The following is a 144,179-nucleotide window of genomic DNA, read 5'->3' as shown; positions in this document are numbered from 1 at the left end:
ACGAATCGCTCCACCGGCAGCCAGATTAGAGGGATTAAAGCGATTTGAACGACTTCGGCATGAATGTCAGGAAAAGTAGATCAAACTATGCAGTGGGTAAGAATTACATCAAATCCAAAGTTGTGAAGTGAAGAAGCCAAGTTTGACTTTTGTTTGCGAGTTGAGTTTACTTGGGAATAGAATAAACCGTGTCTGAGTCTAATTTGACTTAATTGACAGATTCTTTCTACAAATACACACTCTCGCCTACCTTGAGGATTCAGTCGCAGAAGAAAAGCAGTTCAGTTGCAGGTCACTTGTTCCCGTGATGCACAAGGTTTTAAACCTGTAGTCACACCGCTTTGGCGGAGTGAGAAAATCCAATTTCAGAGATCTGTAATTCCATAAACCTTATTACGCCAACACAATGGTTGCTGCTCCCCGAGGCACGAAGGAGGGGTGCGGGTGGGGAGAGACTGTGCGTGCCGGAGTTGTGACCAGGCGCAACATGGGGCGCGGACAGGGTGACGGACACAGAAATGGAAATCGAGGCAGTCGGAGAGTGGAAAATAAGAGAAAGGGGGAAGAACTACAAGAGCGAAGTCTTCAGCCACACTGAAATAAGGTGAGGGGTACAATGAGTCGTGGGATCAGTTCCGTTTAAGATCGGGTCTGTCGTAAATTAGGGCTGCAAACTACGATTATTTATTTGAACATTTAATATGGCGATTACTTTCTAAAATTGAAACCCAATGCAGAAAACTGCACAAATGTTGTAGGATGAGAATTGTTCGGTCTTTAACGTCATCATTATTTTCTAAAATATAAGCAGACATTGGAAAAGTTGATCATTTGTATTCAATCACATCAGTTTGTTCCATGGAATACTAAAGAAATCCGACAATTGCACTTCGCACAATCAGAATCATTGGGGCTGATCATAATCGTCAATCTGAGAGTTTATAAAAAAAAGGATAACTGATTAGATTCCAAGATAGGGCAATATATCTATTTAAATAACATTTTATTTAGTGCTTGTAAACTGATGTGCTGTTTATCGACTGTCAACCAAAGCGTTAATGTAAACTTCATCAAATAACGCATTTTTTCCAACAACTAAACTATACAACTAAATTGTAATAATTATTTGACAGAACCAAGCAAATACTGCAAATGAGAAATTGATGTGACAGCAAACATTCCTATAACTTACAAAAATGTCACACTAGTGCAAATTAAACACGTGATGTTGCCCATAAATCATACATGACCAATCAAAGACATCATTGATAACTAATCATACAGTGTATTAGCCAATTCCGATCAAACTATCTCGATTGAAATAAAGCCGACTGATAAATATGAAGTCTCGCTTGTACAAAATGGACATGAACGAATATGATGGCTCTCAGGAGTATATTAAAAGTTTTAAATTGTGAAACTATTGCACAATAAGTCTCCTTTTAGGATAGCACAACATATTGAAGGCGCTAAAATAAGTAATTGCAATATATAACACATTACTTAATTCTTTCTATGACGTCTTTATCCGTCAATGGTAGTCAATGAGTTGATGAATTGAAATATAAATCTAATGATGAATATATAACTTACTGCGAGGGGCAATGTTTCACGAGACTTTCTTCGCGATATTTTCTTGCATCCTCCAACAATCTAATCTGTCGGTTACTTTGGTGCTCAAAGCGAATTTCAGACAATTTTGTCTGCTTTTGAAACATCTTCCATGCAATTGTGCATGACTTTCAGGAGCGCTCTCGTCAACATTAAGCACATGAGCACGCACCTGAGGAGCTAGATGCAGAAACTGGAGGACGCGCATTCATTAGATACTAGATGAGACAAGGAGATTGAAATACTTGATGAAACCACTTCAAATCTATATATGATACTCAAACTTCGGTTGAAGCAGATAAAAATAATTACGGCAGTAATTACGATTATGGAAATGAGACTTGTCTTATCGGACAGGATCGCTGCAGATGGAGTGCTCCCAACCTCCCACTCACCGCCTTTAGCAACTCTCTTAAGTTTTTTGCAGCTGTGACAAAACTGCCGCAAAAGGTCACAGACAACCCGGGGATCTAAAATTTGATTGGAGCAGGGCTCCCGATATAACATAGAGTAATATAACAAGTGAAGTATCATCTTTGCGATTTAATGATGGCGAGTCTCATGAGAAGGATGTCTCGAAAGCTAGCGGGGTATCGCCGCAGCAGCCCGTGAGGCACCTGCACCACTGCAGCTCAGACACATAACGGCCAAATGATTGGAATCCTGATTGCTCTAACACGTGGCCCACCCACACTGGAATTAAAGTACACACACACAAACAGTGCAGTATTGGCTGTTGTTAGGATGGGCGAGTGCGAGGCATCGTCAAAAGAGCCCCTCTGACATATTATCATTAGAGCCGCAGCGCCCAGATTTACACACTGATCTCCTGATGCCACTTTCAGCCCATGGCCAGTTAACGGCAGATCACACAGATGCGAGTGAGTGCTACTCATTGCTTTTTTTTAATGTTTGCCAAAGAATGCATGAAATGACAGTTCCACCCCGGCAGTAAAATCTTGTGAAATGAAACACAGAAGGGTATGTATGTGGTATTGTCCTGACTATAAGGTACCCCGCATTATAAGGCGCAGTATGTATGTGGTATTGTTCTGACTATAAGGTGGCCCGCATTATAAGGCGCAGTCTCAAGGCACGAGTCGTATTTTAGAAATGTCCATACAAAGGGGTAGAAAGTGCACCGGGTTATAAGGCGCATAACGGCACATTAGGGGAAAAATTAGGAAAAAATTGTTGATTGAGAAAAATAAAAGAATTTTTACATGAAAAGTCAACGTTTCGGGGCTTTTAACAATGTTCCAATGTTGATTTATCACCCTAATCACTCCCAAAGTATTATTTTCCTTCATTGATGCATTTCCAAGCATTCCTTGCTTATTATGCGCTCTCACACCGGCCCCACAGGTGCAGATGAAAACGACCTGAAGTTCGCTTATGATGACAGGAGTGAGACAGGAGCAATTCACAACTCCCCGCACCGCCTGAGCAATAGAAAATACACACTGACCTTATCCGCGTCTTTTAGTTTCGTTTCAATTCCGGAGGTTAGGAGGAGCGATTTTGCACCGAGTCGGTCAAGTAAACAGCAACGTTTCATTTATTAGATTCAAGAGATTTTATTGTCACATGTATAGTACTATACCACACAGTGAAATTCTAATTCTGTTCACTTCCTGAGCACACTACATTCCAAATACAATTCCATGTTAGCTACAACGTTTTAAATGCTGAAGTGGCAAAAATGTGGGTGATACTATTGGTATGAATACTGTGTTCCCGCGGGGACTGATTTGGTGGAAGGAACACATGTTAGTGACAGCAGTATATCCACGCCGCTTTGCATTATTAATGTCAGTACAACACCTGTTTTTGGCCCCGTTATTTATACTGTTAGAGTAGTCTTAATCAGCCGCGACCCTTGTGAGGAAGAGCGGTCAGGATGATGGATGGATGCATGTTGCATTGAGCTGCAAGATGGCGCAACACAGTAAGAGCAAACGAGCAGTTTTACTTCCTGGTTGGAAAGAATTTGCCAATGATTGATTGATTGAATATGAACTAAATGTAGTATGTGTATGCACATACAGTATTACACCGTGGAAATAATTGAATATCATGTTACGGCCCCTTTAAGTGCTCCTTGTAGTTTAAAAAATATGTAACACTAGGACGAGTACTGAGTCGTTGAGTAGTGCACTGATACCAATTCAAAGTACTGACTCCACTCGTCCACAAAATACACTATTTATGTAAGTAACCCCCCCACTTCCCCCCAAAAAACCCAACCGATCCCAATATAGTGTTTTCCTGAAAATTGATGAAATTAATGGCATTCTTTATCCTATTAATTGATAATTTTTCATACGTGATGATAAAACTGTCCAGCTGCCATACAATACATGGATGACAATGCAAGGGTCCAATCAGTCTTTTATTTAGACATTTTCCTGAGAATGCTAGTTACGTTCCGATTAGCTTGACGCGTCCTAGACTCCTTTATCCCACATTATTGCCATCACATTACTTAGCTAGAAACGTCAAGAGACCGCCGTTAAAGAATCATATTCAACATATACATCACTGATCAAGCATGCTAGTCACTGTATGATATGGCACAAGTCTGAGGTAGCTGCTGAAGTGAGGATGAGGCTTATGGCTCATTCAAATACAGTCGGACAATTCAAACGATCAGAAAAAAGGAAATTGATACATTAAACATTAATAAAAGAATAATAATAGTTATTATGATTATTGTTAACAATGTCACATTATTGTTTAATAAAAAGCGTTGCTTCAGCTCACTTGGATTAACCCACAAAACAATCCCCGCAAAATTTGAAAATTGCTCCTCAAATAAAGCCAAAGATTCACCAAACTGCACAGCAAAAGACACACGCGCATACACAGAGCAACAAACACCAATCCATCTCTTTAGGTGGCGGTGACAGTAAAATAGGCAGAAGTCAGTGTATCTCTATTCATGTGTGATCCCCACAGAGACCATTGTGTGGTGTCACCTTGACAGCTGTCACTGATATCCACCACCTGTCATCCGGCGTCCAAAGATGCGGACACGTCCATCCACAATGCGTTTATCGATAGTACGCCATGAGGACGATGTCCTTTGCTTCATCAACAGCTTGAGTCAACAGCCGCGGCATTAGCATACAATACATATTCATGCGAGCGCCTTGGCTACATCGCCACCTCGTCTGCACATTTCCCAGCCACTTTACAAAACGGCACTGAGAAATCCCACGCGGTCACTTATGAATTGATAGCACGGCGGCCGCAAAACAACATCAACAGGTCTCAAGGTCACCACTTTTAGATTGTCAACGGTTTTAATTTGCTTCTAAAAGAGATGACCGAGGGTGAAGAATACTGGACAAACTAGCATGCGAGCATACAAGTGGTTGTGATTTTTGCGAGTAATGCAGTGAGTATGCAGAAAAGGTCACGCACATCTGTGGGCGTGCATGGGCGTTTGTGCGTGTGCGTGTTGCCGTGGGGACCAGTAGACAGGTGGACTTAGCGGGAGCATCCTGCTACTTGAGTCCACAGGCATCTGAGTGAGAAAAGAGGCCAGTTGATGTGGGGGTTAGAGCTTCCATGGAAGAGTGCGTCGCGATAAATAATGAATGCTCTAAGAACATGTATCTCCCTGAGCTTCCTTCCGTCCCTTCTTCTCTCCATCCTCACATTTGTTCATGCATCCACCCATATCGCTGCTAACGGCACGGACCATTGAGCTGGCTCCAGCATGAATATTTCACCCTCAGGGGTCACTTCTCGCAGCCCCCCTTCACGATCATAACCACCAAAGCTTAGTGGTAAGTGGTGACACAAGCTTTTGACCCATAAAGATATTGACAAACCATGAAGCGTGGGTAGAGTTGCAGCTATTACATATTTTGGTGGGTGAATATCATCGTGAAAATTCGACTCAATAATCGCATGTTAAGATAAAAATAAAATACATTTTTGCGTGGTTAAAAAAAAATTATGAATACAGAAGACAATTTTTTTTTTTACTTTCTATAAGCATTCTATAAGCATTAGTGAGATTTTAGACAAATTTGGTTCATGCATCAAAGTGTTGCTAAAACCACAACAGCGATTTTTGTCAGCTAATTTGAGCAAGTCTGGTTCGCTTGCAAAGAATATGATAAGCGGGTTTCTATGGGAAAGGCAGCGGCTGCCATGATAATGGCGATCCGTGAAAGGATGGATGGTAAGTGGCTTTAAAAAAATAAACTGTCAAAGAGGTACAATATTTTGCAGACTGTTAGGCGCACCTTCAATTAATGGCCTATTTTATAACTGTTTTCCTATATAAGACACACCACATAATAAGCCTCAGCAGTGCCTGGGGTTGTGTTATGCATCCACTAGATGGAGCTGTGCATAAGGGAATGTCAACAAAACAATCAGATGAGTCAGTCAAACGTTGTTTAATAGACATCAGAAATTAAGATTTAAGAATGGGAGAAAATATCCCTCGATTACATTAAGACTGTTTAAATTAATGCCAAGACAAATCGAGAGTTTAAAAGAATATTATTATGATTCAATTCAATACCAAACTCACATTTTCTAACCAAACCTCAACCAAAAATCTTAAAATATATTGTTTTGTTGATTTAAAAACAGTATCTAGATTTATTTGATAAACTCTCATTTCCTTCTACGAAAACTCACAATTTTTGCGCCTTGTCCCCATATAAGTTGCTTCAAAATTGGAGCATCTATAGCATATTAAAATTTCAAACAGGCTGTTGTAAAAATTTTAATTGTAAAAGATGCACCTATAACTGAAATGTAGAGATAAAAGTTTACATTTACATGGCAATTAAGTTTTATTTCTTCGTCCCCCAAAAATGCAAACTTGCACTTATACGGCACACCGGATTAAAAGACGCACTGTCAGTTTTTGAGAGAATCGAAAGCTTATACGTGCGCCTTATGATGCGGAAAATAATTGTGTAAACAATTTAAAAGTATCCTTCTGGAGAAACCAGTAGTTTGCAGCCTTGACGTTATCTCCACATTTAAACAAGCACTCACTCTGCAACTTCACAGATTGTATTGGTCTTCGTAAACTGATTGTGACACAATGAATGCACCGTATTTTAAAAACAGCGCCCACGGAAACAAAGAGTCCACACCTAAGCGTTGAGAAACCACTCGAGCGCTTCACCCAAGTGATGCTCATCGTCACAAGTGCTGATAAATTCAGCGTCCAAAAGAAGCAAACTATGGTTGTTCTAAACACTTTCTAAAGCACAAATGGAGCAGAAAGAGTGTCAAGTACCAACTTGTGCTCTTGAATTCAGAGTCACAAAAGGCTAGGATAAAGCCAGCCCAATGATCTACAGAGTCCGGTCTGGTTTTCGCCCAATCAGCACTGCTACGAGGACAAATCTCACCAGATGAGAGTATTCATGTGTAAACTAGGGCAAAGCACCGGCACTGTACCTTCTACCCGCGAGACAAGTCCAAAAAGGGAAAAAGCGACCACCTACGGGCTCATACATATGTTCCTCTTTGTTTTCTGTCACACATACGCACAAATAGAATAACACACACCTGCTCCGGCAAGTCCGTCGCATCTAGTCTTGTCCGGTCTGTTCAGATCCAGTCGCCTGGCGTGAGGATCGTTTCCCGCCCCCCCCGCGCAGCCCCGGTGCAGATAGCTCACTGTTATAGACGCACTGACAAGTGAAAGGAGAGAGGCGTGGTCTCACACCAGATAAATACAAGAGGGAGGGAAAGAGGGAGGAGAGACTTTCTCTCAATTTACAATTCAATTTTGACTGGGGTTTTTTTCCGCCAGTGTTTCTCTCCTCCTACTTTCAACACATAGCATGTTGTCACTGTTAATTCTCCTGTTTTTTTCATCCTTTACCTTACCCGCAATTTTTTTTTCTTTTTATTATCCCTTGCGATGCTTAGTTTGGTTACGGTTTGTCGTCGGTAGCCGTGGCCATCTGTTGGTGCCCAAGAGCTTCACTTATTCACACTCTAAGAAAGGCAGAAAAACACAGAGGAGTGAGAAGAAATGGGAGGGAATGAGGGATCAATCTTCAGCGGGCAGGGGTGGGGAGGGACGGCTCGCATAGCCTGGCACACACACAAGATCCGTCAAGCTGGCACCTCGGAGGCCGGCAAGCGCCACAATGTTCCAGGCAACACTTGGGCTTGGGATCATAGGCACACAAATAGAAAAATGGGGGGAAAAAAACAGTTGCATCCATTTAGCCACAAGCATGTAAACTGCTTCCATGACTGACTTCACACGCCAAATCCGCAAAAACAATTTCCTCTTGACAAAAACAGCTAACACTGAGGAACAATTTTGAAAAAAAAGAAAATGTTATTATGTTTATGCAGTCACAATCTAGACTGTGGTGAGAGGTGCGTGCAGCTCAGGTCACACTACTATCAATACAGTATTTGCAAAGAGAAAGCTTGCATTAGAATTAGCGCTGGCTTTTCTCTTAAGCTCTAAAAACTTGTTCAAAGCTTCTCTTGAAGCTGAAGATCATAAATGGATATTAGAGTGGGAGCACATACAAAATTATTATTATTATTATTATGCAAAAATGTATCCCAAAACTGCACACTTGGTCATGGGTTTGACATTCAACGTATAGATATACATTATATTTTGAATAGGAAAAAAATATTTTAGAAATACTGGTGTAAACTTGAAATAATAGTGTGCACTTAAAAGAGTATAACTTGTATACTTATATACTGTAGCTTGCTGTATATAACTGCATATAATGTATATACTACACTGTAACTTGTTATATTGTAATGACTCCATCATGGTTATTTCTCAGCTCCTTCAATGTATTCTTTTTATTTACTGTCAATTTACCGGTACTTTCGATAAATTGGGGGCAGATCATGTGATTTTCAGCTCATTGGTATAATCTGGGAAAATTTGATTTTGGAATGTTCTTAATCTTTTACTGGGCACAGCGGCTGCTTTAGTTTGAACAAGCACAATGGTCGAAAGCGTGGTCAAAAACAGCCATCGCTTAAATTCTACCCCTAAATTTCTCTAAAATCTTAAAAATTATTGCCTGTTTAAGACTTAAAAATATTTTCTTATGCCAAAAATTCGGATGCGTCATTCCTGCTGATATCATATCGCATCTGTACTGGACAGTAGTCTAGGCTGCAACATTGTGATCCCGGGTGTAATCCTACCAAGTCAAAGATAGCAGAAAAGAAATGACAACCCAAACCCACGCAGAAGAGACGAGGTTTGCATCCTGTAACTGTGAGTCACAGCGAGGTGGGATCTTTTCCCCTTGTTTGATGCCAGGTATTTCTCCCGACTGCACGTGTCAGGTCCTAAGCCTGGCCACGGAAGGAGAGGCAAAGCAGAGGGCAGAGACATCAATCTCTGTCCTGCATGTCCGTCCCATGATGGATGCAACTGTTTATCCCTTTCTGCGGGTTATTTAGATGCAGTCACCGCCAGAGAGATTGGTGATGGACAACTCCTCGCCTCTCCCTTCTCACCCGGCAGAACAACATCACTCTAATCTATTATCTGAATTTTCAGCTATTTCTCCATGGAATTTTGAAGCAGGAGTAGAGAAAGATTAATTGTCCACCCCCTCTCTGTGTTTTCAATTACAAGACCCAAAATGAATCATTCAGCCTTCGGCGTGGCCAAATTTGATGTCAATGGGTGAGATTAAAACCATGCTGTTGTGAGAACAAGGATTTTTCGGATGATCTAAATGTGTTTTAAGTCAACGCATATAAGATGATGTTTGAGGCTCTGGGACTGCTTACATAAAGGAACTCTCCCCAAAATGTTGGATAGTAGAAAATGCCTAAGAGACAGCCATGTTTTTCCTGAGCGCTGCCGACATACCGACACAGTAGCCCGTTGACAATACTTAGGCACATGGATTATTCATGCTCTAACTCTCTTGCTCACTCTTGCGTGCTCTTCAGCTGACTTCTAATTGGGTTTAGCACAGACCAATGGTTGTTTTCCGAGTCGAACAAAAGGACATGAAAAAATAAACCTCAGGTGGAGCGCAAAAGAGTGATAAAAAGACGAGAAAGAAAAACAAAACAAAACTGTGATTTTTACAGACACGATCCAGGCCTTCGGGAGCAGGGGCAGGTCGTCAAAGAGTGAGTTACTTTGAAGGGGACAAAAAAGAAGGACCCGTTTACGCGAGGACGCTTGCGGGGAAAAATGCCAATCGATTCTATCACAAGTGCGTGTCATTTAAACTTTGACAACGTTTTGGAGGGTAAAAGAAGCAAAAATTTGGAACCACCTTGCAATGTGGAAAAGTTGAAAACGCTCTGCGGTTGCAGTCGAGGTCAAGCCTGTTTTGGGCTTTGTTTACTTACCAGTCTGAAGTGACTCGTAGAAGTTAACTCTGACTACGTCTGTCAAACTTTTTCACAGTTAATGGGGACAGAACTACTCCGAAGTGAAAAACCGTGATGTAGCGCCACCTTTCTTCCAATAATAATAATAATTATTATTATTTGTTCCACTACTCCTACTGGTATTACTGTTGTGATGGGTGGTAGTATTAGTCATAGCAGTAATAGTAGTGGAAGCAGCAGTAATATTAGTAGTAGTAGTGGTGGTGGTGCGTAAATGCCAGCTGCCACTGTTGGGGAGCATGTTTTCATTTTTCTTGGGTCACGATCTGAGTGAGCTATCGAAAAGCATTTGATAACAAAAAAGAGGCAGGTGCATACATAACCATTAATGATAGTGCAGTGTTCTATCCTGCTGTGATTGTGTCCTTGCCTGGGAGTGCGTGGTTATAAATGAATTTGCTCCTTGTTCCTGTGCCAGACTGATAAAATATTCCCTTGTCAGCCGGCTGCATGAGGAGGGGGGGTGCAGAAGCGGCAGACCCCTCATTTGTCCTGGATTGTACTCATCACGGTCTTTCTTACTGTTCCAATTATTCTTTGGGTTTGTTGATTCATGGCCGCAAGTGTTCGTTCTACTGTGAAACACCTCTTCTGTGTGTATGTGAAACATGATAATGATAATGGCAATTTAAGATGGGTAATTTGGGAAATGACTTGTATGAAAGGCAATTGTACCCTATACAGATGTTGGCATTAAGTGGATGTGAATTCACAGGCAAGGTGATAAGATTGATCACACACATTGTAGGTAACCCAAATAACCCCCCCCCCAAAAAAAAATAATAAAAATCTAATGAAGAACATAGCAACCCTATACCACACAATACTCACTGATACTAAAAGATGCTTAATCACTTCTTTTCAGTCTACTCCTGCCACAATTTGCTGCACGCAGATGTTCTGGTCACACAAGTAAATGCATTATTTGCCAAAAACAGCGTTTGTTTTGCCCTGGTACCTTCGTGTGTATTTTGTGTGTGTGTGTATTGTGCATCTCATTGCCTCCCATTACTTTCACCTGAGCTCAGCTTTGTACTCAAAAGCTCCCCAAGGTAAACAAAGTAGGTATATTGTACACATAAAAAAACAACATATTCCATCATAAATAATGGAGAATATTAGAACCCAGTGTGTGACTGCACTTAAGAACTATTATGTAAGCGGGAGCAGTTGGACCAAACTGTGACTGACAAATATCTTCGGGGTTTATCATTTCTAAAACCGTTTTCACCCGTTTCCTAAAGTGTGCGCAGCCAAAAGTTTTATCATTCTTAAATAACCCACAGCCCCTGCAAGATATTTTAACAACTATAGTCGAGCAAATACATTTGGTGAGAAAGGACAAGAACAAAGCTACAGACCCGAGGGAAGTTTTTTTTTTTTTTTATATATATCCTATTTCTTTTTTCACTTTTCCATCAAACGTGACATATGAAATTTATGGAAAACACCTGCAAAATTGTCTTAAGTGAGAATAATTACACCTCAAACATTCTATCAAGTCACAAGCTGCCAGCTTGAGGTGAAATGGATATTTTGAGAACATTAAATGCATTTACATTAGAGAGAGTTGTTCTCGAGAACAGAAGTTCTCAAATGGGGCTACAGATACTCCTAGGGGTATGTGAAGGCACTTCAGGGGGTACATACGATTTTACTAGAGTTTCTAAAGGCATCAGATGATACAATTTCAAATGAAAAATGAAGCACCGTATTATTAATTTGTGTTTATCGTGACATAGGATGCCTTTATTTTGCTAAGTTTTATGTGGATGCGCATTGTCATTAGGGACTCTGAATATTTTAAACAATATCAGTTAAAAATTTTATTTTGCAGTAAGTATTTAAAAAACTAGAAAATACCTTTTTGTGATATATAGGCCGCGCCGGACTATAAGCCGCTGGTTGTAAACAGATATTTACCCAGAAAGATGTTACATAGAAGTTGTTTACATTGTTGCCGTCATTTAAAACTTTTTTCAAATGGCCTGGTTACAGCAACATCATTCCTTCAATTCAGATTGAAAATGCCTGGATTTTTGGAATTAACAGCACCACACAAACACTCTGATTGTTAGGATACTGCACCAACACAACGGTAACATGACTGATGAGTAAAATAGCAGTTCAAACTCAAATCAATACGTTGATAGTGTCTTCTGTCTCCCCTTGTTTATAAGTAGACAGCCTGGTGGCTAATAAAAAACTGCAGATAAGCAGCACTGGAATATGAACTGCAGGGTTCAAAAAACGAGAATACAATAGTGGCTTATCGTCTGAAATTCACGATACTGTTGAGAAGCTGAAATTTAAGGATTTCTATCATTTAAGTTAAACAATGGCTCTGAACCAGGGTCCCCAACCTTTTTATCACCACGGACCGGTCAACACTTGCAATTTTTACCTTGGACGGAATATAAAGAAAGCTCACCATTAACACCAAACCAATGGGAGTGATCAGCATGCTTGAGTCTCGAAAATACTTGGAAGCTGCAGCCTCAAAATGTAATAAAATGTTCACAAATGACATTTATTAAATCAATCATATTACTGAATTACAAATGTTCTTCATTTTAGTACAAAACATTAATTAGATGCAACTGAGTACTTTTTAATACAAAACCTTTGCATATGCTAAGGGAAATACCGAGCACAAACGAAAATGCTATACAAGGCAGCACTATATAACACACTGGAGATAAGAACTAACATTAGCTAGCATGCTATCCACAAGTTGTTGGAAACGATCGTTATTTTTTTTTTTTTTTTAAACGATCGACAAACAAACTAATTGTGGGCCTATTATCATAGAGGACAACATTCTTACAAAGAAAGTACAACTTACAGCCACCCGTGGGCCAGATTTCACAGAGAGACAGAACAACGTGTGTTTCACCAACAGTGACTGCTCTCAACTGAAGCCGCACCATCCTTCCTCACTACAAAATGTGATATCAACAGCAGCCAGAGGCGGCACCAAAAAACAAAGATCAAGCCAAACAAAGCACAAAAAAAATGAACGGTTAAATGATAAACTAAATCAGTTCCAAAATATCATTATTTCGGGACTGGTCCATGCGGCCCGGTCCCCGTTGATCCATGGACTGGTACTAGGCTGTAGACTTAGTGAAAAGATTTACCAGCAAACAAGAAAGCAAGACCTATCGAAATAAATCAAACATTCACTCACTCACTTCAGTTAAAGTATGCAGAGGTGCACACAAACCTTTGGATTTATATTCATCAAGTCCACAGCAGGTTGACATACATTGAAGAACGGGTTGCAGACTGTTGGATCCACAGATCAAAAAGCCCCCCCCCCGCGCTCCCAATCAAGTTGCCTTTTTCCCCCGAGAGGACTGAGATCTCAAGGAACGGGAAGGCGCTATGGGCCAAAAGCCAGCATATCTCCAATTAACTCAACCCCCTTTGACGACTTATTTGCATGCGTAATGTACAGCTCTCAGTGTCACGTCTGCCAAACATATTAATAAGAAGCGCTTGTGGGTTTGTCTAACAAGGCACCCCAGTGTTTTCAGCACAAATACATTTGTAATCAGTTTAAAGCGTCGTGAGCACGGCAACGCACGGAAGAAAAACCTCTGGGACGAACAATTTCACAGTACGACTACATGAATGCTTGTCTGCATTTGTTGGCTAATATGCAGGCATGTTTTCGTCTCCGTTGACGTCATAGCATCTGCCTCCATCTCTGTCAGGATCTTGTATGTCAACTAAGTCAATTGGTTAACCACAAAAATGGTCACTTAAAAAAAAAAAACACGTTTTACCAGTAATAAACTGTGTTCAGATCATCATGCACTCACCAGACACTTCATTAAATACATATCCCAAACATTATCATTTACAGTATAGATTTTGAAATGGTCCTCTGGCATAAGTTCACTTTTTTGTGTAGCTTAGCTAGTGTACAGCACCCTGTTGCGAATAGGAATGTGCCGACAACCGAGCTGGCGAAATGCAATCAATAGAAACAATGGCAGAAAACGGTACATTTCCTTTTCAAACTAAAAACAAATTAATTGAAACATGAAGAAATGTATTGCTCAATCCCGTTGCAGTGATTCATTTGGAAAAAGATTCTATGCCTTTATTTTGTTAAGTTTTACATGGATGCACATTGTCATTAACGACGCAATTTTCCAGCGGAAGAATGAAATACAACAGACAATAGTTACATGATTCAGCTTGTGAAGTTGCGGACTAAAAATACACCTTGGCACTACAGAGGTAGTTCCAAAGTTTATTCAATCAGACGAAGATGGCACAGCACTCTGTTTTATGTGTTTTTTTTTTCATCCAAAGGAATGAGGTAATTAATGGAAACGAATTAGCCTCTGGCTAGGAAGTATGGCTGTGTGCATGTTGTCTCGACAAATACATTCTTAGAGCTATTATAAGTTTGCTTTAATAAACCTGCAAAACCAAAAACATGTTTGAATGTATTTTTATTTTTTTAAACTCTATATAGTTTCCATTCTAAGGAACCCGGGTACACTTTTTCAATTATGAAGGTCATCCCAGGTGAAAGGGCCAAATTCAAAAACATTGTCCGCATGGAGAAGCTGGATTGGATCTTCATGAAATTTTCAAGACGATTTATCAAGACTAGCCTTACTGTTCATTTTACATAAAAACATTCCGTAGCGGTTCCAAGTGCACTTGAACGCAAAATTGCAATCTTTCAAGTCAGTTGCGAGACTGAAGGCCCTGAATTGGAAATGCAAAGACTTTAAACAAATATGTAAATTAGCAAGCAGTCATGCTTGGCGCTCTCAATAATTAATGGCTTGTTTGTACCAGAAGTGGACCTTTCTTCTTTTTCGCGTCACTACGTGCATCTGCAAGCCAACATTGGGTGGCATGCAACAAGGAGCTGACGGGCTTGAAGCCAAAACAATGACATCGCCATTGAACAAACATCACGGCTGCAGGGAGCTCCTGTGTTTATTTCTGTAATCCTGCATGCCAAATTCCTTAGAAGACAAAAGCAAAACATGAAGCTGTTTAATGAGACGTTGAGGACTCTGAGCATATGCAGATGTTTTTTTTTTGTTTTTTTTTTACCAGCCTCAGCAGAGTGACACTTAAAGCTCACTAAAAAACATGGCAGCTTTTTATAAAGTGCCTCTCCTTATTTCTAGCCACCGGCCGTGTCTGAACGGCTGCCCCGAAGCCGCCCTGTAAGCAGACTAACGACAAGTGGGAGGATGAAATAACTCCTTCCCGGGAGAGGGAGCAAGATGATGAATTGTGTAAAATCTCAGTCGGCGATGCATTTTAAAGACGTCACGGCGCAGGGCAGGAAAAAAAAAAAAAAAAAGCTGATGCTGACAGAGCACAGGACGGCTTATTAAAGTCTGTCTCTCTGTCCGGCAATGTGACAAGTGGCCCCTTAATGAGCTGTCTGAAGTCAAACAAGAGAAATACCAACACAATAAATTACCAGGCTCATCGCTTCCTGTTTTGCCCGCGCTCAGATACGGCCGGCTAATCTCTCTATCGGCTGAGGCGCCATCCAGAATGAGATTCTGTCAAAATGGCACGGTACCATCTTCGGGTTCATTTGCATAACTTGCACTCAATGTCTCCAGTCAGACTGGTGGCATGTTTTTTTTGTTTTTTTTCCTGCAGTTAATTACATTCTGGAATTAGTTTTCCCAAACGGAAGAAAAAAAAATGCTAGATGGTTGCTCTTTTATTCTCATTTGGAAGTGACAAGATAAAATTGTGTATGAGGGTAATTGCATAGCAGCGTTGGAATTACAACTGGAAGTGAAAGAACTTATTCTTGTAATACTCTGGTCCAATTTTGGCCTGTTTAGCATGCAGGCGCTGAACTGTTCCCTCTGACACGGCAAACCTCATTAAGATAGAGCAAACTCATTCACTCAAGAATGAAAGTTAATTCCCCATACTTTTTTTTTTTTTTTTTTACCCTCTCAGAGATATAGAGACAAACCTAAATTGGGTCTTTGGGGACCAGCATGCATGAAGGTAAAGCCCCCTCCTCCAACTTTCATCATCACGCTTTTACTGTGAATTAAACTGAAGGGCACACCCTTAAAGCTCCTTTTGAACTGACGCTGTCAGAATGAGCAGGGTTCCTACGCTAATTTTGGCACTAGTTGTAACGGCGCTAACACATTTTCCCGTTGGTCATACCGCACAGGATTTGGTCGCACACTTTTTCGCGGAGCTATAGCATGACCGTAAATGCTGTTGTTCGGTCGTCTCAATTTGCATAGCGTAGTTTCAGACGTCGTAAAGACTTGAGAGTGGCTCAAGATATGATTTTAGCAAAATATTTTACTGTAAAAACAACGGTCTACAACTAGCAGCAGCTGGCAAAACAGCTGTTATGTCATATAGATTTTAAAGAGGACATTGACAAAAAGTTTTGCTTTGACTACAGGGGATAGGTTAACAAAAAATAAGTTCAGATGTGTGATGAAAATAAAATGACTGCATACATGCTCTGAATATTAATCTTGTTCAATGTTTTAACCCCTAGCTAGCCGCTACGCTATCACTGCTGCTGCAAAGGCCTACTTCAAAATAAAAGCCTAGTAAGGTTATCACAGTGACGTCCATGCATTTGGTGTATTATTGTATTATTTGGTGTGTTTAGTTTCAAGATGGCCTTTGCAACATGCTGTTGGCATATGACGTGATGGCATTGCGACACAGATCAAAGACAATCCGTTGCGCGGTTAATTAAAACATGGATGAAATTTTTACTTGCGACCGCCTTAGATTTGTCCGCATCTGCGGGTGAATCGGTCGCTGATGAGCGCAAGCCTGAACCGTCAGAGGGATGGACATCAAAAGAGATCACAATCGCGTATCTATTCTTGCTCACAAATCACATACAGTATGACCTTTGGATAAATACTAGGAGGATGCCGGACGAGACAAAAGGGAGTCAGGGCCCGCGACGGGCAGACGTCCATGAACCCGGCACGCAGCATGGGATGTGACATTTAGCAAGCACGGCAAAATGTCATGTCAATTAATCAGGAACGCCGACACCGGCTGTATCAATACTCGGCTGCCTCACGCGTCGTCTTTCAGCCTTCACGCACACCTCATCTGTGTCTGTGAAAGAGCACTCTCAAGATGAAGTGATGTGGTTTGGACCTACCCTTAATAATATTTCTTGCTTCTTCAGCTTGGACCCACACAGAGAAATGGAATGGATCCATCACTTACACAATCACAGAGTACAGCCCCGGGAGATGGCGTACATTTTCCACTGCAGGGAGTTGCAAATTGCTTTTGAATAACCGCAGTCTAATTGACGGGAAAAGAATGCGCTGTCATAAACTGTCATCAACATATTTTTCACTTTGTACGTGCTCTGTGCCATTTTTCGGATGCTTTTTTTTCTCTCTCTCTCCCTGGCGCGATGACTATGTTTTAAACTGTTTCTGTGAGCTACGCGGCTCTCCCTTGGGGGACTGAAACACTGAACAATTGGCTCATTAGAAGTAAAAACACATCAAAACTGTACACAATGCGGCTGGAAGCCCTTCGGAGGAACGACAAAGTCAGGGAGAGAGGAGCACAGATGGATGGATACGAGACACCGGAGGCTAGTCGGCGTGGGAGGAGGAGACATAGGCAAGCGGAAGAGCGGCAACCTCAGCTCCAACATTGAGTATTTCTCAAGTATATTGCTTGTGAGTTCACTTAATGGTTCGCTTTTTGACACGCATGGGTATAAAGCTGTATTTACACCCCAATCCAAAGATATTGGAACAGCGAGGCCAATTCCTTTACTTTTCCTGTAAACTAAAAACATTTGGAATTTGCCACCTGGAAGAACCCGTGCTGTAGATGGAGACGTTGTCTATATAAGAAATAACTATAAGAATGATTGGAAATTGGGCCTGAATGTTAAATCGGCCGATGGTGACCTTTCAAACATCGGTCGATATTTGCTAATTAGTTTAACGAGTTATCTTTTTGTTCTCTAACCCTGTATTCTGGTAACACAGGTGTCACTAATATATATCTAGAGCATAACTGTGTATCCTTAAATACATACCACAAAATTTGTTGATAAGATCATTCTATGGAAAAGGCAGATCTTCATTTTTACAACCAATGCTTTAGTGAGCAATGCCGAGAAGTTGTGTGTGGAATTGACCTGGATGTCACTACTTTCCAAAAAATGTATTCAAAAAAAGAAATCCAGCATAAACATAGTGCAAAATAAATTAAACATCAGGCCAAAACCTCCTGAGTCACATTTTCATATTTTTTCATAAATCTGTCCACACGCTAGGGTTACTTTTCCAAAATAAAGTGCTGAAAATGGCTTGCACTTTTTCTTGAAGCAATGCTAATGGCTGAACACAAACACATTCAACTGCAAGTAACATAACAACACATGGTGTTAATGTCCTTATAAAATCATTATTTTACTATTTATATTTTAAATACATTAAGGAGCCAGTTAACCTCTAATTTGTGTTTTTTTTTTTTTTCACAGTCTGAGAAAACCCATTAATGCAGTCCAAATTGTAAATGTGAAACTGCAAACGTCTTCACGTGAATGAGACTATTTGACACACACTAGGTGAACACTCATCTCTCTAACCTTGATTATGCATGCCAGCTCAGTCACTCTAAAGTGATGCCTCTTGTCAAGTGGTTGCCTGGAGCTAAAAAAAAAAAAAAAAAAAAGTGAATGATTGAATGACCTTGAGTGACAGGCGCAAGCTGTGCTACATTACAGCAATGCCTACCACCTGCAGCAGCAAACGTTTGGCTTCAGCATGTACACAGAGTATTGTTTTGATACTGTATGTTATTTTGGATGTCCATCCATCCATTGTACTAACGAGGATGCGTCAATAACATCTGACTTAGAGGGAGAGCTAGGATAAACAATTCACTGTACTCCAATGGCAGGGCACATAGCAATACAATCATTTATGATCAAACTCACATCTCTCACTTTGTCTTCAATGAACCTAAGGTGCATATCTTGTTTTGGAATCTGGGATGGAGACGGGAGTTAAACGCACGCAGGCATGTGAGGAGCATGCCAACTCCACGTAAAAAGAGCAGAACCCCAGAATGCAAGAAAGTAAGGTCTCCGATTATCAATCGTGCTGTCTTATTTTGGATGCGTCTACAAGATAACATCAGTGATGTTCATCAGTAAAACACTATATGACTGCAAGCACTGTAAAAAAAAAAAAAAAATAGCTAAAACTTTGCTCATGGCCACTCTTCAACAGAGTATCGACATTCATAAAAAAGCTCAATTCATGTAGAATACTATAGTATTGTAGTAGTACCCAATATTGCAGCCTGTGAGTGTAGTTTAGCTTAAGTGTTGTATCACTCGAATCGCCGTATTACGCTGAGGTATTTTTTTAATTACTTTGAATTAGGTGACTATTTAAGTTAGCAAGTTAGTTAGCGTCTTCTGTTTACCGACATATGTGACGTCATATCCGTCAACGGTGGAGAGTTGGCTTGCAGCGCCCTCTGCTGCTTGTTAACAAAACGGGGCGAGATCGTTTTCACGTGATTTGCTAACGAGAATAACGCAAATACACGAGTTTAAACCTTTAGAATTCACATAAAAGCAACTTTTAATTCCGTGGTGTTCTGCAGCGTTTATGAAATTGGGGTTCTTTTTCCTTGCAATCTGAATGCCTTCTATCATGTAAACGCAACGCCGTTTATTAGAACACGCTATGAATATTTTAATGAATAGAAAGAAAAAAAACTAATCTTATTTATTATATTGTTAAAATAGTGAGTACATTACAATAATATTATGATTTATAGTAATTATGTTTTTTTTAAATGTCCATAACCAGTGTTTATTTATTGCAGGTGTGGATAAAAATATTAATACCTATAGGAAAAATATACATTACTCACTCGACATTATACATATAGTTTTAGTAATTGGATTGGCCTTTCAAACTTTCAAACCATTTTTCTTTTTTCTGACACACGGTGGCGCCCTAACCCTAACCCTAGTACACGCAAAACCATATTCCAAGCCCTCAAGCTTGGCTGGCGACAGGTCAAATTGAATACTATTGAGCAGAAAAATACAAGGAACCTGTCAGAAATGTGTTATTGTATTCATCTTTGGCTGGGTAGAAACTAAATAGTATCATACAGCTACTTTTTGGGTTTGTTTTTCAAAGAATGAGTATTAAAAACACACATTCACACAACCGGGCACAATCATGTAAGTGATTTATTTATTACAGTCAAACAACTAACTGTAAGCTTACAGGAGGAACCGCATCTTACGATGGATCATAAAGAGCCTTGTTCATTCAAGCATCTATTGTTCCTAAGGGGTGTGTATGCTGTGGGAAGAATGTGCTTGGATTACATAAATTCATCCCAGAGTTATGTGAGGGCAATAGAAAGGAGTACAGCAATAACTTGTGGATCCCATCTTCATGAGCCCGAATTCAGAAGGCCATGTTTAGTTTTTATTATTTCCCCAAGCTACAAAGGTCATAGAAAGGACACATTGCACACCAAAATGGTAACTCCAAGAACTCATTTTGACTTTTGACCGTCTAGAATTTTAAAAGCTCGACTCTCAGCTCCTTCTCAGGCCCGCTTACTTCATGAACCAATTTTTTTTTTAATTCATGGTATCTGATTTAGCCAAACAGCCTCTATTTCAGGAGCCAAAACAGTAACATTAAGGCTTATGTCGACAGTTTTCCCAAATTATCGTTAGAGCCTCAGCAGATGAAACAACAGTGCATAACAGCATAACAGGCAGAGAAGCTCATAATCTATTCAAATATTTTCGATAAAGGTTATTTTATTAACCTGAACAGCTGTTTTCGCTGTTGCTAAATAGAGGTATTGGCAGCAATGTTTTGCATTTCAGTCAAAAGGTCACAAGTTCAAATCTTAGCTCAGGCCTGATCGTGACAAGTTTGCATAGTTTTCCCTAGCTTGTTTGGGTTTTCTTTGCATTCCATAAACATGTGTGTCGTGTTAGTTGAGTCCTAAAGACCCTCGGTGTCTGAAAACTGAAGTATTGTTATATTATTACATAGAATTCATTCCTGTTTTCATGTATGAAATCACTAAATGAATATGAAATGAAAAGTCAATGAAAAGGTTGATGCACAAATATTTACAGAGTGCTTTATTCATTTTAAATAGGGATTTGGGGGGGCGGGGGGGATTGCAATTTTGATGATTATTTTCTGCCAGAATAAAATGTAATTTAACTTTTACTACTGTTTGCCACTTCTTGTCACCTGAAAGTGTCACCACAGTTGCTTAGGGCGCAGGCAACGACCAATCACGGCTCAGCTTGTGAATGTCACATGACCAAGCTCAGAAGAGCCTCATGAACCTTCAGAATTTAAGAGTTTCTGCAGGTATTAGTATATCTATTTTGATGATTTGTAACGCGGTGACTGACAGTACTGTTATCTTTTCAAATGAAGAACAAAGTCATTGGAAAATGAAGCAACTTATTGATTGCCTTAACAACTGTAATGCAAAACATTTTTATGCATTTTTTTTCAGTCTTTTATTCATCCAGAAATGTTTTCCGCGACTTCGGGGTACCGACTTTTTGGCCATTGGTTAAATTTGGGCCTCTCTGATTTTTCAGCAATTTTTACATGCATGCTGTATGTATTCTTAGAGCCTTTAAACCCTGATCATCTCACAGCAAAATTTCTGGCTACGCCTCTTCTTACCATTGACCCAAGAAAACATCAACGTATTAAAATTAACACCACATATAAAAAAATATCTAAAATTGGGCTAACTTATTTGGGGCATCTTTGCACCAATGCAAAATTGCCACAGCTCAAGGGTATGACGCAACAGGGTCAAGCCAAAGTTTGAAGGACCACCTGCAGATGATTGGGCGTCATAACATGGTCGTAAAAAAAGCTCTCAAGTCACTTTGTTACAAGTGAACACACTCGGAGGAGTTTACAGCCAGTACAGATACAAACTAAGTGCTTTATGAAGTCCGTGCCTGACAGGTTTGACGATGATGCACTTCCACACCTGCACATACACTTTCCTATAAACAATGACCTTTATTTTGATTACTTTCAAAATAAACATTTCACATGACTTCCAAAAATTATTCAAGCAGCCAGAATGTGTTGACGCATTTTATTTTCAGTATTTGGATTTTTTTCCCTCACAACTAGGGTGGCCAGATTAAAAAAAAAAAAAAAAGCCATTTTTGGTCATTTCAAATTTCAATTTATTCCAATTTTCGGAATAAATTCGGATTTTTTAAAATGGGTCTCAATTAACAGCTTGCATGATATGAATTAGGAATCAGGTGAGAAACTCAACGCCATTTCACACTGGTAAATACTATTATCAAGTTGAAAACAGAGCCTTTTGACATGCAAACATGTGGGAAACATTGCCCCCTGGTGGTAGGATGACAAATGAATGTACTGTAAGTCTATTTATTTATTAGTGGTTCATTATTATTGTCTTTATTGCTTTTACTGTTTGTTTGTTTTTGTTTTATTGCCTACTTTATTATTTGCTCGATTGTAGAATGTTGTCTGCTCGGGGAAGTGAACAGAATAAGAATTTCCTTGTGTGATGTTGCTATGCATATGACAATAAAACTCTTGAATCTTGACAGTTTTATTTTTTTAAACTCTTGATTCATCTTGGCATTGATCTAAACAATTTTTCGGATAGTCCTTTCCATAAATCGTCTTTATTCTTAATTTCTAATTGTTAATAAACTTTGACTGATTTATCTGTTTAGTTGCCATTCCCTTCAGCGCGGCTCCATCTAGTGGAGGCATAACGCAACCCCGGCCACTACTGTAGCTTCTATTCTACGTGCCGTATAATGCGGTCCGCCTTATGTGTGAAAACACTTTTAAAATAGGCCATTCATTGAAGGCGCGCCTTATAATCTGGTGTGCCTTGTATTGCGAAAAGTATGTTTTAGTACGTTTTTTTTTGTCATTGCTCACACATATGCCATCGATTTTTTTTCCAAACATTGCCAATTATATCGCAATACGTATCGCAATACACCTTTGTTGTCTCACAATATATTGCAGTACAATTTTAAGACCCAAAACCCCGCGCTACTCGTTACCCTAACAGCACTTAATAGAACCCCTCCATTTCCCAATTTGCATCACACAATGGCACAAACGTGATTGAAACATGAGTGGACGCCACGGTTGATACAGGTGGTGAGGCAACGGGCAAAGGTTCAACTTGTTTTAAAATGCGAAAGTGAGAGGCGACCGTTCGAACTAGCAACTCCATTTGATTTCTAATAGCTTCCAGAAAGGGCAAACGCCAAGCAGCGCGATGCAGATGTTTTCTTTTTTTGTATTTCTCACTCACTCTCGCCTTCTTCCTAAAATGAATATTACCTTGTTTTACCCAAGCAGCTGGATAATTTGTTCCATTTGAGGGGAGGAAAAAGGGGGAGCCGGCAGGCGACAGTCAGGCGAGCAGCCACACAGGTTCAAGCCTTGTTGAAGAGTATCACGTCGCCGGTTTTTATGACCTGTTAAACACCCCGGAGTTGAACGCCAACATTTATTCTCCAGTGGAGGGCACGGTGTGAATAAGATAGGGTGAGCGTGGTCGTGTAAAAAAAAAAAAAAAAAAAGCATGTTTGTTAGAGGAAATCAGGCTACATGGAAAGAAGGGAGGCCTCTGTAAGCCTGCAGTAAATTACTGACACTCCCGACAGTTTGTTCCTTCTGCAAAATTCTTGTGTGCAAACATGCTGATTTGTGTTTTTTTTTAACAGAGGACTGACAAAAATATAACTTGACAAAACCTAAAACATCTCGTCCAAATAAATGATACTCACAAGAAACAGATTATGACATTTATTATTGAATGAGAATGTAAAAGACAAACCGTAGTTCCCCAAATATAAGACGCACCTGTGTATAGGACACATCCTTAATTTTGGGGTCAAATCCTGGATTTTTCTATGTTTACGTGTATAATACGCACCGACACTTTGGCAAGAATGTAAAAACTAAAGCAGAACAGAATAAATTCAATCTTCCTATACTCTTCATAATTTCTTCTGTTCATATCAGTAAATTATATATTTGTTGTAGGTTATGTGTACTACAAATCTTCCACTGTGTGAGTGGTCAGCGAACGCAGCGCCAGTGCAACGGTGAATGCGGTCAAAGCAATCGTTTATCCTTCGCTTCACGACGCAGCTCGAGTTCATTTTGCCATAAATACTAAAAGTTGCGCACTATCCATTTTCCAACGAGTTTATGATTGTGTGTGTATGCCAAAAGAATACAGGTAATAAACGTGTCAAATTGAATAACATTCCATGTTCTCTAACCGGTGCACTCTTATTTGAATCAGCTGGAAACATCATAACCTTTACCTTTATTCCTGTGTGTGAACAAGGATGGACTTGGACCTTGGTTCAGTCTGCTCGCTTCTTTTATCTTTTATCTGAGTCGCTGTTAGCTGCAACAGGCACTGGATGCTAAGAGCCAACTGACATCCGCCTTTTAGCTCGTCCTGTTACGGTAAAAAAAAGTGTGTCTTATATTGGGGTATCACGGTATCCTCTAAATTGAAGTTGTCGCTGACCAATAAGAGGGTAGGGATATAATGACGCCGTCAAGCAGCAGCTTAATGGCTTCAAGAGAGCAAATCGGTGTAACTATTCAAAAAAAAACAAAAAACACTTGCTAATACAATTTAGGTCAAGTTACTCAGGCCAGCATTCCTGATTCCAAAGGCCCCCGGGCAGACTGCATTCACATGGCAGCGCATAGAGGCTGAAAGAATTTGAAATCACAGAGTTCACTATTATACGATATACTGTATTACTGAAGTATGTGAAGAAATAAAAACAAAAAAATGTTCGAATAGATCATTATAACAATGGAAATTTGCATTAAAAAAAAGACTTAGGGAGCGGTGCCTTCTACAGTATGTCTGTTTAGTCAACCCATTTTTGTATCAATAATTCAAAAGGTTGTAGAACGGGATCCCGTAAAAGTTGCTTGGTGTGATATTGCTTTTTTGGAGCTTAAAGCAGGAACTAAGTTTGCAGTGGTAGATGTAGGCGTATTTTATTTGGAAACTTCTTTAGCTAGATTGTTTAACTTCATCTGTTTTATTTCTGGCTCATCTGCCGGAAAAATGAGGTGCTACTGACCATAAATCATCCGAAAAAAGATGAACAAAATAAAGGCTTACAACATGTGCAAAGGAGTCATTAAAACAAGTTTTAGCAAATGAAAAGAAAAACATTAATGTTCCAATTGATTTTCTCTTAATTTGAAAAGAAAAATGTGGTTTTCCTGTTAAATAAGGCATTACATAACATTAATATTTCACACATCGCCTGAAGTGTCCCCAAGGAGAACTCGTGTCCCCATTTGAGCCTTACAAAACGCTCTGTATGTGACATTAAAAGACAAAAAGTGTATAAGCAAGCGTAAATCTTATCACAGTTGTGCAGAAAAATCTGCGTCTCTATTTTACAGACGCCTCAAGTAAGTGCGTGAGCCATCATGTTCATCACCCTGCTGTTTATATACGTCGAAGGCAATGTGCTTCAATGACTGATCTTTGTCTGAGATGTACGATTCCTTGAAAGATCACGAGCCCCCCCTCCTACTTTCCAGCTTTCAGAGGGAGCAATAACAAGCCCTTGGGTGATTCCTTCCACATGCATGTCGTGACACACTTCATTTCGGACTATTTTGTCCATCGTCAGATGTGCTGGGCAAAGAATTAGAGAGAAGAAGTGAGAGAAAAGACAAGAGTGGGAGGGAGGGAGGGAGGGAGGAAAAGGGAGAGAGAACTCTTTTATTTCAATTGCGGGGCGGCAGCTACGCAAACAGTGGGGAAAGAGAGAGAGAGACAGGCGGCAGCTGAGGCTGAGGGACGGATGGATGTGGATGCGGAGAGCGAGGAAGGGAGGGAGCGAGGCGCTCGGCAGAGCCACTGAGTCTAGACTCCAGATGTGCAGGCAGCAGCGTAGTGGCTGCCTTGGCCCCCACCAGGCTGCTCTGGGAGTATCCCCGGCACATGTCCCCACGCCGCCTGTAAATCAGTCCAGCTAGGCCTCAGGCTGCACCGCAGCCGCTAAACCCCTCCGCACAGACCCCCAAACTTGGCCGGCCGGCGACTAAAAGACGCCAATGAGCCCGCTTGTGTTCAATTTTATACATAATTGTCTCCCGGACTGCCCGTTCGATAAAACCAACTCCGTATTTCGAGGAGGCTGATGAAATTGTGTTGTTTTGACTGCTTACGCAAACATTTTGGAACAGTATTGCACCGTGACCTGGCTCGAGCAAAATGGGTCACAGGTGGAATTGTTTGAGTGAGTGTTGAAAATAGAGGATGAAACAAAAAGAAATATTTGTTTCTGGCCTTTATTTTGCCATTTAGACATACATGCAGTGGAAGGAAATGGCTGAAACTTTTGAATCAATCCAAAGATGTGGAAATAAGAGGGGAAAAAAAACGTTTTGTGAAAGAAGGAAGCAAGGATACTATGAAAAAAGGAAGGAAAAAATATAATTATTATATTATTAAAATAATAAAAGGAAGGAAGGAAAAAAGTGATGTAAGGAAGAAGGATGGAAGAAAGAAAAAAGATGGAAGGAAGGAAGCAAGAAAACTAGAAACAAAGAAGGAAACAAAGCAAAGTGTAGTAGTAAAGGAGTAGTCGTAAGGAAGGAAAGGCAGGATTGAAGGAAAAGGTGGAGAACAGGAAGGACGGAAGGAAAGGATAGAAGGATGGAAGTAAGAAAAAAGAAGGAAGCAAGAAAACAATAAAGCAAGGAATGAAGGAGAAAGGAATAAGGAAGGAAGGAAGGAAGGAAGGAAGGAAGGGAAAAAGTGAAGAAAGAGTGAAGTAAGAAAAAATGAATGATGAAAGAAAGAAAAGAAGATGGAAGGAAGGAGTCAACAAAGGAAGGCTAGAAGGATGAAGAAAAAAAGAATAGTAGGAAACAAGGAAGGAAAAATATAATAATTATTATTAAATTAATAAAATAATAAAAGAAAGGAAGGAAAAAAGTGACCAAGGAAGGAAGAAGGTTAGAAGAAAGAAGGACGGAAGGAAGCAAGAAAACTAGAAAGTAAGGAAGGAAGGAGACAACAAAGCAAGGATACAAGTAAATAAGGATGGTAGGAAGAAAAATAAAGGAAGGAAGAAAACTAGAAAGCGTGGGAACAGAAAAAAGAACTAGAAATCAAGTAAATGATGATACAAGAAATGAATGAAACAATGTGACAAGGAATCAGGAAAATATGGAAAGAAGTCAAAAATGAAGAAATCAAGAAAACAAGAAAGGAAGCAATCGCTAGGAAGCAAAGAAAAAATAACTTGTGTTTTCTAATTTGCGCTTCGGCACATTTTCATGAAGCCACGCGCGTGTATATGAGAAAGCAGCTGCCTGCAGATGAGAGGGCCGCTTGCTGCCTGCCTGGTGCCTCTCCTCATTTTAGCTCCACCACAGCTCATCTGCTGCCCTGCTCCCCAGTCTCACTGGCACCAGGACATTCCCAAAAAACTTGATATCCATCAAGCACATTGACACAATTACACATTCCTGCTGGATGGGAGTGTGTGTTTGTGTGTGAGTGTGTGCCCTTGGTTTTTGCTGCATGGGGAAGAGCAAATTCCAGACTATTCTGTCTGGTGGGGACCATTTTAGTGGACCCTACAAATTTCAGACCTTTTTGTGAGGGACAAGACTAGATTTTAGAGTGTAGGTTTGAACTGGATTTTTGTTGAGGGTAGGCTAAGGCAGGGGTGTCCAACCAGGGTCTTCCAGGTTTCTTTCCCAGACAAACCCGATTCAAATGATGAGGATGGTTATCATGCTTCTGATGACCTTGCTGATGATCTGACTATTTGAATCCATTTTGTTGAGCAAAGAAACCTGGAAAACATGGAAAATACCAGCCCTTTGAAGACCAGGTTTGGAAACCCCTGGGCTAAGGGTTAGGGTTAGGCAATCTGATGGTTACGGTTAGGGTTGGAGACTAGGAAACGCGTTACATCAATGAGAAGTCCTGGTTACGATGGCGAGAACCATTTCGGGTTTTCTACCGACGTAGTGAAGACCTTTTGGGGGAGTGAGGACGTTTAGGCCGGCCCTCACTTGTTCAGACCTCTGTTTGAGACTTGCTTGAGTATAGCTTAGAATTGGGTTAGGGTTGAGGTTAGGCAATCATTTCTGATGGTTATGTTTAGGGTTAGGAAATGTATTATGTCAATGTATGTCCTCACATGTATAGCCTTACAAACGTATGTGTGTGTTTGTGTGAGTACATACGCACAATCCCTTTCCATCAATGCACACACATAATTAGATGTTGGACTGCAAAGCTTGCACCATATATAGCAAGCAATGCAGACCACAAGCATGCGCTGCAAAAACCGCTCATTCTCATTGTAGTCCATCAGGGAGCTATTTTCAAGAAAGAGGAAAATGTCTTTTGGTGGCTCAGCATTGAAACACATCCAAGTCTAAACGAAGGAGCGTGCGTTTGGCAAAGCGAGCTATTGTCCAAAAGTGTGAGAGTCGACGCCTGGGTCAGCTGTTCAAACAGGTGTTTGGATTGATCCGGGTGTAGACGTCCTCTGAGCAAACAGGTGAGCGCGGGAAAAAGATGCGGACGAGTGTGTGTTTGTGTGAACAGGTGAGCCGGCCGTCATTTGCCGTTCCGCCCATGTGCGCCAGAAAAACAATGAAACGCACTTGCCGAGCTTGATTGCAAATATACTGTAGCTAGCTCAGTTGTGAGATTGCGCTAAACACACACACACACACAGACACACACACTCACAAAAATAAAAAAAACAACAATTTATTGGCGTCATGCATTTCCGAGAACGCCTAATCCTAACTTCAACCAAAATCCAATTCAGTACTCTAAAAGCAATTCTCGACCGTCAAAGAAAGGTCTGGACTTGTGGGGTCTGCCTAAATGGTCCCGCAAGTCCAAGAGGTTCCCACTAAGACAGCAAAATACGAGATTTTGTCCCAAACTTGGGGTCAAAACCAAGGGGGGTATTTCTATCATAGTGGGGACATCTCATTGACATAATGCATTCTAACCCTAACCTTGGCCCACATGTGTCAAACTCCAGTCCTCGAGGGCCGGTATCCTGCACGCTCTCTCTCAAACACACCTGATTCACATGATTAGGATCATTTTCAAGCACCTGCAGAGCCTACTAATGAGCTAATCATTTGATTTCTAAGGAGAGAACTCGGAAAACATGCGGGATGCCGGCCCTCAAGGACTGGAGCTTGACACCTATGGCAGATTGCTTAACCCTAACCCTTACCCCAACCAAAATTCAATTCAAACCTACACTCTAAAAGCATGTCTTTACTCTGTAAAAAGGTCTGAACTTGTGTGGTGCACCAAAAGGGTCCCCACAAGTCCAAGAGGCAAAGACAGTGAAATCCAAGATTTTGTGAAGAAAGTTGTGGCAAAAACCAAGGACGCACACACACATACCCTCTGTAGCCACGCGTGTGTGTGCACACATTAGGGTTGTTCAAACACTTTAATTGTGTTGATACTCTTCGCAGAGATACACTAAGAGCTTTCCCCGCATAAAAGGCCTTGACCCCCCCCCGGCGGGACGCTCCTAGAAAAAACAGCTGACAGCTTGTGGAATTCTCTTGGACATGAGAGGTTAACTAGGCTTTAACCTTCGCTCGGTGGGAGTGCAGAACAACATGTCTCCGAGTACGCTTTCGTCAGAGGCCCGCGCGACGGTCGAGTGGACCGTGAGGAAAATCAATGACCAAATGTGGCAATCAGGATCTAAGATGTCATGGAAAATGTCTCTGGGTTCAAACATGAATTTACAGTGTGTATGAACGGGCTATCAATAGGCCTGACGGTAGCCATCTTACGTTGCCGCTGCCTGAAAAGTTGTTTTTTCTCACTCAAAACTTACTTATTTCACACTCGAATCTTCAGTGTTTGCATTGATTATTCAGTTGTCTAAAAATTGGAATAGTTGTTACATTTTGGAACAAATTTTGTCTCAATAAGATCTGCTCGTTTCATTGTTGATGGTTCTTTTCTGACAAAATGATGCAAATTTAACATATTCTCCAGGGACCCAGCAAAATCAATTGTGTCCTTTGTAGAGGACATTGTTTTTTCTTGATATCGTTTGACTTGTTGGAGATACCTCTACTAAGTCGTGGTGTACTCAGTTTAGGACATCCTGGCTTGTCCAATGATGACATTTCCCAAAGGCTTTCATCATGTAGTCATTATGCAGAATTATAGCCTACAGAAGCCTATTCATTTGTTTTTGGTCTTTTGAGTTACTCTATTAAAAGTCCTCATGTAATCAATGGAGGACATCCAGTTTTTTTTCAATCAGGTCTCATATTTGGGTGGGATGCATTTAACTTCACTGTCTTGCTGGGACAAAATGGACATAAGTGGACACAAATTGGTCACAGGAGAACACAGATTTCGGTATGTCCAAGCCTTATCCCGAAAAGATTTCATCAGGTAGTCATTATGCGGTATTATATCATCCTGAGACCAAGCCTACAGTATACATATGTGTCCCCTGAAGAGGACATTTGTTTTTGGTCTTTATGTTTTGACTCATAGGAAATATCCCTACTAAGTCCTAGTGTAATCAGTTGAGGATGTCATGTTTTTTCAATGGTGTGTTTGGATGGGATGCAATTAGCTTTGCTGTCTTGCTGAGACAAAATGAACACAACAGTGGACACAAATGAATAGGCTAGGCCACAAGAGGATATAAGAGGCAATTTTAAAATGGCATCCTTACTGAAAAAAATATGCACTTAGGGTTAGGGTCTTAGAATCATTGGTACAAACATATGATACTGTATACATGGTGGTAGTTTTGCTAACAGACACAAAATAAGAAGAAAATTAGTGTCTTGAAGCGGCAAGGACAAAAAACCTAGTGTCAATTCAGTCCATTATTTCTACATTTTGTTCAATATATTCTTGGTCGGGGCTGACAATGACAGATATACTTTTTTTCCCGATACATTCACTGTTTTCACTGAACCTAGTCGAACTAATTGTTACCCTTAACACCGGTTAACCCCCTTGTTAACTGTCAATGGAAATGTCAATCTTGTGCAACCAGTTTTCCTACTTGACACTGAGGATCATTTTTCGCCTTGTGCGAACTTTTATAAATGTCGTACCAATTGGCAGGCAGTCGAATTTCCACTATTACAAAAACAAGGTATGTGCTATTTTGTGGTATTTAATTACAACCTTACATGGCCAACTACTTTTTTGGCACGTTAACTATAGTGTTATCAGACAGCCTTGGGGATCTCCATCACATGCTCCGTATTTTTCTAAGACCATTGCCAAGCATGCATGACTATGCAACTTACAAAATTGGTAACCGTATTCAAGTTTATGGTTTTCATGTACAGCAAATATGCATATAGTATTTTACTTGAAGAATACGAATATATATATATATATATATATATATATATATATATGGCAATTTTTTCATTTACTGTATATCATTTTTGGATGACATTATTCAACAATTAGCGAATGTGAAAATTGTAACATATTTATTTGCAAAAAAAAAAAAAAAAATAGAATTTGGAATCATTAACTAAAATAAGTACATTTTATCCAACGAGCCGTCGACTTTTTTAAAGTAAAGTTCATCTTGGTCTGTTTTGTGAAGGACTGCAGAAGGACAGTTGCCATAGATATGAGTTCAAAAATGTTTAGCTCTTAAAAAAAAAATTATGTATATATATATTTTTTTCTTTTTTTTTTTCTGATAGTGCAAAAAAAAACAAAAAAACTTAACCAGATGTGTGAACAAGCTAGCAAAAACAAATAAGAGCAGAAAAAGAAAAACGTCCAAGACGACAACTAATTCATGAAAAACTAACTCAGGTAATTATGCAACAATGTGGCTTTGACAATATGTAGAATTGTGTATATACAGGTACAGGAGGCGTAGCTTTATAATGCACAAGTGGGGGCGGAGCTACAGGGTGACCAGGGGTGGCCATGGGCACCCTTTTGGCCATTGCCCAAGTTTTGAATTCTGTGATTTTTCTGCCATTTTTACATGCAGTTGTTTTTCGACCACCCATATTCATTTCATATTCACATTTAATATAACAAAATCAAATGACTTATCATCAAACAGTGACAGTGCATGGCACCCTTGGGCACGTCACTGAAAAATTCCAGCTAACGGCTTTGCTGCTGACTGTACTTTTTTTCCCCACGGACCTTTGAACTGTCAATCACAATTCTTCCGACGATATAATAATTAAATTCATTCGCCGAAGAAACTTAAGTCATGATTTCTGTCTCAATTAGGCCTTCATCTGTTTTCTCTTACAAGCGTCAAAGCGCCCGAAAAGTTCCGACGCAGCAAATTTCGGATCTTTCTATTCTTCCACAAGAGGGCCACCTCCACCATGTGAGCCTCCTCAGGGGTCTTCACCAGATCGGAGCCTGCGAGTCTGCGCGCGTATTTGCGTGAGCGTCTGTCATGCGTGCATGAGCAATCCCCAGTGGGGGGACTTGCAATAGACAAGGCAGTCAGTCAGAAGGCCTTGGCTTCCTCCATTTAATTAGTAGCAGTAGTAGGCCGCAAAGAAGGCAGCATCAGCTAGCAGTCATCATGAAGAAACGGCTGCAGGGGAGAACATCTCCCTGGTGCTGACTGCGCAGATGGAGCCGTTCAAAGAGCTTATCTGAAGCCGTCTGGCCTCGTCTTATCTGATGTGACCCCGCCGCAAACGCCTCCCGTTACGCCATGTTTCATCTGCTGCGCCGCGTACTGGTGCCTGCGCGCGTTTAGGTGAAAGTATCTCGGAATTCACAAATGCTTTTTTTGGATGGCGACCAGGCCAGCGCGAGCTAGCCCTCGGTCGTAACCCAGCCAGGGTCGCATATCAAAAAAGGCAACGTGGTAGTACAGTTACATGGATTTGTTCTGTTTGCGGAGTGATTTACGATGTGATTAATAATACAGCTCTGAATTGGACATATCGAAACGTGTTTTCATTTGAGGTCATGGCTCAGCATGAACAAGTTTCTGCTATGGTTCTCATTACTTTTTTTGTACTGGAGGGACTTATTTCTCAGTGGCGCCACCAGGAGGTAGCCCCTATAAATGAGCTGATCTCGATTATAGTACTTTTCCGCAGTAGTTGTTTTGTTTATGACCCGAGTGTCAAACATGTTTTAACCCTGTCGCTCCCGTTGGGACAATTTGTCCCGCAGCTTTTCAAAAAAATCGCAGTGGGTATAGGAATGGTAGCAATAACATAAAACCGCATCTCGGCGGTTCATTACACACCTATCTAAATATTCTAGTGGCATTTGGCAACTTTTCCATACACAACATGCCAGTGCTGGGACGACTGTCAAAAAGGTAGATTCCGTTGTACGATTTCTCGTCAATTAACCATCTAGGACTGCGGAAATAAATGGATATGTGCTATATATGCGTGTTACTATAGATTACGCTGATTACGATGTATTGTAGGTGTTATTATTATTATTATGTATTATTATAAAATACCTTTGGAACAAAGTATACTTGACTTATAAACTAATAATAAATGTCATAAATTGTTTTTGTTTTTGTTTTTTTTTTGGGGGGGGGATCATAGTGAGAGGGTTCAGCTTGCAGGCTGCATAAGGAAAATCTATTCCCAAGTAGGCCGGACCGATAAAATGATGACAGGAAAATGATATCCCGAAATTCCGGCTTTTTTCCCCCTAAATATCACCTCGCCACCGCAATGAAAAAAAATTTCAGGGGTGCCACTGACGACTATAGCCGAAGTATCCTAGCTCCATAATGTAACTACACACAATCTTGGCACGAGGCCACCGCGGGCCGGCACGAACCATTCCGAGACAATTCAGCTCCAGCGCCGCGGTAATTGTTGTTGCCCACTGTCTACCCCAGGGGTGACCCCCGCTTCCCGAAATGCAAACACATGCAGATACATTTGCACATACTCAAACACATTAACACACAATGTTGACACAGCTTCGGCAGGGATGACCCCCCCCCCCCCCCCCTCCGAACTTGCTCACACACACATATACACACACCATATCCCCCCTTTTGCCTTCTTGATCCCTCATCCTATCATCCCTCCCTACAAGACACACACACACACACACACACTGTGCTGTTTAGAGATCAGAAGCCCAGCTCAGAGGCCCCACACCTGGGCATGTTTGTGGAGGAAGCGGGCCCTGGGCGGGCTGCGCTCCATGCGCCTGTCGACTGGCTCCACCAAGTCTGGCCAGCTGTGCTCCTGGCCTGGCCTCTTGCTGTGGGGGCTGTGCAGCTGGGAAAGGCATGTTTCCCAAAAGGGGAGAAAAAAAGGACAGCCAGGGGAGGAGGGAGGGAGGGAGGACACAGAAAAGAGAGGGAAAAAAGGGGCTTTAGGTTATTTCGAGATCATTACACAGTCATCCATGGGCTTTCCTAAAGAATCTCTTTTTGGATGAAAAAAAAACCCAACAACATATACCCCGCTTGATTCTAGATTGCCAGTTAATGCTTTCCAGTTAATTAAAGACGTGTTCGAAACATTATGCGGAAACTGCTCCTTTTTCTACATGAATTGCCACCTTTCGCAGCAAACTGCAGCTGTGGTGAACAATGCATAACTGTAATTAAAGGGAAACTTATTTAGCTCTTTTTAGCAGTAAAAAGTAATAAAACTACCGTATTTGGGTTAGGGGTTACGTTATCATTTTTGGGAGATGAAAAAAAATAACTTACTGGCCATGTAAGTTCTTTCGTTTTTACCTCTGTGTTTCAGGTATATGTTTTTTTTTTTTTAACGGATAAAATTTTTATAACACCCCTGTTGAAATTTTGATGTGCTATATATGCTCCAATTTTGAAGGAATTTATATGGTGACAAAGCACAAAAACTATGAGTTTTTGTAAAAGAAAGCTCAATTTTATAAAACTAAATCCAGAATCTGTTTTTAAATCAACAAAACAATATATTTGACATTCTTTGGTTGCAATTTGATTAAAAAATTAGGCTTAATATTTGATTGAACCATAAATATATCCTTTTAAAATCTTGATTCATCTTAGCATTGATCTAAACAGTCATTTAATGTAATCATGAGGTATTTTTTCTTACTTTCCACAAATCATCTTTATTCTTCATTTCTGATGGTCTGTTTATAAAGTTTGCCTAACATCTAATCATTTTGTTAATGTTCCCTTTAGCACAGCTCCATCAAGTGGATGCAAAACGCAACCCCAGCCACTACTGTAGCTTCTATTCTATGTGTCTTATAATGTGGTGCGCACTACATATGAACAGTTTTAAAATAGGCCATTCATTGCAGGTGCGCCTTATAATCCGGTGCACCTCATAGTACGGAAAAAAACAATAGTCTGAAAAATACGGTATAAGAACCGTAAATAAACTCAAGCAATATTTCATGACTTGGATCTAGGTGATCTTTGGATACAAAACAGCCGTGCAAAACTTTCCCCAGATTTAAGAAATAACAAACAAAGCGTCATTGCTATTTCAGATGCCACCTCTTCCTGTGCGTACTTAGCACGCTGCCACGCGGGGCCCCTTGGGGCCGCACAGCTGAGCCAAGCTGCATCTCAGGAAGCGGCGGACGTGTGCAAACGTCAGCTGCCATGTCCGCCTGTCACTCAGTAGTCATCCACGCTGAAGCATGCGGGCCATGCCTGCACAGGGATCAGGACGTGTCTCGCTCACCTTCCCTGCGCACGGGCGCTAAATACTACACAGCTTCAATTATGACAGACTTCCAAGGAGATTGCTCTGATCCTATCAGTCGTCCCGTTGTTTTTCCAAAGTTTGGAAAGTGAAAGAGCCAAGCAGAGGTTGTTACTAAATATTACTATCGCTCGGCGGAATCTTGACATGTTTGCTATCACGCCGTTATTTCTTTGCTGTGTGGAACTGCTCAGATTGAAGACATGTTGATTGCAATCTGCGGAGGCAATCCAAACTCTTGACAGCTGCACAACCTCCTGAGACTTGACAATAAGCATTCAGATGAAACAACACCAGTCGTCCATTGCAACTATTTGTTGACCCTAACAGGTCATTCGAAAAAGCCGTCATGCAAAAAGAAGTCTGTAGCCTCCTATAATGTCATAGTTCTTGAAGTTTTTTCAATGATATAGTCCCTATTTTTTTTCAGCCAAGCACCAAATGGAGAATCAAAGCGGCCCCCAAAATAAAACATAATTAAACATAACAAACAAATGGCACTCAATCGATCAATAAATGAACGGGAATTTTTATTTATGTATTTATTACATTTAGATACCTATTATACAATTCAGCAAACGGTTGCTTCCGGTGTTCCAGTTCGTTTGCTCTTAATTTGAAAATAAATTTACTGTTCCTGTTATGGGGTGCTCCAAGGTGCATCAAGTCCACTGCATAAAGGATACCATTTATTCAAAGGCACCATCTGACTATAAGCCTATAGGATAGACTTTCCATGTCTGGGCCCATCCTGCTCTGTCGCCTCCCCGCAAGCATATCCCCACTCCTGGCCCAAAAAGAACATACGGTGAGGGAGTGACATAAGGTGAACATATGCTGCAGCGGGTGTCAGGAAGTGTAATTGTTCTATTCTAAACTAAAACAACATTCACGGACGGTAGGTGATGGGGAAAAAGTGAGAGCTCAGACAGAGCGGCGTCTCAAGTCAAACAGACGCTTCTCAATCCTCACGTCGCTTTTTCGGCCCGCACATCCAGCGAGGCCTCCTATTTGAGTCCATCCTGAGATTTTCCGAGGCCCTGTTCACATCATAACCATCTTGAATATGTTTTAATAACTGCCACGTGAAAACGAAGATGACCCAAGTGCACAACAATCAGAAACACAATCCATCAAGTCAACACAGCAAGCGTGCAAAAGCAATTGACAGATGTATTTTTGTAAACTATTCAAGCCACCAGGGAAATTCAGAAAGGATTTTTGGCGAAACCCAGGATTGACTTTTAGATCTTCTCATTGAAGCCATGCGATCGAAACATTTTGTGGAGAGTAAACCTCTAAAGTCAAAAAAATCTTTGAGGCCAAACTTCAGTTTCAGCAGTCAATACGCCTTAATTCTTGTTTGTCATCTTTTATGTTTATTCCAAAAACAACAACAACACACAAGTTTGGTTTTGTTTTTACGCGTTGCTTTAAATAATGAGTGTTTTGTTTGTTTGTTTTGTGTGTGTGTTTGTATAACTCAGATCTCATTAGTTCCCAAATCACCCTGACTCATGATTCAAACATTTCAAACAAACTAAAAGGCCAACTACTTTACAAAATAAAATTGAGTAAATTCAACCATTTGTGGAGGAATGGTGATAACTATCAGACAGCAATTAGCATTTAAGCTAGTTAGCTCGAGAACGTTAGCATGCTAGCTTAGGCTACTCTTTATCATATAGCAGATGAATATAGCAGTGATAGGAAAATGAAGCTTCATGAAGTGCTTGTGATTCTTATTTTTTTTTAACTTCTCTCGATGGCGCGCTTGGTTAAAACATGAATGCTAAATTTCCACTGCCTCTTTGGTGCCACCTAGGAGTCAAAAAAATATCACAAATGCTTCATGAAGCTTCATTTGGCCATCATTAAAAAATAAGTGTCTGGCGTAGTACCGAGACTAACCTGTAAGAGGCACCATGGTGCCACAGGTCATCCAACACTACCTGCATTACAAATGAGAAGTAGAACCAAAAGTAGCTATGCTAACTGTGGGTGCAAACTTCTCGTCATTTTTTGTAAATAACTTTGAAGATACTTTACAGCCCTACTTATTGTAAACGACAGTCATTTTAAGGAATATGCTGATATTATACACATGGTGGAACATTTCATAACTGTTTATGACAGTTTAAAACAGAAAGTGCAGCAAAGCACAAAAGTAAAAACAAATAATAAAAACATTTCACTCCATAGTAAGCCGTTGTATTACATCTACGCCTGTGTAAAGCTGCGCAATTATAACTTTTGGATAATTATAGGGTTTGTCGTTAGAGGGCAAAGTCATCACACTTGTAAAGTTGTTTATCACATTTTTGTCATGTGACTGCATTCTTTCTATGCCCAAATCCTGGTGGCCAGCCGTTCCACTCTCATTTGCTGTCGTCAGCCCGGAATAAATTAACCAGGATAACAGCTATAAAAAAATGGAACTCTGAGTGGTAAGACCTCAATGCAAAGTGGCCCTTCTCAACCTTTTGCAGCCAAGTGCCCCCTAACCAGCCCAAAGCACTTTGGATGGGGAAGAAATAAAAACCCTTAAAATGAAGTACTTTGCCATCAGTCACAATAAATATCATAAATATAAAGTATATTTATGGAAGCTGGTGCTTTGTTGTTTACGATCAAGAAAATGCTCTGTGGTACACAAGTTGCTTCATGTTCCAATTGATTTGCTCTTGATTTGAAAATAAGTGTCCCATAAAAACATTTTTTTAGATGTATCAAAATACATTCAGAGTCATTAAATTAGAAATAAGTGATACGAAATGAGTGAATCGAGACCGGTTTTCATTTAATGTTGTTTGATTCCTTGGAATTTTCATCTCTCAACAATAAACAACAGTTTTTGTTTGTTTGTTTTTTTTGCTGTCCTGCACATTTTGTTGATGCAATAAATAAAAAAATAAATACCTCGGATTGTTTGCCTAAACTCACAAAGCTAAGTAAAAATACGTCTTTCAATGAGTTAAAATCTCGTGTAGACTTTTCACACATGTACACTTTTTGAGTGAATTTTTTAAATGAACATTCGTCCCATGGGAGAAAAGGAGAAAAAAATGTCCATCTTTATCACTGTTTCATTGTATGACAGAGAACTGTATTCAGTGGAAATAAAAACAGTTGTGTAACATTCAGATGTGGGCATTCTTTTTTAACTCATTTTTAACTCACTCAGCATTAAAAGACATTAGATTTTCAGATACCCTCAGAAACCCTGCTAAAATCTCATGTACCCTCTTTTGCGAAACGCTGCTTGTAGGTAATCCAAGTAATGTCATTTGCACATAATGCTGTCTCTTTGTCCACTCTTTAGAATAAATGATATAATTCATTTGGCATTGCCGAATAAAACCTGCTGCACAGCACAAATGGAAAATACAGTACAGAGGGAAAAATCAAGTCCCTGGAGATTGAAAGAGAAAAAAAAGTCCTGACAAAAGCAGAACGAGAGAATTATCTGCGCAGCTGTCTGTGCATCAGGATGTCGCTCCCAGAGAGTCAGCTCCAACCGGCATGATCACAGCGACAGCACAGGAAGTTGCACAAAAAGCAAAGGAAGTGAGCACCAGCTCCAGGAAGTGTTTTTTTTTTCCTCTTGCAGTACGGGCTCCACGAAGTCTGGATCCTCTGAGGGAGGAGGAAGGGAGGCAGCCCGGCTAAAGAGTGTGAGAGAGGAGGAAAAGGGAGGCAAAAACCGACAAGTGGGAGGGAGGGCCAGATTAGGCCGAGCGGTGGGTGACATGTGTCTCCATGCCGCCCAGCTGTGTGTCATTTAGGCAACGCTTAGAAAAAGCCGGCTGGCACCAGTGAGTGATGCGCCTGATGCCGTGGCGCCAGGCGTTCCACTTGAAATGACATCGGGTGCCGCCGCCGACCATTTCCTTCAGCCTACGCGCAAATTGCTCATTTCAACACAAGTAAACACTGCCTTGTGTTTGGGAGGGTTGAATGTTCTTTTTTTGCCGAGTGGAGCAGTTTTCATTCTTCTTCTGTAATTTATTACAATAGAATATGAAATGTGGCGTTCACGCTCCTCCCCGCACATTACGCCAATTTAACTGTGAGCTAACGAACATAAGGACAAACAGATTAGTGCTTCTGGTGGCAACAAAACAAGCACCCCCCCCCACCCCCCACCCCTTCACACACCTGTGTTCACATATTTACCACCTAAGCCGTCGTTTTGCATGTAAATAGAATATGTGGCTGTATTGAAGAGGTGCTAACTTCCTCACTTGTTGCACCTGGACGCACGTCATTTGCATGAAAAGGGGATGAGGGGAGCAAGCTTGGAGGGAGGAGGGGGGAACATCAAAGGTGTTATTTGAGGAAAACCTGAAAATTGGGGGGGGGGGGTATTTATTGTTACAAGCATGCCAAGCCACTAGGTGGCAGTGGTGTCGTAGAGTGATCACGTAAATCTCTGGTTTATGTTTGCTACACACAAACGCAGATCCGGAGAATTCGGACGAAAAAAAATATATATAAAAAAAAAATCCAAAATATAAAAAAAATGTAGCAGGTAGGTAGGGCAAAGCAGAGACATTTACCATCCATTTGCAAAAGAACCCCGGCTACATGTCGACCAGTGGTCCCCAAATTATGGCCTGCAGGCCCGCTTCCCCATTTTGCCTACCCCGCAGACCAATTAGAGACGCATTAAGATGTTTTTTTTGTTTGTTTCTAACCATGCAATTTTTTTCCACCTGTCAAGATCACAGAGAGGATGTTAACATTTTGTTGTGTGTAGCATTAATAGTGTTTATTATTTTCACATTTTTGGGGGGGCTTTTCTAAATATGCAAAACTGAAAATACCTATTTACAACTAAAGCTTCAATAGCATTTTTTTCATAACACTGGTGAATAAGATATAAGAAAAAAAAATGTTTTCCCCATTTTTAGTGGAAATTGCGAAATCACCACAAAAAAATTCTCAATTAACTTATTAATGGTAATTTTATGACAGTTTTTTTCAAAAAAAATTCCTGTTAATCTAAGCATGGGATTCAACAGCTGTTACAGGATCTCCGACCACCCTAAAATCTTGTAACATCCTAAACGAAATGCTGGATAAACATCTGTTAAGTTAAAGGCAGTTAAAAAAATATATATGAACAATAAGCAATTGCTTGATCAACTTTGATGTGATTGAGAAATTAAAATACCATCACTATTAAAATACCAAAATACTTTGCTTTTTCAAAAATGAAGGCCATAAGATTTTATATATATATATATATATATATATACATAAGCCCAGTTTTGATGCACAGATGTACATTTTTAAATTCGCCTTATTCTTACTCACACTAATTAACGTAACGGGACAAGCTAGGAGGCGGACATCAGTTGGCTGTTAGCAGTGCCTGTTGCAGCTAACAGAAGTTTGTATTAGCTGAGGTTGTTACGGCATTATTGTAAATAAAAGAAGCAAGTAGACTGAACCAACGTCCGAGTTCACACAGGAATACTACTAAAACTGAGAGGATCATGTAAAAGTTATGCTCATGAGTGCACCCGTTAGGGATCATGGAAAAGGTACTCCATTTGACTCGTTTATTAATTGCAGTCTTTTGGCGTATACACACGATCATAAATCTGGTAGAACACGGACTGTGCGCAACTTCAGGTATTTATGACAAAAAACTCGAGCCGTGTCGCGACGTAATGGAAAAACAACTGTTTCGAGCGCATTCAATGTTACAATGGGGAGGCATTCACTGACCGCTCACAAAGTGGGAAATCTGAAACATACTTAACTTAACCTGCAATAAATCTATATCTTCTGATATACGAACATAAGAAAATATTGACAAAGATGAGATTGATTTTCTATTTTGCCGTAATTTTCACATTGTCGCTGGCTGTGCATCTTCACCTCAGATGCAAAACGCAGACATCTGAATGACACAGGAGACCACTTTGACTTCACACAACGGCGGATAAGACGAAGCCGCGGTGTCTCGGCGCAGCCAGCGCGACCTGTACTGTATCTCGGTGTCCTCCTGCATGTCCTTTGCCTCTGCTCATTCTTGCCCGATAAACGATAAGGCTAAAAAGCATATGCGCTGCGTTTGTTATCAGCGCCTATCGGGGCCTTAGAAGCGTATCTGGCGAGGCCCCGTCAAGGTCAGAACGCCGTTCATCCAAAAATCCTTCAGGCCCGCGAGTGCTTTTCAGATGGGACCCGCTCGTCTCCAAGTCGGCCCGCAACACACAGTCAAAACATTTGGCTTGGATTCCGCCAACAGACATAATTCAGCACAGCTTTGAAAGCAAAAGCTGATAATATTCAATCAAACATCTGTCATCGCGTTTGAGGGCGAGCGCTACGGGCCGGCGTCGCTGCGTTCGCTCATTTCGTGGGCTTTTCTATAATGACTTCGAGCCCGGCCATTTTAGTCAGCGGCGTGCCTTGTTTCAGTTTCGTTTTTCAACTCTGTGATCACCTGGCCTTTGCGTCGGGCGGCCTTTTCACCGGGAGCACAAAGAGCCAAGGGGGCATTAGTCCACAAGAAAAGCCCAGCTTTGGCTTCTTTAAGAAAGCAGAGGTTTAGCTCTTTCACTTCCACTTCATTGTTATGCTAAGGCCCGGCTCGGGAATAAGAGTGAACCATTAGCATCTGAAGAAGAGCCAACATCTGAGGGAAACACGTCTTTAAGGCCCCAAAGAAAAGAATCCATGCTGTCTCTCCCTCTCGTTTTCTCATTCTCTCGCTCGGCTCCTCTCCCGCTTCTGGCCGGCCGTTGCGTGGACGCTTCTCTATTCTTTCAAGCTGCTCCTGCTGCCTCTTTTGGCGCCAAGAGGCTTGAGATGTATGTGCGTGTGAAGGAGGATTAGAAAGTGGAATGCTTGATGATGACACAATGAATACAGCTCTTGACACAAACGGCATCGCTGTATCAAAGAGGTGGTCTCCATCCATTGGAAATGGAACCCGCGTCGGAGCAGCTCGTTGGGCCAGCAAGACCGTTAAAGATGCTTCCCAGAGGATTTGTTTGTTGATTTGAAGCAATTTAAAAAAATGAGCAAATTAGCTAAAGTCCATTTTGTGATATCGGTTGCTATGTGGTTGCTATGGTCACGTATTTGCCATTAGAAACGGAACCCGCATCGGAGCAGGTCATTGGGCCGTCAAGACAGTCAAAAATATTTCTGTGGTTTTGCCTGTTGATTTGAAGCAATTAAAAAATGAGCAAATTAGCTAAAGTCGCATTTTGTGATATCGGTTGCCATGCGGTTGCTATGGTCACATATTTGCCCTTAGAAATGGAAGCCACATCGGAGCAGGTCATTGGGTCATCAAGACAGTCAACAACATTTCTGTGGTTTTTACTTATTGATTTGAAGCAATTAAAACATGAACAAATGAGCAAATTTGTGATATCAATTGCTATGCGGTTGCTATGGTCACGTATTTGCCTTTGGAAACGGAACCCGCATCAGAGGAGGTCATTGGGCCATCAAGACAGTCAAAAATATGTCTGTGGTTTTGCGTGTTGATTTGATGCAATTAAGAAAAAAAAATGTCTTGTCACATATGATGCCTGACAGTATTTAATCACCAGATTCTCAGGGACAATTAATAAGCGATCATGTTAAGCTACCTTCTTATTTTTTTTAATCTAGTTACTGAGTTTACTTTCTGAGTCTAGTTTACGAGTCTAGTTTCTTTGTATACTTTCCGAGTGTTAGACGCTCATTGCGGTTAGTTCGCTTTTTTGCACGACGACTTTCCACTTCTCTCCTGTCTGGTTCTCGTTCCAAATTCTACTCTTTACGTGACTACATTGCCCATGAGAAACTGCTTGGTTAATGGACCATGAGGAAATTAGCATTACAGGTTAGTTGCAAAAATGGACACGTGTCAAATATGTCCAAAAGGTTTCGTTATAATACAATGTATGCAATACATACTCTGTTGTCATAATATATCAAATGTTTGTTCGTGCTTATGACTCATAATTATGAAAGCATGTTTGATGTCTACATGAGCGCAGATCAATCAAACTGAAACAATCACATTTCTTGGATAATTTAACCTGGCAAAATTTGGAGTTTCCATGAGTGAAAGCAGCTTGTTGTCAAATGAGCAGGCTGAACATACCGACTACAGAGCCAGTTGGGGGGCAGCTGTGGGATGAATCACTGTGCCGACACACACACACGTATACGTAATCTTGGGTGGGAACACACAGATGCTCCCCTGGATAACAGCTGGAGTGGAACAAAATACGAGGAGAGGAATACATTTAAGAAATGGTCGAGGCAAGACATGGCTGTCAGATTTCAACAATACTCCTACTCTTAATGACACAGCTAATCGATCCGATATGTTTATCAGTACTTTTTTGTTTAGAAAAACACTACATCAAATATGTGAATTAACATTGATTGACTCATGAGATCAGAAAATGATTTTCAAGTATCAAACCAAAACCAGGAATAAACAAAAATAAGCACAAGACAGAATGCAACCAGTGGACAATGGCAAACAAGGCGGGTGACAACGACAATGATTCAAGAAGAACTGAAAGGAAAGAGGCAACAAAATACAAGCCAAACTGACGAGACAACAATGAACACCTGGACAAGCCACAATTAGTTGAGGGACCTGATTTTGTTGACACGGGCGAACAGGTTTATGAGCATAGGTGGACACAATCAAAGTAAACGAGAAACTGACACAAAGGACAAGAAAACATGACCAAACAACAACCAACTGGGGCAGAGTCCTTTTTTTTTAAACAGGAAATAATTATCTGCGTTCAGCACTGTTTTCCACACGCCTTTTTTTTAATTCATTGAAAACGTAGGTGTCCAAGAACTACGGATATTCGCGTTTGCATATAATAATCACATAAAGAATTTTACACGTCAGTTACACACTTAGATTAGACAAACAGCTCTTGCTTTTGTTTACCGTGGGTGACTGCTCACCTGCTCTGCTTCTGACGCAAAATCACACAGCTCCACGTTGGAGGAAATTGTGGACATAATGAGATTTGAGAAAGTATAAAATGTGCTCCCGCTTCCTTTATCTACTACCAGGCTTCTTCTTTTTTCTTTTACCTTGTTTATTGCAAAATGTAAATTGCATTTTTTTTAAATAAAGTTGTTTTAAAAAAATCTCTACTGCCTCCTAGCGGCTCGGCATGCTTGTAAATGAAAACACGCTTTGTGTGTAGAGGCAATTTGTTAATGCCAATGAAGCTGTACGGAGGGAAATAATTTTCGCACATGAAGAGGGGAGAGTTAATGCTTTTAATGTTTTTAATGAGTTAATGTTTTGGATACGTTTGGACAAAGTCTCAAACCTAGAACATGTCAGACAGTAGTGTACTCCTAAGTAGTTTAAATTTAAGTTTAAAAATGTCTTTTTTTTTATTTTAATTACATTCGTAATTAAAGGGCGATGTGCAATTTCGTCCAATGAAAACTCAATATTTGATGCAAATTTTCCGTAGAATTTCCGAATACCAAAAATACTTGAAATACCTAAAATAAACAAATAAATGCATAAATTGAGTTGACTGTGTTTTATTAAATTTACATGAACAATAATTTGGTTATCTAATTAATCATATATTCAATATTAAGCTTTGCTGCTGAAAATGGCTAAATATAACTTTCATTTTTCTCTCCATTTACTTCAGCCTAAAGTCTGTAAACCATGCTCCTAACTCTTCAAATTGTGCGGCTGTTGTGTGAAAATAGCTCAATAAATTTAGTATCCCTTTAAGTACCTATTGTTGTGTGGCCACTAGAGAGCGTCAAGGTGGTGATGGAAAAATGAAGCTTGATGAAGCATTTGTGTTTTTTTGTTTTTTTTTTACACTCTCTAGATCAGGGGTCGGCAACCTGCGGCTCGGGAGTCTCTTTCATCCATATGTTGCGGGCCTCCATGGTTTGGGAAAAAATTATTGCTAACAAATGACACATATGAATTGCAGTCACATTTGCGTGATTGGGTGACAGGGCGACATCTATAGGGCGTGTTTGATGCAACAGGACTTTTCGGGAAGGTAAAAACAGGAAATGGAAATACAGCGTGGCCTTCAAGATTAAAAGCAATCATTTTCAGAGTAAGATATAGATGGACATTAAAAACTAAAGCGCTTGAAAAATTCTTAACATAAAATAAATGTCATCTTAATGCCTCTGTGTGTGAGAAAGGATGGACCCAAATGTCAACCTTTGTCAACAGGAACAAAGCAACCTTCCAGATTGAAAGCAGATGAAGTGAAGAAATTTTAACGCAGAATAAACTCCACCTTAATGCCCATGTTTGTGAACACGGACAGATTCAGACATCTGTTCGTTCTGCTTGCTTCTTAAAATAATGTGGTACAATCTTGGTTAACAAAAGCTGCTGGCTGTAAGTAACTCCTCTGGCTGCTCACACTCAATTGATTTTATCTGCTTCTACCCTCCCACTTGCCCCACTAGTGGAGTGGAAATGTAGTGAGATTCCGAGCGTGCCATCTAGAGCACAAGTGCTTCATGAAGCTTCATTTAAGCATCACTGGCCCAAGCATAAATGCCTAATCGGCCTCTTACAAGGGGTAAAAAGAAAGTAAAAGAATCCTGCTGAGTCAGTTGTCATCCTTGAAGAGCAAAGCCCTCAGCTGGCTGTTGACATAAAAACGAGTCAGTTATGAGTGGCATGATGATAAACCGCTGCCGGCGTGAAGCCTACGATGCGATAAACAACAATCTGGCAAGGCTCTTTTGCTCCGAACTTTCCAGCTGAGTAACGGCTCGCTGAAGCACGCACGCGGACAGTTTTTGGAAAAGCGATAGATGACTAAGCGCTGCACCTGCCTCGCATTCAGGCTGGAACACTGACAGGAGGACGTTTGAAAAAAAAAAAAAGGAATTTCCAAGGACAGTGAAGATGTTGTGAAATTATATTACGCATGTGACCCGTACAGCTGCAGAGGGAGGGGACTCCTGCCTGCGTGTGTAATAGCATGAATCACCAGCAGAGTTCCTGAAAATTAAGTTTGTCTCTTTCACCTCTTTCACCTGTCCATTTTGCTCTTCATATTTTGTCTTCTTCATTTCATAACAAAAAAATTCGTGTACAATTAATATTTTTAAAAACATATATTTTGCTACTTGCCATCAACTGGAAAATGTCATCATAAAGTACTGAAGGCTCAGATAACTACCAATCAATCGTGGGTCACCTTATGAATGTCACATGACCAAAAGGTGAGCCATGATTGGTCACTACCCATGCCGTGATTACTGGTGACGTCATTTCAGTCGCCAGCAAGAAGAAAGATGTGTATTTAAGGGTGTTAATTGTACATGAAGATTAATTTTGGTATTGAATTACTTAAATACAAAATATTAACTATAAACTGCTAAATATGTTAAAACAAATGAACTAATCCTTTAAGCATTCACATACCCCAAGACGTACTATAACATTTTCTAGTCGTCCAGACGTTCTTTTTTATTTTTTAATATTTGTATTGAGTCAAGAATTGAGTACGCACCTAATCAAAAACTTTATGAAATTCATTACTTAACGTAAATATGTGCTAAAGTACTCCATGAGATTATGCCTAAAGTAATAAAATAGTTTAGGTACCAAAGTACAGTGCCAAATTAATCCATTATACTATGTTCTTAAGTAATACATTACATCAAGTACAAAAGTAATTACTTAAGGTCACTTAAGTTTAAGATTAGTTTAGGTTTCTAAATTCATCATTACTTTATTGATTACTTTCGGTAAATAAGTACTTAATTCATCCATTACATTGGGTACTAAAGTACAGTACTAAAGTAATTAATTAAGGTCAATAAAGTAATGGATTAGTTTAGAATGATAAACTAGTCATTACTTCATTGATCACATGAGGTAAATAAGTCCTAATTTAATTATTTATATTAGGTTCTAAAGTAATAAATTACTCTAGGTACTAAAATACTAAAGCAATTACTTAAGGTCACAAATGTAATGTAATGTAATACTCTAAGTTGCAATAGTGATAGATTATTGTAGGTACTAAAGTAATTACTTAAGTTCCCCAAAGTAATGATTTGGTTTAGATTACTAAAGTAATCATCTTTCATTGATTACTTTAGGTAAATAAGTCCTAAATTAATTAATTATATTTGGTACTAAAGTACTAAAGTAACGGATCACATTAGGTTACTATAGCAATCATTACGTTAACACTTTATTCCTTTAGAATGACCCTTTTCGACCCCCATTTAGTCTTATAAAACATAAAAAAAAATGTCATTGGGATTGAATGAGTTAAACGCAGTGACGTAATGTGATCGAGTTAAAGAAGCTGAAAAAGATGCGAGCACACGCACACACCTTATTAACAATGAACAATGCCGGAGTCATCCGAAGTTTCTTCATCAGCATGAGGTCATGTGACACATTTAACACACTTCCTCCTCCTCCAGTTGAGCGCAGGTGGCCGAGCGCAGCAGCCGGAGCAACATTCCTGCTCCGTTGTTAAGTGACATCTCCCTTGTACAAGTGTCCTCATCCAGGAAAAGCAAATGACTCATGAGCTTGTTTACTTCGCATGGCAGCCGCTAGCAATACGTGGAAGCTTGAAGGGAGAGGAAAGGGCTCCTACACCATATAGTCTGGAGGACACCTGTTGCATATGTGATTTATCGTGGCTTAAAAGCGACGCAAAGCGGGTTCCGGTTGCCTTCGTTTTCCTGTACGATTCTGTAATGACAGCTTTTAAGTAAAGCTAACTGACTAAAAATCTATTAGTCCACCCATTCTGAAAGTTGGATTGGATCGGGGTGTCAAACGCCATATTTATGCCATGGTCCAATTTGTAGATATGGCGTCCCTCAGTGAGCCTTTATCTATCTATCTATCTATCTATCTATCTATCTATCTATCTATCTATCTATCTATCTATCTATCTATCTATCTATCTATCTATCTATCTATCTATCTATCTATCTATCTATCTATCTATCTATCTATCTATCTATCTATCTATCTATCTATCTATCTATCTATCCACCCATCCATCTATCCATCCATCCATCTATCTATCTATCACTTGCTACCTAATGTTATCTATCTATACAAACACAAGAACATACAGATAAACATCTATGTCGCTAGCTAGCTCAGTAGCTAGCTCTCTATCTGTGTTCATAAAGTATAGTATAGTATAAGAAAATGTAGTAGGATAACATTAATAGCTAATGTCACTCAGAGTATTAGCTCAATATCTTTTGTAATAATTATAAGGTATAACGTCAACATGATACAGCTGAGTAAACTGTAGTAAATTTTCACACCCCTCCACCAAATATAAATAGATATATTTATGCAATGTTATAAAATTATTAATAATAATACAATACATAAAATATAATAAATAATCTTTTTTGTACTCGTCTTTTTTTTTTTGGGGGGGGGGGGGGGGGGCTTTCATTGTCAAAATGTTTGACACAACTTTAGTATTAGATCTCATTAGCTGTGCAAGTGGTCACAAATGGCCATGGCCATATCATCACATTGTATTCTTTATCTATTTATTATGAAAGACAGACAGTGGAAAAAAAAACATTTTCCCCTCTTGATGTTGAACCATCTGGCAGCTGCAAGGTGCAGCTTAGTAGACCTGCTAATAAAAGCAGTCAAGGACCATGCCCCGGTTATCGAAAAAAAAATGTCAGCACACATAAAATCACTAAGTAGTGAGCAAAATACAGTTCTCCAAAAACTAAAACATGATTTACAAGATAAACATGAGTGCACAGGTCAACTGTTAGAAAGTTGAATGCAATAATATTAGTATTAAATTATGTGTAAAGGCTGAATGATAAAACTGGAGTAATTTGGAAAGATATTGGATGACATAAAATGACCAAGAATGAACTGAGCATGTTGAAATTGGAATGGTTTAAATCCATTGAAAAATATAGAGATTACACCCTACCCTTCAAATAATACCCTTAAAAAGGAAAGAGACTTAAAGCTTTTTTGTTGATATTTAAGTGAAAGAAATTTCCATAAACCATCTTTCTGCGTAAAATATCTGATGTCACAACCTGCGGCTTATACTCCAGTGCGGAGTATACATGACAAAAAATAATTTTCTGTCAAATTTTTGCTTATAACCCTTATAGTACAAACCCGCTAAATTCACTTTTCTTTTCAAACAAATGCACCACTGTGGCAATTTCGTCAATATAGGTGTCAAACGCAAGGTCCAGGGGCCAGATGCGACCCATCACACCATTTCATGAGGCCCACAAAAGCGAGTCATATGTGTTACAATTTCTTAGGCCAATTGTATCCAACATTTCAAAGTGTTGTGTAGTAAATAACAGGGCTAAAATTTAGCATGCTATTTTGTTATCCATTTTATTGTAACTTCTCTATAGAACAATAATTGAACAAACTATTATTCTCGACTACTGATTTGAAAGCAGATGATTCAGTAGTTTGTTGTATTTATGTAATAATACGATGGAACATAATATTCATTTATTTTTGGGCAATAGATAGCTAGATAGCTAGCTAGGTAGATAGTGAGCTAGCACGATGAATAGCAAGCTAGTAAGCTAGCAATATAAATAGCAAGCTAGTGAGCTAGCAAGATAGATATAGCTAGCTTGTTAGCTTGCTAGATAGATAGATAGATAGATAGATAGATAGATAGATAGATAGATAGATAGATAGATAGATAGATAGATAGATAATCATTGCAGATGCTATGAAGTGAGAATGGGCCGTTTGAATGTATTTAAATTTAAAATTGTAGTAGTTATCGTCGCAGATGCTATGTGGTCAGAATGTGGCAGTTTCAATGTATTAAAATTAAGTCGTTGCCGCATGACCAAGAATAGAGCACATGCACAACACACCTGTAGGAACTTCTCGGTTCCTGGTATGGCTGAGCCCTAACCTATGAATACGAATATACCGGGGGATAAATCGAAAATCGGGAGGCTGGCAGTCGTTCCCCAGTGAAGTGAAGAGGGCGGCGAGATCTTTATCTATTCAAGCTTTGAGTCGTGACGCTGATTTGAGAGTCCTGGAATGTGTCTTTAATACCGATTGAATGGTTAAATCTGCTGGCCGCAGTGCCCCGGAGGGTAAACGTGTTATCCAGGGTCCCCAAGGACTGTCCGGCGGTCCTCTGTGTGGTCTAAACCCCAAGGCCCCTCCCCTCAAGTGAACGCCGAGTCCGTTTTCTGCTTCCTTGTCCTCCTTTGATATCAAGAGTGCTGGAATGGAGGGGGGGGGGGGGGGGGGGGGGGGTTGTTGCTGGGTCTCCCCAGTTGCCAAGCGAACGCCATATGGGCAGCTCACTGGTGTTACTGGGGGCCCAGGGCCGTTCCCAGAATTCACATGATAATGAAGCCCGGGGCCATTCAGAGCGCCGGCCTAAAGCTGGGCCTAAGAGCTTTTGATAGCCCCCGGCAGGCTGTAGGCCTGCCCACCCCGGGCCCGGCCAGCTTTCCTGCCAGGCCTAAACCACCTGTTTGATTTTCCCAGGGCCCTGCCACAGTGCAGCGGGAAATAGGGGAGCAGGGAGGGGCAGCAAAGGAATGCCTCACGTTTTGTCACCAAGTGTGTACTTCCCATTACTTCCTCTTTATAATCCCGCAGCCCTCCCCTCAGCGCCACTCACAGTTGGCCACATAAACACACACACACACATACACACACTCCAATGGTTTCCCCTTTATCAACGCAGTTCCCGGGAGAAGAATGAAGTTTGAAAGTAGGGCACCTTCTGCTGCTTGACACAAGCAGATTCCTGGAAGCGGGCCCTGGATGCACATCTCCGACGTGGGAACTAGGGGACCGCGCTCCTGGCCGGCCAGTTGGGGTGGAGGACAAGGTGATGGGGACACAGAGGATGAACTGATGGGACTGTTGAAAGACAGAAAGAGTGAAACCCCCCCCAATTGCTGGGGGTCCATATATGTTGACTGGGGGCACATTCCTTTACCGTGAGAATGGCTGGTTGGTGATAATAACACCAGCGCAGGCATGGCAGATGGCCTCAAGCCTCGCGCATTGTAGCTACTGTATACCAAAACAAAGCCTGTGTGAACAAAACCCTTCAATCTTCTACCCTAAAAACTGTCAAATAAGCCCATTTTTACTTCTTGATCCAACTTTCCGAGTCGTTGTATTTAGAAAGTTGTTTGTTTATTTTGACGCAAATGTGGTTATTTTTGACACAATTGTTTTAGATCGCTGGGTCTAGTCGACCCAAATTGGACCAAAACCGGGTTGTTTTTGGTCCTAGCTGGTTGTAGAGTGAACCATAATTTGGACCATAATTGTGTTATTTTTTACCAGACTATTTTTAGAGTGCGGCTTTAGAGTGCGGTCTACTTGGCCCAAATTAGAAGTCTTTACCTTTTGGACCAAAATTGTTTTATTTGTATAATTTGTAGAGTGCAGTTTTTCCAACACAAATAGGTAGGTGCACCCATTTTTTTTTTACCCCTTCCCTTATATTGGGTGTAATTGATCCAATTGGACCCAAAATGGTTTATTTTTTGGGCAATCGTTCTTAGAATGTGGATTTATTTACTTTTCGGGGGAAAAATACAGCCCAAAAATTTGGTTAAGGTACTTTTTTGATCCATTTGAGATTATTTAGACCTAATTATTTGTATTGTGTTAAACATTTGACCCAACCCAATTGGGGTTATTTCTGCCCCAACATTTTCGTCGAGTTTGTTGACTAATTTAACAACGGTGATGATTTATTGATTGAATTCTTCTCGAGGGATACGCAGCCAAAGCATATAAAATCCTCATTAAATGCACTTGATCCTCTGGGCAAGATTCTGCGGCGGCTCTTGTTGGGAAATCATGTGATCCGAGCGGCAGGTGTGCAGGTGTGGCGCTGTGTACTCGGCAGCCACTTTTGGTTCCCAGTATGAAGGCGGGGCAGCGTTCCTGCAGTTTAACCTGAACTGCAGCCTTGCTACGGGCTAAACACCTGCGACATAGTTGCAGAGCCGGTAAAAAAAAAAAAAAAAAAAACGGTCGCGGCGGGGGGTGCGGTGGGGCGGTGTCTCCTCTCATCTCACCTAACAGGGTCTCTGGTTGCTGCGCCACTTTGCCGCATTATTCTGGTGAGACGCTCAAGGGACTCCGAAGCGTGACAATGCCTGTGCGGCGTAGCCCTATTGACGACGACAAGAATACACCTGTCGCACCTGAATTCTTATCTGCGGGGCCCATGAATGGACAAGCCGATTCCCACACCCGATGAAATGTACTCGCTTTTGCCGTTGCGCCCCGGACGAAGGGGAAACAACGAATAAGAGCGGAAACCTGAGCGCTGGCGGAGGTGCGACTTAAATGTCAAGAGCCAAACAAACCAAAAAAAAAAAAAAACGTCCCGGAGGCCCAAATAACTTGATTATAGGCGCTCCACAATCAAAACAAAAGTGTCAGGCCCAATCTGTTGACTGTCAAAGGCGGCTCTCATTTGTCAAGCCCATCCGAGAGCCGGGTTCTCAGGCGACTCGCACAATGCCCAGTGACAAACAGGAGGGTTCTCCTTTGAGGCCCGCCCGCCACCGGGAAGCCCATCTGAAGTATTAATCTTTGGGTGGAAGAGTGGAGGAGAGGGCTCAGGCCGGCCGAGCCATTGTCCCCCGGCCCGGGCCCAGTGAATGGGGCTTTGTCAGCGCCCCAGCTGCCGCCGTCCGGGCTCCGGCTTTTGGGCCCGGGCTCCCGCGTCCCCTGGCCGTGCCGACTGGACGCCTCTGTGCAGCTGCGAGCGTTTGTTTGAGCGCCAGATGAAGAGAGGGGTCAGGTGACGCGCTATTGCTCTCCCGCGTAAATAAATGGTTCCCGCTCATTTTTTAAGGTCGACTTCGGTTTCCATGGAAGCGGGCGCAACCCTCGCAAACGCCGCACCATCAATAATACAAAATAAATAGAGGACAAACTTTTGTCAATGGCACGCAGAGCCTTAGATGCTTCATAGTAATTACATCCTGACCTTTGACCTTTTCACTCTGGTTAAGTCCCATTGAAGCGATTTATCATTTTTGCGGGACAACCCAACCTGCTTTCATGTTTACGGCAAGTCTACAGGTTGTAATCAATTGGTCTCTATGTGGCGAAGTCATTCTGAAGGTTTCATGGCCTCTTTGGATATGGCATGTACCCACATTTAACTCTTGACACCTTCATTTATTTCCAATCATTTAAAAAAATGGGGTGTTTTTCCAATCAGGTAAATGTTAAATTAATTTGAGAATTGATTCAATTTTCAATACATCACATGAAACCAGTGCCTTTCAATTATATTTTCCCGAGCCACCCCTAGGAAAGAGAAACATTTTCTGTGCGCCCCTCTTATTCGTATTTACAAAACCACTTGCTGCCCTTAAAGGTTCGGGGAGACAGTATGGCAGCAAGGTAACAATCAATTTCTGATGGTGGGGGATGTAAATGGAAGTCCATATACTATCAGTCCGTGCAACCACTACTATCTTCTTCCCCAGGAACATTGCGAAAGACCCCATACTATTCCATCCTGTGATTAGGTCGTTGTGCCTGCGATTTGGTCGGTAGGTCATCATGCCTGTGATTCATTACAGCTGCAGGAGACATGGCAACTCCAACAGAAAATATCCATGTCTACCAAAATACTTGTTGCAGAAACAAATTTGGGATAAGCTATTTACAATTATTTACACTTGTTCTCAGTTGTTGGGATCTTGTATTGCATTGGTTGAGCAAATTGGTGGATTTTAGCTGCGCAATTTATCATTAATTTATAGTTGAGTATTCTTCAATTTGCTTTAAGCTTTTGTCTTTTTTTTAGGGGGCTGCTAAGGAAGGGAAAGGGGAGTAAGGGGGGGGTGGCAGCTGGCCAGCAGCAATCAAGCCTGTCCCCCATGGGCATCTTCTGGCGACCAGCTGGGAACAGCTGGTCCCCCTTCTGCTACCAGTAGACCCGGACTCTGTTGGAGTCCCGTTGGAAGCGATGGCCTCATAGGATGTGACAAGCGCGTAGCATTCAAACACAGGCAGCCTTCGGCTAATGAAGAGGCCTCATTAGGCTACACTTACAGTTTCCATAGCGCTGCATCTATTGTTCACTGTACAACCACTGGGCTGCTCCGGACAATGGAGAAGCCAGAAGCTCCTGGGCTTGTATTGGCAGTTTTACCGTGACCTCAATGCAAAGTCAGTGTAGACTCACCCGAGTGATGTCACCGGCCAAACGGTTTGCCGGAGGGAGGGCCGAGGTGGCGTTGGGAAAAAAGTTGCGCGGGGAGGGGGGGGTGACCGGCCGACGGAAGAGGGACTCGGGCGTTATTAGATTCGCAACAAGCCGTAACACTGTCTCCCATTGTGTCCCCCCCACCTGCCCCGCCCTCCCCCAAGCCGTGACCGTCCAAAGCACCAGTATCCCCTCACCACACTTGAGCCCAACACTCCCCCTTCCTCAACTAAAGCTCTCTCTCCAGGCAATTGCCACTGGAGTGGAAAGTATTCCAGAGTACAATGTCGGTGCTCTCAATGGGTGCTTTAGCATGCCACCAGTGCGCTGTCACCAGCAGATGGGGAGCTAATTAGAAGCCATTAAAGGGCTTTGATAGTGTGTGTGGGAACCAGGCAAAGGGAGATGGCCACCGGGGTGTAAGGAGGGGTGCGTTTTGGGTCTCGCCAATACACACAAACACCAAACAGACCAAACTGTCGCTGTCGGGCCAAGGACGCAGACCACAGGACACCTGTGGACCTTCAAGGCTAACGTGCAGATAGCGCAACCTGCACAGTGACACCAGCAGAAGGGCACCCGGCTACCCAGTCGGGGAAAAACAAAACAAAACAAAACAAAACAAAAAAAAAAACACAGTCGTCGGCTCCGGTCAGTCTGCGTTGCGGATGACACATCTCTGAAGCAGGACTCCCACAGGAAGTAACTCCCAACCACGGGCCCTCAGTCATTACAGAGGGAGGTGCCAAGCCGCAGCACACCAGCATCTCCAGGAATCCAGGCGGGGTTCGTGTGACACACGACAACGCAAAGTTTCACATTCGACTTCCTGTCCCGTTGCGGCGTCTCTGTCGGCGATCAGCTGAGCTACAGATGCCACAATGTGATTGGCTTTGACGCCACACACACACACACACACTCGCCCTTGAGCCTCTCCGCTCACCTGCTCACCTGCACACAGGTGTGATCCTTATCAAGCAAACAGGAAGAGCCTGACTGAGAACTGGAAACTAATCCCACAGCTGCGAAAAGACGACCTCTGCGTGTGTGTGGGGTGCGTGTGTGTTTGCACGAGTGTGCGTGTTTACCTGTACGTGTGTAGATTAATAGATAGCTAACAAGTTAGCAAGCAAGAGAGATAGATATCTTTATCGCTAGCTAAATCTAACTTTTATTTATTTATTTTTTATCTTATAAGATACCTAGATAGCTAGCTAGCTAGCTAGATAGCTAGATAGATAGCTAGCTAGCTAGCTAGCTAGATAGCTAGATAGATAGATAGATAGATAGATAGATAGATAGATAGATAGATAGATAGATAGATAGATAGATAGATAGATAGATAGATAGCAATAAATATTAGACAAACTCACCAACAACAATGAACAAACAAGTACAAGCACCATAGAAAAGGAGTGAAAAGAAATGAAAAGAAATAATCAAAGCGAGAAGATAAAACTGAAGCATTGCAATGTGTTAGCATGAACCTAACGCATATGGTTATAATAACACTGTGTCATTTTACAGTAAGTGACATTCTATTTATTTGATGTTTAGTTGCGATTGTTGGCGCTGATATTTGTTCTGAGAATTGATTTCCAGCAACATTTCGGAACTTCTCTGTCCAAGAAACAAAAAAGATGAATTCCGTGCCCTGTCACCATTATTGTGACTCGGGCCACTTTCAAATTTCAGGAAGTAGTAAGACCACTACGTATTGTCCCAGCAGCAATAAAAACTGCAGCAAAAGTGTGCTGGAATGTCCCATTTCCTCTGAAGGAATTCCTGCATCAAGTTTTCCCGGATACTCCCCGTAATGTGCTTTACTCTCTCACAAGTGATAAAGAGGGCGTGTTATTGAATACGCTTCCCTTCAACCGAATGAAACAATGTCTCAAGAAAACAAAGTGGCCAACATACACAAGTTTCTTTCAAAGCCTTTCTGCTGTTTGATGGCCGCAGGACGTTGCGACAGACTGACCCAAACGGTAGCCTGTCAGCTAACATAAAATAGTGGTAACGAGGCAAACGTCTAACGGGCCCGCTGGGAAATGCGTCCCGAGGGACGGGCGCTGCCATTCTGTCAGTTAAAATCAGGAGCTAATATGCTTTGGCCTCCTCTGCCTCTTCCCTCTGTCTCCTCTCGCCTTGATGTGCTGTAAACAGGCTAAAAAGGGCCCAGCTGTGTGGAGTTATTGTTGGTGTCAGTAGGAAGTGCTGATAGCTTTTGCAGCTGAACAAAAGCTGGATGAGGGGAGTGGAGGGGTGCTCCAGACACGGTGGCTCCAGCCTAGATTCTCTCCCACAATCCCTCCATCGCGCTCCCATTGTTCTGCCCACCCGGCCCTCCCACCGCCCTGTCAGCTGCGACCTGGGACAAGAGGGCAGGAGGGGGGGCGGCGAAAAAAAAAAAAAGAAAGTTGGGGAGAAAAGTTTTTACAGGTTGCTGCGACAGGGAGGAAAACGCCTTGGGATTGGTTGAAAAGAAAACAATGACTCATGACTCTTTTTATAGCTTTTAGACTAAAACAAGGATATCTGGAGAATACCGGGGTTTCTTCAGAAATGGAGGACATTCAGCTTCAAAATTTTTCAAAGTGAAACATTCACTTTGAATGATTTTCTGCTACTTATTCATCAATTACATAATCAACTATCAGAGGCTTGATTAGTTCAGCTTACAGAACAATGGTACAATTTTTATTATATACAGTTTTGTACTGTATGTACAGTATACAGTACATATAGTATATATATATATATATATATATATATATATATATATATATTGCATGATTCTTACTTTATATTTTAGCTAACAGAATGGAACGTGGTCTGGGCAAAAACGACGACACTCGTAACGAAATAGCGTGTTGCACAACTTCTGATATCCGTTACTGACATTGAGACTTGTACACCTGTCGACAGGTATTTTGGCACACTTCTCGTCAGAAAACTGCTCCAGCTGGTTTGAAATAAGGCTTTTTCTAGATGGCATGTTATTTAATAAAAGGTGTTTATGGATGTTCAATAGGGTTCAGGTCAGGGTCTGTCGGACAATTCCAAATAGTCGTGTTTTATTTTTTTTTCTTAACTTTTCTGGAGTGTGTTTAACTTTTGTTTTGGGTCACTAACTTTTTCACATGTGTATAAGCTGTCTTCAAAATGCTCCCCTGTTTCTGGATTCAACTTAGTTAGCAATTGTCATTTCTGTCATTACCTTTTAAATAGATACCATTTGAAACTTAAATGATGAGGTTCAATTTTTAAAATATCTATCCAGCCTAGCTAACTAGCTAGCAGCTAGCTAGTTAGCTAACTAGATATAGATAGATAGATAGATAGATAGATAGATAGATAGATAGATAGATAGATAGATAGATAGATAGATAGATAGATAGATAGATAGATAGATAGATAGATAGATAGATAGATAGATAGATAGATAGATAGATAGATAGATAGACTCATCAACAAGTTGATGAGTTTTGCGCTGTTTAGGGTTCACACTCAGGTCTCATTTATTCGATTGGCCTCATGAGAAAATCGGGGTAAAAAAATTGGACTTGAGCATTCAGCACTGCGGTGTGAATATCGACAAAATGCAAAGAAGAAATGTCACAAAATGTGGGCTCATATGTACTCCAGGTTCTTGGAACATCAGAAGCTAAAAATACCGGGCGCTTAAAGCGCTGCGTAGTTTTGTAAAGATGAAAAGACACGAGAAAGAAAAAAAAAATCCCACGTGAAAGTGATCATGTGCAAGAATGCAAGTGATGTGTTAAAATGCTAATTCGGATCCTTCCTCCTCTTCCTCCTCCTCCTCCTCCTCCTCCTCCTCCTCCCAGGCTCGCACTCTTCGAGCGGCGCCCGCGCAGGTGCGCCGGGCGGCGGTAATCTCATCTGGCCGCTCCAAGGTGATAAATGAACGACAAAGCTCCGGAGCCGGTTTGTTCTCGGGGTGCAGGTGAATGGCGGTGCGAGTTCTCTTGTTTGACGTCTCCATGGAGACCGCCCGAGCGGCGCCAGGCTGACAGGCGTCAAGGCTGCAATGAATGGGTGACGTCACCGCGCTGGCGCCTGCCAGTCTGCGCGCTGCGCGGGCTTGTTTGGACAATCTGAGAGGGCGGGGGAGGAAAAGGGGGGGGGGGGGGCATGTGAATGTGAACCTCCGCGCACACACTGCAGAAACATGTGAAGGAATCTGCGAAAAGTTTGCGGCACCGCGAACGCTGCTCGTCTTGTCGATTCGGAAAATAAGAGAACAAAAAGACTGCTTTGACTTGTATTTGAATGCTCTACTTAGAAACGTACAATTTCCTTATTAAAATGCATCGAAGTCACACGATTTCACCGCAATTACGGACATTTTTCACAATTTAAGATCGTGTTATTGTTTACTGTATTTTAGAAACCAGTCTTTTTTTTTTTTTTTTACCTTTATTGTGAATGTTGCACTACTTAGTAGTTTTGCACCTTGTTGCAGTTTTTGCACCTCAAGCAACAAAATTAAATTGAATATTTTCTTATTTTTAGTAGACTGAAACAGAGCAAGTTCAGTTTTGTTACCATTAAAACAATGACAATAAAAGGTTTTGTCCTACTCTCTTCTGTCCCCTTTACTGACTCATTACTTTGAATGTTTTTCAAATTAACGCAAGCCCAGTTGTATTTTTATTTTTTAGACCCATTACACGGGCAAATTCAACAATAAATTGCCGTTATGTGTGATTTTTTAAAAAGTGTTAAAACATGGGTTATATGTATTTTGGGGGCACACGTGTGAAAACGTTGCATATATTATAAGTATGTACAATATCAATCAAAAGTTTGGAAACACTTTCAAATTCACCTTAAATGCTATCCTCCACCAGGTCAGTCAATTCAAACCATTAACAGTCGTTGTTAAGGCAAAATGTGTTTTTTCTTTGAAAATGTAAAACAATAACACGTTTTGTTTTGATTAACATGCTTGTTTACCAAATCATTCCATTAATCTGCCTAAAAATGCATGTCAATGATTTTTATTCTGGAAATTAGTCTATAATGAAAACAAATTGGAGCCTATTTTGGATTGTAGCAACTTTGCAATGTTTCAATATGATACTTGTCGATTTTTAATGTATTTCTTTTTAACTGCATAATAGACATTTAAAAAACAATCAATTGAACGACTAATCAGACTGCCAGAAAGTCCCAAATTTAAATTTTGCTCCGACGACAGCGGTGCACATCTGCAGCGTAAGCGACAATGGGCGAATGTGTGGCAGCCTAATTAACAAGGCACATTCATTCATTCATTGAGCCATTCATTCATTCCTTCTCCCACCGCGACTGTCCCCACCTGCAGAGTCCCCAAGCCTCGCAACGGACAGCTGGATTCCCACATATTCGCCATAAAAGACACACATTTGTTTCCATTTGTAACGCCATCCCTCAAACAGATTGGAAGTACCGATAACCAGACGAGCTCGCCGATTGGACGAGACTCTCATCGTTTTCGTATGAAAACCGGCGCGTGATTGGCTGAGCTCTTGCGTGGCCCTGCCCCCCTGCGGCGTTCTCGCTATATAAACCAGGAAGTCTTCCCATGTGGACGTTGCAAACTGTCAACATTACTTCGCTGTCATCTCCAAAGGAGAACCTTGCGCCGATTTTTTTTTTTATTGTTTGGGGGAAATTTGTGCGGACAAAACTCACCAGCAATGAAGGTCGTTGGATCTACTTGCGCCCTGAAGAGCAAAGTCGGCGGGGAGGACGTGGTCCGCTGCTTATCCGAGCAGAGCCTGAGCATCTCCAAGTGCAAGATCCCGCTGCTGGACGAGCAGATGAGCGTCTTCCTCCAGGACATGAACAGCTGCTACAGCAAGCTCAAAGAGCTCGTGCCCACCCTGCCCACCAACAAGAAGGCGAGCAAGGTGGAGATCCTGCAACACGTCATCGATTACATCTGGGATCTGCAGGTAGAGCTGGACGAACCGGAGAGGAACCGCCACCAGCCCGTGCAGCCTCGCACGCCGCTGACCGCGCTCAACGCGGAGCTCGCCAGCATCGCCGTCGAGGTAATTTCACTTCCATCCTTTTCCGTCTTGCTTCGTCTCAAAACCTTTGTCTGCAGTCTCCTAAAATCTCCTTTTTATTATTATTTGCAGAACGGCTGCTCGGATGACAGGATCATGTGCCGCTAAGACATTCGTGACGCATCTTGAGCATCAGCAAAAAAAAAACTTGAACTGTTACTGGCAAGTGGTGGTTAACACCTTTCCAGAAAACGATAAAAGCTGCAAGAGGACCTTCTCGAGGTGGCGAGGACGTCGGCAAGAAGTTTCTCCAGGCTCTCGATTCATCAGAGGGTTCAAAGAAGAGACAAGATCTCCACAGAAGACTGGGTTGGCCACCCGTGGGACCAACATGACACCGGTCCAGCTGAACATGTTACCAACTTCCATCTTGTTCAAATTATCTGTTTAAAAAAAAAAAAAATCATTCCACAATTTTGTATTTTTTTTTAATTCTCAGATTGCTGAGCAACAAACTGTATTGTATATTACAATGCCACATTACATGCGAACATATTGTTTTCTTACAATGTACATTTTATTGGTGTTTTTTTATTAAAACAAGACTTATTTTTAAATAGTCTACGCAGTTTATTGCTTCTACACACACATAAGAGACCTTAAGCACAGATTTCTCATCCATGTGTGAAAAGTAACACTCAGCTATTAAGGTGCTGCGATGGGCCTTATTGGAGCAAAAGCTCACGTGGGATGCATGCATTGTTAAAAAAAAGTGCTGAACTCAATAGGACCAAAAAAAAATCTTCAAAACAGGGCAAAACTAAAATAACTTAAAAATTCTTCACCTTTATATAAAGTTCTCATAAATATACATTTTCTCTGTTCTGCGTGATTTATGACAAACCTACAACCTATAACCTGTATACAACTTTATATTTTATAGGAAAACAGGCTGAGAAAAACAAGTATGGTGGTAACTGTGGTTATTTTTATTCCTCTGCGCAAAGTAGTTCATTATTGTGTCTTGCTCAAAGCCCCAAATGTCTCCTATTCGATATTTATTGTGAAATTCACTAAAATAACATACATTTACAAAGTAATTAGGCTGCACACCCAAGTCATTAAAGTTTGGATGAAAAACTACCCATGGGAAAATGAAGTTTTATGAAGCACTTGTCATTTTTATGTTTTACTTCTCTAGATGTTGCTTTTGGTTTATAGATAAAGCAGTGCAGTGGGAATGTATTAAAATTGAATCTCACTAACTCTGAATTAAAAGTACCATATAGAGAAGTCAAATGATCACAAGTGCTTCATGAAGCTTCACTTAGCCATCACAATGAAAAACAATCATATGACTAAACAATATCTTCACTCAACTCAATATTTATTTTGAAATCCTTTTTAATCCACTAAAATAACACACACAAGTCAACTAGGCTGCAAGTCATTATTACAATTTGTACAAAAAACTAGTGATTGGAAAATGAAGCTTCATGAAGCACTTTTTATTGTTTTACTTCTCAATATATTGCTCTTGGTTTAAAGATAAATGCTAGTGCAGTGGAAACGTTTTAAAGTTCCACTGCCTCTGAACCAAAAGGTACTATCTAGAGAGGTCAAAAATATTACAAGAGCTTCATGAAGCTTCATTTGGCCATCACAATAAACTCGCCACGTTCGTGGGCCGAGGCCGCGATACAGCCAAACCTAGGCGTTCGTGTATGTGACATTTTGCAAGAGTTTCGCTCACGAGGCCTCAAGTCAAGCAGCAAGGCGTCAGTCCACTCTAAAAGTAATTTCCCTAAGTCAAGTTGCTGTTTCAATGTGTTCCGCAGTAAATCAGCATGTGAGTCGCACGGGTTAAAAACAGGCTCTGGCTTTGAGATGCCTTGTAAGATTTATTCTGTCTCCCCGGTGCAATGTTTTTCCCATTTTCCCTGCGGTGCGATGCGCACAGCTGCGGGCCGGCGTGGCCGCCCGGGCGCCGTGCGATTGTGTTTGCGCGATAGCTTTGTGCCAAGGGCAGGGGCGGAGGGCGGGGGGAGCGAGGGAGGAGGAGGGGGAGGGCGGCCGAGCCCAGACTGAGCGGCGCCGCGGCACACCTGGGGAAGTTCAGGTTAAATAGCTCCACATTCCTCAACACACAGCTGATTGAAACATTAACAAACAGTAATCCGCGGGCCAGGCCGCAGATGGGCCGGGAACCGAGCCAGCACACAAAGCGGAGAGAGAAAGAGAGAGAGAAGAGTCAGCCTGTTTCTGTTTGGGCACTAATTCCCACACTACAAGCTCGCGATTGAGATCTGCTACAACACGTCATACTTTTACACACGCTAGCAAAATGCACGATTGCGAGGCGATGCACAGTGTTTCCTGTAAATGTGGATTGCAGTCGTCAAATATGAACGGTGGCCGCAAAGTTGCCACTTCACGACTCTTGCAAGTAAACAGCACAAGCTAGCGGTTGTTTGTGAGTACTACAGTTAGGAGAAGCCCGTTCTTTATAACTGGGCTGCGTTAGAAGGGCAATACTGCTCCCTGCTGGCTAAACTGCGGAACGGACTGATCCGACAGGACATTCGTGGATGAAATTCACCCTCAGGCTCAAATTAAGTTATAGTTTTTTTTTTGTTTTTTTTTACGTCTGAGCAAAAATGGCTCATAAAATATTCATGTGGAATAGTTAAGGGGACTCACATCACATTGTTGCAAATCTGCCGTAGAAAGTTAAAAGTTAAAATGCCACTGTTTATGAAGGAACGAATGTCATATTTATAATTAGTTTATGAGGAGTCAGAGAAGACATATAAAACTTCCGTTATGCTAAATGCCTAGAAAGTAACTTTTTCAGTACAAAACTTCTGCTTGCTTGTATAATCGACATATCGATTAAAATTGGCATTGTGAATGTATTTTTTTTGTGAATGGTTTTTATTTATAACGTTTTTTTTTCTCTTTTGCCACTTTCTTGACGAAGAAGCAAAATGACACAAGAATATTGCCTATTTATTTTTCATTTTTGCTACTTCTTTGATGAAGGAACAAAATACGGGTCAAAAAGAACCAAAAATATTGCTATTCATATTGCCTTTTTTTTTTCACTCTGATTCTTTCTTGAAGAAGCAAAACATGGGTCAAAATGATCCAAGAATATTTCCACTAATATTCTTTTTAATTTTTGCTATTTTCTTCAAATTGAATTAATTTGTAGTAATAAGATAATTTTCACTGTGTGATATAGTACTATACACATGACAGTAAAATCTCTTTAAATCTTTTTTGTTACATTTTAATCAAGTGAACACAACTCCGGATCAAAGTGACCCACGAATATTGCCATTTCTAAGGGGGGAAAGTTATAACAAGATTTGTTAGGAAGCGAGATTACTCACAAAAATTGTGTCTGAAATTTTTGTATGATTATACATGACCCCGGGTCAAATTGACCCAGGATGTTACGACTATTCCAGAGAAATAAAACTAACACATGGATCTATATTAAGTATTGCCTTTGTTACTTTGTGATTGGGTTTTGTATTGTTTTTTTGTACACTTTTAAGAAGTGAACACACCTCGGGGTCATTTTGACCCGGAAGACATTACTATTTCTGAGAAATGAACATGGAAAAAAAAAAACTCTTTAAAAAAGAAATATTGGATTTGGATTACACACATTTGACATATTGGGTGATGAAATACCCCAAATTACACAAAATAACATCACATAGTGGTTTCAATTGTTTATTTTGTAAACATAATATATCAGCTGATGTGCCCGCTGATAATTATAAGTTCACAATCAAATCGTTTAAATAGAAATTTGTATTTACATCAATATCAACACCAACTGGAAAAAAAATGTAATATACATCCTGTAAAATGACAGCTATTCAAAACCCAAAAATAGGAAAACAGCTCAATAATCTTTTGCGTCGCTTTTCACTTCATTCAAACATTACAAAGCCCCCCCTCCCAAAAAAAATTAACAAAATGTGGGCATAGAATGAAGCTGTAGTTGATATGTCTTGAAGTGAATTTTTTTTGTTTACAAAAAAAAAAAAAACATGATCCAATGCACCATAAACCTCTGGTGATAGTAAAATGAAGCTTCATGAAGCATTTGTGATTTTTTTTTCATGCCACAAGATGGTACTCTTGGTTTAAAGATAAAATATATGAAGTGGAAATGGATTCAATTTCCACTGCCATTCTGAGCCACCAGGGGGAACAGTCATTCATGGCTCCAAGTAGCAGTGCCATCTAGAGGAGACTAAAAACATCACAAGTGCTCCACGAAGCTTCATTTGATCATCACAAGAAATTTCAGTCCTTTCTTGAACTGCGACCCCTCTACGACTAAAATACAGAACCATCGTTCACAGATGTATATGTACCCATTTACCATCTGAATAAAATAATGTATAATCATAAAAATGTACACCTGAAACCTTAGAAACTATACAAAGATGTGGAAAAATATCTTTGGATTGCGCTTGTTGAAAAGGTAGATTTGAGCAGAAGAGTCCAAAGGAAAATTGACCAAATGGCTAAAATATAAAATCCACTCCGCAGAAAGAAAATCAGGACCGTTTGTTGACGTCCTCGCGAGACGCGCGTACAAATCGAATCTCGCATGCGGCCTAAAAAACAAAAAAACGCTTCACACACACACACAAAAAAAGCCACTTTCACCACTTTCCAATAACACTTGAGTGCCAAAGCTCAAACCTTCAGTTCGTCAGATCCTTGCCACGATTAAAAGTGCCTCGCTAAAACATGAAATACACACACACACACACACTCGCGCAAAATACAGTATGGGAGAAAATGACACAGAAAGGGAGAGAAGTCCCATCAAAACTGTAATATTTGGAAAGGGTTAGGGTTAGCCTAACCCTAACCCTAACCCTTTACGGGAGAAACAAAACAAAACACAATCAATCAAATCAGCTTTGATCTACTGGACCAAAAACTACAAGCCAGTCTCATTATTTGTGCAATAATAGGCCTTTAAATTCATGTCTGATATATTTTGTAAAATATTTACAATTCCTATTCACAGATGCTCCTTTTGGGCATCTAATACTGCAGTACCATTTGTTTGCTTAAAACGGAGGATGAGATGCTCAGTTAGAGAGGAAACAATGAAAAGACATTATTGCTCCAATCCGAATACCATTTATAAACTGTGCTTCTAGCTTCCAATGACGTTTACGTGAGGCGCATCCAGACCGTGACGAAAGAAATCTTAATCATGAAAAATGAAGAAACCCTTTGTTGTGAAGGCATCCAATTTCGAGTAAGGCTGTAAAGATGAGGAAATATTGCATCGATCTTTTTTTTTTCGTTTTCACCCCGCGCAGAAAATGTCCAGGTAAAGTGCAGTCAGAGCCAGCGGTACAGTCGCTGCCGATTTTGCGTGATATCCCGACTAGAATGAGGCCGCGAGGCTCCGGTCGGAGACAAAACCTGGCACGGAATTCAACCCGGGGGCCGGACGCCCCGTGGGATGAGCGGTGTGTTGTGTTGATGTCATGCTTGATGCCGGAGAATAATGTTTGTGTCTTGTCTGGCCCCACGATACCGGGCTCCTCAGCAATACTTCTGCGGAGGACAAAAAAATAAAGTTGCAGTTTGACGGAACACGGTCAGAATAGCCGCCGGGGCGAAGCGCGGCCCACCTGATCGGGTCCCATGGGCATCCGACCCATTCCCATGGGGTTCATGCCCATCTGGCCCTGCATTGGTCCCGGCATCTGGCCCTGCATTTGATTCTGCATCTGGCCCGGCATTTGGCCCATTTGTGCAGAGCCGGCACCGGCGACCGCGCCGGGTCTGCCCATGGGGTTGTTCATCATCATGTTGCCAAACTGGCCCTGGTTTCCCTGCGGTGGAAACTGCTGCTGGGGATAAGAGCTGGAAGACGCATACAAAAAAAAAAAATTCAGAGATAGACCACAACCTTTTCCACTCCAATTCAGTTGATGACGAATTACCGTAGTCCCCCCAATATACGACGCACCTGTGTTTAAGACGCACGCTTAATTTTGGCGTCAAATTCTGGTATTTTCTATGTTACCGTGTGTAAGACGCACCAGCAGTTTGGCAACAATGTAAAAACTCTGGCAAAACCGAATAAATGTCATCTTTGTAAACTTCTCATAAGCTATATCCATAAGCTATATATTTGTTGCGCGGCAGATTACCCACACTGTGAGCGGTCAGTTAACACCTCGTCAGTTTAACCTTGAATGCGCTCCGTGCCATTGTGTTTCCTTTACCTCGCAACGCAGCTCTAGTTAATTTTGCCATAGATACCCAAAGTTGCGCACCATCCGTGTTCCACCAAGTTTATGATTGTGCATATATGCCAAAATACCGCAATTGATAAACAAGTCAAATGGAATAACTTTCCATGTTCTCTTAATTGAATCAGCTAGAAAATAACTTCCTCTCGGTTTTAGTACTATTCCTGTGTGCCAACGAGGATGGACTCGGACGGTGGTTGAGTCTGCTTGCTTCTTTTATCGAAAATGACGCCGTAACAACCTCAGATAACACGAGCTGCTGTTAGCTGCGATAAGCACTGGCTGCTAACTGACCTCCGCCTTCTAGCTCGTCCCGTTACGGCAATTATTCTAAGTAAGAATATGGCCAGTATAAAAATGCGCAAAACTGTGCGACCAAATTCGGCTTATGTGGCTGACTTCCTCGAATGCTGTCAAATGAAAAAGAAAAACGAAAAAAAGAATTTTTATGTTCCCATTTATAGAACTCATCCATATTTCTGGGGGGAAAATGTGTGTCTTAGATTTGAGGAATTACAGTATTATTAATTGTTAATTAAAACTAATAATGGCCAGATGAAACCACGAAGTACTTGGAATATTTCTCAACTCCTCTAGATGGCACTCTTAGGTGGAAGAGGGAGTGGAAATGTCTAAAAGCTGTTATCTTTAAGCCAAGGGAAAAAGAAAAAAGAGCGGGAGGCACTTTTACTCGGTCCTATGCGACGGCGGCACCACCAACCTCTTGCGTGGCATTCCACCCTGGGGCCAGCCCTTCTTGTCTCCCGACGGATACATGGAGCCTCCCTGTGGATTTCCTTGCATTCCTGACATCATGTTGTTCTGCGCGGGTCCTCCCATTCTCCCCGTCATCATGCTTTGCGGCGGGCTGCTGTTTGGGGCCATGAACGCCTGCTCCCCCTGTTGGTTCAACCCTACGTGTGCAGCAAGACAAGAAAAAAAAGTGAGCCACCCGTCACTCGAGCGTCGGCCGCCTGCGATGTTTCAAATGACTCGCCGTAGTTGGCTCCATAGTTGAAACCCTGCTGCCCTGGCTGGTTCATGCCGGGGCCTCCCATGGCGTTTTCCATTCCTGCCGGCGCGGTGACGTTGGGAGGGGGGCTGAACCCTGCGGCGGGCCCCTGCGCCTGCATCTGTTGCTGCTGTTGCTGCTGCTGCTGCTGCTGCTGCATCAGCATCATCATCCGCTGCCTCCTCATCTGCATGGTCATTACTTCTCTGCTGCGCTGGGCCATCATCTGGGCATTCAGGAAACCAGGCTGCACAAAACCAAAAATACACTCGGTTTACATAAGCAGTGAATTACACGACTTCAATAAAAGGTGACATATTAACTCATTTCATCCCAAGGACGCTTTCTGACGTCCCGCACACTTAGCGAATATATGCATCCATTATATAAATAAAATTTGATTGATTGATTGATTGATTGATTGATTATCTTGAGCGCTATTCCTCACGAGGGCACTGGAGCCCATCCCGGCTTGCCTTCAGGCGGTAAGGAGGGTACACCCTGAACTGGTTGCCAGCCACTTGCAGAGCACACATACATAAGAACAACCATTCACACTTACACACACACACACCTAAGACCAATTTGGAGTGCCTTATATGCTGACCATGCATTTTTGGGAGGGACTGTGGGAGGAAACTCAAGTATTACCTTTAGTACTCAATTACATTAGTACTTAATGAACTAAAGGAATCAATGACTTTAATCGTTCATGCAGGCCCTCCTTTGGTCAAACACGGCCAAAAAATTCAATAAAGAAAACAAAAAAGAAATATATTTGGGAAGGAATGGGTTAAAAGTGAAGGATAGTTGATGTCATACCTGAGCGCCCATCCCAGGCTGCATCCCGGCTCGCATAGCAGGCTGCATGCCAGGTTGCATGGCGGGGCGCATGCCAGGGCGCATGGCAGGATTTCCTCCAGGAACGCTTTCCATCTTCATGCCTTGGCGGGTCTGGTTCATAAACTGTCATATGAGATCATTTTAAAACATAGGTCAGAACAGGGCGGTGATGACTTCTGATGTGCTGGATACAGTGGTTTCCTTATTTACCAGATGACAAGCCTATGGAAGGTTTGCGGCCTAATTTCAGATTGTTGGCAATTGCCCAAATCCTTTTCTTTTTCCCAAGAGATTTCTGCGCTGGTTAATAGAGTGATTCTCATTTCTACCTTCTAACACAGTATTGTGTGATTAATTAAACTTAGGAACTACATTAGTGGCGTTTCTATGCCTGCATTATTCAGGAACTCTCGATAGAGCGTGTATAATCATCTGTTTTATTTCTTATTTGCTGGAATACTGTGTCAATAACAACAATACGCGTACGTAGGAAACTTAAGAGTAAAGGAAAACAACATTTTGCAAATTAGTCACTCTAAACCAATCTAGCAACAAGCTTCATATTGCAGTTAGTTTGCTCTTAATTTGAAGAAAAAAAAATCCCGTTCCTGTCACAGCACTAAATCAAATTTGCTTATACCTGCAGAAACCCTTTTAAAATATCCCATATCATCATTTGCGCACCACTGAGTTAATACACCGCCATAAAGAACCTCTTTGATTGAAATCTATAGCTGTCCATTAATTTTGACACTTCCTACATTAAAAAATGCGAAAAAAAGACATTTGTCAAAAAAGAAGATTTCAGGAACTACTATGCAAGCGTAATGACCTGCTGCCCTTGAAGCCTCTGCTGCAGCTGCAGTCGAAGAGGCTTGGTGGCAGTCATCATGCGAGGTCTCATCATGTTGGCACGGGGGTTGCCCAGACTCGCCATACCGCCCATTCCCGGGAAGCTTCCGGCCTGACCCATTTGATTCATCATGGGGTTGAATCCAGCCGGAGATTGGCTTGGCATCGCGTTGCCACCATAACCGGGTTGCATGCCCATCGAAGCGGGCCCCGGTGGCCCGGGATAACCTTGGCCATACATGGGCTTTTGCTCCAGGCCGATGGTTGAGTCGGGCCCAGAGAACGGTTCCGATGGGGCCGACTGTCCTTGGTCCTGGGCTTGAGTATGACCTTCGGGTCCATGGTTCTAAGGTCAAGAAGAGAATGACGGCATGCTGGATTGATCATTGGATCTTAATACGAATGCGGAGCGAAGGATCTTAAATATTACAGTCCTCGTACCTGGCCTACTATTTCAGGGATGCCCAGGGCTCGGTCTATTTCCTGCAAAGCAATAACGTCGGTAGTGTTCAGAAGGGAGTCCAGTTGATCCAGGAGTGCCCGCTCATCAGTCTGTCCCTCACTGCTCGTCAGCGGGCCGAGAAGCTCCTCCAGGGGGTTGCTAAATTGTTCCCTATCGCAACAGATGACCAAGAAAACATTGCGCCAATCCCATTACAATTGGATATTACAAAAGATTAAAAGTCCCTTGAGAATCGCTGATTAGGGTCGCCTGAGAAAGACTCGCGTTTACCTGTTTGTGGTACTCTGAGATCTTTCAATCCCCATTGCGGAGTCTGGCCAGGAAGGTGACCGAGGTGGGGGCCCGTGCCCGCCAAATGGACTCATACTCATATTGCCTTCATTGGGACCTACAGCAGGGACAAATTATTCACATAAGCAATGGGGGGGAAAAAAAAAATATATATATATATTATATATTTATATAAAATGCTTACAGTCGTATTTTCTGCTGCCTTATACAGTGCATAAAAACAGAGTTTTTGCCATGTAAATTCTTCATTTTTTACTTCTGCATTTCAGTTATGAATGTACTTTTTACAATTGAACTGTTGGAAATTTTTGATATCCTATAAATGCTCCAATTTTGAAGCAATTTCTATGGGAGCGAGTCGCAAAAAAAATATTTTTATAAACTAATTTTATAAACTAAATCCAAAAACTGTTTATAAATGAACAAAACAATAGTTTTTGTTTGAAAATTTATTTTAAAAAAGTTTAATATTTAATTGAATCATAATTATATTCTTTTAAGTCTTGATTTGTCTAGGCATTGATCTAAACAGTCTTTTAATGTGGTCAAGAGGTACATTTTCTCAATTTTTCAGTTAGTACTTTCCACAAATCATCTTTACTCTTAATTTCTGATTGCCTATTAATCGAGTTGGACTGACTTATCTGATTGTTTTATTGAGATTCCCTTTAGCGCAGTTCAATCTAGTGGATGCATAACACAACCCCAGCCATTACAGTAGCTTCTATTCTATGCACCTTATAATGTGGTGCGCCTCATATGAAAACAGTTTCAAAATAGGCCATTTCTTGACAGTGAGCCTTATAGTGTGGAAAATATGGCACATTTTCATTCATGGATCATACATTTTTACAACATTGTGTATTGTATTAATACTTTGTCATACATACCCATCTCCATAAGTTGTTGCTGCAAGATGGACCTTGTGTTTGCAGGTACACTATTGGAACGGTTGATCATGGGTCCAGCCATTGGGCCAGAGCGACCCATACCTGGATGACCTGGTCCAGTCATCTGGCTGATGTTTGACCTTTGCATTACCCAATCCCCTGGCCCTGTCATAGGAGGACGCTGCGGCATTCCCGTCCCTCGGACCATGGCTCCTAGTGGACAAGAGTCAATCACAAAACTTACTCACACTGCTGTCTCTGGGACACAGAAGCCATTTGACTATATAAAATAGTTACAGCAGGTTTCCGTAACAATCCATATAAAGTATTTTTCCAAGGTTGATGCTCAGTAGCCGTGCTTCAGAAAAAAAACAGCTGCTATTGGAATGTTAATAAATAAGATTTTTTTCTTTTCATTTACTTGTTGGATGTCCTCTTGGCGGACACACTCCTGTGCCTCCGGGAAAGCCATTGGGAACCCCCCCAGGTCGGATGGGAGCATCCATATTCTCTTGCTTGATGAGTGTGGGACAGTGAACGTTCCTTCTTCCAGCCAAGCCCACTCCCACCGGGACTTCTCCGCCCATCGGCTTAGCATCCACAGACAAGGCTCGTTGACAGGCGCCTCGCTGACCTGGAGTTAGAGTGCCTCGATCGCATTCTTTAAAGAAAGAAAACAAACAAACAAACAAACAAACAAGGAAACTGTTAATGTAGGTTCTGCAGTAGTAGAAATGTGACAAGTGGCCGCCATCTGAAGATACAAAATGATGCAAAATGACAGTAATAACAACAATAATAATAATAATAATAATAATAATAAAATATTTGGCTGACCGAGTAAACCGTCAGGCATGATTCCCTGTTTGTTCCCGACTTCTTTCCCTGATCTGGAATCAGGCTCAGGGAAGAAACCCGAAACATTCCTTGTTCCAAGGATGGTCTCCAGGGTCTCCACCTGAATGGGAAAAATTTCAAAAATGTTTGAGTGAAAGAACAAATGCTGGAGGTGAACTTGCAGGTTTGACAGACACTCTTACCTCATCAGATGGTTCAAGCTTGACCTTGCCATCTATGGAGTGGGTCTCAGAACTTGAGACCCCCGACCCCAGTGCTCCCCTTGCCTCTAGCTCCTCTAGCTTTGGCTTGATATCAACACCCTCTTTTGAGTCGTCTTTGTTAAGGAGGTAGTGAAGAAGTGCGTGGGACTCCTTCTTCGGGCTGTGCCGCTCCTGCTTGGATTCCGATCCCCTCACCCCCCCAACGGCAGCAGCGCCGGCCTCAGACGTCCCGGACTCTAAACTACTCTTGCCAGTGGCTTCTGCCGTGATGCGGGCCACCTCGTCTGGAGTATTTCCATTTTTCAGGAGCTTGTGGAGAATCTTGTGCTTCTCTTGAAGTGACTGACTTGTGAAATGCCCTCCATTGCCAGAAGAGGACACCGCCCCATGACCGCCGCCTGTTGAGGAAGACACACCAGTAGTGGAGGAAGGGCTGGTCACACCAGTTGTTCCGTCTTTGACGTCCAGCGTGGAAGTGGGCCCGGCGCCCGGAGGGTGTTTCGCTGGCGCAAGCTCATCCGTTGGGGATGTCAGGAGCTGCAAAAGCTTCTTGTGGCTTTTATCGGGCACCCGGCGATTAGATTCTCCCATGTTAGGTCCCGCCTCCCTGCTTGCTTGACTGTCTGGTTTGTCCGAAGTGCACTCGCTCGAGGGGGTGTGGGGATGCTGCTCCCCGGTCGCCCCCAGTGAGCTCCCGGGACTCTTTGAGTCACAGTGGGATGGGAGGCTGGATTTGCAGGGTCCACCTGTAACCTGGTTGGTGGAATTGATGCTTGGTGAGCTGTCAGCCTTGTGTGCATTCGGGGAAGTAAGCGGGGAGGGCAAAGGATTGCCCACTCCCTCGCTGATGGCTTGCAGAGCGTTCAAGGAGCTGCTGGAGAAAGTCGTGGCCCCGCCTCCTGAGTTGGCTGGGTGACTGGAGCTCATGGGAGAATTCAAACCTTTAAAAGACAACGCAAAAATAGAACGTGAGCTGAGGAAGGGTCATAGTTTGAGTGATCAAGAGATGTGGTTCTTACCTCCAGGAGAGAAAGGGCTGGCACCCATTTTGGGACTTCCTCTGACTCGGGGTGAGCCCATCACATTGTGCGAGGGACCATTTAAACCCGGACTAGCCTGTGGTGGACTGGTCATTCCCATCCCATAACCTCCACCTGCAGGTCCACCTCCATGGAACTGACCCATCTGCTGATGTTGGTGCTGATGCATGCCGTGGTGGCCCATCTGATTCATCGGTCCCATTTGGTTCATGGTGTTCATTGAATTCATCGTACCCATGCTGTTCATTTGATGCATGGGATTCATTTGATGCATGGGGTTCATTTGATTCATGCGGTTGCCCCCGGTGTAAGGAGGTGCTCCTCTTTGGGCCAGGTTTCCCTGATCGGCCATGCCGTAGGCCATGTTCATGCTTCCACCAGACGCCATGTTCATCTGTTGGTTGGGATTGTTCACGCCCATGCTTTGAGGCCTAATGCCTGCGACTTGGTTTCCACGATAGCTATTCTGCTCTCTGGGAGATTAAATGGAAAAATATGATGAGCCAGGTGCATCCAAATCACATTACAACTCCATGACGATAATTTTCACCTCTGAAGCAAGTGCGTGGAGAGAAAGGAGTGTGGTTCGTTGGTGGTAGGATTCCTGCAGAGGTCACTGCGAGTCTGGGCTGTGACGGGGGTCCCATCAGACAGGGAGAATCGGTAGAGTGGTGTCTCTGCATGTCCATTATGGAAAGCTGTAGTGAAATGGAGCAAGGAAAACGATTTAAGAAAATGACCAAACACAATGAATATACAGCGGAAGGACTAGAGCACTCAACTCAGGCATGGATAGGCCTACATTTAATTTAGAAATACAAACCATCTTGATAGTGCCGTTTGTATGACCATGGCTGTCCATCGCTTCGACTGAGAAACATTTGTATGCAGCGCCTCACCAGGTCCTCCCAACCAGGACGCATTGTGGTGTGAAGAGTGCTATGCTGCTCAATTTCAATAAGTTTACCTAGAATTGCAGGACAAAAGAGACCTAAGTGGTTAGTATACTTTAAATTTATGCAATTTCACATTCGTACAACAATGGAAGGATAAGAAACGTGGGTTGCCGCTATCAAATATATATCAATATAGTGACTATTACAAATATGACTACAGAAGCAATAAGCAGACGAGTTTGCTGAGGTTAGTATGTTTTCTTCCTGGCAGTGTAAACTTAAATAATTGGGTAAAAAAAAAAAAAAAAAAAAAAAAAGGTAATGATTTTATTAATTGAGGTACTCAAATTACTTGCGGACTCATTCAACCCCTAAAAGGCACGTTACCTGACAGCTCGTGGCGTGTGCTAAACCGCTCTGTCCTCTCTAGTGCCGTGATGCGTCGGGCCACACAAATCATACAGGACTGTAAATCTGAACAAAGAGACATTATAATATCAAGTCAAACAATTTTAGGATTTTGTTGTACTTTGCAAGAGGGCAAAACACATTTGAGATGTATACCTTCTCCTTCCTCCATCATAGCCCGGGGCTGCGTGAGAGCAAAACACTGCATGGTCTCATATCGTTGTCCACCAGCCCTGTCTTCTGACAACCCATGACTTTGACCATGGACCAAGTTTACCAACATGCGGCAGTTGAATGTGTGGCTCTTCTGTCTGGGTGCCTCTCCCGTCCATGACGCCCCATTTGGAACTACAAAAAGCCATAAAAACGATGACTGATTGTGTGATCTTAATAGCATTTTGCCATCAGATCCAGATCCATCAGATGTTAAAGCGTTTTACGCCATCATACGCATTTAAATGTATAATTCATGTCTCACCAGTGGATTTGGGCAGATTCTTGTGGAACGCTTCCCTGTCCTCATCATGTATGATGTTGTACACGCTGGTGTTGATGAGCTCCTCCTGTTTGTACTGAAGGTATTGCGTCACATTGTCGGACACAAACACAATGCTGCCCTCTCGGTTGACAACAAAAAGAAACCCATCGAGAGCCTGGAAAGGACAAAAAGTGGAGAATTAGGAATGCACAAACTGAGTTTGACGTGCCAAATGCAAGCGGTGACAGAAGAGGAGAGGATGCACTATATTTTGTTTCGGGCCCTGGTGAGAACCTGACCTGTAAAAGCAAAGGTCCCAGGTGGTCTTTGTCAATGACCCCTTGACCAGTAGAGGACACATCTGCCTTCTGGACATCATCAGCACTGCAAGAGTTTTTACCTGTGGAAAGAAGTACAACAACTATGAAGAAAAATGAACATCATAACATGCAACTTCCTTAGAAGATCCCCCTCCCAAAATATGAAATGTAAATGCTTATAAATATTACATTTAAAAGAAATTAACGTTCTTGTGCTGTTTATCATTGTAAAGCTACAGGGAGATTTAGTTACCAAAATATAATGTATTATCTCTGTGTGATCACCAGGTGGCAGCACAAGTCGCAAATGCATACTTAACATACCTTTCTATTTTTACATTCAGCATGTGTCTGAGACTTTGTTAGACAGCCCTCAATATAGTCGGACTATCTCTGGGGTTAAGTGCTAAGTAAGACACAAAATAGAGTAACCTTGGAATAAAGATCCATTCGCCCTTAACCAATTGTGTGAGATTGGAAAGACGAATGTGCCCCCTGAGGAGCACGTTATACCAGACATTAAAAAGGTCTTCTTCCATTTTGTCTTGGTTCTCAAATGGGGGTACGTGAAGGCACTTTAGGGGGTACATGAGACTTTAACAGGCTTGCTGCAGGTACCAACAAATCCAATTTCAAGCTTTTTGACGCCCTGAAAGAATGAGCATGCGTTTCTCTTCGAATGAAAAGAAAACGACTTGGAACGTAAAAAAAAATATTGTTAAATTGTGCTATTGTGACACCTCGGCGAAACTTTTAGAAAGATGTGCATAGTCGCTGGTGATACAATTTTCCGGCAAATGAGCCAGAAATAAAACAGATGCAGTTACACTATATCTTCTGGAGTCCAAAGTTTATTAACTCAAACTTGGATGGCACCACATTGTTTTAAGTGGCTGGAAGAATATTTTACACGGGATACGTCATAGAAAAGAGACACACTAACTGGGAGATGATGCAGGGTCCAATAAAAGCCAGCTGTGACCCTCAGATCAAATCTCCCGCTCTTCCATACCCAGCTCTGAATACAGGTGAAGAGAATTTTCTCCAGCCAAATTCGCAAAATCATCCTGAAAATGGCCGAAATTCCAGAGTATCGCTATTTTCAAATGGGTTTGGCAAAAGAGATCAACGGTGTCTGTGACAGCCCTGAGCCATGACCACCAAGCATTGGGTCTCAATTTCTGGTGTTCATTTACCCTCGATGACACAGCCAAACTGGCTGTCGATCTGAGGCCTGGCCGTAAACCAAAAGCACCACTTCATCACCAGCATCATCTGCTCTGCAGAAGGGCATTTGATCTGACCAAAGCCGGTTCACTTTCCATTCTCCAAATACAAATAAGGAAGAAACAAATTGCACATTGTGCTTCGGAGGTGTGCATCGCGTGTGGGTGCACCGTGCCACTGGGCTTGTACCTTGCTCTTTGATTTGTCGGATCTGCCGCACGGTCTCCTTGAGGATCGCACATTTGTCAGGCTTCACGTTGAAGCTATCAATGTTGGAGAGGTTAGCCGAGATGAGCTCTGCCAGCTCTTCGATGTACTTGGTCTCCTGTTCCCGTCGACGCTTGTCACACCTGTCAGGGCGCCAAGGGGATTAAACATGTTGCCAAGACAACCTCACCACCACGTCAGTATGCGCAGTAAACTGTTGAGATAGTTGCAAGGCAGCACAAACATACTACCAAAAACAAGAGACAACATTCGGCCTCAGTGGCGAGTTCAAGGGTTAAGCTTAGGATGGTATGAGTTAATAAAGCACTCACCCTACGCCTGGTGCGTCGCAGGTGGACAGTTTACGTTTGCGGTCCGAGCACAGTGGCTCCAACGGGTTGTCTCCTATGCCACTCATGGTCAGAGCATATCAGCACCTGGAAATTTACAATTTTACAGTCACATCTTACACGTACTCATTGGCAAACAAAAGGGCTCAATAAATCAAACGCTGAATGAGCGGGGAGTGTGTTTTACGTGCGCTTGTACAATCTGATCAAAAGATAAGTGGCCTCCGATGTCAGTAAAATATGTCAAACCTCAGGCAAACCTTGAAAGCCTGGTGTCGAGTTGAGGTAAAAAAAAAAACAAAAAACAACAACAACAAAAACACACACACACACACACAACAAACTCCCTAAGCAACTGAGGTTATAAATGAAATGACTTCCATGGGAAGAGCAGATTCCTCCTGATTTATGAGGGAAGACTATCCAGTTAGTAAAGCAGCCTTGGTTCTTGATGGGAATGAAATCTCATCTGTTCCACTGTGAGGAGCGACTGATGATGATGTGGTGATTTGAAGCCTCGGGGGAGATGGGTCATCCTGCGTTCAGCCAGCTTGCCCGCTAGAATGGTACCACACTCCACTCTGCCGGCAGCAGCGACACACACATAGTATAGATTCTGCTATACAAACCCTTCCTAGTACACGTACACGCTCAGGCATGCCGCAGCACAGTGTGTGAGCGGGATGAGCGCTGGGAGCAGCAAGGCATAGATTCGCCAGTCTGCCTCTTTGTGTAACTGTGCAGGACCACGAGCAAAAAAAAAAAAAAAAAAAAAAATATGCAGGTCTATGCACTGTGTTTCAAGCAATAGCAAATAAATATCCCATTTTACGCATTATATTTACTAAGAGCTTTCCACTCAGCTATATCCGTTCTTTCCTCAAGAAGGTTTTAACTGCTCTTTCTCTGCATGCCATCCTCAGACAACCCCTCCCTTCTCTCCCTGCCTGAATATAGTATTCAGTTCAATCCAGTTACATTTATATTGCACCAAAGCAAAACCTCAGTTATGTCTGGGCATTTTTACATAGGGCAGGTCAGGAATTACACATTCACACACACACACATTTGCATTATACAACAGCTGCAAGGAAAAACTATATTTCACCGACAACTAAAGCTATTTAAATGATAATTTGTTCGAAACCAGATTAGCGCTGGGCGATGGAGTGGGGCAATCTATAACGAACGATATAGTTCATTTCACGTCATGATACATCACGTTGACAATATACTACAATATTATTTTATAGTTATTCTATGGATGTCAAACATACAATGGCCGTTTAGTTTTTCAAACTTTATTTTGAAATGACAGTGAACTCTTTGTGTTTCAAATGAGAAATGCATCCAGCAGAGGCGCTATATTCAATTTGCAAAATTAAACACAAGCCAGGCAGCCAACATTTATTGCACACTGTACATTGACGCAAAAAAAAGAAGAAAAATCTCGCTTTTTACAGGAACCGCTTAAAAATTATAATTACATTGTGATGTCATTTGAAGAGTGTTTTTCAATTACCGTGTCGCAGCACAGTGGTTGAACGTATAACTCTTCTAAGCCACTCCTCCCAGTTGACAAGCCGGAAGCTATAATAATCCGTTTTGCTGTGTGCGTAGCATTATTTTTATAGTAATTTCTCTCTTATTAAAATGTCTGTTATTTTGCCCTTCAAAGTTGGATAAACTCCTCTTTAATGTTCCAGTGTCCCTTCCATAAAAATACAGCATTTAATTCAGGTATTTTAAAACATTAAGTGAGCAATTAGAATGACTTTACCATCTTTCCTTCTATTATTAATTACTCTTTGTGAGAACATTACATTTGAGTGGTATAGATAATTCTCTGTCATAGTGGCTGTGATTACTGACAAAACAGCAACATGTTTTGTCAACGGCGCAGCGAGGATTTTTGGGATGGCTCGGCGGTTAAAGTACATGAATCCTCAGTCATGTTATTCTTTGTATTTTTATAAGGCGCAAAATGCACACCGCCAAGCTTCTCATCATTGTTATATTTGTGTTTCTTTTGTTGGTTTATTCTTTCCCAAAGTAGTAGTATTCCTTTTGCAATCATTTACCTTATTTGTTCATTTTCAGTGACGTGTTATTTTTTTACGCCGTGCATTTGTAATTAGTGACACAATAAAAACCTTCCTAACGTTTTTGCCATACATATCGTCAAATCGCCGAGCACTATACGAGATTAAGCCTGGGCTGGTGGACAGGCAACTAATGAGCTGGCAACTCTGCCCTTAATTCCTTTCTATAGCACTGCCCCAATTCTGACCTCCTCTCAGTTCACTTCGAAGGAAACCTTGTTACCCGGTGCGCAAGGTCACCCCTTCCTATTCACGTCAACAAACAGAGTTGCAGCGCTCTGCTGTACGGCCATACTATCGTGGACACAGTCTGCGTTGGTTTAAATGCACAGGAACAAGCAAGTCTTTCAGCACAAAAGAGTGAGCTCATTCCAGAGTTGAAAAGTGTAGAACGGATGAGAGCAATTATGCAACTCCGGCTCCACACTTGCAAGCTGGGACATGCAGCTAGGTCACCCACCACTGCCACGATTCCCTCTACCAACATTTCACACAAGCAATGCCAGTGCTCCTGCTAGAAATGTGGATTGTCTAAAGAGCCACACTCCATACTGCAAATCTGCTTGTCCGTCTAGCTTTCATCACCCAACACCAAGTTGTCTTGCCTTGCTCCAATATGACTAGCTGCCTTGGGCCGAACTCTTTCTTCCTTCCTTCCTTCCTGGTTTCTGTCCTGGGGCTCACCTCGACAGCAGTGGAGAAAGATGACATCAACACACAGACAACATCACATTCTGAAACAAACAGCAGAACCGGAGTGTGCTGGCAAGCCTTTCTGAGACTAGGGAATTACACTGCAGGTAGTGGATTTTTATTACGGGTTTCAGGAAAACAAGTATGAACATGTTATAACCTAGAAATGTTTTTTTCTTCTTCTAAAAAAAAAAAAAAAAAAGGCAGCTAGGTAGTAAGCAGCAGTGTATTAAATCAACCATCAATCTACTGGCACTTGAGGGGTTTGTGAGATCTTACAGGGTGTCTGCAGGTATCAGAAAATCTAATTTAACACTTTTTAAACTTATGAGGGGAACAGCACGTTTTTCTTTTCAAGTAAATGGCTAATTAATTGGAACATGAAGCAACTTAATGCGTGATTGTATTAGCACGACTCATTTGTAAAATGTTGTATGCTGGTTTATAGGGATGCACATTCTCAGTGACGCATATGACACTGAATAAAACATGTCTAACGATACAACAAATATAGTTACAAAGTTTATTAAATCTGATACAGAGCACAGCGCTCTCTTTTGAGTTTTTTTTTCCCCATCCAAAAACGCTTAGCTGTGTATAGGGGCATTTGGATGAAAATATTTCAGAGGTAATACCAATAAAAAAGGTTGAAAGCCACTGAATTATTTGAAATTGGTCTGCCAGTAAAAGACTGTTCATTAGTATTTTGTGGAAGTGTGTGTGTAAAAATTACTTCTTTTTTTATCAATGTTTTTTTAATACGTACAGTACATATGCTCACCTTGGTGTGTAAAATCCCCAGTCAAGCGCCATCCGGGTTTCCAGGGCAACTTCAATGTGCTGTCATCGCCTGAGAAAGTAAAGACAATTTCAAATGTAACATTGTAGGTATATGTTTGGCTTGACAGAAACTCATAGGGATGGACAGATGATTTTTAAAATTTAGCAAGAAAGCCACAGTAAGTTGCATCCTGTTTGCTTGGTTGCTCAGCTTGTTCCACTGCGTCATCACTTCCCTTTCCTGGAAGTGTGCCCGCTGCCATTTCATCCACCCAATTTACATACTGCCTGTATCAGGCTAGTAGTTTTGACTCATTTTGGTTTCTACTCATGTTTTGGACCCGAAAAAACCTTAGTGGGCATAAATACAAGTCAGGTCTTGGTTCATAATTTTGCAAAAGTCTGAATTAAGACGCAAATGGTTTATAATTGCAGTACCTTAGGAGTGGCCAGCTTGTGTAGCCAAGAAGACACTTTAACTCTTGCCAAAACACAAGTATGCAGGGGTTCACTGTACTAGTACAATGTGTAAACGTGTGTTGCTTCTGCACGGACCAAATCATTCTTGAACCTAGAGCTGTTGCTGAGCTCGTGCTACAGCTAAATAATTGAACAAGAATGACAGAATTGTGTACTCTTTCTGTCAAATGTAAAAACTAAGTAATAGGCCATAAAATCACACAGGAACTGCAGCAGAACCACCTGTCACCATCAGTTTATTTTCTCTAGACCATGTTTCACCAGCTTTTATAAACCTGAGAGGTACTAATTAATGCAAATGGCCATCATGCTCAAATGACCTACAATTATATATTACTGATACCTCATAATGTGTGAAGGCGCTGATTATGTTAATAATTTCTCACAATAAATGCCAAAAATGATTATGCAGGATCGGAGGCAGATAAATATTTGTATGCAACACTTTAAATCTCTGCAAGTGATTACATTTTCAAATAATTACAACTACTACTACCACTACATCATCCCTACACTCCAAATCTCAGCAAAGACCTACAGGGCTCAGTAAGTAAACAAGTGCTTTATTCTGTTAGATAGGCTACCTATTTTTAAATATTAATGCTGAACTTGCTATTGCACTGGTTAAATCGATGACACTGGCTAGCTTAATCGCGTAAGAGCAGTATCGGTTTCATGATGACTTTTTTTCTTAAATAATGAAAGAAAACTTTAAAAAATGGGCTACTGTAACTGGTGGAGCAACACCAAATCAGGTAGAACTTGTTTATTCTTTCTCTCATTTTTCCAATTGTTGTTAAGGAGTCAGAGCAACAGGGACCTTTTGCTAAAAGGGAGGGCGTGCACATGCCTAGGTATGTCATATTCATTTATGACTGCATGCCTAACACGGGACTGTTGTATGACTAAGTTTCAGTCAAGATAATGAGCTTAAAGCTACGCACACCATTTCTTTCTGGAAGCTTCTCCTGGTAACGCAATTGATATTGTTATTTTTCAGTCCCAAGCATATCTTCTGTTTGGTTTAAAAAAAATAAATAAAAATAAATAAATTCTTAATTTGTTCAAATAGCTTTAATAGATCTATCTGCCGGTCACTAAATTCAATAAATGTGCTGTCATTTGTAACTTAACCAAATCGTTAGGTGGCGAGATGCCCACACCAAGTAGTTCAAAAAAGCTGAGCCCATATTACATGAATTATCACAAAATATGCCATGCCTGGCCAAATACCGTATTTTCACAGCAATAAAGCGAATTTAAGTCTTAGATTGTTGCCCAAATCGACAAGGTGACTTATGATGCGGTGCGTCATATGTTTGCACGAGTTCCATAATCTGGAAATGTTGCTGAGTGACATCAATGAGCGCTCTGCTTGACTGGCCAAACATCGCTTATATTAACAAAAAGACAAGAAAAAAAAGGACGTAATAGAGGACAGGATGTGGACATTAAAGGGGGAAGGGTAGGAGTAAAAGGAGGCATTGCACTTACCGTGCACTTAAAAAAAACATTGAAAAAGAAAAAGAACGTCAATCAAGGAAAAAACAAAGTGTCAATCGGGGGTAATTCGTCACGAATTGACAGCTTGAACTTCATTTCCAAGCAACACTGTGTGAATGTGATTGATGTCAGACCACAATGAAGGCTACTCACTCTGGGAACCAAAGATTATCAAGTTGGTTGAGTGTTGTCGTGACTAAGTCTTTGAAAGTAAATAAATAAATGAATAAATAATCAAAATAAAAGCCTAGCATTGCCATTTGTGTCATATGCTACTCGTACCCTATGTAAGTTTATTTTGAAGGATTGGCTGACTTCCTCACAAAGTTTGGTTTTGACTACGATACCGTGGCTTGACAGGTCTCGTATGTCTCCTAGCATCGTAGCACTTCTAACAAGGTAGAACACGGGAGGTTGGCGGCTGAAAAAGTCGATCTTGGGACAAAAAGTTTTGAGCGGCCCTGGTATACTATACTGTATAGTGCTGATGTGTTGTGTTGGGGAAAACGTTGGTTTGGCTTAAGAGTAAAACCTTTGGAAATGGCACCTACAAAGAGACATGCTGACGAAGGACAGTTTAAACTGCAAGCTGTCCGCTACGCGGACCAACATGGGAATCGAACAGCATGGATAAAAATATTTATATAATTGCCATTCCCAAACGTGACAGAGAATCACTGGTAAAAATGTCAATAACCTCTGCAAGGCATTCAAAAACTGGCCAGACAAAGAGAAAGTGTCAATAAATAGTGCAAATAAATGCTGTGCTGTTGCCCCTCAAAACATTCAGATAACGTATGATTTGCGGAACCAATCAATGAGATCATTGATCGCTCAGCAAGTTTTTACATCTCAGTTGATCACAGATTTTGCATACAATGCCAAGTATGTTGTTACCAGCGTTTTTTTTTTAATGTAAGTTTGTATTACAGAATATGGTCTGAAAAGAATGCATCTTTGCTGTGTTTGTCAAAAACATGATAAAAGTTTTTCAACATGACAAAATGTGAAATGCTGTCTTTTATGAGCACTGTTTGGAAATAATTAGCTGCATGGTTAAAATTGTCCTGAAATAGTTCCTGAATAGCTTTTTTTCCCCATATCTCACCAGAACAGATAACTTCCCAGCATTCATACACTGCAAAGCATTCTTTTACCACTTTTTTTTCTTTGTCCTCTCATTCGCATCGCTAGTCAGCACAACCAACTTGCATTACCAGTTTCTCAGGGTAAAATATTTCCATGCTGTATTTTAGGAGCTAAATATTATGCCATTATTCCATGTCAGAATTTCTGTTTTTAATAGCACAAATAGTCTTCTGGGACTCTCCTTACTAAGAAAGACCTGTCTTTTAATACATTTTCAAGAATAAGGATGAAAGATTGTGCAGATTTTGGAGCATGAAGACTACAGCGATGCCACCAGGAAAAAGTGCGACAGTCTCAACAAACTGGATTGGTGTCAAATGATCTTTTTTTTCTATACTTTGAAGATGCATTGGCTGCGCTACTGCTGCAAAGTTTAAAACAGCAGCAGTGTCACGCAGGGAGCACCAGAATAGTGAAGAGGACATTCCTGCTCAGCAGAAATAAAAGCCTGAAACTTGAGCTCTCCGAGACAATGACTTGTGGGCCAACAATAAACATGGACACACCCAAAACAAACCGGGGCTGCAAGCACATGAAAATACACTTGCCACTTGACAAGATCACACCCAATTTCTTGTGGACTGGCACCAATGTGCAGCAGAATCAAACAGCACAGCGTTTCAAATTTCAACTCCTTGGCTCAGTGTGGAGTTTGCAGGTTTTTCATGTGCACTCAGGTACTCTTTCCACATTAAAGAAAAAGAAGAATGGAAGGAGCTAGTGACATCGAATACCAAAAATCTAAAGTAATTCCCCGTTTGAACAACTCTACTTATCATTCTGCATTAAGCAATGTACTCAGAGAGCGCTCTGTTCCACTTCGACCGTTCCAAAACTCAAAGCATTGTCAGAAAGTGGAATTTGAAATAGTCAGAGTGCCACGGTTTGGAGTGCTAGAACAAGTTTCTCTGACTGGTGATATGGTGGTCAGAGCAGCAGGTGGGAAAAATGAAAAAAAAAAAAAAAAAAAAACATGCACTCAGAGAGCACATTGATCCGTTCTGACCATTCCGAAACTCGAAGCATTATCGGAATGTGTCGTCGGAATATTCAGAAGGCTGCGCTCGGGAATGCCAAAGCACGCTCTGGTTGCTCTGACTGGCAACACGCCGTGTCAGAGCAGCAGGCACGAAAAGATGGAAAAGAAATGCACCCAGAAAGCACTCTGTTCCACTCGGCCCACTCCGAAACGCAGAGCGTTGTCAGAATGTGCCATCGGATTATTCAGAATGCCGTGCTTGGGGATGCCCAAGTACACTTTGGTCACTTTGACTGGGGACACAGAGCAACAAGCAGGAAAAGATGGAAAGCAGGCTATTGGATATGCCATGCCAATTCAATCGAATTGATTCAATATTTGGATTCGCAGCCAAACCTGTTGCAGACACTCAGCAACTCATTAAAACTTGTTGAAAAAGTACCCACAGTGTGTGGCAACGGAATTGTTTGGAGTTCTTTATTTAGGCGCATCTCTGGCTGGCAGAAAATGAAACTGAATGGGGAATAATTATAAACTCAAATAATAATCACTAAGGTCAATCTTAAAGCAATGCTAAATGTACCTAATAATCAACTGTAAAAAGGGTTAGGGTTATATTTTTTCCCAATTATTTGATAACCATATTTTTTTTCATGTAAAATTTCTTTAAACACATTTGGCAACTTGCGCCCGACTGTAAATTACATCACATGCACTCAAGCTGAGTCTTGGACACGTGATGTAAGTTTCAAATCAATTTAATCTATTGCACGCCATAAGAATTCCTATGCAGCTAACAAATGCTTATTTACAAAGGACAGGTATTTGTACTGATTCTGTTTATGGTTTACTGTGGGAGTGCACATGAAGTGATGGCAGCAGCAAGGGAGAGAGAATATTTCAAAGCAGAGGAAAATTGTTTTTATAAAATAATCAAATTTAAAAAAAAATAACATTTTAATAAAAATAGTTTTTATAGAAAAAAAAAATCTCAGACGGCAAACACGCACACATCTTTGGTAAGTCGCGTGAGGACCTTTGAAATTTCTCTTACAAAATAAAACATACCGGAAAAAAAAAAAACAAAAAAAAAAAACTGGGGAAATAAATGAAGGTGGCAACAAAGAGGTGGCAGACTCAACTGTGTGTGTGTTCCACCAATGCATCTCATACAACTATCCATCATTGATGGCAACAAAGGAAAGAAAGAAAAAGGACAGGATCCACGTGACAGGACTCCGATTCAACCACAAAACACTAAATATTACAGCGCCGTTATGGTCGAATAACCCGATCTTGTACTTGACGCGCGACACTGGTTTAATAGTAAGCGGATACAAACGAGAAGAAGGAATAGTTCTGTGAGAGGAAACGAAACACACAACGAGAACCAGTGACGGCAGCGGCCTAATATCATGGAAATGCCTTCATTAATCAATGGCGAATTCGCCTTTTATCAGCACAGCCAGAGCGCCAAGGTTTGATTGGCCTTCATGCTACCCACTCTGATAACACAAAACCTCTTCTGCATCTGCGACTGAAAAATCTCATGCTGCCCCAGAGCATTTAGAGTGAAGACTTGTCAGCCATTTTGAATATTTAATGCCGTTTATTTGAAAATGAGGAAACAATATCTAGCCGAAAGCAGTTGCTTGGAATGAAACGTGTGCGAGTACATATTTCACATTGTCATTTTCAGACTGCAGCGCAGTACTGATTCTCTCCCAGAGCATTTTCTCTCCACCCACACTGCGCTCTCTCGCTACCCCTCCCCCCACGTTCCTGTTGGATTGGTGGAGTAAACACAGGAAGAGAGCGGGCTCTGTTCCACCATGCCAGAGCTGAGGCTGGGCGTTCCTGCAGCGCTCCTGCGCCGGGGTCAAAAGTTTACTGTGGTTTTCGTTTCACCTTTCCTCAGCCAATCACGGCGCAACACTGTAGTGCGCGAACTCTGACCCCTACAAAGAATTTTGCTCAAAAGATGGTCTGACGCCAGTTTCACTACACCCCAGCCCCATCTCCCAATGTTCCTCTCGCTGCTTCTTTTCCTTGATTTCAACGGGTCTGTTTTCATGTGTGTGGACTGAGACTGGGAGGGAAAGATTAAAGGGAAAAAAAAAAGACACAGCATTTTAATGAAAAAAAACACCGGCCAATTTACCTGAAAAGTAGATTGTATAGTCAAAGTCTACTTCAGGAATCCGGGGGGAGCCTTCCTTTTCCTCTGGTTCCTTCTGTCCACCCAATGTTCAAAGTAAGAACACGTTAAAAAGGCACGGAGATTAAGAGGACAGACAAGCACACAAACACACAGATTTTGCTGCCGAAAATTGTGCTTTTGTTTTTGACTTCGTGGCATACAAATAGTTCCAATGTAGAGTCTGAATAAGCCTTTTCTGACATTCAAGTCCAATTTGTAGTGTGCAGGCAAGTGTAGATAAACACCAATGTTTTTAGTTTCTATTTTTACAATATGTTATTTGTATTTATTTATCATTAAAATTTGTGGTTTGTGTTAAACTGCTGTTTTCAGAGTGTTTGTTATTGCATGACCAATTTTCATTCAACCTAAAGCATTTTGTATGCAGCAACTGCTATTTTAAAGTGCTATATAGTAAATAAAATTGCCATTGAGGTCATTGAAAAACATGGGATGCAAACATGTTTTTTAACCTGTAAGATTCATCGACTAACTGACAAAATAAGATAATTATTAGTTGCAGCCTTACAAACATGTTTTAACATTACTGTTCTTCAATATTTGGACACAAGACAGATTTTGAATGATAGTAAACAATGCAGTCCTAATTTTGATAAGATCAAAAACTGAATAACTGTGATATTATAACATCAGCTTCAAACTATATGGTGTTAAGGACTCATTGGTTGCCGAAAAAAAAAAAGAACGAGCCTGTAATCATATGGCAAATGCCTTACTAGTGTCAACACGCTGTAGTATGTCTACAGCCTTAACTATGGTGCGGGATCGTTCGTGACAAGACTCTCCTTTGAACTGAAGGTGGCAATAAAGTCAAATTTGCACTTGAGAAAAACTAAAAATGCAGTCAGAGTAAAATGTCATCAAATGGAAACGCGTCTCGCCAACAATGCAACATTGTGGAACCGCTGAAGAGGGACAGCGAAGATGCGCTATGAGAAACTTCAGATAACCGCACAATGGCCAATACAAACAGTGCTGTAAAATAAAGGCATTGTTTACATGACAAAGACCTTGCTATTGACTGAAAGGTTCCACATATACCCGACACTCTGGAACAGTTTCAAAAGTAAGCATCTTAAGGGTCGCAATCGTCATCAGAGCAAATGGCCCAAACGTGACAGATGTTGGGTAAAAAAAAAACAAAAAACAAAAAACTATACTGCTTGGGACTTGTAAGTATTTGCCGGCCGCCAAGTGGAGCATGAAATAAAAAAAAGTTCAACTATAGGAAAAAGAGAAGATGGAGAAAGTCCTTGCAGCAGTTGAAAAGTTCATCTCGAAATGACAGCCTATTTTTCTTGACTTTTTCGCTCTCCTTCTTCACTCGGCTGCCTCTCTTCACGCAAAGCTGCCAAAAGAGGCCGAAAGAGAGCATCTGGTAGCAGTTATGACACAAACCAAAGTTGTCGCCCTTTCTGTCTCTTCCCCCAAAGCGCTTCTTATAAACAAAACACAAACAAGGACTTGCTTCGGATTTTTACAATAGTCACAAAAAAAGTGGGTCCGGGATAGCCCTCCCCCCACTGGCTTGTTCAGGTGAACTCATTTAATGAGCATTCTTTAGCTCGGGGGGTTGGGAGTTAAAGAGAGAGTTGAAGTTAAAGAGGAAGGGCAAGGAGAGGAGGGGGACAAAGCTCTTGGCACCCCCTCTGCCAATAAACTCTCGGCGTGGTCCAATCAGCAAAGACTACAGAGAGTTAACTGTTCCAAATCCTTGCTGGTTATAAACTGGAATTGGGTGCAATGATTGCTTCAGGCTGCCCGTTTGGCTTTGAGAAGTGTGCATGGCTCACATATGGCCGGGCCTGCCTCACACTTGGGTATTACCACAGAGTTGAATGTGAGGGGATCCAGGGGGCGAACGAGAAAAGCGGGCCGAGCGCAAACTGCACGGCTTCGCTTGACTCCGCGCCGAAGGTCGGCCGTCTGGCTTGGTCCGACTTGTGAGGAGCGATCTGCTGGGAGCCGCTCTCATACTCTCACTTGTTTGGGCGAAGTCGCCGTAAATATTTCAGCAGTGGAAACACGCCTGTCTTGTTAGGCAGTTTTCTATATTTAACTGGGAGGACCAAAGCGGATGAACGAAACCTACCTGTTGAGGGTTTTCGAGAGTACCGCAAGACAGCAAATATCGGAAAACACAAAAAGTGGTCACAAGTGACCCAAAAACATACTAGTTTTCTAATACTTTGAACTTAGAAAAAAGGTAGTAACAAAAATACACAACTAAAGTTGAGCTGGTCCTTCAATGAACCAATTTGGGTTATTTTTGACCCAACTGTTTTTAGAGCGTACAATCCTAAGAACTACATCGAGAAACCTGAATCGAATCAGAGTTGCATCAAGGGCGTTGATTACATTCATGAAGCGATTGCTTTCAATTAACGCGCAACGATACCATTTCAAACAATTCAAGCAGAGGATACAGCGGGGCTGACTCTGAACTCCGCACTACTTGTGACTGACACAAAGTGCAGGGAGTCATATTTCAATTAAGGGATACAATCAGGCTTCCCTTTCAGCTCTGTGTTGTCACGACTACTGTGACTCCGGCTCATCTACACTGTGGTAATTTAAGGTCAAGTCTGCTGAACATGAGGGGGTCTAATTGGCTAAATCTGTAACAAATATGTCTATTGATACAGAACCAATCCAAACTAAAAAGTCATTATCCTTCTTTCATCCTTTTGTATTTGAATAGACGACCAGGAATCATGTAGTGCCAAACTGTAGCCCAGATTGTTACGAAAAGTTAGAAAAAAGGAGCAGATTGTTGCAATGGGCAGCAGAAGAAAACCAAGGGGTTGTGACTTGTCAGTGAAGTGAAAACAAAGAAGCAAGATGAAATGGAGGCAGGCACCGGCGGAGAAGAAAGACGGACAGTGTTTCAGTTTTTCCAAAGTGAAATCACTAGTGGGGCACAATCGTGTTGACATGCTCTGGACACAAAAAAAAATAAATTATGAGATAGATTGAAAATGCATGTAAACCCTTGCAACACGTGGCATTTGACTAAAAATAAACTGGTACCAAGTATATCTCGCAACCACGTCTGACTTTGATGTATAGAGTATATTTTTTACTTCATCAAAGAAATGTATACACGAGCCTCAGTGCTGCTATTGTCCATTCTCCATGGAAAACTTATCAGGGACCTCAAGAACATTTCATTCTCAAAATGATGTCAAAATGGGAGTATGGACAAGATTTGGACAAGCCAAGAAATAAATCCAGTTCTTTATCTTCAAATACCATAAATTTTAGACTATAAGCAGCTACTTTTTTCTCCTCTCTTTAAACCCTGCGGCTTATAGTCCAGTGTGGCGTTTTTTTACTCACCACCAAGAGGGAAACTACCAGCCGTTATGAAAGCAGCCATTAAGAAAACAAACTTAATACAAGCTGTGATTCCTGGGGCCAGAACAAAATGTTTGCAGCTACTGGACATCAGCGTGAATCGTGACTGGATTTATTGCAGGTGACGAGGAAGAGCGTAACGCTTATTAACTTCAGGTAGGTGTGTTACTGTTGTGTTGCTGCACTATTCTTACAATCGGAGTGTGTCAATGTTATGTAAAGACTATTTTGTTGGTAAACACGCGAGTATATTCAATACGTATTAAAGGTGTGTTGGTGCTGATCTTATTTCATAACTTGCAGGCACCTTGAAAAAAAGTTTTAAATAAAAACAAAATATTATAAAACTTCCTCATACCATCTATCTGCAGAAATATCTGATATGACAACTTGTGGCTTAAATGGCGGTGTGGCCAACACATGATGAAAATAGATTTTCTGTTAGATTTTTGTTGGTGCGACATAAATTTAGGTGCATCTTATAGTCAGAATTTTTCAGTAAAGCAACATTTTATGGATGATCAGTACAAGTTGAGTTTCCCAGATAGAATCATGTGAAATCGGGGCAAATCACATGATATTCAGCTGATCAGTATCAGCTGGAAAATATCGAATCTCTAGAGTCGTCTTAAATTCTATAACCGACCATACAAATATTTTATCTAACATTTTAAACCAAACTATCGTAGTTCATTGCCAAGATATTGGATCATGACTCAGATATCGGATCAAGACTCGGCAGATACTTCAAAACAAATAACCTGACTAAGATTTGGAAACAAAAACAAAAAAAAATGTGTTTGGGACATCGCTAAATACAAGGTCAGTTTAAAAACAAATGTGAATCTGACATATCACCTGCGCTGTATAAAAAAGAGGATTTAACACCAAAAGTGGACTGAAAATAATCTGCCTGTATTTAGTTAGTCTTAAAATTTATACAAGTAAAAATGTGGGTCTTGGCCTATCATATATCCTCCTAAGATTCAGCCTATTTATTACTGTCAGGTTCATTTTTTCTCAGCAAGAGAGCAAAGTTAATAGCATCGCACCAAAGCATGAGACATCGTTAGAAGGTTGTCCTCTATGGAGCACACTAGGACTTAGTAACTTAGCTCCAATGAGTCAAAAGATATAGACCAAAAACCAATGTCCACTACAATGGACACAAATGAATATGGTGGATCTCAAAGGGATAGATACTGTGCATATAATAGAGCAAAGAGACACACTATTTGTGATTACAAAAGGAGCTTCATTTAGAGAGTGTGTGTGTGTGTGGGGGGGGGGGGGGGGGGGGTATTATATTGGCACAAACAGGAGTAGTTTCCTGTCTCGCACGTTCCTGTAAAGCCATTCGAAGAAAAAAAATAGATACCACTTGTACAATATGTACAGTGCTATAAATGTTCCATTTTTTAACAGCTAGGTCTGAGAAGAGCAAGTTGCATTTCCCACCTTTCTTGGTTTAAAATTACCCATGACATTTTCCAAGTCCATGCTTTCTGTCAATTTTGCCTAGTAACAAACTTGCCTACACAGGAAAACTGCATAAAAATTTAGTGTGGTCTTTCTCAAATCTTAAAACGAACTCATGCCACATAACAGACTGGCAGTTGCATGAAATGAAACTTCACGTTATCGTCGTTATCTCAGTCGCAGTCGTTCGGTCTCTGCAGAGGAACGCAGACTAACACAGAAGGAATTCTATCTATTCAAACATCAGAGAAAGAAAATGCCGTTTGACAAAAACAAATTGGAGACAGCTATCAAAAATAGACCTGCCACATTTAAGTGGCAAGCTCTGCCTCATTTTAATGATTTCTTCCTGATACCAGTCCAACTTGGAAAATTACAAGGACCCAGTTCACGACATTTTCGACCATCCTATTTGATTCAACTATATCCTGAATGATCCACTTTACTGTGCATTTTTCAATAAGATTAAGAGAACAAATTAAGAGCAAAGTGTCAACATTTGAGCATTCTAAGATCATAATCTGCTGGTGTTATGTAAGCAAAGAGGCCGCCACTGTAGACAGACTTTTCTGGGTCTCATGAGAAAAAGTGATAAGTTAATGAATTATTGAGAGCACAGGGGCTGACAGACAAAGAGCCAAAGCCATGCATCCCAGTCACTTCTTCACCCCATCTGCAGTCAAAGAATGCCCCCAAAGATTGATTCATTGTTAACACAGCCTGACACCCTGTGTTGAGGGAGAAAGAAAGTGCCAGATAAAAGGACAGAGAATGGGGGACAGGGGGCTCCATTTACCAAGAATATGAGCAGAAGCAGTCTATAGGCCAGATTCCCACAGTGATCGTTTTGCCACTTTCAAAAATACCACATATGTGGGCATGAGTAATGGCATTCCAGCTTCAAAAATGAACAGCGCATCTAAGCTTGGGAGTATTGTTCCTTATTTCCCAGCTAGGCACAATTTGAATGCCTACATTATTGATACAGTATATCACAGCAATATGCAGACGTTCTGCATGGAGGTACATACGCCGGAATATTTTAGATGAGGAGGAGGGGCACGTTTGCTTCTTGATATTTGATTCCAGATAGGCATTTGCAAATTGGGCGGTGGACTTGTAACCTTAGGAGGTTTTGCACCAAAATCACATCAAATCCACTTGGCATCATGTGTAAATGCACTTTCTGACAGAAGCATTAAGAAAAGACACAAAACTGGGGTCAATGTTGGTCCTGGCGGAGATGCGTGAACTTGAAGGAGGGTCTGGTTGTACATGCAGTCGGGGGTGCAAACAACCGTATATTCAATTCCACTGGTGCCATGTTTATAACTGAAACGACACGTGCTTGCTATCACATGAAGAATCTCTTATTTCCAAAACAATTGGTGACATGCATGTGTAGTCCCTCTCCAGCAAAATTAAAAGGTTGAATGATGCACCTCTACACGTGAGTCATTGGCTTGAGTGTTATTGAATCCTATTGATGTATATCAGCAGTACTTCAATGGGCCACTTCACAGGGTATGTGATATTTTTCCTGGGTATCTGCAAATATAACTTAACCCCCTTGTCATGATTGTTTGTGAGGAACAGCAATAATGTTCCAGGGTCACGTTGATCCGGGGCTTATTTAGTCACCCAAACAATTGGGTCTGGAATATGTACAATCCAAATTGAGTATTTAGTTGGAACTAGCAATTTATGTTCATTTCTCAGAAACAGTCATATTATATCTGGATCAATATGACCTGAAGGAGTGTGCATTTATTCAAAATGTCAAAAACTCTTTTTTTGAATCTGATACCGACTCACAAAGTAACTATTTAATGTATAATAGTGTGTTACAGTTGTTTCAGAAAAGCTTCTGAAAGGTTTTTTTTTTATTTTTTTTATGTGTAACCCTGCTAACTAACAAACCTTGTGACTTCCCCCTCAGAAAGAGCAATAAAATTCTTAGGTCATTTTGACCCAGGTTTTGCTTATTTGTCAAAAAAGTTTAAGAAATATTTAAAAAAATCTAACAAAAATGTTAACAAATGCAATTTTAATGGATATTTCGATTATGCATTAACCAAGTGGAAAACTTGTACTGAAAAACCACAGTCAATTTTTAATTTACCTTTCATTTGGGCCAGTTTGACCAAAAAAAAAAAAAAAAGTGTGGGTTAAAGCTTTTTTTAATGGCCATGAAAGGAACAGCATTTTTTTGAGTTGGCAGGTGAAGCAATTTTCTGCTAAATTGTGTAACAGTGACTCATTTGCATAACTTTATTTTTGTTAAATTACAGATACACAGTCATTGGTGATGCAATTATCTCGCAGATGAGCCAGAAATAAAACATGATGTTACTTGAACTATCTTTTAGCGATGCAAAAAAAAAAAAAAACACACACACACACACACACCTTGTGATACTACTACATATTTAGATCCAGTGTTTAATAAATTAGACACAGGTGGCACACCAAAATAGATTTGCTGGTTAGAGAATGATGGCTGGACAAAAAAAAATACGGGCGAAAGATCACTGAAAAAAGGACAGCGAAAGGGCCGAAAACACCAATGTACATGAATGTTTAAGCCCCCTAAATAGTGTTCAAAGCTACCCCCTGCACTGAGAAACATCTGCATACATCTGCCCATCTCTTGCTTTTCAAACTGTCCATCTACATGTGATTTACCAGCAGTCAACCAAGATGATACACAGTTATGCCTACTATTACAATCACGCATATGCAATCTCAGTAAAGCCCAGCAAATAATACAAAACAGATGCTTTGGAATCCAGCTGAAGCGACCGAGCCAGTTCAAGTTTGCTTGTCAGTTCTGAGGACAAGTCACCCAGCGGTGAATAGAAAAATCAAACCACTTTTTTTTTTTTTTTTTTTTTAACGGCATAGGTTACCATTTGTGTATGTATATTCGCGATAATAATCGTAAAACTCCGGCCGGGGCGCATCATTTAGAACAATACGCGCATATGTGGTGAAACAATACAGCACGATCGCAACGAAACTGATGTGCTGAAACAAGCTGTGTGACTAGACAAGTTCTGCAGTTGGACTTGAAGGCAAGTCAAACTGGCTGGCTAAAAATACTGCCCCCGAAGCCATCCCGTTGTGTTGTGTAAAATGTCAAGCGGTGCCAGAGATAAACAATAACCGAATACAAGTATGTCCCGCACATAAACCCGCGGTGAGTACTGGCTATCGTATGGCACCCAGCCGGCGAACAAGACATCTTATATACGCTAAAGTTTGAACGTGAAACGCGCGTGCAAACGCACGGAAACGGATACGCGTGTTCGATTCGAGAGCAGCGCATCAAACGCTTGAATTTCACGCGAAATTCCGTTCGCAGATAAAACCGAAATGAGTGAGAATGGAAAAGGTGGCTCGTTGTATCGCGACAGCTTAGGGACCACGGTCGGCTTCGGAAACGGGGCTACACACCAACTGCCTCTGGTGACAAATTTACGCAGACGAATACACGCTAGCAACAGGGCTTCAAAAGTCGCCCGTTGGCGGGATGACAAAACATTTCGGATAAACTCACCGGCTTCGACGTTTTCATTGAAAAAACTGTTTCTTTGACATCTCTACAAACTCTCCGCCATCTTCGGAAGGACCGTGTTTGTTTAAATGGGAAACACTCCCAGACTGAGAGCCAGCTTGTGGGCAGAGCCAAGTGCATTATGGGTAACGTAGTTGTTAAGCCGTTGCACGCCACAAATTGGACGAATTTCTTTCTGCACAGGTACACGATACGACATGATTTATTTGTTGTACCCGAATATATTATTAGTGGCGATTTTAAAATTTACTGGCGTCTCGGCAAGGCAGCTTTATTCACGCTGTATCGCGGCAAGAGACCTTGGCAATGACATTGTTGCGGGATTTTTTTTTTTTTTTTGTCGCTGTACAGTAATCTGAATTTCTACTCATCATTAAAAGAATTGAGACCACAGTTGTTGCAATAGATACGAGTTGCTACTACAGTAGAGGTTGTATGTTTCTCTGTCTCTGGCTCTCGCTCTCTCGCTTTCTCTCTTTCTCTCCCTCTCTCTCTCCGTCAAATGAAAAATTAAACGGATTTGTAACTAGTAGCAGAAAATAATTTTATGTTGCCTGTGTATGTATAAAAATAATGCCATCGTTGTGCAACACCTCCCCCTTTGGACAGTAAAATATGTCAATTTGCTATATGAATAATAATTTTCGGACCAGTGAGTCATCAAATGCAAAACGAAAGAATCACTGTACTCTTACATGCACCATGCCTTGGAATTCTTATATAGAAAGAAAAAGAATTCAAATTCTGTTGGTGAAGTTCAATGCCATACATTGCAGCATTTTACGACAGTCAGGCTTGGGAATATCTGCTATTCTGGTAACGTAGCCCAACATGTTCTACAAGTAAAAACTACATGGACAGTTATTCATGACGTCTTGCTGGGACCCTTAAAGCAGGCATGATTATGTATTGATTAGTCCGCACACCCAAGTGGTACCTATCTGAGCCCCTCCTATCCCACCAATGAATAAATACTTGATCAGTCTGTGAAATTCAACAGTCAATAAATAAAATGCCACATCTTTATTTATTTTTTTTTATCTGTAGTGCTGTAGAGAGCGAGAGAGTCAATTACATTCCTCAGAGAGCCACGGAGGGGCCGTGGGGCCCCTGTTTGTGCCCCATCCCCCAACAAAACATGCAAAACTGACCTTCCCCCTTGGTGAGTGTGAGACACTTAATTCCATCCCCCCTCCTCATTCACTGCTGCTACTTTGAAAGGACAGGAGATAACAGTTTGAAAGGACAGGAGATAGCCCTATAATCATTATTGTATTCAGATTGGTTTACCTGCAAACAGTTCTGCAGCTTGCACAGCACACAAGTTCACAAAATCCTAGGCATTCATTTCCTCAATTTTGCATTAAACCGCACATGTTCAAGTGGGGGGGGGGGCTGGTTTCACTCCTATCAATATCTCACGTTCGAAAATGTGGTCTTGACTCAAGTTTGCATTGGGTTTTCATTTTGAACTACTAACAAAATATTACATTTCTACACATTTCTACAGCTATTCTAAAGATTCTTGATTATTTGATCATTTCCAAAACATTTGATCTGTACTGTGGATCGCAAGGATTGGGATAATAACATGCAATTTTCCTTTGAATTTGACTTGTATTTGACAGTCACCGTATAAATCTTAAAACTGTAACAAGATGGCGAATGCCAAACGACAGCGCCATCTAGAGGTCTGTAGGATTCCTTGCAAACATGTCACACACATCAACCAGATGTCACAACTTGAACCTGCCACCGGAGTCAAAAAAGGTACCATAGCGAACATGAAATTAAAGTAGCTCAAATATTAATACATTTTCTATGCCGATAGCCGTTGTTCCTGTTACGAATCAAGTCAAAACTTTGTGCTTTTAAAAGACGAAATTACACGCACTAAATGTGCACCCAAGTAAATACGAACACGTGGCCTCGCTAATTTTTAATTTGTATGGAAAATACTAAAGCTCAAACCGAGTTGTCTCATGTTCTTAATAATCACCCCAACGCTTAAGAGTTGTAATAAGGCAGTAAACAGCTGAAAAGCAGATACTTAAGTTAACAAACCAGATAAAAACTAAGCTAATCACGTTTACAAGTAGAATGGTTGTTTGGTATGTAAGTGAGGCGAATTCGTGCATTACACTTTTCAAACGTCATACTAAGACGTTATTAAGTAGTTTGTAAAAAACATAATTACTCCCTCACAGTCCTGAAGTTTCCGGTTTGAATGACCTAATTCACGTTTGCATATTTTGCACGTGCTTGTGTCAATTTGATCTGGATACTCTGGTTTCCTTTCACATTACTGAAACATGCATGCACGTTTAATTTCAGACTCGAAAATGTATTTTTCTTTGTCTTTGTGCTCGCAATAGGCCACCAAAGAGTCCTGGGAGTCCCCTGACAACAAGGGGTCATTGCAGCGTTTTTTTACTCAAGGAATTGCAGACGTTTATAAATGTGAAGGTTAGTCCTTACCTGGTCTTATGCTATGGGTATACATAAGGATTTAAAAAAAAAACAACCTAGAAACTATTTAGGAAGCAAAACTGGTCAGTCTATGCTTTTGGTTTATGTTGCTGTTTGAACCTAGAGTGGTAAACATACTAAGAATTCTATATTGGCTGTTTTATCATATCTTATTGCACACCAACCCCCCCCAAAATTGCGCAAAAAAATTAGGCACAAGTTCTTAATTTACCTGAACTAATTCATGCATTCAGTGACCATCAGTGCTTAAACCATATTTATGTAGGCCATATCAAAATACTTCGGATTTGTTGTAGATATTTTGAGAAATACAAAACAGAAAGCTTCCTGAACACTTGAGGTGGGATGTTGCTTACCACTGGCTCTTTTTTTTCATGATCAAGCCACAATGTTGTTCTGTGCAGAATCATTGAAAAAGACAGTTTGGCTAGCAGCATATGTAGCTCGAAAATCAGTGTGTAACCTTTTTATCATTAATTGTGTCTTCACAGATGTTCAACTTACTTTGTATCATGGTCAGTGAGATACCTAATATCATCACAGATACTGATTTTTTTTTTTTTTAGCTTTACACTGATAACCATTTTGTTTGGTCCTTTTCCTTTTTAGGGAAGTAACATCCAAAAAACGTTTTAGATGTGGACTCGTCAGACCACAGCACACCTTTCCACTTTGCGTCAATCAATCGCAGATAGATGTCACCGGCATGAAATTCAAAATGTATCAATATTTGCCAGAAAAACTAACAACATTAATCAGCTTGTTTCTTAAATGTTTTGTGTTTGGAGTGTAATCAGTTGAATATAGGTTTTAAAAGATCGACAAGTTATTTTATTGTTTTACACAATCTCATTTTAGTCTAGTTTTAGACAATTTACAGCCACAAACACCTATTCAACTTATTTTCAGGTTTTCAGAGATTGTTCAGTTCTAAGGCTCAATGTGTTTTACTTAAGCAAAGCTTAAGTGTGATTGGAACCATTCAGATTCAAAACCAAGCAAAAAAGCAAGTCTTAAAATCAAAGGCCCCAGCGAGAATTGAACTCGCGACCCCTGGTTTACAAGACCAGTGCTCTAACCACTGAGCTATGAGGCCAGGTGCTGCACATCAAGCAGCATCTCTCTTACAAAGGTAGAAGTCCAAGAATTCCCCCTGAAACTACTGCTCAAATAAATACATAACATAGAGAAATCAATTATTTATTAAAATGACACATCATGTTTTCTTCTATAGTTAAATTAAGGGCAGGGGGATATTGAATCATTTCATTCTGGGGAAAGAACTGGCTGTTCTCATATGCAATTATTAACATAATATTGTTAACAAATAACAATAAAATTGTCAAAACCCCAGCAGCAGAACGAGGAGTCCCGTGTTGGAGCCTTATCTTTCAGTGGTTCCGCCTGACTCAACCAAACAAAAGACAAGCAACCAGGAAGTGAAGCGGCCAATCGGTAGCTGCCTTACATTTTGCCAGCGTGTCCGCCCAGTCAGCATTTGCTTTTCATGAGAGCAGCACGTAGGACAGCTTGTGGAGACTGAGCGTTGCTGTGCTCGGAGCAGGTTTGAGGGCTGACAGGGCTGTCCTCCATGTTGTAATAAGCATTGACATATCACACTGAATTGTTAGACATGCATCCACAGAGGTAAGCCAGATTTTCATTCTTTCGCTAAATATTACTCCGTTGTTAAGGCATCAGCCGTATATGAGCTATGCCTTGAAAACTGGGGGAGGGGAAGCAACATTTCGCCACCACACATTATAGAATTGAAGCTGAAAAGATGAGCATGGGTACTATTACCAGACTGCCGCTGCTATTGGAGATAGGTCTCTATACGTGACCAATTTGGACCCATCTGGTTTGAGTATTCTGGAAAAAAAAAACAACTTCTTTTACGGCTGGCCTGTGTTGTCAAGGTTGCAGGCCTGTGGTGGTATTCAGAATAGGAGGGACAGCCATCGTTGCAAAAGGGACACCCCAAAGGAATTAACAGATGGTAAATTGACAGCGCAGCAAGTTTAATTTAGGCCTCAAACTGATGTTAGAGCATGACTGCCATGCAGGCACTAGCGATTGTAGCAACAAAAAAAATCTCTCTTTTTAGCCAAGAATCTCCAAACCAATGCAAAGCATTTTTTTATCTTAAAAAAATAATCTTAAACCTGTCTGAAACTGAAAACTTTAGAAGTGCTGTACATTTGTAGTAGTATCTCTAGGTAGGTTTATTTTATTCAGCAACTCCAGAAGATACATCGTCTGTTTTGTTTCTGGCGCAACTGCCGTAAAATTGCGTCACTATTGATAATACGTATACATACAGTAGGTCTCAAACTCCAGTCGTCGTCGAGGACCATTATCCTGCATGTTTTGATACTTTTCTCTCAAACGCACCTTTCAAATGATTAGGGTCATTTTCAAGCTCCTGAGAATGCTGATGAGCTGATCATTTGAATCAGGTGTGTTGGGGGAAGAAACTGGAAAAAAATGCAAGGCACCAACCCACAAGGACTTGATTTGGAGACCAGTGGTAGAAACCTTACTCAGCAAAAAATAAAAAGTCACGATGAATCAATTTCTCAGTTAGTTGCCGGACATCATTTGCCTGTTAGCAGCCAGTTCCTGTTGCAGCTAACGGCAGCTGTTGTTACCTGAGGTTGTTACAGTATTATTTTCAATTCAAGAAGCAAGCAGACTGAACCACCGTTCAAGTCCTTCCTTGTTTGCCCACAAGAATATTACTAAAACAGAGAAGATCCTGTATTTCATGATGTCTTCATATGATTCAATCGAGAGTGCGCCGGTTAGAGAACATGGAAAGGTATTCCATTTGACTCGTTCTATTAATTGTGGTCAAAATTTGACCTGAAAATTAAGGGTGCAGAAACTTCACTAAAATGTCACATGCTCCTTCGAGTACTTTCATATATCCCCAAGGATACTCAAACCCCTATTTGAGAACCGCTGGTCTAGTACTTTCCCTGTTCATTTTACCACACATTTCCCCTTTTACAATGGCATGCTTTAAACAGGCCCAATTCTATTAGCTGCTCATCAGTTTTAGGGTAGTGTTTTAAAGAAGAAATGACAGAGCGAGTTTGCCGCAGCAGCTTATTTTTCACAGCGTATGAGGAATTGCTGAAGCCTAATGGCGTGCACTGCCTCTCTGTGTTCTCTGCTTCTGAGTGTCAGCCATCTTAGAGAACTTCCCCTTTCTGTCCCTCTGCTCCAAGCACACTGGTTACTTGTATGTAAGCGGGAGGAAAGAAGAAAGGAAGGATCTCCTCTGAATAGGCACTGCACTGAAATCTCATCTCATCCCTGTTTTCGAAAACCTGTCTGATGGGCAAACAGGTTTGGCAGAATCTTGTTTCTATGTATGAATATATCTGGGTTTCTATGTATGCATAGATCTGGGTTGTTGATTTGCTTTCTGCGGGAAAGAGTCCGGGAAATCATAGGGAGCTTGTTGAGCTCGATCTGCTAGTTTTAGCCGTGGAGGTTTTTCTTCTGGCGAATGTAAAATGATCTGGCTCAGAGCTCGCCAAAGACAGGATGGCCTGGTTATGAAGACTCGGTTAATGCTTGAGCTGGGTTCAAGCTCACTCTACTATTTTGACTGAAAGAATCACTCCCCCTCATACCTGTTTTGTTTTCTGGTAACACCTCTCAATTGCTGATGCGAAGATCAAATTTGGATTTGCCCTGTGCTGCTGTATTTCATTTAATCTCTTTGGATCATTCTTCCAGTTGCCCACTCATGCTGCAAATTAACGCCTTGATACCTGAATTTATTTTCAGTAATGGAAAAAAAACAATCGGGTCAGCTTCCTGCTTCTCTGCTTTGATTTCAAAATCCGTTGGAATTTCGTTGCTAGCGCAATTTTAATAGCTCAGGAGTTATTGGTGATTTGAAAAACAATTTGCGGGCCGTATGTTTAACACCGGTGTCTTATACGGCTTCAAATATACTTGTCATCGGAACGCGACCTCTTCACGTTCATGTAAGCACAAAATATGACGATATATTTTTATGTTAGCGCAATCTCAAGTCTATTAGTGGTTTAAAAAAATGTACGCTGTGTCCCATCCGACTGGAAACCAGAGAAGCTAATGCTTGCAGAAGCTTTCTTGGTATTTGTTGGTAAATGTATCAACTGCAGGTGGATGAATCAAAATGATGTTTTTTGCGATATTTGGAGTAGAATCATTTTAATGCTAATCTGCATCAATCAGTGTCAAGGGATTAACCTGTCTTGGATAGCTCATTTATGTTTTTGTGGTGCAGTGTTAGGTTTTTGTTGTCTTGGATGTTGATGTTCCCTACAGTTAACTTTCAGAGAAACGGTCTCCTTGGAAATATGGAGAAAATCCCAAGCTTGCATTGTGTGTTTGTTCCTTTCTGTAGCCGGATATTTTCTCCGTGTTACTTGGGAGCGAAATAGAAAGGGGTGGCTTGAGATGCTTTTAGAATTTGCCTTTTGAGTCAGACCTTTATTGCCTTGTCTTTGTATTCACTGCATATTAAAACTCAGGGGGACATCATAACCTGCATGTGGTCCTTGTTCGCTACGTTCAACTGGTGTGCTGTGGACCTGTTTTGTGTGATTTGAGCAGTTGGAGGGAGAGAGAAAGCCTCATCAAAATGGATGCCGTACACCCCCGAGAGCACAGAGAGGAGAGGAGCCCACCCGCTCGCCGTTTAGTTCCTCGAGCCGCGTCTTACATCCATGGCCTTTTCCGTTCTTTAACACAGAGAAAGAGCGACTCTGTTTTGAGGAAAAGCGGCGAGCGTGGTCCTCTGCATTGCAGCACTGTAGCCGAGGAGCTCAAAAAGCAGAAAAGCTTATGTGGTACATTGAGCTTGGCGTCCAATCAGGTAGCTCGGGCTGCTGCTCAAACCAATCAGGCGCCTGCAGCTGAGGTTAAAGATTGACAATTGCAAGAGGAAGCAGCGGGGAGAGGAGGCCTTCTGGGATACTTGGAACCATCGTTTCCTTCATCTCACAACGCCCTCTATAATTGAAAACAGTTCAAAAATAGGGCGAAGAATCTTGATGTGAGTAAGAATGGAAGGCATGCTGTTGATTTCCTTATGCTGAAGCATGGATGTTGTTCTGATTTTATGTGTGGAAATGAATGTCCTATGTTATTGTTGGTTGTTGCTGTATTGTTGAACTACACAGGATATTGCTGTGATAAATTGTGTAAGACTGTCCAGAAAGGGTGCTGGAGAAGGCCTAAATGTATTTTCACTGCCCTTATGTCTCCCTTTGTGTATGGTCTGCGTTCATGGCACACACCTCATCACATCGTTCTCTGATGGAAATGGAGAAAGAGGGCAGGGGGAGGATGGGTGAGAGAACAAGATTTTAAAAAATCTCTGCTCCCTCGACGGTGTCTGTAAACAACAATGGGAAAGACATCATGGTGCTTACAAACCCGAGGGTGAAATGTTGACTGATATCAAAAAATACCTGGCAGGTATTTAGACACCGGGTTTTATTTTGCTTTATAAAGAAAGCTATGATTCATTTGTTTTGATGTGGAATATACTCGGGCGCAAAAGATTCTGTCTTAATGGTTCTCTCTGAAGCACTTCAGGGGATATGTGCAATTTCATTCTGCAAGCAAATCTAATTGACTGTCTTTAAATGCAGTCATAGGAACAGTAGTTTTCAAATTAAAAGCAAATTAATTGGAACATGGAGCCACGTATTGCTCAGTTGTGTTCCAAATGTTTTTCAGGTTCACAGGGACAAGTTGGTGAGGGGGAAAATAAAATATTTCACTGGGACTACAACATTTAAAAAAAAGTTAAGAATCATTCTTTTATAGGACCATGTTCCATTGAGTGATTTTTTTGTATTTACTACCTTAATTTTACACTGTACACGCTTACAGATTTCCAGTGCTCTATTATCACTTAGTGCAGTGGTCTTCAAACCTTTTTCAAGTTTATCAAAGTACTCCCGAACCGGCGCAAAGCATTTTTGGATTTAAAAAAAAAAAAAAAAAAGATTTCAAACAGTGTCGACAATTTATTAATCTTTTGCAACTACATTTGTAGTGGCATCCCTGATGATCATGTAACATTATTTGTTATCTTTCTTGCTTGTCTGCTGGGAAAACTAATAATGACGATTCACATTCAAAAAAACCTTGACAAAATATTACATCATTTTGCAAAGGAGTCACTATAATACAGAGCTTGTTTCATTTTCCAATTAATTTGCTTTTAATTTGAAAAGAAAACGTGTACTGTTTCTGTTAGTGCATTAAAACCCAATAAATTGTATTTGCTGATACCTGCAGGAACCTTGCTCAAACCTCACATGCTCCCAGGCAATTTGAGAAGCGCCGACCTAGTTTGTCATGATAAAGTGAGTTGTCATTGAAGTTGTGGATGCAGCCTGCTGACCGTAGCCCATGGGCATAGCGCTTTGGTGTTAGGTTACTCTGTTTTTTTTTTTGCTATTTGTGGGGGCTAGGTTTTACAAATATTACTCATAGCAGATGCTACAAGAGGGAGACAAAGCACTATTTTTTTTAAAATGCATTTAATACACTTCACTTGACTTTTTTTTTATGAACGTAGTATATTGTATCAGTGTGTTCTTGTCGTGTTCTGCGGGACATACAGTAGTCCCTTTTATTTATTTATGTTTTTTTAAACAATGTTCCATTGTTGGCTGTGGGAGTCTTGTTTTGCAGCTTAATCATGTAATAAATACTCTAGGTGGCAGCACGGTATTTTGAGATAAGATTTTAGGGCATGGGAGTCTAAACATTTTCTGAGGGCCACATACAGATTTAGAATAATTTAAGGACCATGTATTTTTCTAATTTAACTTCTTAAGCGTAATAAAAATAAAAAAAAATATACAAGCGGTGATGCATTGTCTATGTAGTTATTTAAAAAAAAACTGCTAGGTCCATGCTTTCTGTTAAAAGAGAGGAGGTAAATTAGGATTTTTTTGACACTTCTAACAGTAACTACCATAAATTCTATGAGTATTACTTTTCTTTTTCAAATATTATTGGAGGCAAAGAATGTATTTTTAGCATATTGCAGCAGAGCAAAGAATGTATTTTTAGCATATTGCAGCAGGCCACAAAAATGTGGGTGACGCACCGCAATTGGCTCTCGGGCCGGAGTTTGGACACCTCTGTCTTAACAGGTGTTAAACTGTGTTTATTTTGACTTTATTTTACCGTAGCAAGGATGAATTTTTACATAAATCTAATCAGAACTGGCGCTCCGTAAACATCTAAACTATGCTGCGCCAGTATTTCAAATTTGAATTGTCTGCATATGTACCACCATATTAATTAATGTCTCTTGTCTACACAAGTGTAGCAGAGGAGCTAAAGAAGACTGAATGTCCAACGGATAACATGGAAAGCTCAACGCGATCTAAAGGTGAGAATGAATCATAAATACTGTAAAACTTTATGGTCTTTTATCTAGTTTATTTGCATGTTTTAGTTCAATAGCGTTTTTTTGCGTAACTTCGTATTTTTGATTGCGGTCATGTATTAATTTGCCGTCCAATTATTTATTCGCCTATTTAAACAGAGATTATGTGACATTTAAATAAAAACACAGTACTACAACTTGCACATTCTTTTCTTTCTATATTCAGTTGAGAACCCTCAGATGTTTTACATAAAATTTTCAATGATTTAGCAAATGTCATCAATTTATGTGGTATTGCGAGTCAGTAGGTTTGTTTTCAAGGAGTAAGTTGTAATAAAGTAACTGAAGTTGTGTGCTGTTTACTGAGCAGAAGTGGGCAGCGTCTATCTTGCATTTCCTTTTCTTTCCTTTTTAATTCACCATTTTTTTTAGCTTTCCTGTCATTCGTCAGTCCGTCTGCAAAACAGGTGTCCGTCGGCGACGGACTGACTGACAGTTTGTCAGCGCCCACCTCTTGTTACTGAGCATCATCTGAAGTATTCTCAAGACAATGTTTTGCAATCTTTGCAATGCTCCGAGAAATAAAAATAGCGGGAAAAAAAACAAGAAGTGCAGAACTGAACAATTTAGTCAATGTGAAACTTGCAAGGGAACATTCAACCCGAATTGTTGTTGTATTGTATGTACTGTATCTATTTTGACAGTTATTAATAGTTTTGACCCTGTAAGGAGTTGAGAAAATCCGAAATTCAAAAATAACTTTCGCCGTGATGAGTGTATGTGATGTCAACCTCTGACCCTAAGTGAATGCGACTTTACGGTTACGAAGAACATGGAACCTTACGTGATTCTCATCAAACTGTCATGTGCGCCACAAGACACAGGCTCATCAGAGCGGAGCACCCAGAAACGAAAAATGCCAAGTCCCTCTCACTCATCAAATGGTCACTCCTCTGCTGACACCTCCCCCAGCCCAGTGAAAAAGAAGAAGAAACCGGGTGCCGTAAGCAGCAGCAAAGACCAGGTAATAAACAACCGCGCAATTTCGGCTACTTATGGTAAAATTAACTCGAGCTGCGTTGCTAAGAAAGGGAAAAACAACTACTGTACTTGGAGCGTATTCAACGGTACACTGGCGAGGCGTTCAATGACTGCACGCAATGTGGGAAATCTGAAACACACTTAACGCGCAACAAATATTTCTTACTGATATGAACACAAGAAAATATGAAGAGTTTAAAAAGACGACGTTTATTTGGTTTTTACATTGTTGACAAACTGTTGGTGCATCTTGTACACAGTCACGTAGAAAATACCATACCAATCGGTTATTTTGACTAAAAAAATAGTTTGGAAAAGGATGTCCTGCTTAATATACAGTATATCAAAAATGTTGATAGAAGGTGATATTTAACACCTTGACTCCTAAATGTATTACCAATAATTATAATAAAATACATATAAATGTATGTATGATGCAAATTAATGACCACAGGCAACATTGGTAAAGAAAATGGGGAACACGCACCGGTTCTTGTTTTCTATTGATCCAACAACATTGTTTTTAGGAGTTGGTCCACCCCTATGAAATGTTTATTTTTTATTTTTTTGCCAAGTACCCTTGAGCGCAAAGTATTTTATTCACCGACTCGACAAGATTATGTAACATCATTGCATCGCTAATGACAATGCATGTCTGTGTACAACTTAAATTAAAGGCATACAACAATTTGTGAAGGAGTCACCACAAAACATTTTAGCAATAGGTTGCGTCTTGTTCCAATTGGTTTGCTCTTAATTTCAAAAGAAAATGACTTGTTCTGTCGCCTGCATTCAATTAGATTTGCTGATACCTGTAGAAAACCTGTTAAGATCTCATGTACCCCCTGAAGTGCCTTCAAGCACCGCCAGAGATACAAATAACCCTGTTTGAGAACCTCTGTTCTACACTACGAACTATAAAATCCCATTTTAATGAACACAAAACACAAGTGTACTTATCCTTATTCCCACTCTGGTTTTATTTCTTTTTTTGTCTCGACAGTGCAATTTCTGTTGTGCATCTCTGCTTGGCTTTATTCTGATTTTGACCCAGCCCAAATTTGTGTTTCTTTTGCCTGCATTCCAGTCAGAACTAAGACACGGTCCCTTTTACTATGCGAAGCAGCCGGCACTCACCACAGACCCTGTTGATGTTGTACCGCAGGACGGCAGGAACGATTTCTACTGCTGGTTGTGCCACCGCGAGGGTCAGGTGCTCTGCTGTGAGCTCTGCCCCAGGGTGTACCACGCCAAGTGCCTCAAACTACCAGACGAGCCTGAGGGCGACTGGTTCTGTCCGGAGTGTGAGGTACTCACCCGGGAATAGTCGCAGAATGAAGTTGTTGCAAACCAGAAGTCAAAGACTGTTGCGTTGACTCCATAAACATAGTGGACCTTACTGTGGACATCTAGTTTCCTCTCACAATGTTTTTGCTTGTTTCTTTGTTTTGTCAGAAAATAACTGTTGCTGAATGTATAGAGACTCAGAGCAAAGCCATGATGATGCTGACCATAGAGCAGTTGTCTTACCTACTCAAATTTGCTCTTCAGAAGATGAAACAACCAGGTGTAAGTATGTCTCATTGGGGATCTCATGCTAACTAAACGGTTTTATACTTTTGGTGTGAGAAAGCAATACAGTGTCACAAGTCATTCTTAATTGTCATTTAATAGCACTGGGGGACTTTTTTTTTTTTAGTTAGGTCTGACGGATGTTTTCATGCTCAGTTTTTCTTTATCACGTCAATATTATGAGCAATAGGATCCATGTGTTCCTTTAAAAGAAAACATGGAATGAGTACGAACTTTGAAATAAAAAAAAAAAAAATGACCGCATGAAACAAAATTGAAAATAAAACTGTACGCCCAGGGTTACAACGTTACGAAAACAGCCAGCATTATTCCTCTTTAAGGGAAGCACTGCTTATTTTGCCATTTTCAACAGTAAAAAGTTAATATTTTGTGTGTAATTATTGTCATAACTTCATTTTTAAAATATACTATTAATACCTTTTCAAATGCATTTCGCCACTTAACTGTCTACTGAAAATGACATCACATTTACTCTGCTCAACCTATCACACCTTAGCTTGCAAACGTCACGTGACCAAGACCGGAAAATCATGGTGAGTCACGATTGGCATCAACTTCAGCTGACAAAAAATGGCCAAATGCATTTTTAAATATATTAATGTGCATTGATATAATATCAATAATTATATAGGAAATATTAACTTTGTACTGCTGAAGATGGCCTAAATAAGTAAAGTATCCTTTTAATAGCTATTACGCTCACTTTCTGCAAACATTGGTTGTACTGAGTCGTTGGGAGCTGCATACACCTCTCACTAGCCCACTGTCTCAGTTGTGACACCATACACGCACACACACACACACACACACACACACACACACACACACACACACACACACACACACACACACAACAATTAGGCTCAGCTGGAGGGTAATATCAAGAAAAAAACTTGACGGCGCTAGAATGAACTGACTGCAATTTCCAATAAGCGTGCCAATTTTAGTTTGAATCCGATTTTTTTTCTGCCCAAACTGTTCCTTAATTCATTCTTTCTGATTTCTACCACCAGTGCATATTTACCTTGGCAAGTCAGCATAGCTCGCTTATGCCACCAAATAAAGAGCTTTCTCGTATTCTCATCAGTCTCCTCCCCAACAAGCTGTCCGCTATCTAGCATGACACGTTATGAATTTGCATGCCAAAATAATCTCATATACCTCACCTAACATTCCCAAGCATACTGGGCCTGTCATGGCTGGGAACCTTGAATAAACGTGCAAGCCGGTAGTGAGGATACAGCTGCCCCTCTCACTCTCTTTCAGGATCATCCCCGCTTGTCATCTCGCTCTCCCCATGCAGCTTCCACGCAGAGAAAGACTTTTAATTGGGTAATATTGACACCACTAACAAGTCCCTGTCTTGATTTCTTCCTTGATTGGTTGTCCTTCTTTTGTTTGATGCCGCTTTTAGACTGTTTAGTAGTAGCATGACAATAGTGCTCATCTGCCATAGTGGGGAAAGAGTTGCAGTCGATTGCCGTGCGTTGTTTTCAACCCAAATCCCTCGTCTCTTTTGCTCCATTTTAAAGACTGAGCTCTTCCAGAAACCGGTTTCTCTTGAGCAGCATCCGGACTACGCTGAATACATATTTCATCCCATGGACCTTTGCACTCTTGAGAAGGTAAAAATTGAAAAAACATGAAACATTTTATTTCTATACATTATCGTGCTATACATGTGACAATAATTCTCTACAATCTATATATACTGTATGTGTGTGTGTGTGTGTATATATATATATATATATATATATATATATATATATATATATATATATATATATATATACATATACATATATATATGGTTTATATATATATATATATATATATATATATATATATATATATATATACATATACATATATATATGGTTTATATATATATATATATATATATATATATATATATATATATATATATATAAACCATTGTCATACATTTGCAACACAGAACATCAAAAAGAAAATGTATGGCTGCACAGAGGCCTTCTTGGCAGATGTCAAGTGGATTTTGCATAACTGCATCATATACAATGGAGGTATGTTGCGTATTCCGAAAAACAAATCCTCAATTGGATGGTTATATCTTGAAAAACAAAAATTATATAAGGTCATCAAATGCCCAAGTATACTACTTTATGAATTGTAGAAGTAACTAACTTTATATTTTTAGGCAACCACAAACTGACAGCAACAGCTAAAGTTATTGTCAAGATCTGTGAACATGAGGTGAATATGCGGTCTGTGTCATTTTTTTTTCGGGTTTATTTTTCAGTAAGTGTTTCAGCAGACATAATTTTGCGTCTCTCTTTGCAGATGAATGAGATTGAAGTGTGTCCTGAATGTTATCTGTCTGCTTGCCAAAAGAGAGACAACTGGTTCTGTGAACCATGTGTAAGTTTGTGTATCGGTTTCGGATAGGGCTCAACCGATATGGAATTTTTTTTTTATTTTTTTTTTTTAGGCTGATGCCGATTTTTGAGGGACAAAAAATATAGATTATTGTTTAATCTGCTGCATTTTTAAAATTATAGTTAATAAAATAGCATTTTTTTAAAAATTCCCAATGCATTTAAAGAAGAGTCAATTACAGTATATACAGATTTTCACTATTCATGACCAGTCCTGATACTTATTCCCTGCAAATACCAGGGGTCAAAAGTAAATATGTTGTTTAAAAAATGTATACATTTTTTAACAATCTGTGAATTTAGATTGCGTGTAAAGTAGTGACATCCAGATAATTTTCTTGCACATTTTCCTTGCAATGTGCATCTAATCATTGCTTGTAAAAATTAAGATTTTCTTTGTTTGTTATCAAATTTCATTATAAACGAGTAAAGACACAAGGTGGCATGGATTTATGTGTAATAAATAATGACACCAATGATACTTGTATAGAAATGCTAAAAAGTTACGATTAGGCAAATATCGGTCAATTAATCAGTCAACATTCCCCAACCAATGACTACATTTTCTTTTTTTTTAATTGTGTGAATACAGGGTAACCCCCACCCTCTGGTGTGGGCAAAATTGAAAGGTTTCCCCTTTTGGCCAGCTAAAGCTCTGCGTGATAAAGACGGACAGGTGGATGCTCGCTTCTTTGGTCAGCATGACAGGTTGCAATCTTTTGTGCTTCACATACTTGACTCTTGTCTTGTTCTAACAAAATGTTTCACTAACATATGACGACATGTGTTTTCCTTTAGGGCTTGGGTCCCTTTAAATAATTGTTACCTCATGTCCAAGGAGATTCCATTCTCTGTCAAGAAGACCAAAAGCATTTTCAACAGCGCCATGCAAGAGATGGAAGTCTACGTGGAGAACATGAGGAAGAAGTTTGGCGTTTTTAACTACGCCCCCTTCAGGACACCCTACACTCACGACAACAGCTATCAAATGTTACTCGACCCCTCCGACCCCTCATCTACCCCTTTCAAGCCTGAGAAACAGGAAAAGATGAAGTTGACCTTTGACATGACCGCATCACCAAAGATCACTCTGGCCAGGACCATGGTGTCTGGGGCAGGCGTCGGAGGGATCATGCCAGGACGCCGGCCGCCTCTCGGTGATATGCCGCGCTCTCCAATGAGCACCAACTCTTCAGCGCATACTGGTTCCGACGGGGAGGATACGACAGACAAGTCCCAAACAAAGGCTGCGTACAGCCAGGGAAGTCTTGGAGAAGACGCGGTGGACTCCACGGGTATTGTGGCCTTATTCCTCCTGAGACCCAGCCCATTCATTTGTGTCCACTATTGTCTCCATTTTGTCTCAACAAGACAGTGAAGTTACCTGTGACATCATTGGAAAGGCCAGAATCTTCTCACACTAGAACTAGCTCAGATGAGTGCAAAAATGTAGACCAAAAAGAAATGTCCACTATGGTTGACACAAATGAATAGGCTGGCTCTCAGAAAGATTCCGTAATTCCCTAAATATAGACACACTTGGTTTTTTTTTTGTTTTTTAACCAAAAATCAAGGACAAAAGTATGGGTGCATCCTATAAACGGTAATCTAAAGATTTTTTTTTTTTTTTTTGATTGATCCGTCACTCACAATCCCGACTTTGAGGCACAGATGCACATTTTTTTTTTTTTTTTTTTTTATCGAACATATTCTTACCTAAAATGATTACTGTAACAGCACGAGCTAGACGTATAAGTGCCGAACTCCTCGAAGGCCGGTATCCTGCATGTTTTCTGCTTTTCTCTCCCAACACACCTAATTCAAATGATTTGCTTATTAGAAACCTCTGCAGGAGCTTGAAAATTACCCTAATCATTTGAATCAGGTGTGTTTAAGAGAGAGGGTTTGAAAACATGCAGGATAGCAGCCCCCAAGGACTGGAATTCGACACCTGTAAGCTAGAGGGTGGACGTCAGTTGGCTGTTTGCAGCAAGTGCCTGTTGCAGCTAACAGCAGCTCGTGTCAGCTGAGGTTGTTACGACATTATTTTCAATAAAAGAAATGAGCAGACTGAACCGACGTCCGATTCCATCCTTGTTCACACACAGGAACATTACCAAAATTAAGAGGATCAGGTAATGGTTATGATGTCTCTAGCTGATTCAAGAGTGCACCTAAGAGACCTCCATTTGACTCATTTATTAATTGTGATCTTCTAGCATTTACACACAATCATAAACTTGGTGGAACACGGATGGTGCAAAACGTCAGGTATTTATGGCAAAATGAAGGAAAAACAACTGCTTTTAGCGCATTCAACTTTACACCGGTGCTGCGTTTACTGATCGCTCATAGTATGGGGTGCATCCTATACGCAGGTGCATCCTGTATTTGGGGAATTACTTTTTTTTAATTAAAAGACATTTAATCTCCTTTGGTCTTAGTTATTGATAAACCCCTCTGTGCAGTGTCACCAGCTCATCCTCGATCAAGTCAATCTGAGAATTTACCGGACAGTCCCAAAACTTTAGACTCACAAGCCACTGGCAACACCAAGCAAGAGAAGACACCGCTGACAGGAAGCATTTTGAATCTTAAACTAGGTGACTCAATCCCTAATGCATTTGTAATATATAAGAAGGTCATAACAATCTGTTGTATTGTGACATTGCTTTGAGGAATTCCTTCTTGTTGTGTAATTTCAGATCGAAGTAAAGCTGAAATGGACCTAAAGGAACTCAGTGAAACAGTTCTGCAGAAGCAGGGGACCACCCCTATTCTCACCTCTCCAAAAAGACAGATCAAGAGTCGTTTTCAGATTAACTTGGACAAAACCATTGAAAGTTGCAAAGCACAGCTCGGTCAGTAGATGTTTCATTTCATACGTCGATATCTTGGGGTGTTCTTATACAATTTTTTCACGTCAGATTAGGGCTGAAACGAGTCCTCGAGTAATTTGAATACCTTGGTTCAAACAATGCTGGGGTATTTTATTTTCCTCGGGATATCCTCTTATTGGTGTACACATCAGAAGAAAAGTATGTCAAGCCAATCGCAGCAACAATTATTAATGCTCTGCATGACTGTAAAACACGGTGCAAATGGGGTCAAAAGGCTGATTTCAAAATAGTCCCTTGTTCAAATAATATATGGCCATGAATACTTGGGTATGCTTTTATTTTGACGTTGTTCTTGGTAGTGTGTTGCCGCGCAAGACCTTGACTAGTCTTTTTACTGCGACTGTTGCTACAGACTCCCGATACGAACATCACAAAATTGTTCTGAAATCACTCGCAATCGTCAAGTCATGACACAAACAAAATACTTGACGCTGACATTGATATACGGCACCAGTGTTGACCCGTGGTTCGGGCTCCATTATAGCTGCGTCTAGCATAAAGCTAGCGGTGCTTGAGTGCTCCATATAAGCTGGCTTGATAGACGCACTTTGAATCTGACAGCTCGACACGGTTGCTGTTCCTACTGATCACTTTTTCACAAATCATACTGACTCAAATGTGCTTTTTCAGCCGGCTAATTTATCTCTTAAACCAAAATTTATGTGGACCGATACTCCACACCTTCTGCAGGTATCAACGAGATCTCTTCTGAGGCGTACAAAGGTGTGGAGCACAGTGACTCGGAGGACTCTGAGGGGAAGTCTGACTCCAGTGACACCGAGTATGCCAGTGATGAAGGACCAAAGGTGGAAGGTTCTCAAGCTACTGCACCCACGGAGGATCCGCAAAACAAGAACAAAGACCAAGACCAATCATCTCCTCTCCAGGAAAGCAAATCTAGCATTCCGTCTGTTTCTGAGCCTCCATCTGTGGATGTCAATGCAATGCGATCAGAGACACCGACTCAAGAAAAAGTTCCAGAGAAAGAGAGTCCAGAGAAAGCAAAACCCCCTCCACCATTACCTGTGACTCAGGAGAAGGACCAGATGAAAGAAGATATGAAGGAAAATGCACCTATGGAGGACTCTGACTCAGAGAGGGAGCTGGTTATTGACCTAGGGGAGGACCAGGGGAAAAGGGACAAGAAGAGACGCAAAAAAGACAACACTAATGCTAAAATGTCATCTGCGAGTAAACCTGAAGGTGAGATGATGTTTTCCGTGATTGTGAGAGCGAGTGAGAAGTGTGGCTCTTGTGGGGTGAAGCGCAAATGTAAATGTCCTTTTTCAACCAATTCTGTTCAATTAGCTTTGCTCCCAAAATACCTCCGCAGTTCAAATTCAAAATCAATACCTCCATAGCGTCTTTTTCTGTCTCCCTTTGATTGATTATATTATTGATTATTTCAGTGAACATATAAACACACTGTACATCAATCATATATATATATATATATATATATATATATATATATATATATATATATATATATATATATATATATATATATATACAGACTCATGAGAAAAAAAGTTGTGGTGTGTAGTCAAAAAAATATGGTAAATATCAAGCTGGTGCATCATTAAAACCACCAAGGATTACGTTGACAAAAAGCTGTCTGGAGAACTGTTTGGAGACAAAAATAGAAGGCGTTAAGACTGTGTGGGCGGAGTCTAAGTTTCAGCTCCACCTTGCATAAAGCCACGCCTCAACCGCCCAGCTGCAGCCGTGGTAATTTGGTGTTAGTACGATTTCATTCCTAATTAAGTAACCAGTCTTATTTGTTCTTGAAGGTAAATCTCTGACCCCTTCAGCATTCCCATCTCAAAGCAGCACAACTCCTTCCACGCCCTCCAGTGTCTCCTCGCAATCCCCAATGGCCATTCCCGTCACCATGATCTCCCCCACTGCGCCTTCTGCTGCAAACGTCAGCCTTGCCACTGTCTCCACTGCCCCTGCAACTCCACCCTCTTCGTCCTCATCTTCTGCCACTACCACGCCAGCATTGAAGAAACAGCGCCCTCTGCTGCCTCGAGAGGCAGTGCCGGTAGCGCAGAGCGCCGCCGTGTGGAATCCCACCGCCAAGCTCCAGAATTCCTCCCAGAAATGGCACACGCGTCAACAACCGCCAGTGGCAGCCGCGCAAATTCAAGCATCGTCTCCCAGACAGGGCACGGCTCAGGCATCCGACAATGGCTCAGCTTCAGTCACGTCGTCTTCAGGGCAACAGTCTTCACAAAGCACACGTTATCAGACCAGGCAGTCAATTAAAGGTAGATCAGATTTTCCGCACTGTGGTATACCTTCACACTAGAGATAGACGGATGTTTTTTTTTCAGGGTTGGTATATTAGTAGCCAGGAATGCCGAAAACTGGTATTTGGAGCACATATTAATGCAGAGTAAAGGGACAATATTAGAATAAAAAACTCCAAGTCTTAACTTTGTTGAAATGTCTTAAAGCAGACATCCGGGCCGCATGGACCACACCAAAAAAAAACAATGTTTTGGAACAGATTTAGTTTATCCTTGAACAGTTATAGATCTGTGATTTATTTGTGCTTTGTTTGGCTTGACAGTGAGCAAGGACGGTGTGTGTGGGGTCAGATTTGAATTAAACAGACGTCCTGTCAAAAGACAGGTCACGAGCGTACAATTGAGAAGAAAACGAAAGCTTTTAACAGGCAATACCAGGGGTCCTTCTTGAAATAATGACTTCTTCGCGGTAAGGACTTCGAGCGCTACTTCCTAACCAAAAAGTGACAAGGAATGTCCCACTCGCCCAAGTGCCATTTAGAGGAGTCAAAAACTGATCACCATCACTACTGATCAGCCATCAGATTAAAAAAAAGAAAAAAATGCTAATATTTGTTAAAATGCCAAATATGGGCCCGGCCGATCAATCCCTTCTTCACACAACAGTTACAGTGGCCACCGTAAGTCTTGGAGTAATATGAATATTTGTATTTAATGTTCTTTGTTGAGCACATCAGCTGTCACCCTGGTGTCCAGCTGTCCTGCGTCAGCTTCGGCTTTAAGCACGTCGACTCCATCCTCATCCGTGGAAACGGAGCAGTACATCCCCACAGCCTCAGCAGACGTTGCCGCGGATATTGCCAAGTACACAAACAAAGTAAGCCTTTTTTTTCTAACCGTTGTCAATGATCATATGTTGATTATACCTTGCTTTAGAGGTTGTTTTTTTTTCCAGATCATGGATGCAATCAAAGGTACAATGACTGAAATCTACAGTGATCTCTCCAAGAGTACTTCAGGGAATACACTTACTGAGGTGTTGTTCTGCATAGTTAACAACACATATCTTTGCATCTAGAAATGTGCTCATTTTTTTTTCTTTTTTTTCTTGTTTCTTCAGATGAAGCGACTAAGAATTGAAATTGAAAAACTGCAGTGGTTACATCAGCAAGAGTTGTCGGAAATGAAGCACAATCTCGGTAAGGGCTTAATTCGCCTGCTTATGTTACATGAACACTTAAAAAACAACCACAAATGAAATTAAGTGCTGTACGTTCCGTATTTTCCGCACTATAAGGCGCACCTTCAATAAATGACCCGTTTGAAATGTTTTCATATATAAGAAACACCACAAAAATTGAAGGATTTACATGGCCATTAAGTTATTTTATTATTTCCTCCCCCAAACTTGCTGTTTAAGCGTACTGGATATGGCACACTGTCAGCTTTTGGGAAACTTGAAGGTTTTTAGGTGCACCCTTTTTTGTATGAAAATTAGGGTAAATAAAGTAAACAAAAAAAATTTGGAACAGAACTTACAGAAACGGTAAGCTAAATGCTGCTAAACTATCCGCAAATCTAATGTAATGTGTTTTAATGCCCTGATTGAAACAGTTAGGTTTCTTTTTCAAATTAAGAGCAAATTGATTGGAACACGAAGCTTCTTATTGCTAAATCGTGTTACAGTGACTTCTTTGGAAAGCATTTGATTCCCTAACCACAGATGTCAAAACTGCAGTCCTTGAGGAGTCCTGCATGCTTTCAGTGTTTCTCCCTGCAACACACCTGATTCAAACGATTAGCTCGAGAACCTGAAACTGATCTTACTCATTTGAATCAGGTACGTTTGAGAGAGAAACGTTGAAAACATGCATGATACCGGCCCTCAAGGACTAAAATGTTGTACGCAGTGTCCGGTTGTATATGTCGCTGGAATAAAAAGTTGAGACCCACTGGTTTAGCTCAAAGGAGAAGTCCCAGTACGAGTAATGCGTTTTGTGAACATGAAATCCGTTTAGAGCTGACAATGGCCGAGATGAGGCAGAGTCTGGAGCAGGAGCAAGAGCGCTTGGTCGCAGAAGTGAAGAAACAGACGGAGCTGGAGAAGCAGCAAGCGGTGGACGAAACCAAGAAGAAGCAGTGGTGCGCCAACTGCAGAAAGGAAGCCATCTTTTATTGCTGCTGGAACACCAGCTACTGCGATTACCCGTGTCAGCAGGCCCACTGGCCAGAACACATGAAGTCCTGCACTCAGTCGGGTAAGAGTTACCTACAATCAGTATTTGCGGTGTGAAGTGTAGTTGCACAACTACGGCACCAGGTGGTGCAGTGGGGCTCTCATTGTACGGGAGTTTAGATTTCTGTCACCACTTTTTTTCGAGATCTCATTAATGATTAATGCAGTAAATAATTGAGGAGCACTTGACTAGACAGAAATGCATGTTTTCAAATATCGTTGTGTTTGCAGCCACAGCTCCACAGCAAGAACCCGAGGCGGAGTCGGTGGCCGACTTGTCCAACAAAGGGGCGGGGCAGACTAACTGTGGACCAAACGCGCTCCGAGAAGCACCGCCCACTGCTTCATCTGATAAAGACTGCGAAACAGAGGCCAGCACTGACAATGCCGCTGTCACGTCATCTTAACTGTGTGAAATATACTTTTTTTTTTTTTTTTTTTTTTTTACACACTACGTTAATTCGTGTATAACAGGGGTGTCCAAACTTTGTCCTCCGAAGGCCGCGTACAGCTAAAAAGAAAGACATGAGGGCCAAACGTTTTTTATTTATACTTTAACTTATTAAACGTGGTAAGAATAAGCCAATCAAAGTATACACATAGTCTACATAAAGTAGTGATTTACAAGATAACTGCTAAGGCAGGTTTTTTCACACTTTTTAACGCTGTCCACTATCAAACATTTTAATTAGCACTGCGGGTCATGTCAAAAAGGATTTTTAGTATATGCCCGCGGGCTGCAGAATTATGGACGCCGGGCCACAAATGGCCCCTGTGCCATAGTTTGGACACATCTGTTCTATACAATATGTTCTATATATCTATATATATATATATCCCGGCAAAGTGGCTGTATCCAAAGTATTTTTTATTTATTTATTTACGATATCGGGCTTAATCACGACTGCCCGTTGTACAGTATTCTTTTTCCTGTTTTGAATGTGCAAACAAGACTGACAAAAAAGGCCACTTTCAAAAAGATGCACTCTTTGTAGCCACTTGTTTGGAACAGAATGTGTCTCGATTTTCTAAATTGGCAAATAATGAAACCTGTTTGAATGGACGACTACACTAGAAGAATACTACTGACACACGTCCGTAGTTTGTTGATTTCTATTTGTATTTGTTATGATGTTGCCTGCTGTAAAGTGATGAGAAGATGATGTTTTTGAGTAGCTGTTTCTCTGACGACCGTCCGTTCACAAATGTTCAGCACCTGATGGTCATCCAATCACAAAAGGGCGGTCCTTCCTGGTCTTTGCTCTTGGATTGTGTTGAAAATCTGGTAGCCCACATATTTAGCCATTTTCAGCACTAAAACGCAAATATTACTCTAGAATAAATTTGATAACTGGTTTCTCACATTCAATTATAGTAATTTCTTTAAAACACATTTTACCGCTGTCTGTCGAATAAGAATCACATCATATGAACTCATGACTCAGGTAATGACCAATCAGCTCAGTTGCTGGTCATGTGACTTTTAGAAGCCATGTTTGTATTTGCCTGAGCTTCCAGCACATTTATGTTATTTCAGTTGACAGCAAGTGGCAAAAAATGTTTTTAAAGGCATTATTATGACATGGATGATTTAATCATTGATGGACAAAATATCTTATGAAAATGCCGATATATTCCAAGTGGACTATTTCTATTAACTATTCCCTTTTCAAAGACTTGTTTTTTTTCAGTCCAGACATTGAAATCCAGGTTATTATTCATTTCTTTAAAAAAAAAAAAAGTTTCTAATATGGCTAGTATTAAATAAGTCTAGTACTAAAGTAATCAGATAATTTAGATAACTAAGTATTAAAGAAATTACTTTATACATGAGTTCCAAAAGTAATCATTATTTCATTCCCTTTACTGTCGTACTTTTATGATCTAAAGTAATTGATTACTTAATTATTTACTTAATTCTTAATACACCCAATATAGTAAAAAAAAAAGTCTCTAATATGGCTCGTATTAAATAAGTCAAGTACTAAAGTAATCAGATAATTTGGGTAACTAATGATTACAGAAATTACTTCATACATTAGTACCAAAAGTAATCATTACTTCATTCCCTTTACTGTAGTACTTTTATGACCTAAAGTAATTGATTACTTAATTATTTACTTAATTCTTAATACACGCAATATATATATATATATATATATATATATATATATATATATATATATATATATATATATATATATATATATATATATATATATAAAATCAGTAGATCATGGATGGATACATAACAAGCCACAAGGTATAAACAGTGGCGCTTTATTTTATACAACAGTTTGGTGAGACTTAATTCTTACTTTTCCGAAAGCGTATGTGAAGACAAAATGAATAACATGACAGACGGACTGACATACACTGAACACCTAACTACTTAATTGCATTTGAACACACCCAGAATTTCTGTATTCAAGGAAACCAGCGTGTTTAATACACCCAGAGTTTCTGTATTCAAGGACACCAGCGTGTTTAATACTTTTAAGGACCCGCCTTTGTTTGTTTGGTCATTTCTTCTAAGTGGTAGAAAATTGAAACTGCTAAGTATTTCTTTATATACAGTCGCTGATATCAATGAGTACAGACATGAGTAATTAGAAAAAGCCACCAGGTGTCAACGACGGGTGGGTGATGCTCCTCTCTCTCACCGGCTTTTGATTGTTTACACCCAAAGTTTTCTTACGACTGACTGTTAAGACAGTGGGCGTCATCAGAACTGTGGAGAAAAAAAAAGTCAAAATTAGCTCAGGTTACTAATTTCTGTTTTTCAACTCATTCACTCCCAATGACGGCTATAGACGTGAAAGATGCGTTTTAACTGGGGCCATTGAAGGCTTTAGATGTCAAAGACCAAAAGATGATTGTCAACAACATTTTAACTTGTCTGGCAGTGAATGAGTCAAGGAAAAACCCCAACAGTGAACACCAAGTGACTACCGGTATTCAACACATAGAAAGGCAATATAATAGTGAAAGGGTAAAGAAGCTTCATGATGCACTTGTTTTTTTGTTTATTTACTCCACTAGATGGTGCTCTTGGTTTAAATATAAATTCTAGTGCTGTGGAAATGTATGGAGCACTTGAGATATTTTTTTTACTCTTCTCGATGGCATTTGTGGTACATGAAACTTCATGAAGCACTTGTGATGATTTTTGACTTCTAGATGGCATTCGTGGTTCAAAGGAGAAAGAGTGGAAATCTGATGCATTTCTACAGCTTTAGAATTGATCTTTAATAGCACTATCATCTAGTGGACTTAAAAAAAATCAACAGTGCTTCATGAAGCTTCATGAAGCACTGTTGATTTTTTTTTTAGTGTTCTTGGCTTAAAGATAAATTTTATTGCAGTGACGGCCTGTTTATGCCATCTAAGAGTCAAAAAAATATCACAAGTGCTTCATGAAGCTTCATTTGGCCAACACAACATTCTACTCATCTCTTACATTCTTGAGGAACTCCTCTGCGACAATACGGGCTCTGGCATTAACAGACAGCTTCATCTCGCTAATTTCCTTGTCGATCTCCTCCATGAAATGGATGACAAAGTCCACCAGCTTGTGTTTGTACATTTGCTCCGTGTGGAAGTTGGTGATCAAGAAGCTAATATCATATCCCTGAAAGAAAACATTTTGACAGTCAATAACATCACTCATCAGACTGGAAATTATTTCTTACATTCTTTAACTCATAAAACGTATTACGCTATTGTAAAATGATACTACTGTATATTCTCTTAAGACTACAGTGCCATTGATGTGAAAGAACATCAACAGGAACTCAGAGTGCTTAAAATTGACTAATGAGTTATTATTTAAATGAATCGCAGTAGTGATGTCCAAATGAAGCTTCATGAAGCGCTTGTGAATTTATTTTTATTCTTCTGGGTTGCACTCTATTAAAAGAGGCAAGTTTACTACATTTCCACTGCACTAGCATTTATCTTTAAACCAAGAGGACCGTCTAGTGCAGTTAAAACAAATGCCAAGTGCTTCATGAAGCTTCATATTCTCATCACGAGCTGGCAGTCAAGGAGTTAATCATCATACGGTGCAACTGGGCAATCCTCATCCTGTTTCTTACCTCAACTGGTTTCCTTCTCAGAATGAAGAAGTTCTCAGCCCTCATCATCATAAAGCGCATGAATTTGTGGCAAAGGATTTTCTCAATTTCGTCAGCCTGAAGTGGAGATAAGACACACATGGTTTTAGATTTTACAATATACAGGGAAACAAAACTATAGTAAATCCTATAGAAGGCAAAGAAATACATATTTTTTTCTGTCTGTGTACATTATAGCTATGAATACCAGTTTGTTGTAATCGATGAACTAAGTTAATTATTTTGGAAGACATGTTGAATTTTTTTCTTCAGTCTGATAGCAGTACAAGTCCTCACTTTTTGAGTAGGCATTGATACAATTACCAAATACTACTATACTTTTGTGCATACATTCCTGAAAAAAACGACAATTTTAAAGACAACTCTGATTATAGTAACACAGTAATCATACTTATAATTGCAAGACATTAATGGCACATATCTAGCCATCTAATTTCTAGTTCTCTGCTACAACCGAATGGCTGATATCCATTCAAATTAAAGGCATACGTTTTTTTGGGGAAGGAGTCACTCTAACACAACTTTAAAATATGTTGCTTCATGTTGCTCTTCATTTGAAAAGGGGAATTACACTTCTGCTGTCACAGTTTTAATACAATTTTGAAATAAGTTGTTTCATGTTCCAATTAACTTGCTCTTCATTTGAAAAGAAAAATATACTTGTGCTGTCACAGCTTTAAAAGCATTCATTTGGATTAGCCGATACCTGCATGAATCCAGTTACAATCTCAAATACCTTCTTAAGTGCCCTGACTTTTTAAAACGTTTTAAAAAACACCTGGGAGCCCTGTTTTTAAAATTATTGTAATTTTAAAAGACAAAAAAATCAAATGACCTGTTTGACAGCAATGCTGACTCTGACAGAGTTGATGGATCCCTCAATAAGAACCTTTTCCTTGTCATTGCGACTGATCACAACAGGCTGAAGCAGTAGCTCCTTACTGCTCCTGTAAGCATGGAGGAAAAACATATGAATGAAAAGTCTCACAAATTTAAAAGAAAAAAAAGATGGCTGCAGAATGGCTGCAATGGTTGCAGAATGGCTGCAGAAAGCCAGTGCAGTTTCAGTTTGCATGTTCTTCCTGATTTTTTCCACCCCCCAAGATTGTTGTGCGAGTTTGCACACGTTCAAACTTGTGTGCACGTAGCAATGCTCTGCAAACCAGCGACATACCTGACCTCCACTTCGGGCTTGTTGTGACGTTCCACCACCTGAGAGGAGAAGTTCTCCAGACACAGGGCCGCCTGCAGGGTGGCCCTCACAGCGTTTAAGTAGGGGCGTAGAGTCGCTGTCTAAGGACAATTCGGAAAAAAATTACAATCTACATGCTTTTTCAAAAGAGAATGACAGTCATACAACATCAGGATCGTGACAGGTTTAAAAAGCAAGACGATGGTCAAACGAAGAGAGAGCGATTAACAGAGACTGGGATCATCCCAATAATAAACATTTAAATTCAATTCATAATTTTATTCGCAATCCCAATGATTAATAGCACGATGATCTATATTTTGCCTCCTGGCGATTAAAAATAAGCACAGTATTAACAGAGACAAAATAGGGGGAACTGATTTTTGAAAAGGAAAAATACCATCTATGGCAACCCCCGTTAATTTATTAGCGAACCTCCGATTTAATTAAAAAAAAAACCTAAAATAGCACTTTAACTATTGATGTAGTCCGACGCTGCCAAATAATGCGAGATTATAAATTAATTTGATTGTATTACAATTGACGAGAAGATTTACCATTTCTGCACAGTAAAAGACGGAAGTTCCGAAGCCACGCCTGATACTGGGTTTCCGTAAACCCTACATACTCCAGAAATGTAAGGGTGCGCTTGGTTTAAATTTTATTTTGTATGAGGAAGTGATTTTCTTTACACGATCTGCAATTCTACAACAAACCCTCTTTACTCCGCCCGGTTTTGGGCATACCTATGTTTAAAACAAACAACGTCTTTACGACGAGTCCATTAGGCTCTATGAATAGGGGACGATTGTTTAATGGTCGATGTGTTTTTCATTTGGGGAAAGACTATTGGAATAAATGACTCTTAATTCGAGTTTTAACAATAATAGCAATGAATTAAATTGTCTAAATTCAACGGGACGGGAAAGAAATGTGTATATTCTTTAACCATACTTCAACACAATATGGTTTAATCCGACGCTACCATTGGTATGCAGTCGTGATGTTTTTTTTTACAGTGGTTTGTTGGAAAACTGGCCAGGACTCTATCAGTTTATTTCGGTACCGGTGTTGCTGATTTATTATCGTTTTGAGTACCACCTGAAATTTTGTGACCGTATCCTAATTTTAGTGAATTAAAAAGTTTTACACCCCTCGTCAGTTAATGGAGTTTCCCATCATGGACGCCATTCGCTGACGGTAAGCATCGTTGACTATAAATTCACTAACATATTATTCTTTTCACTCCCGTTTTTATATCGCAAGTATTTATATAACGTCACTGCATAAAGTTTGTACATGTTACCGTGCAGGTATAGTTATAATTTTTGAAAATATATTTTAAGCGCCTATGCTCGTGGTCTTGGCCCTTCTGGTTAGCAATGTATGAACCAAAACTGTTTAGACAAAGTGTGAAGGCAATAAACGAATATTGCTCAACTACCATTGATTGTAAACAAAACATGTTGGAGAAAATTTAAACAGCCCTCATCTATGTTTTTTTCTGCTGTGCTTCAGTGTACCCTGAAGCAATCAGGCCTGGCATCATGAGTGAGCTGAAGGACTGTCCCCCATTGAAGTACTATGACTTCAAGCCTGTGGAGCACGTCAAGGTGTGTCCTCGCTACACGGCCGTGCTGGGGCGCTCCGAGGACGATGGGATTGGCATCGAGGAGCTGGACACTTTGCAGCTGGAGTTGGAGACTCTCCTGTCCTCGGCCAACCGTCGCCTCAGAGCTCTGGAGGAGCAGAGACAGGTAAGTAGTGCATCCGTCCATCCGTCTCAGTCCCCATCCCAATCTCCATCCACCCCAGTCCACATTCCGATCTCCATCCATCAAGCCATCTAAAGCTCCGTCCGTCCGTACGTCTGTCCATCCATCATCCATCCATCTACATTTCCATCCATTTATCCATCCATATTTCCCATCTATCCGTCCTGTCCAATTCCGTACAGTCCAACCCAGGTTTTGGTGATTAACATCATGACTGATATTATTTATGTTGAAGATCCTCACAGACTGGCAGGACAAAAAGGGAGACAAGCGCTTTCTAAAGATGGGAAAAGATCCAGACCCTGCAGCCTCATCACGCCACAAGCCGAAGAAGCAGAAATTAGATGGAAAAAGTAGTCATGGGCCAGGACCAGGGCCTGGCAGACCTAAATCTAAAAATCTGCAACCTAAAGTCCAAGAATACGAATTTACAGATGATCCTCAAGACATTCCTCGAACACCTAAAAACGATGTTCCCAACAGGTCAGCGACAATCCTCACTGTGTTATGCAGGAACATCTCAACAATTTTAAATATTGTGGAAAATGTTTTATTAGTTCTTTTAAAAGTATGATACTACATACTCGAGATGTTTGATAACCACTTGTTTTTTTCTATACCAGTACGGGTACTCAACTTGTTACAGATACCGATACCACTTTTACTTTTGATACTCAAAATTTGCCCCAAATTTGACATGATTTTAAAGAAAGACCCACTTGTTCCAATGTTGTTGTTTTTTTCTTAAAAACTCATTCAATTACTGGCAATTTTGTATTCCTCAAATTTTTCATTTCTAATTTGTGATTGTATAATTGTTCCAAGAGTAGTATCGGCTGCCACCCCAAGTACCGATACATTGAAATAAGGGGAGGTATCGGCCCAATACCAATACCAATACTTGGTTGGTACTCACCCAGTCCCACTCACTTGATCTTATAGGTTCACTCTACGGAACATATTTAATTTTGGTAATTTTGGTGTATTTTTAATAGGGATGGGTGATTAACAATACCAAGTATTAGTATTGGATAGATACCTGGCCATACTTCAAGGTATCAGTACTGGTGGCAGCAGGTACTAGTGTCTTGAAGAAGTTTTATGATCACAGAAAAAATACTAATTAGAAAAATAGAAAATGGCCATTACTCTTTAAAAATTTTGTGGAAAATTGTATATTGAAATACTTGTCTTTTTTTTAAACTTGCCAATTTTTGAGCGACAGGGCTTAAGTATCAAAAGAATTGGTGGTATCGGTATCTATGACTACTCAAGAGTTGAGTAGTGATACAGATGTTGGTCTGGAAAAAAAAATGGTACCAACATCTCTATCTTTTTAGCTTACATTTGGCAAACCAGTAAATTTCGTCTCGTAAATCAATTTGAGAATTATTTGTCGTATGGATGTATGACCTGAACATTTCCCGGGGCTTCTCAATTTGAAAGATTTGTATTTTATTTTTTTTAATGCACTGTGAATCAATTATATTTGTAGTGGCCCTCAGTTTGCATTGTTTTAATCTTTTCAGATTCTGGGCTTCTGTGGAGCCGTACTGTGCCGACATAACACATGAGGAGATCCGTTTGCTGGAGGAACTTTTGAAACCACCAGATGACGAAGCAGAGTACTTTAAAGTAAGCTGTTTATGCCGCAAACTCTGTTTTAGCTCAACAGCAGTGCGTTGAATTTGACATTGTCTGTGTGAATGGAAGATCCCTGCATTAGGCAAACACTACTCACAGCGATGGGCTCAGGAGGATCTACTGGAGGAACAAAGAGAAGGAGCTCGGGCCAACGACAAGAAGAAGAGCCTCTTGGGTGGTCCGCTGTCTGAGCTCGATGCAAAAGGTGACACAATTATCCACGCCATCATTCCTGTTTGTTTGTGTCCAGTGAGAAGATTTTTTTACCTAAATTGGGATGACTCTTTCCTCTAACTGATTTAAATGAGGGTAACTTCCACATTATTCCATTGGCTACTGGCAAAATAAAAAAAAGTTTTCCTTATTTAATGCTCAACATGCTTTTAAGCCACATTTAATCAATTGTCAATGCTTTTGCTATTGTTAAGTAAAAGGTACTTTTTTAAATCAGGGTTTGTTTGTGTCGCTTGAGCACTTGCAGTAGCATAATGGTCACCTATTGGTGTATTTCAAGTCGAGGTGCAAAGAGTAATTGATCAACAACGAATCAATAAACAAATCAATTGATAATTATTATGTAATCGATTAATCGTATAAGTATTTTGTCCCATCCTTTGATTTTTACATCAAAGGCATTCCACATCAAAAGGAAAAGCATTGAAAGTTGGCTTTAGGTAACTGAAATTTTACCCAACAATATGTCAAAGTTCAAAATGGCACGACCACCTTTTTATATGTGTCATCCATTTGATAAAATACTATAAGAATGATGTGGAACAAAGAGACCCCAAAATGATCCAAAAACAGCTCAAGATTTAAAATGGTCTAAAATTGTCATGGGGGTTTTGTGCGCTCGGCTGATGTTTTACGAGATGTGGACTCGTTGCTGAAGAAGTCCGAGTCCCAGCACGAGACCCCGGAAGACGGCTGTCCCTTCGGCCCGCTCACTCAACGTCTCCTGCAAGCTCTCGTGGAGGTACCTTGCAACGTGACGATTTTAAAGACACGCTTACACAGAATGCGTTATAAATTTTGCATAGTTTTTAACGATGAAATTCACGCTTGAGTATCATAAGCTAAAACGATGTCTTCTCTTTTGCATTTAGGAGAATATTATATCTCCCATGGAGGATTCTCCTATCCCGGACATTTCAGGGAAGGATGCTAACGATGGAGCTGGGACATCTCCTCGAAGCCAAGGGAAATCTTTTAGGTAGGTCTGAGAGAGCTGAGAAAAACTAACTGAAATTCCTGCAATTCCCCTAAGATAAGACACATTTTTTTTCCCAAAGGTGCATCTTATACACAGGTGTGTTCTATATTTGGGATATACGGTATATAATAAAATAAGGCCAGGTTCACACTGCAGCCTAAAGTGACCCAAATCTGATTTTATTTGCCCCAATGCAACCTGTATCTGATCTTTTAATGGCAGCGTGAATGACGCATCAAATTTTTTTCAAACGCAATTCTTGGAAAGTCTTGAATGTGATCCATGTTCGATTGTTTGTCATGCGACTTCAGTCTAAACAGCCAACGAACCTGCAGCCTCTTTATATATATATATATATATATATATATATATATATATATATATATATATGAGATTAAAATAGCAAAATTTATGATGTCATAATTAAAGTACTTTGACTAGAAGACTTTTGCATTATGGGAGTCCAGGCTAAGCCAATCATGGAGTACCTATTTGGCCATCTATTGTGGTACTTTAGTGAGTACGAACGTTAAGGACGCCACTGTGTGACATTACGGTGTCCTCAATGTGCACGCAGGACATCGGGCCGTTGAGACTTCACACACTGGTCACATACTGATCCCATTTATTTGGAAATGTGGACAACCAAACAAAAAAAAATAGGAATTGAGCATTAAGCTCTGCTGTTTGAACGGAGCCCTGACAGGAAAAAAAAAAAACACATGAAAATCCGCGCATAGATGACAAGATTCTGTCCGAAAATCGTGAAGCATTGAATCACCTTGACTTTGGCATTATAGCGCTCCTCACACACGTTCCCTGGAGGCTCGAATCAAAGAGGAACTGGTCGCCCAGGGCCTCCTGGACTCTGAGGAGCGACCCGGTCTGGGCGGAGACTGTGAGGACGAGGTGCTAGTTGAGCTCCAGAAACGCCAAGCCGAGCTCAAAGCCCTGATTGCTCACAACAAAACCCGCAAACAGGAACTGTTAAGGTGAGCCCCCCCCCCGGCACCAGGTCCCGCAAGTCGCCTAACATGCGTTTGCGCTTCTCAGGTTGGCCAAAGAGGAGATGCGCAAGCAGGAGTTGAGGCAGAGAGTCAGGGTGTGTGACAACGAGGTCATGGAGGCATTTCGCCGAATCATGGCGGCCAGACAGAAGAAGCGCACTCCGACCAAGAAGGAGAAAGACCAAGCATGGAAAGCTCTGAAGGAACGAGAAAGCATTCTGAAATTATTGGATGGCTGAAGGAAGGAAACATGATTGCAAAATTTTTTTGGACTACAGTCACACACTGCTGCATGTGCAACTTCAAACCCCACATTTGAGGCAAGAGGGAAATTCTGTAATTTTTCAGTGATATCCATTTCGCTTTTGTCTTATTTTGTTCTAGCTGTCAGGATGATACGTTTTTCTATGGCCTTTTTTGTCTGTTGTGATATAAAAATCCAGATCAGTGTTTGTATAAATATTGACCAAATAAAGGTTGTTGTTGTAAGGGAGGTTCAAATTTATTATTATCATTATTATTATTCATGTTTGAAAAGAAAACGTTACCTGCATCACAGCTTTTTTTTTATTTTATTTTTTTAATTTTACGGAACACATAACATTTGAGAACAAAAAATTGGTTTATATGTTCAAAAGGAAGAAGTACAAAACTTATCTAGTCCTACTCATTGTATTCTATATACTAATATACTAATATAGATATTGTTATCACAATGGCGAAACATGTCATGCCCCTCTTATTGGATTTCAGCATTGATAAGCATTAAAATATAAATAAGATCATAACATATATATATATATATATATATATATATATATATATATATATATATATATATATATATATATATATATGATGCACAGATGCAAACACATACAGACAGTTCTTTTTCAAAAGTGACTTAAACATGATCTTATTCAGGTTATATATTACCTTTCAACAGTTGACAGATAACATTTGCTTAAATGCATACCCCACTTATTTAGCCATTCACAACAACAGTAAAAAGTTAATATTTTTATTTATAATTATTTTTCATGTACGGTTAATAATACAAAAAGATTTTCTGACAACCTTATAAAATACCACCTTTGTGTAAGGTTGTTTTGGCAACGACCAATCACGGCTCATCTGTTGCGTCACGTGAAGGTCACAAACTGAGCTGTGATTGGTTATTTTTTGAGCCTTCGGCACGTCTCATTTTCAGTAGACAGCTAGTGTGTTTTTTAAGAATTAAATATTCTTCTAAATGTCTTTAATTATCCAATTAATTACATACAAATAACTTTTTATACAGTTAAAAATAGCAAAAAAAAGTGGACTATCCTTTTACTATGAACACTAACTTTAGTAATTTAATATTGATGAAGTGTCAATCATTTTGGGAATTTGACTGTCGTAAATGAAAGCTTTACCAACAACGAAAAGTTCTCTATTTTTTGTGGAAACTTCAACGTCACTTCGATTTATAACCGGCCGTACTGGTCCCGTGACCACAAATTCCTGCTTGGCAACAATCTGCGGAATGAGTGGAAAGAACCCGGGTTTCTTTTTGGAAAAAGAGAATTTCCTTAGTCAATGAAAAAGTGAAACAGTGGTAGAAAAATGTCACATATAAATTAAGCGTTTATCTGTTTTATTTAAAAAAATAACCCCGGCCAACACACGTGATTGAAATGACCATCAGGCGAGTGGCGATGAGCCAATCATATGTATCAGGTGCATTGCAGACGGGAAACATCTAAAACGTACAGGATAGTAGTGACAAGTGAATATCAACGAGTGGAGTTGGATTTGGGGACCCTGGTCCAAAGTATCCGGTGATATAAATGAAAAGATACATGGTTTCTTAAATTTCACTAGATGGCGCTCAAGCCTTGTTAAAACGAACAAGTGGTCCTTGTACAATACAATCGACGGTTTTTTTCGATTTACAACGGAATTACGTTACCTGCGTAATTTCGTCAACACTGACGATTCAACGCAAAAATATAGTCATGTCAGTTAAAGTTAAAAGTGTTTGAGAAACTTGGAAATAGAATAACGTAGGTTCTATACCGTCGTAACCCGTGTATATTGTCCTAAGCTTGTATATCGTGTTCCCTCGTTTATTGCTGGGGTTACGTTCCCAAAAACACTCACAATAAGTGAAAGCCGTGGATCCCTGGATTTTTAAGTTTCTGGCTTAAATACCAAACGTGCAAGTTGTCTTTAAAAAAAGATAAAAAATCATTCCCAATTCGGTTTTGAACAGTTTTTACTGACCTCTGATTTCAAAACTAGGTAGGTACGTGTGTGACAAACACTTAAAATTGTTTCCAGCCCTCTGACGGATACTATAACTACAATGAGTATACACAAAAATGAGTTTGACATCCCTGATCTATATCTTTTGTTTATGCAAGTCCTAGTGTGCCCAGCTGAGGACATCTTGGCCGTTCTAATGATGTCTCATGTTTTGAATGGGATGTCTTGCTGCGACAAAGTGGACACAACTGCGGACAAAAATTAATCGGCTGGGTTTCAGGAGAATATTTAGAAAAAAGCTATTAAAAATACTTGCTCAAAAAACTTTCAGAGAACCCAAACACTTGAACGCCTTCACTTGGAGTGAGTATCCTCCACTATCTGCAGGGGGCACTCCATCCCTGATTTTCATCAAAAAGAAAAACAAAATTAAATGAAGCTGAACATTTTATAGGTCGCATTAACATTAGAAAATGCGTACTATGAATTGTTTTGATTTCATCTCATTCAAAACAAAAAACAAAAAAACAACCCTGCCATCTAAACAGAGATGTGTGGACTTTTCATATCCACCGTACTTATCTACCGTCTAGTGCAGTGCGACTTGTAAATTCAATTAATCCAAAATTTGCTGCATAAGGAAACGGTTGATTGCTTACGCACACATAAACATTAGTTCTCATTGTCTTCTGCTCTCAAACAAACAATTCCCGCTTCCTGTTTCGGCCAGCATCCTCTATGCAAATTGATCATGCCGCAAACCCATCCGCATGAAAGCTCTTTTTTAAATATACTAACCTATTGAATTCTCCCCAGGTGAATGAATGACAAAATACACAGACGTGTATACAGTCCCCGCAGACCGTGCGCGGCCCACAGATCCTTTGTTGTCATTATGAGACCTCAGCTGAAGGACAGGTGGGCTTTGTATTGTGTCACAACACAGCATATGTACTCACTCATTCACCATTTGCACTTCATTACATTGAGCTGTTCTAAAGCGTACATTTTGGCAGTGCAGGTGCTGCGATCTGTCAGGCTCTCCATTTCAGTCTCGGCTGGAACCCAAGGCCCCAGCCTTCTCCTTCTGCCCATGTGAAATTCAGCCACGAGGTGAGCTTCTTCACTTGTCCCTGTCACAGCCTGTAAACCTTTATGGCTGTTTGGACAGGAGGGCCTAGGGTAAAATATTTGAACTTGAAATATGCTGGCGTGATGACGTTACAAATCATGTTTGCCTATGCGCACAGGCAGTTAGGGAAGTAAAATTTCGCCTGGAAAAAAAAAACACACAAGTAAAATACTGTACCTGATAAATCCGCCTAAAAATATTAACAAAAATAAATAAATAATACAAGAAATCCTCCTGTTACCGTCTTACTTTCTTGTATCTCTTCGTTTGTCGACAGGGGCTTTCTGTTCAGCGTAGCGCTTTGTATCGTTTCTTTCTTTGGGGCCTTTGCTCCTACTCCACCTCCGCCTCTGCGTTCCCGAACACGGAGAGAGAGAACCTCACAAATAAACATGCTCACTCATACATACGGATGAGCGCACGCCAGCACGAGAGAGGCATACATACAGTGAAAGGGATTTAACATGTTATCACTGTCAATGCATTGTCCCAATGCTATGTCCATTTCCAAGCTAATAGCACACTTGCTGAATAGCGATTGTGTACGCGCGGCCGACATGTCCACTGACAGGAGCCTCTGTCCAGTCAGGGTCGGGCCTGGCCTATTCACCTCCCGACACAGAGAGCGATTGTCTGCAATGCTTGCTTCCACTATTCTGATGTCATGATTTGCCCTGCAGTAAAACTGTTGTTGCTGCTGTTGTGGTAAAGCTTCGATGGCCTTACAGACACAAATGACCCACAGGGCAAGGGGAGACCATCGAAATACTCCGCCCCTCCTTTCTCCTTTACCTTCAGTGGTTTTGAATGGCATTTGTTTATGATTTGCATGGCAGTTGATGTTTTTCGTAGATGACTCCTCGATTTGAAAGCTTCCTATGCAAATTTGGTTTTTGCCTCTTTGGGTTGAGCACTGAAGGACCCCAGTTAAAATCTTGCCTCTAACCTGCTGGCCCATTTATGAGCCTTACCGGAGGTTTACTACGACTTTGGTTTAAAGAAGGATTAAATACCAAAAAGAATCGATATTTGATGATTTTTAACTTTTTACCTTTACCGTATCCTTAAATATATATCATGAGATTTGTTGATAGTCTCATTCTACAGAGCTGTGATTGACAACAAAGCAAATCCTTCTACAATGATTAGGTGAGCTTTTCTCTCTCTCTCTCTCTTTCGCTCTCTCTAATGCAATTTAAATTAAGCATAAATATGACACCTATTCATCTACTAGTAACATAAGCACATAACACAAGACAAGAACTAATGTTAATCACGCCACACAATTCATTTTGTCAACTGAAAAGGAACGTGTGTGTGCGTGTGTTTTTTTTTTTTTTCCTTTCACACACAATATTTATACTTTGGATCTCGGCTATTTGTGGGGAATTGATCAATTGAAAATTGCCACAAGAAGCCTCTAAAAAATGTCTTCCCGGAAAAACAAATCTGTGAAGACAGAGACCAACTCGACCGTATATTGTTTTTCATTTTAAGTTCCTGTAGGTACAATGACCAACACTTTTATCCTTATACGGTTGCCATGGGAATGCGCTTAATGGACTCCATCAGGTCACCATATTTTGCACTGAGCACTTACCGACTACCTAGCAAAGCTGCTGGCAGTTAACAGCGCAGTGAAAACAAAGACGTGTCACCGTTGTATATCATGAAGAGAAAAAAACATTTTCAGCCTAGTGTTGAGAAGGCCTGGGGTCTGCCTCTGTTTTTTGGGGGTGGTGTCGCACCGCTGTGTGACTTCTGCAACCACCAGGCAATGACAGCAGGAGAGAGGGCGTGCTCAGCGGGTCAGTGGCATGGCAGTTCATTTGGAGCGCAGAGGTCGAAGCTCTTCGAGAAGCTCCAATTGACACAAGACCACTTAGCAGAGGTAATCTTTGGGAACGTATACATTAGAGCGGCCATATAGCGTCTCATTGGAGTGAGCTGGAGCCTGTCCCAACTGTCTTTACCCGAGAAGTGGAGTTCACTCTGCAATGGCCGACAGTCAATCTTAGTTCTATTGTCAGAGACATTAATTGAACAATAATTCGTATAGTGCGAGGGCGTCAAAGTCGTTTTCATCATGAGCCACATCATAGTGGTAGGCCTAAGACGAGCGGTTATAACTTTGACACCATACAATTATATCCTCCTGAGACCCGGCTTAATCGTTTGTGTTCATTTTGTCTCAGCAAAGACATCATTGGAAAGGTCAAGATGTCCTCTACTGAGCACACTAGGGCTTAGTGGGATAGCTGAAATGAGTCAAAGACATAGACCCAAAACAAAAAAACACGCAAATAGGCTGGGTCTCCTGAGGCTATGACGAGGGTGATCAGATGTGCCAGTGTTGAGCCTTCCGCCTTGAATCCTGACGGATTTTGCCAGCCCCACTGTTTTGTCCCACTTTTTCGTAGGTCGCGTCTCGACGTGCACGTTTTTTTTAGTCCAGTTTGCGATCCAATTTTTTTAGGCCTGGTGTATGTCAATCACACAGTTGTCATAGCGATTCATATTACATTACGATCACATTAAGAAGCAATTCATGCTGATCACTTGTACCTTTACACCTACACCTTTACGCCTAGAACTTCTTCCTGCTTCTCGACTAAGAATCATGCAAAATGTTGCAAGCTCAAATTTTTTCCAGTGTGGGATGACGAGGTATGTTGGTGCCTTGTGATTTCAGTTTTATGGACTAGATAACAATCAATAGCTGCGTGGGGAAGCAAAAGAAAGCCAGATGATTGGAGGACCCCATCGTTACCATTGGCCGGAGAGGTTAATCAGCACACCCACCCCCTCACCTGCACCCACAGGGTCAGAGTTGATCTGACACCTTGGCGCACTAGGGGTCCATGTGGACGCCGCACCACTCTTGGGGAAGAGGAAGAACAAATTCGATACTCCAGTGGTGAATACATGCAAGCGAGCTTTTGGTTTGCTGTTACGTTGTGGCATCGGAGAAGGCGGTGGAAGATGCGGACCCAAATGCACGAAGGCCGGAGGCAAGGTGCACTCCAAAACAAACAAGGAAGGAAACTGCATGCAAAGAAACCAACAAAACAATTACTACCAAAACACAGAAAACACTTGCAAGGATGACGAGGAACTGGCAGAGACAATGACAGTGACACTTCGCCAAGACCCGACAAGAATTGAAAGGAAACATGAAACTAAATACACTCAAAGCTGACGAAACAACAAGTAGCACCTGGACATAACACAATTGGGACAGGGAGCTGATTGGCCAACACAAGGGAAGCAGGGGAACAAAAACATGAACTTAAACACATAAACAAAACCTGAAATCATGTTCAATCACACATTCGGGCAACTCACAAACACTTTCTGTCATTTTCAAAATATAAATATGTGTATAGATAGCGCTGATGCCACTGAACATTATGAGGGGTTGAAAGTCAATATATATTTAACGCTTTGATGAGCTTTTCAAACTCAGCCCAAGTTGGGAGATAATAAGGCCAGGCTCGTGAAAAATCACCAGACAAGGGGTTTAAGAACGCAAACAATTTCCTGGAACTCTTGCAGTCGAGCCGCGGACCCCACTTTGAGAACCACAGATCTATAGGACGTAAATGTTGCTTAAGGTGTCCTATTTCTTTGGATTAAGAGAAAGTGGAACGATGATGTTGATTATGACGAGGAGGATATTCTCCCTGCATCCGAAAGAAACGGACTCGTCCAACATCGTAGATAATAGTCATTCACGGAGACACAGGGAAAGACACTTCTCTCACCACCCACTACCTCTCTGTCATCCTGCCTCTCTTTTTGTTCCCTCCGCTCTGTTATTATCGCCATCATTATTAGGCTCACTCTCCCCTCGCCGCGATGGAGAGGAGGGCCGGCCGCCCACACGCTGAGAGATTTCCAAGAGCGCCAGCGCCAAAAGAGAGGGGGATGAAGACAAGAGGCCCAATAAAGTCCATCTAAATATAGACAAGCAGGGTCCTTTTTTCTCTTCTCCTTATAAAGAGCTGCTGGTGAATCAGGGTGGACAACCCTCAGCGCACACCGATCACTCCCTCCACAACTGGGAATATCAGCGCACGGAAAGACACTCTCTCACACGCATGCAGGCTTACAATGTTTTTACGAGTGAGACAGGGCAGAGCGCTTAGTGAGAGGGTTTTTTTTTTCACATGAGACGGGAAATAAGTGGTCGGTGGAACATACTAAATTAGGAGAGGTCGGAAGAAAACCTCAGAAAAGAAATGATGGGAGCATTGAGTGATGGGGGGAGCTTCCCCAGGCCTGAAAAGTCAAGATAAAGTGCGAGAGATTAGGAAGGAAGATTTGAATGAACATGTGACCAAAATATCCAAGGATGGAAGACGTTGTCCATCTTCTGTACATAGATAGACAGAGATGGCCCTTTTTTGGCTGGTTTCTTTTTTTCTGTTTTGTTTTTTGCCTGCAGGTCCATGTGAACCTGACATTAACTTTTTTGTCCACCAACCAGTGTGGCTTTTTTTCTGTTCAAAATATATTTGTCATTCCGAGAGGCATTTAGAGACACTTCTTCTTGTCAAAATTAGTGCTGCCACACGCAATTATTTGAGTCAATAATTAGTTGCTGATCATTCTATGTGGCCCAGCGAATCTAAATTTGGCATCCTGGTTAGGACTGCAACAAACAATTATCTTAATGGATAATTCCCCAAATATAGGACGTACCCGTGTATAGGACGCACCCTTAATTTTCGGCTCAAATTCCAGTATTTTCTTTGTTAACATGTACAAGACACACCAACATATTGGCAACATTTGTCGCAAAACTGAATAAATCTCATCTTTGTCAATTCTTAATATTATATATCTGTAAGTTATGTATTTGTTGAGGGATAAATGAAGTGGTTTTCAGATTTCGACACTTTGTGAGCGGCCAGTGTAATGTTGATTGCGCTCCAAGCAGTTGTTTTCCCTTTTCCTCACAACGCAGCTAGAGTGAATTTTGCCATAAATACCCAAAGTTGCACAACATCCATGTTCCACCAAGTTTATGATTGTGTTTATATTCAATAGAACACAATTAATAAAAGGAGTCAAATTGAATACCATTCCATGTTCTCTAACCGGTGCACTCTTAATTGAATCAGCTGGAGACATCATAACTTTTACATGAGCCTCTCAGTTTCAGTAATAGTCCTGTGTGTGAACAAGAAAGGACTCGGGTGTTGGTTCAGTCTGCTCACTTCTTTTATTGAAAATAATGCCATAACAACCTCAGCTAACACAAGCTGCAATTAGCTGCAACAGGCACTGGCCTCTAAAAAAACGATTGACGTCCGCCCTCTAGCTCGTCCCGCTACGGTAATTATTGTAAGAATACCACCGATAAAAAAATGCAAATCTGTGCGTCAAAAATTGATGTATGTGGCTGACTGATCAATCTTGCTCGAATGGTGTCAAATAAAAAAGAAAAAAATCAAATCTTGAAGTTACCATTTATAGCACACACCCATAAGTGTGCCTTATACTTGGGGAATTACAGGGTATTTTGTCCATTTATTATTCATTTTTTAATCAGATTTTTAAAAATATATATTTTTTAATTTTCTACAGTGCCATTTAAAAAAAATATTCGTTTTCAAATGTTTATTTTTTATGATTAGTTTTCTGGTTTGGTTATTAATGTATCACAAAACCAAGTAAAATGTTATTGCTTTTCAATTTGGTCTGCTTTCAGACAGCAGTTATAAAGTTCTCAAGGGACATAGAGTGCGCTTTTTAACATCCTCTTTTTACACTTTTCAGTCATATGAACAAATATTAACCTGGCCTTATTTAAATGTACTTGGTGATCAATACTAGTATCTCTTGGACTGACCAATTTTTCAATCACAAAGTAGAAATCACAAATCATCCGCCATAGTTGTTGCGTACCCATTGTGTATATATCCTCCTGAAACGTCAGGTGAGAAAATAATGTCTAGTGATTGGAAAGGAGGTGACTAACTTTGCTGTGGTGCTGAGACAAAATGGACACAACGGTGGACACATATGAATAGTCTGGGTCTCAGGAAGATATGAACATGTTCCACTTCTTCTTTAGGAGTTTGATGTATGTTTTTGTTATTTCCACACTGACAAGAAGCATCCTGTTTTATGTTGCTGGCCTTGTGGGGCATTCGATTGAGTATTGCAGTTAGCAACACATTTTTAATGAAAGCTACTTGGCTCATTTTAACACGGTCGATAATGTTTGAATTACAGAACCGCCCTTCCCCTTTGGACCATGCTAGACCATATTTTATAGTTTTTACTACCGAGCTGACAAGATTTTTTCCAGGAACTCACAAATAAGCTTATTATCTAAACTATTTAGTTATTTTAAAATACACCCCCCCCTCCATCCCATCTGTTTTAATCATCAGGCTTTAGTCAGCATAAAGGTGGTTTCTTCATTCAAGAACTTTATTGCGTGACACATGAACACAAACAGCAGCTGCACCATCACTGCTTAATGTGCTTCATCCCCATATCCACGCTCTGTGCCATTCCGTCTAATGTGCAGTTGTCAGTATAACAGCCCGTCCCCCCACCCCCCTCGACCATTCATTAAATAACGACATAAGTGATAGGCGGGTCATGTGCCGGTTACTGTAGACCCCAGTGTCTCAGCAGGTCACATGGAGTGCACTGGTGGAAGCAAAAAAATAAAAAAAAGACATTTTTACAGCTGTCCTCTTTTGCCAGCAGTTATAAAGTTCACAAGGGGCATCGAGTGCGCTTTTTAACATCCTCTTTTTACACACCTGTTGCCCACCGTTCTGCCCATCGGCAAGCACACAGACTTCTGCATGCCTTAAAAAAAAGAAACAATGCACCGAAGGAGGCGCTTGAACTTCACGTTCTGCTCTTCGAAAAGCTGGCTGGCAGAAAGAGGAATAGGGAATTGATAGAATCCATGTGGAAACGCTCCATTGTCAAATGTCTGAAGTGGATGTATTTAGTGTTTGTGGCGCTGACGGTTTGTGGTGGTGAACGCTTGAGAAAGCGGAAGCTCAGCTGTCGAGAGTGGTGGAGCACCTCGCTTGTCTTTCTGTTTCTCAGCTGCTGCTGTTGTTGTTGCCTTCAACAGCCCCCACCTGCCCTCTTTTTCCTTTCCTCTCTTCCTTCTGTTTTCTGCCCCCTACAATGCTGGCTGCCTCTCAGGTCGAGGTGGAGGCCCCGCTCTGTTCTGCAAGCATGCTAGGCTGAGATAAGGAAATATGGCACGGAACAAACACCCCCCACCCCACTATTTTTCAGAGGTGGGAGGTTCGTCGGTACTCACGGATCGACGTTTCACCGACGGACCCTCGAATGGCAAAAACATTTTCAAAACGACGGACAAAGACCAACATATCGGTAGATTTCATCCATCATTTAAATCCATAATTGTAAATGTCACCACCTGTGTCACACAACCGTTAGTAACGGTTTATCACCTCACCCAGTTAAATCTTCCAAAATTCTGAGAAATGTTTAAACTGACATATACTTGGGAGCATGGCCGTGTAAACAATGTCCAAATAGGCAGCAAGCATACGTACATACATACATGCAATGAAGAATAACTGGCTGAGTGATAGAAAATTGGTATGCAACAGCTACAGTGAGCTGGAAGGTCCCTTTTTGTGCTACGTTTCAGGTGTCACGAACCGAATTGCATAATGCACACAATCTTTCTCGACGCATTCATCGAACGGGCCAGAAGTAAAAAGGGATATTTAAGGTCGTGTATTAAGAGCTTTTTGTGTTATTTTGTTTCTTAAATATGATTTGAATGAATAAATCGCTTGCACGTGTTTGAGCAAAGTATTGTATGAGGCCTTTCTGTGGGCAAGGAGATGACAGCTTTCGATAAACCAATGGTCTCTTCTCAGTCTGATTGGCATTGTGTTTTTACTTTGAAGTCAGCCTTCACAGCATGGGGTTGGCATGTGAAATTATCTTGTTTTCGCTTTGCCAGTGCACATCCGGCGTAGTTACTTGGAAGTCGAAAGGAAACCGATATGTTTTATCTTTTTTACTTTTTAAAATGGATTTTGAGACATTTTATATTAATTCTGAATTTTAGTAGATTAGAATATTGATCCTTTTGTGAATATATTTATTTTTTGCATATCTCTAATATATTATTTTGTTGCTTTGCCGCATAATAAATACAACCTGATGAGGGTTTTATTTATTAATTATTTTTTTAATTAGAAGTACGGATTAACTGGATACAAATTTCACCATTTATTCTTTTGGACACATTTTGCTATAGCTCCTCAGATTGTACCAATTAGCCATCTCTCACTCTGATTCAGAATTGACTGTCTCCAGACAGCCTGCGTTATCAGAATGGTCTCAGTGTGCGAGTGACTCTTGACATGAGAGGCTCTAAATGTCTTGGACGTGATACTTTCCAGGATCAGATATTTTTATATGTGCTCCTAGTGTCACAGCAGTTGAAAGTCTGATTGCGCCAGCCTCAAAGATCCATTTTAACTGGGCTGACAGTGAATAAGTGAACTCACTCATTGCCATTAAAAACGACATAAGTAAAAGATCTATTTTAAATTGGTTGGAAGTGAATGCATGTGTATGCATTTGCGTTCACTGTGGTGTCCATTTTGTCTCATAAAAGTTAAGTATGACCCTTCACTAGAAAAGCCAGGATGTCCTCTTCTGAGCACACTCAGACACAATAGAATATCCCCCGAAAATATAGACCAAAAACAAATGGCCTCGACAGTGGACACAAATGAATAGACTGCGTCTCGGGAGAATATATCTACACTCATGGTACTAATGAGAAAAGCTCGTCCTCATCTGGATGCTTGGTAATTGGAGCCTATCCCACATGACAGAGTCCGAGAGTACGCCCGAGACTGCAGCCATTCACGCCCACACACTCACACACCTGTGTGCAATTTAGAGTGTTCAATTAGTCTAACATGCATGGGTACCCTGGGAAAACATCCAAACTTCTCACGTATATTTTCCAACAAAGGACTAAACTAAAACCCACATCTCCTGACTCTCTGGCAGGAACATAATGAGGAGAAATAATAAACTGGGTCATTAAGTTGTTGTTTCATTCCAGGTCTGTAGGTGGCAGTAATGCATGTTACCATGTCATATCCTATTGAGATATACAGTATTTTTGTTCTGTCCTTTGTCTTTTAGCTTCTTGACCGAATCAAAATTTCAAAAATTCTCCTGTCATGTAACATACATGGATATAAAAAGTTTATACACCTCTCTTCAAAAACCAAACTTTTGCGATATTTGAGAAATACTTTCAAAACCATTTTTGAAATAATCTATGAAAGATAGACCAATATTATATTCAGGGCTGATTATTAGCTGTCAAAGAGACCAATAATCAGTATTTGGAACCCCATATTTACTTTCTGATTCGGGTTAGTTGATAAATATTGAACAATATACATCTTTGTGGTAAAATTCTAACAAAAAATTCAAGAAGGTCTCAGGGTAAGCATCTCTTAAAAAGTTCAATGAAAACGTAAACAATAGCTCCTTATTGTTTTCTACAATAAATAAAATTATACTTGATTTCTGTGAACCTGCAGCCACGTGACATCAGGGTTCACTGATTCTTTCAACCACACGTGTAACAGTTGTTCTCTAAAATGTCTAAATTACAAAAATGTTCAAATTTTACTCATCTTCATATTCAAACAAAAACAAAAATGTGTTTTTCCCAAGTTTAGCAGACTCTCTTTATAAACTTTGATGAAAATTAAAATGTAACCCTTGTGCAGCGTTTTGTCCAATCTTTACATCAAAGGCATTTCACATCAAAGGGAAAATGCTGAAAGAAGACACTAGGGAACTGAAATTTCACCCAGATGGAGACAACACAGCACAACCACTTAGTTACCACACTACTGAGAGTGTGCCATCCCTTGGCTAAAATACTGCCAGAATAACGTGAAAGAAAATAACCCAAAAATGGTCCAAATACTGCACAAGGGTTTTAAAAAGTCGACTGCAGTCTTAAATCGATTATTGGTCATCGGGTTTTTGTAAAAACGGCAGGTACTTATATGCAATAAAATGCCAAATATTCATGCCCATAATCTGCCATATGAAATTCTATTCATATGATGAAACTTTGTGTATTATTTTTTTTACACCAAGAAAACATGACAGTTTCAACATGGGTGTGTAAACTTTATATATCAATATCTACATCTATATATATATCAACTGTGTACAGTTTATTTCTACACTATAATCTTGCATAAATAAACATCCTGCATTGCGACATGAATTCCTGTAAGGCAGTGCCAATCCAAATTTGAGATTGTTATCCTTGTAAGGCCTTGCGTGCTGTCGTGATATTTGGATGTTTTCAAAAACACGCACATACGATGCTTATTTGCATAGTCGGGAAAGAAGCCAGGTCTGATCAAGTGGAATCCTTTTTTATGACACTTGTGAGGAATCCCAAGACGTCAGACTTGCACACGCGAGCGAGAAGCGTGCAGAGAGTGAGATGTGACTGGAACCTATTTACACCAACATGTGAAGAAGAGGCCACCTCATGGTGACTCAGCATTTACAGGGGCCTGCACAAGCCTGTTTTTTTTTTTTTTATCAAGCTGACACACTGTCAACTCCGTTCGGGCTCCTCTCGACGGCCGAGAGAAGAGAAAGGGAAAAAGGAAAGGAGATGAGAGTGGAGGGAGCAAGCAATGAAGCGTGAGGAGAAAGAGCGACACGCTCACCAAAGTGGAAACGAGTGGCAGGAATGTCAAGGAAAGAAAAACACAAATGACAGCCAGAGTTGAGTAAATCAATGGGTGAGAGAGAGCACAGCCGTGGCGAGATAGCGAAAGATAAACAGTTGAGAATAGGGCAAGAAAAAAAAAAGGGGGCGGGGGTGGGGTGTCATAGTTGACTCACAACAGGAACAACCAGCTCAGTCTGAAACAGCAGAAACATATTGTGAATTGTCTTTATTGTCAATTATGAGTCTGTAAGAACTCTTGTTACGTTGTGCCTTAAACTGACCCCTATGAGAGTCCAACTAAATGTAGAATATAGTTTTTATAGTGATCGTTTTTATGGATAGTCAACATATCCTCTAGGGATGGCGTTTGCTTGCATTTTTTTTACAATGTCTCCTGTAATTCCTGCAACTTCTTTGATGAATAAGCAAAACTTTGGGGGGGGTTCTGGGGCTTTTGGGTAATTTCACATGGCGCTGGGTCAAATTGCCTTTGTAACTTTGTGGGGGTTTTTTTATGTTTAAATTTTAAAGACCTTATCTGCAATTTTCTATGCTTCTAATAGATATTTTGGTATAATATTTTCCTATTACAAATTTTTTGGGTGGTGCTCACCTACATTTTTTGTGTGTTGAATGTTTAGAG

General features: G+C 40.7%; 6 protein-coding genes, 1 long non-coding RNA gene and 1 other non-coding gene across 19 annotated transcripts in view; 3 read left to right on the top strand and 5 right to left on the bottom strand.

The window, feature by feature from the left end:
- The window catches only part of sulf2a (sulfatase 2a), a 59,502-nt gene extending 40,029 nt beyond the window's left edge, over positions 1-19,473 (bottom strand). For 2 of the 3 annotated variants that reach the window (XM_088423589.1, XM_088423591.1), the window contains exon 1: positions 7,162-7,274. The gene's annotated coding sequence lies outside the window, so the exon portion shown is untranslated. Of the gene's footprint in view, positions 1-7,161; positions 7,275-18,634; positions 18,699-19,340 lie in introns of those variants that run through there. The other variant, XM_088423590.1, reaches the window with a different exon arrangement.
- Positions 19,474-34,239: 14,766 nt separating this feature from the next.
- LOC148418683 (uncharacterized) lies at positions 34,240-44,938 on the bottom strand. Its single transcript, XR_015866608.1, has 3 exons — positions 44,796-44,938; positions 43,963-44,072; positions 34,240-34,406 (listed from the first exon to the last, which is right to left on the bottom strand). It is a non-coding gene; the product is annotated as an uncharacterized LOC148418683 (long non-coding RNA).
- A 15,733-nt stretch (positions 44,939-60,671) lies between these two features.
- Positions 60,672-61,721, top strand: id1 (inhibitor of DNA binding 1, HLH protein). The gene is made up of 2 exons (XM_088423466.1): positions 60,672-61,146; positions 61,237-61,721. The coding sequence occupies exons 1-2, from the start codon at positions 60,790-60,792 to the stop codon at positions 61,270-61,272; spliced, it is 393 nt and encodes a 130-aa protein (XP_088279592.1). The 5' UTR covers positions 60,672-60,789; the 3' UTR covers positions 61,273-61,721.
- Positions 61,722-64,834: 3,113 nt separating this feature from the next.
- Positions 64,835-96,152, bottom strand: ncoa3 (nuclear receptor coactivator 3). 2 transcript variants are annotated; one of them, XM_088424008.1, is made up of 24 exons: positions 96,056-96,151; positions 87,601-87,673; positions 81,330-81,398; positions 77,736-77,840; positions 77,386-77,546; positions 75,949-76,049; positions 75,650-75,824; positions 75,328-75,519; positions 75,151-75,237; positions 74,691-74,834; positions 74,418-74,565; positions 73,847-74,340; positions 72,807-73,768; positions 72,604-72,724; positions 72,188-72,427; positions 71,767-71,979; positions 70,856-70,973; positions 70,564-70,735; positions 70,103-70,468; positions 69,250-69,393; positions 68,413-68,674; positions 68,137-68,329; positions 66,789-67,023; positions 64,835-66,711 (listed from the first exon to the last, which is right to left on the bottom strand). In XM_088424008.1, exons 4-24 carry the CDS (start codon positions 77,819-77,821, stop codon positions 66,700-66,702), a joined length of 4,626 nt encoding a protein of 1,541 aa, XP_088280134.1. In that variant the 5' UTR covers positions 77,822-77,840; positions 81,330-81,398; positions 87,601-87,673; positions 96,056-96,151; the 3' UTR covers positions 64,835-66,699. The 2 variants fall into 2 exon arrangements, with proteins under 2 accessions (XP_088280134.1, XP_088280133.1); XM_088424007.1 differs by lacking the exon at positions 87,601-87,673 and having other exon boundaries at positions 96,056-96,152.
- A 2,368-nt stretch (positions 96,153-98,520) lies between these two features.
- On the top strand, positions 98,521-119,794 carry zmynd8 (zinc finger, MYND-type containing 8). 8 transcript variants are annotated; one of them, XM_088422927.1, is made up of 21 exons: positions 98,521-98,539; positions 105,924-105,986; positions 106,862-107,007; positions 108,112-108,333; positions 108,480-108,593; positions 109,884-109,949; positions 110,150-110,242; positions 110,575-110,662; positions 110,797-110,852; positions 110,940-111,017; positions 111,627-111,742; positions 111,833-112,329; positions 113,503-113,637; positions 113,740-113,895; positions 114,625-115,137; positions 115,728-116,207; positions 116,927-117,066; positions 117,145-117,225; positions 117,310-117,388; positions 118,208-118,447; positions 118,657-119,794. In XM_088422927.1, exons 2-21 carry the CDS (start codon positions 105,962-105,964, stop codon positions 118,830-118,832), a joined length of 3,501 nt encoding a protein of 1,166 aa, XP_088279053.1. In that variant the 5' UTR covers positions 98,521-98,539; positions 105,924-105,961; the 3' UTR covers positions 118,833-119,794. The 8 variants fall into 8 exon arrangements, with proteins under 8 accessions (XP_088279053.1, XP_088279046.1, XP_088279052.1 ...); XM_088422920.1 differs by lacking the exon at positions 98,521-98,539 and adding an exon at positions 100,062-100,210; XM_088422926.1 differs by lacking the exon at positions 98,521-98,539 and adding an exon at positions 100,064-100,210 and having other exon boundaries at positions 105,919-105,986; positions 108,190-108,333.
- Positions 99,587-99,659, bottom strand: trnat-ugu (transfer RNA threonine (anticodon UGU)). Its single transcript has one exon. It is a non-coding gene; the product is annotated as a tRNA-Thr (tRNA).
- An 895-nt stretch (positions 119,795-120,689) lies between the features above and the next one.
- arpc4l (actin related protein 2/3 complex, subunit 4, like) lies at positions 120,690-124,480 on the bottom strand. Its single transcript, XM_088422930.1, has 6 exons — positions 124,311-124,480; positions 123,736-123,854; positions 123,397-123,508; positions 122,523-122,618; positions 121,886-122,056; positions 120,690-121,156 (listed from the first exon to the last, which is right to left on the bottom strand). The coding sequence occupies exons 1-6, from the start codon at positions 124,311-124,313 to the stop codon at positions 121,151-121,153; spliced, it is 507 nt and encodes a 168-aa protein (XP_088279056.1). The 5' UTR covers positions 124,314-124,480; the 3' UTR covers positions 120,690-121,150.
- Positions 124,481-124,742: 262 nt separating this feature from the next.
- On the top strand, positions 124,743-129,881 carry tada3l (transcriptional adaptor 3 (NGG1 homolog, yeast)-like). Of its 2 annotated transcripts, none has more exons than XM_088422928.1 (9): positions 124,743-124,953; positions 125,272-125,510; positions 125,764-126,011; positions 127,058-127,163; positions 127,242-127,377; positions 128,045-128,148; positions 128,279-128,385; positions 129,186-129,377; positions 129,439-129,881. In XM_088422928.1, exons 2-9 carry the CDS (start codon positions 125,301-125,303, stop codon positions 129,629-129,631), a joined length of 1,296 nt encoding a protein of 431 aa, XP_088279054.1. In that variant the 5' UTR covers positions 124,743-124,953; positions 125,272-125,300; the 3' UTR covers positions 129,632-129,881. The 2 variants fall into 2 exon arrangements, with proteins under 2 accessions (XP_088279054.1, XP_088279055.1); XM_088422929.1 differs by lacking the exon at positions 124,743-124,953 and adding an exon at positions 124,998-125,066.
- The last annotated feature ends 14,298 nt before the right edge of the window (positions 129,882-144,179 follow it).

Source organism: Hippichthys cyanospilos, chromosome 9, assembly GCF_059441005.1.
Source record: "Hippichthys cyanospilos isolate Australia breed blue-spotted pipefish chromosome 9, RoL_Hcya_1.0, whole genome shotgun sequence".
Classification (NCBI taxonomy): Eukaryota; Metazoa; Chordata; class Actinopteri; order Syngnathiformes; family Syngnathidae; genus Hippichthys; species Hippichthys cyanospilos.
The sequence above is the reverse complement of the archived record's forward strand: the minus strand, read 5'-3'. Positions and strand labels throughout refer to the sequence as shown.

Excerpts from the sequence above, each read along its gene's own strand:
- id1 (XM_088423466.1), top strand. The coding sequence starts at position 60,790 with ATGAAGGTCGTTGGATCTACTTGCGCCCTGAAGAGCAAAGTCGGCGGG. Across the intron at positions 61,147-61,236 it reads TCGCCAGCATCGCCGTCGAG|AACGGCTGCTCGGATGACAG; the intron begins GTAATTTCACTT and ends TATTATTTGCAG.
- ncoa3 (XM_088424007.1), bottom strand. The coding sequence starts at position 77,821 with ATGAGTGGCATAGGAGACAACCCGTTGGAGCCACTGTGCTCGGACCGC. Across the intron at positions 77,547-77,735 it reads TGCGACGCACCAGGCGTAGG|GTGTGACAAGCGTCGACGGG; the intron begins GTGAGTGCTTTA and ends GCGCCCTGACAG. Across the intron at positions 75,825-75,948 it reads TGGGACCTTTGCTTTTACAG|GCTCTCGATGGGTTTCTTTT; the intron begins GTCAGGTTCTCA and ends TGTCCTTTCCAG.
- zmynd8 (XM_088422919.1), top strand. Across the intron at positions 109,950-110,149 it reads AGAGAAAGACTTTTAATTGG|ACTGAGCTCTTCCAGAAACC; the intron begins GTAATATTGACA and ends TCCATTTTAAAG. Across the intron at positions 116,208-116,926 it reads GACCAGGCAGTCAATTAAAG|CTGTCACCCTGGTGTCCAGC; the intron begins GTAGATCAGATT and ends TGAGCACATCAG.
- arpc4l (XM_088422930.1), bottom strand. Across the intron at positions 123,509-123,735 it reads AAGCCCGAAGTGGAGGTCAG|GAGCAGTAAGGAGCTACTGC; the intron begins GTATGTCGCTGG and ends CCATGCTTACAG. Across the intron at positions 122,619-123,396 it reads TCAGCATTGCTGTCAAACAG|GCTGACGAAATTGAGAAAAT; the intron begins GTCATTTGATTT and ends TCTCCACTTCAG.
- tada3l (XM_088422928.1), top strand. The coding sequence starts at position 125,301 with ATGAGTGAGCTGAAGGACTGTCCCCCATTGAAGTACTATGACTTCAAG. Across the intron at positions 126,012-127,057 it reads AAAAACGATGTTCCCAACAG|ATTCTGGGCTTCTGTGGAGC; the intron begins GTCAGCGACAAT and ends TAATCTTTTCAG. Across the intron at positions 128,386-129,185 it reads AGCCAAGGGAAATCTTTTAG|CGCTCCTCACACACGTTCCC; the intron begins GTAGGTCTGAGA and ends TTGGCATTATAG.